Consider the following 123,137-nt stretch of genomic DNA (forward strand, 5'->3'; position numbering starts at 1 on the left):
GCTGTCCAGAACCACTGCCCAGGAGAGAGGAGGCACAGAGGACTGGCAAGAGCCCCCAGGCGTCCCGGCCACAGTCCCCACTCCCACCCAGCAGCAGGGCTCGCCGAGTGCTACCAGGCAGTGCCTTTTCTGCTTGCCAGCTCCCAGAAGCTAGGAGAGAAAGAGCAACATAGACATTTCCCTGATGCTTCCTCCAAGCTGCTAGAGTCAAGCCCCAGACACCTGCAGAGGGGGTGGGAGAGAAGGAGACAGAGGTGTGAGGAGGGAGCCCAAACAGGGTCTGGCCCTCCAGACCCATGCTTCTCAAACTTTGATGTGCAGGTGTTCGCCAGGGGAGCTGGTTAAACTGTGGTTTCTGGGGCACCTGGTGGCTCAGTGGTTGAGCATCTCCCTTGGGTTCAGGTCATGATCCCGGGGTCCTGGGATCAAGTCCCTCATTAGGCTCTCTGCCAGGAGTCTGCTTCTCCCTCTGCCTATGTCTCCGCCTCTCTCTCTGTGTCTCTCCTGAATAAATAAATAAAATATTTAAAAAAAAACCCACTACATTTTATTTTAAGAGTTTATTTATTTATTCATGAGAGACACAGAGAGAGAGGCGGAGACATAGGCAGAGGGAGAAGCAGGCTCCATTCAGGGAACCTGATGCAGGACTCGATCCCTGGGACCACGTCCTGAGCCAAAGGCAGACGCTTAACCGCTGAGCCACCCAGGCATCCCTAAAATGTAGTTTCTGATTCAACAGGTCTGAGTAGGACTAGAGGCCCTGATTTCTAACAAGTGCCCAGGTACACTGATGCTGCTGGCCCAGGGACCAAGCATGAAACAAAAGCCCACCAGGCACAGGCAGCAAACTCGTTTTGGGGTGGGGTGGGTTTGGAAGTAAAACTAATGGCAGTGGGCTATTCGGGTGTGATGAGCTCCTGGTTTGGAAGGTGAAGGCTTTCTAAATCCTGAGCTTGTCTGTGCAATTGGCACTAGAGCCAATGGCCCATGATTTTGTATCTGCCACATGTGAGAATTTTACTCAGTACAGGCAATGCGCAGGAACCCCATGGGTGTGGGGGTTAGTGGCACCCACTAACCACTAGGGGAAGTGTGTCACTGCAGAGAGGGTACACACTGACCCAAATGGGTAAGTCAGGGTGTGTGACACAGGGGTTCAAGCCCCAGATATTACTAAATCATGACCACAGACACCCTGTTTCCAAGCACTTACATTGTCTAGAGGTCAGACAGGCTTGGGGGAGGGGGATCCCCAAAAAGCAAAGACTTTAGAATCACTGATGAAGCACAAACGGGACATTGGTCCTGATGATGCTAGCTGGCATCACAAATTTCCCTTTATCTAAGGATTAAAGTCCACTTTCTAGTAATTTCACAAAGAAATGCCATTTTAGGGGCAGGAAGGAAGGATTGTAAAATGGATAATGTGCAGCCTGAGTTTCACTGATGGAGAATGGAGCAGACACAGAACTGAACCTCATAGGAAGAACTTGCTGATCCACACCGTGGCTACAGCCCTAACTCCACCTAGGATCTCACACAGCTCCCAGATTACCAATCCTGGACCTGGGCCAGGGCGTAATGGATCATAACTATAGAGTAAGTTATTCAAATTATGATCATTTCAGGAACCATTTTTTATGAGAAAATAAATTTTAAATAATAGCATTTTAAACTTTTTATGGTTACATTTGTCATGTGACCTGAGACAAGGTATATTTTTGCACTAAAATGGGACACATTAATTATCTCCAAAGTAATACTCAGTAACAACATCAGCAGGATGAAAGGACAGGCTGAGCCAGGCAGCCATTCCTTCTATCTGAGAGACGTGAGTGCACACACGTGTGCACACACACAAAGGATAAAGGTAGGATAGTTTGGCCCTTGGGTCCAACATAAGTCACTGGAAGGCAGAGGAAGATTGCACATGGGCAATGGATTTAATGCGGGCCCAACAAACCTCGTAGTGTGTGTTTGTGTGTGTGTGTGTGTGTGTTTGCTTTGCTTGCTTGCTTGCTTGCTTGCTTGCTTGCTTAGGAGTTAAACAATTAGTTTAACTTTGGCCATATGATCCCCCAAACTCCTAGAAATGGAAAAGAAATTACTATCTGCTATGATTCTCCACCTCTCTCTCCATATTCCCATGGAAACCCAAAGGGTCTGAGCCCATCCATCTATTGTCTATGCAGGTTATTGGGGGTCTGGCCACAAACAGTTGGATTGTGTGAACAGGTTTCCTGGCAGGAAGGCACACAGGAGGTCCACACAGGAGCTTTGGACCCTGGGAGGAAAGATAGGAGGCTTGTAAATAATAAAAATAATGTTTTGTATAGTGCTTTACAGTTTACAACTCCTTTTCCATATATTGTATCACCTGCCTGAGACTGGCTACATAATTTCTGAGGCTGGTGCAAGATGAAAATGCAGAAACCGTATTTTAAAATTTTTAGGAATTTCAAGACAGCAACGGCAGAGCATTAAGCCTAGCACAGGACCCTATGAGATTGCCCAGGTCAGCCGTCTGTGAAAGTGGCCCTGCTTCTGCTGAGATTCAGAATTAGCCATTTGAGGCATATGTACTACCCATTATCTCCAATACCCCAAGACTTCTCCAACTTCCCCTCCGCCTCCTACCCCTCATCCCTCCACCGGTGCTTTCATCTGCAAAGTACAAACACCCAAAGCAAATTGGCTTCGACGACAAGGAAATGTATTGGATCACATGACTAAAAGCCAAGAGAAAGCTTGGGCTTTGGGACCTGTCTAATCTGCTGGCTCTGGCTCAGTTTCCCCACCTTGCTCTGGGTTCTGCCCTCATGGGCAATGACGTCATCCTCAGGGTGGAAGCAAGAAGGACTGTATATCTGACCTCTACCAACTGTTCACCACAGTGCTGTTCGCTGACCCAACCTTGGATTCTTAGACCAAGAACTAGCAGGAATGGGGGAAGTAAAATTACCTTTACTGATTTCAGCAGCCCCTTCACCACCCTGCTGAGGTTCACCCCTGAACCACATTGCTGTTGCACACGATGAGTATTGTAGAGACAAACTCACACGACGCATCAGTGCCTGCCCATATGCTTGGTGATAGCAGTCATGAGCAGCCACGTCTTCTAGCATATGACACTGACCTCTAGCCATATTTGTTGGGGACAAGGGTACCCACACCTGATGACCAACCATCCATTGGCTACATATTGCCCTATAGAAAGATGGGTTGGGCCAGATTGTTGCTCTGGGCATTTGAAGGAAGAAACTACAGGAGCTCGAGAGAAGGGGGGCCAGTTAATGTTTAAATTGGAAGTTTAAACATTACAACATAAAAAGAAGTCAGAGAGGCCACTGTGGGTCTCGTGTAACTGAAATCATGAGCGGGAACGGACATCAGCAGAAGCCACAGAGCAGAGATGTTGAGTGAAAGGTGAGAAGCAGGAGGTCAGGAAACGGAGGCGCTGAGTAGCCTCCCGAAAGAAGGGCAGAGTGAAACCCACAAACACCTGCTCCTTAGAGCCTGAGGGCAGCCCTGCATCCAGGGGAACTCTAAGTCTGCGAGCTTCACGGGTGCTCTTTGCTATTCTTCCCTGTTCTCCCAGTGGGTTTTTCTCACAACGAAGGGAGCCCTGTCTCAAACAAGGGATCTTAGATGTATGTAACTGCACTTTTCAGCTAAGAGGAGAAACATACAAGAACAGAGCCCTCAGAATTCAGAACTCAGAACTCGAAGGAGAGCCACTCTGCCAGGCTTTGGGGATGCTGCAATGAACATGGGACAGGGGGGCATGGGGGGACGCTCTCCAAGACCTCACTGTGTAGCCTTGGGGGAGGGGAGGAAACAGACAGGTAAACAAGTAATTATGCTGTGGTGTGATGAGCATGACAGGGAAAGGAAGGAAATGATTAAAAGGTCCCCAAACTCTGCCATCTCTGAGGGAAATGTCCCCAAAGCTTCCACCACATTTAGAATGTGTGCTCTAAGCAAGGATGAGATGCAAATGTTGGATGATAAACAAGCATATGGCCAAATTCTTCAGTTCCCCTCCCCACTGTTTCCCCTGGATCTGTAATCCTTCCAGCTCCATGAGAAAGAATGAAAAACAAACAAATAACCAAGGTTTATCCTGAGAGCTTTGCACAGATTAGTCCTTACAGTGGGTAAAACCCACAAAGTACAGCTTGTAGTTACTGAGAACTCTGATAACCAAAAACCATATCCATGGTAACTGATCAGAAACATAGGAAATCTATGACATAGGAATCTCTGATGAAACAGAGTAATCAGATGGATGATACTGACTTATGAATCTAGTTATGGAATTTTATGAGAAAAAGCAGAGGAGGGAGAAGGAAGAGGGTTCACATCTCAACAGAACATCCATCTGCGTCAGAACAAATAACCTCACCTTGATTCCAAGGGACTTGTCTTTCTCTCTGAAAATACCCAGGGAACTGAGACTGAAGAGCTGGGCGTGTGTTGGCAGGTTGGGAAGGCCACAGGAAATGAAGAAGAACTTGCATATTTCTTTTTTTTTTTAAGATTTTTATTTTTTAATTTATTTTTAAGATTTTATTTATTTATTTGATATAGAGAGCACAAGCAGGGGGAGCAGCAGGCAGAGGGAGAAGGAGAAGCAGACTCCCAACGGAGCAGAGAGCCCATTGGGAGTCTCCATCCCAGGACCCTGGGATCATGATCCAAGCTAAAGTCAGATGCTTAACCGACTGAGCTACCCAAAGCCCCAAACTTGCATATTTTTAAGGGAAGATTTTTTTTTAGATTATTTGTTTGTTTATTAATGAGACACACAGAGAGAGAGGCAGAGACACAGGCAGAAGGAGAAGCAGGCTCCCTGTGGGGAGCCCGATGCGGAAATCGATCCCAGGACCCCAGGATCACGACCTGAGCCAAAGGCAGATGCTCAACCACTGAGCCACCCAGGCGTCCCTCTAAGGGAAGATTTAACCACACTTTCTTTATCCACTTATCTATCCCATGGGCATTCAGTACCCGCACTGTACATTCACAGGTGGATACTTTTTTTTTCTTTTAAAGATTTTATTCATTCATTCATGAGAGACACAGAGAGAGAGGGAGAGAGAGGCAGAGGGAGAAACAGGCTCCATGCAGGGAGCCCGATGCGGGACTTGACCCCGGGGACTCCAGGATCACGCCCTGGGCCAAAGGGAGGCACTAAATCGCTGAGCCACCCAGAGATCCCTACAGGTGGATACTTGATATTGAAAGGCTGATTTAGGGATCCCCGGGTGGCGCAGCGGTTTGGCGCCTGCCTTTGGCCCGGGGCACGATCCTGGAGACCCGGGATCGAATCCCACGTCGGGCTTCCGGTGCCTGGAGCCTGCTTCTCCCTCTGCCTGTGTCTCTGCCTCTCTCTCTCTCTGTGACTATCATAAATAAGTAAATAAAAGTTTAAAAAAAAATGAAAGGCTGATTTAAGAAAGCGTTGAGTCCTGCAGGTGGGAAATCCTCTGGCCAGAAATCTGCAACAAAAATGTCCAAAGAAATTTGCTCCAAACTTTGGAGAGGGACATTCGCTTAATTCTTTCAGGGACATAATTACAGACTTTCTCTCTCCTCGCCTCATTGAGACCTCACTAACATACAAGATGTGCTGTTAAAATCTGAAAGAAATAGCACTGCATAAATCATAAAGACTGAAATTTAATTTTTAGATGACAATAGAGAAAAGCGAGCCTGAGAAGACAGCCCTAAGGTCACCCAAAGGGGACAAGAATTGATTTCTTCATGGAGTCACTGTTCAACAAACCCCCAGCCAGATGTGGCCTGGCAAATGTCCACATCTGTATCAGGGAATCTAAAGCCATCCTTTCATACTTAGAAAATAAATTAATAACCAAGCAAGTCATGATTACATTAACAGCGCAACAGCTGCCTATCTGATGAATTGGAATGGGCAGTAGTATATGGAAGTTACATTTTCGGAGTCAATGAATGAGTTTTGATAATTGAGTTTATACCTTGCAATGAGTACAGTTCTAGGAAATCTAGAAAAAAGTGTTACGGGCTTTGTTTGCCTAAGTGTTTCCTGAGAAGGACCATTAGCTTCATAAGACTTTTCTGGACACTTTGTGGTCATTCCATCCAGGATAGGATTTTCGGTGGTGCTTTCCAGCACCACTTTCAGCCCAAGGAACCCCTTTTTTAAATAACATATGGAAAGGCAAACAAATCACACAGAAAGAAGTCCGGCAGCTGTCTGCTTGGTGGATGGCTAGGAGGGGCTACCCCTTTTCTGTTGCTGCCACCCCACATCCATCACACAGTAGAATCACAGTAGCTCTAGAGGGGGTACTATGGAGCACAGTTTGAAAACCACTGCATTATCCACAATAAGCCTCTATGATTCTTTCCTAATTAATGGCCTATGGCTGAAGTTTTAGGAGGATTTGGGCTTGGGTTGGCCTTGGTTTGGGTCTGCATTTGCAGAAAGAAGAGAGCTGTCTGGAAAGAGAAGGCATTGGGGACAAGCAGCAAGGGATGGAAGAGAATCTGGGGTAGGAGGAGCCTGGGAGTCACACAGATAGGGTACCCTGAGGGATACCATACGATAGGAAGGAAAGAGAAGATCAGGATGAGACAAGGACATAAAGGGTCTTAAAGACAAAGCTAAGAAATTTGGCCTTTGTCCTGTGTCACTAGGCTCTGTGACTAGCTGATCAGATCAGTTCCCTAAGGCTCCCATAACCAAGTGCCAGAGACTGGGGGCCTTACACCACAGGAATTTATATCCTCACAGTTCTGGAAGCTGGAAGGCTGAGAGTAAAGTGTTGGCAGGTTGATTTCTTCTGAGGCCTCTCTCCTTGGCTTCTGGATGGCCACCTTCTCCCTGTGTCTTCACATGGTCGTCCCTCTATACATCTGTGAGTGTCTCGTCTCCTCTTCTTGTAAGGACACTAGTCATGTTGGATCAGAGCCCACCCTAATGACCTCATTTTGACTTAATCACCTCTTTACAGACCTTGTCTCCAGATGTAGTCACAAGCTGAACTGGGGGTTAAGAGTTCAATGTATGAATTTTGGGCGACACATTTCAGCCCATAACATTTTTTTTGAGGATTTTATTTATTTATTCATGACAGAGAGAGAGAGAGAGAAAGAGAGAGAGAGAGAGAGGCAGAGACACAGGCCGAGGGAGAAGCAGGCTCCATTCAGGGAGCCCGACGTGGGACTCCAGGATCACACCCCAGGCTGAAGATGGCACCAAACCAATGGGCCATCGGGGCTGCCCAGCCCATAACATTTAGATTTATAATGTAACACACACATTTATATATATATAATATATATATATATAATATATATATAAATATACACTTTAGGGGGGCTTTAGAAAAATCATCTAGCAATAGTGCAGAATAAACTGGCTGGCTCCAGGCATAGCACAGAAGTGGAGGGAGAAAAAGTGGGAGTGAAGTATGAAGCACGGGCCCATGGCACTGCTGTAGAACAGCACACATACAAGAAGAGAATAGGAGGTAGTTAGAATCCAATGCTGGCTAGGATGGTGCAAAGTACCACAGGGGTTTGGAGAAGAGAGAAAAACCAGTGTGGAGGGCAGAAAGTGTGGTGGGGGGCTGTGGACTGATTGCACCAGGAAGGGTGGGTAGGTTTGGGCTAGGAGAATTGAGGGAGGTTCTGTGTTAATGAAGAGGTGAAGACAGAGCCACAGGACAGGCTTTCCATCTTGGAGCTACAGTTTGCAGACTTCCACTTGTAAGACCTGGACAGGACTGCATTGCTGGGCTCTTCTTAGCCAAATTCATTAGCTTAGGAAGCTGCTGCTCAGAGCACAATATTTAAATATGAAGGACTTTGCCCTTGTATCTTCATTGATCCTGAAGAAATGCCCAGAGGTAATGCTGAGAACCCCAATCCTCAGAAAGAACATTTCCTTCCTTTGGTGATTTGGTGATTTGTTTTATTTTGTTTTTTTTTTTTTTTTGTTTTGTTTTTTTTTTTGCATTTTTATCCTGTTACAACACACTAAGGAACCTCTCATTGCCTCCAAAGCGCTCCTAGGCACTCACACCAGCTCCCCGTGGAGTATAAGGGAGGGGCACTCAAGTCACAGGGAGCCTGACATCCACCATCATGTGTGTGTTTCTTTTTTTTTTTAATATTTTTTTAAAGATTGATTTATTTATGATAGAGAGAGAGAGAGAGAGAGAGAGAGAGAGAGGCAGTGACACAGGCAGAGGAATAAGCAGGATCCCGGCATGGAGACTGCGGGGCTTGATCCCGGGACTCCAGGATCGTGCCCTGGGCCAAAGGCAGGCGCTAAACCACTGAGCCACCCAGGGATCCCCCATGTGTGTGTTTCAATGGCACTGATTTTAAAGGAATTTTTAGAAGGGCTCAAATAGCAATCTAGAAAAGCCAGACTCCAGAGAACAATGAGAAAATGTAAAGAAGCCAAATATAAAAAATACTGGCACATGCAAAAGAAAAGAAAAAAAATCAATTCACTCCCCCAGATTACAACTGGAAATTCCCAGAGGAACAGGTAGATTTTTGGAAGAGGAAAAGAGATTATATTTTATGGGAAGAGATACAATAACCATTCTCCTCCCATAAAGCAAGTGATGGAAGATTGTCTCTGCTCCATAGATACACACACTGCACATTTTCTGAATAATACCAACAGGAAATCAATAGGATCTTCTATATGTGAAAAGACATTATCTCTCACAAAAACTTGCCATTCACTGTTAATCTTGGTCCTGGGACAATAAGTAGACTTTAAATCCAGATCTTTGTTTATTTTCTAATTATCTTTATTATTTGTTTAGAAGTAATCATGTTCAAAGCTTCACCCTTCATTAGAGCCAAAGAGCCTTCAGGTAACACTCCATGACAAGTGTCTCCACCTCAGGTCAGGTCATCTCCAGAAAGCCCCCTCCCAGTTGCATCCACGCTGGGTGAACGGCCATATCGTTAGCCACCAAAAGCTTTATCAGGGCATAATTTGGCAGCTATGACAGGCTTGACAGGATTTATGGGATCTCCTGGTTTTTTGCCTCCATTGATCTGAAATAGAACCAAAGTTAATATTAGCAAAGAGCACTTTGTGCTGGGGTAATTTCCCATGAAAGGCTTTGGCTACTGTTGGCTTTGAACATCTATTATCCAAGTGCTCTTGGCCAACTCTAGGTCATGAGTTTCATAATACTCAAAAGACTAAATTTCCTTGTCTCTCCTTCCATATGAGAATCTAACCACCATCCTGGTGAAATCTCCCATTTTTCCCAGACACTAATTTAATTGTCACTGGGTATAAACCTCATTAGTATCAAGTTTGGATTTAGCACTAGCTCTGTCCTTGTATTAGTTTCCTGGGGCTGCGTAACAAAGTGCCAAACACTAGATGTTTTAAAACAAGAGAAATGTACTCTCTTGCAGTCCGGAGCCCAAGGTGTCAGCAGGCCTGAGCTCTACCTAGGACCCTAGGGGAAAGGATCCTTCCTGGAAGCTTCCAACTTCAGTGGTGGACAGAAGTCCCTGGTGTCCCTGAGCTTGGAGCTACATGACTCCAGTGGCACAGCCACCCTCTCTCCATCTTCACATGCTCTTCCCTGTGTGCATGTCTACATCCAGATTTACCTTTTTTATAAGGACACCAGTCATATTGGATTAGGACCCACCTTAATGACCTCATCTCACTTGATGACCCTCTGTAAAGACCCTATTTCCAAACAAAGTCACATTTGGAGTACTGAGGACTGGACTTCAATATATCTTTTTTGGAGGACACAATTCAGCCTAAAATAGCCCTCAAGGAATTCACCTCTTATTTCACACAGCCTAGACAACACCTCATATGGTTGAACTAGGGGTTCTTGACTTTGACACAAGTGACATAGTGTTGGAATAAATCTTTGTTGTGGAAAGCTGTCTTGCATATTGCAGGATGTTCAGCACAATCCCTGGCCTCTACCAACTAGAAGTACGGGGATATACCCCTCCTGCCCCTTGTGACAACCAAAACTGTCCCATGACAGGGGTGTCTGGGTTGCTCAGTCAGTTAAGCATATGACTCTTGGTCTCAGGCCAGGTCGTGATCTCAGGGTTGAGAGTTCAAGCCCCGCATTGGGCTCCATGCTGGGCATGGAGCCTACTTAAAAAATATATATATATATTTAAAATAAATTAAATAAAAATGTCTCTTGACAAATGTCCCCTGAGGGGTCAGCCCATCCTGAGACCATGGATGTAGATAAAAAGTAAACCAAGCTTATAAAGATGCTTCAGGTCAACTGAATGCTGAAGAAATTAGGGTGGCTTATGTCCATCAACGAAGAGTTCCTAAAAGAGACAGACAAGTCCTGAGCAATCATCTCACTGTCTGCATTCCTTCATTAATTTAACAAATATTTATTGAGTGCCATCTACATGTTGGGTGCTGAGCTGGCCCTGGTGGGGAAAGCAGAGAATGAAAGAGATTTTAAAACCCCTGATTTAAACATCATACATTTTAGTGGGGAGGCTGAAAATAAACAAGATGAATAAAACATATGTTAGCTATTGATGAATGTGAATGAGAAAAAGACAAAACTGAGCAAAAAAGATGGGTGGGAGGGGAAAGGTGAGAGGAGGAGGAGGTATGTTGAAAGTTTTGACAGAGTGACCTGAGAAGGGCCCACTGAGACAGGGGGTGCACACCTAAGGAGTTGGGGACTGGGAGTTAGGCCAAGCAGATTTGGGGCAAGGAGGGCAGCAAGCAGAGAGAACTGCAGGCAGGGATATTCTTGGGGCGTCTGAGGAATAGGAGGAGACCTGGCTGCAGCAGGACAGATAACACAGGGCCTTCGGGTCAGAACAGAGACGTGCCATCGCTCTGGTGACATGAGAAGTCAGTGGGTGTGTGTGGGAAGGGGTGATCCGTGGCCTAGTGTGTTGGGTGATGTGACATGTGGTGAGGTTCTGAATGCATGTACCTGAAGGCAGGGCTGAGAAGATGTACGCCTGGGCAAATGTGAGCTGCAAGGGAAAGAAGAGGTCTTTGGCTTCAACAAATGGAAAAGTCGAGTTGGTATTAACTGAAATGAGAAGTCTGCAGAAGGAGCAAGCTTGAAGGAAATGTTGGGAAATTTGGGTTTTTTACATTACAGAATTTATTATTTTGACCATCTTTAACTCTGCAGCCCTGTGGCACTTAATCCAGTTGTTGTGATGCCACCATCACCGCCATCTATCTCCAGAACTTTAACATCTTCCCCAGCTCATGCTCCTTGAACACGTGCTGCCCCCCAGCTCCTGGCAATCACCGTCCTACTCTGTCTCTAGGGCATGACTACTCTAGGAACCTCACATAAGTGAATCTCACAATATTTGTTCTTTTGTGACTGGCTTATTCCACTTAGCATAACAGAGGAACTTCAATGTTGATCCACATGGTAGCATGTCAAAATCTTCCTTTTTTAATGCTGAATAATATTCCACATATGCATGGACCACCTCTTGTTTACCCAGTCACCTGTTGATGGACACTTGGGCTGCTGCCACCTCTCAACCATCGTGAATGACACTGCTAAGAACATGGGTGTCCAAATGTCTGTCTGAGTCCCCACTTCCAGTTCTTTGGGATAAACACCTGGGAGTAGAATCCTTCAGTTATATGGTAATCTTGTTTAAGTTTTTGAAGAACTGTCCTATAATTTTTCACAGCAGCTGCACCATTTTACATTCCTACAGCAGGTGCGTGGGATTCCAATTTCTCCACATCCTTGCCAACACCTGCTACTTTCTGTTTGTTTTTTAATACTCATACTAATGGGTTCAAAGTGGTACCATAATGTGATCAGAAAGGTTAGTTTTGTCTACGTTAAGTTTGAAATGCCTAATTAGACAGACAAGGAAATACATCAACTTGGATACATGGATCTGGATATTAGTGGAGAGGTTGGGGCCCTTGGACAAATTTGGGAATCAGAACCTTAGGGCGACTGGCTGAAATCATCTAGGTCTGCACTGTCCAATATAGTAGCCCCTAGCATCTGTGGCCATTTAAATTTATATTAATTAAAATTAAATAAAATTTAGGGGTACCTGGGTGGCTCAGTCAGTTAAGGATCTGCCTTCGGCTCAGGTCATGATCCCAATGTCCTGGGATAAAGCCCCATGTCGGGCTCCCTGCTCAGCAGAGGGTCTGCTTCTCCCTCTTCCTCTGCTCCTCCCCCTGCTTATACTCGCTCTCTCTCACTCTCTCTCTCTCCCTCAAATAAATAAATAAAATCTTTTTTAAAAATTAAATAAAATTTAGGTTTTATCTCCTTAGTTACACAAGCTACATTTCAAGTATTCAAAGGCTACATTTGACTAGTGGTTATTGTTTGTTATGGACAGCACAGATATAGAGCATTTCTAGCCCTGCAGATAATTCCACTGGACAGTGCTGCTGTAGGGAATATGTAAGAGTCAAAAAAAAAAAAAAAAAAGAAAAAAAAAAAAAAAGAGGTCCAAGCACTGAATCATAGGGCACTTCAACACTGAGATCTTAATGGAGCAGGGTACAGGTTGACCTAAAGGTAAGGCAACCAAATGTCCCTCTTTTCCAGGGACAGTCGAGTTTGTGCTTGTTAGCCTGAAATAATTAATAGCAGCCTTTTTCAAGGGCACCTGGGTGGTTCAGACAGTTAAGCAGCTGATTCTTGATCTCAGCTCAGGTTTGGATCTCAGGGTCCTGAGTTCAAGCCCTGCGTTGGGCTCCACACTGGGCATGGAGCCTACTCAAAAAATAGCAACTCCTTTCATTCAGAAAAGCATTCCAGTTTGAGTGATAATATGGTCACCCCACCTACTCTGAAGTAAGTTACTTTACAGGTGATGTCTCCTTTAAAGCAAGGGTGAGGAGCTCCAGTGATTCAGAATCCATACCGCGGCTCCTCCACCAGATGCACGTCAGTTACCATGAGCCAGTTAGAGGGCTGGTTACGGTCTGCTTCTCCCTGTGACTTACCCTTGGAGAAGTCTGTGCACAATGGAAGCTGTGCCTCCAGTACTGGCAGGAAGCAGGTGTTCTCACAGCACCTGTCCTCAGGGTCATGAGCACTAGCACATAGCCCTGGGTCGCCATCCCCTTCTGTTTGTTGGTTCTGATGCACTACACCGGAGATGAGTTTTGATGGGTAATGATTTGGCCGTGATGTCTCCTGCTAGGATTTCCACCTCACTTGCAGCCTACCCTGTGGGGATCAACTGGTTATTTACAGCAAATCTCACCTTCCTTGTTAACATTTACATACACGTGCAACAATAGGCGAGATCCTCAAGAGCAAGGTATGTGAAGATCTGAAGTGCTCCCATGTCACGACATGTTTCATCAGCCAGGTGGGCTGGAATATGGCAGAAAATCAGGAAGTTAGGAACACACATTCCGAAATCCCCGGGGACATCTTCAGAATGAGTGAAACCCCATGGCTGGCAGAAACAATAGCAGAATTCTGAAGTTCAGATGCACATTGGCACCATTCTATCTCAACCTTTCATTTCCATGGAAACCATTCATGATGCCACAAAACGGGGATGCTGACCAGAGTTGAGAAAGGAGTAGCAGCACTGAAATGAGCTTTCAAGTGAGCTTGTGGCAGAGGGAAGGACAGGAAAAGACAAGGAACCGGACCTAGAGTGTTTTTTTAGGGACAGTGGCACTCTCGGGGTGCCCAGGAGGAGCACTGGTAACCCCCCGTCACAGCCCACTGACCCAGAGTTGGTTCGGATGACATGGCTGGCTGCATGTTCCACCCAAAATCTGCTTTACCTTTTTCTTATGCAAAAAGTGTGCTCTTCAGTCAACAATAAAGGGCTTTTGGCCCTATAACTCGAACACAGAAAAGCATGAGATTGGGAGGAGCAGATGTCGCCCACGATATTAGCCATAGTAACAAAGTATCACAAAGTGGAGGACCATAAGAACCCAAAATCTATTCTCTCACAGTTCTGGAGGCCAGAAATCTCAAACCTGGTTCTTAGCAGAGCCGTGCTCCCTCTGATGACTCTTGGGGAGGACCCCTTTTCCAGCCTCTGGTGGCCACTGGCATCCCTTGGTTTACAGACACATTGCTCCAACCTCTGGCTCTGGCTTTGCAAGGACCCTCTCCCCTGTGTGTCCACGCCTCAAATCTTCCTCTGCATTTTCATGTAAAAACACCTGACTTTGGATTTAGGGCCCACCCTAAATTTGGATTTAAATTAAAATTTAGGGTGGGCCCTAAATCCAAGATAATCTCATCACGAGATCCTTAATTACATCTACAAAAGACCCTTTTTCTGGGTAAGGTCACATTCACAGGATCCAGGAATTAGGACTTGGACATACCTTTCTGGGGGTCACTAATTTACCCACCACACCCTCATGACAGGACATTTTGCCCTGGGGGATGCAAAAATTCACATTCTTGGCCCTGAATAGGCATCCCTGAAGGTCTTGAGGCTTTGGCCAATTTCAGAGGAATGCCATGACCAGTTGCTATCTTTGTGAGACCTGGGCAAGGCAGGGAATCTGAGTCGTTGCCATGGTGATCCCACACCTTGAAACTTTTGTCCTTTCGTATTGTTTGCCAGGAACTAATTACTCTAAAATCACGTGAAGCACCTGAATCCAAGACGTGGGCTGTTTCTGGAGGAAACTCATTGCTCAGAGTGGGGGCCTTCCTCTTCCTTCATCAAACAAACCAAGTCTGTGACATTCTTTGGATTTTTTCCCAAACGACCATTGTATTAGGCTTAGCAACAACCTTGAACATAATCAGACACATCTGGGAGTGAGGAGCAGAGTTTGAAGGGGAAGGAAATGCTCCTAATACCACGTTCCACCACTTGGATCCAGAAGAGATTTTGAAAACACTCGACTCAACAGAAATGCGGGTGGTAACACGGACAGGAAAGGAAAAGCCTCTGCATGAACAGCTTATCATGATTAATATGGCTCTGCCAGGCCCGGGGCTGGTTACATGAGGAGCTGGAAGAGGGGCCAGGCAGCGGGTGAAAGCCTGCTTCTCTGGGAAACTGAACAAACTTGGAGAAGTTATTCTTACCCTTCCTGCAGTTTTCATGCAGGTGAGCATGTAAAAATGAAGATTTTGGTAAATTCATCAGAGTTTCAGCCCAGATAGAATTTTGGCTGCGGGTTCTGCGGGTAATTTCCTTTTTCATAAAATAAGGACCGGTGTGGTGTGCCTGTCCTCTTGTAACGCATCCATCTCCTCCTGGGCTCAGCGTCCTGCTGGTGGCCGTGGGCTGGGGCCTGAGCACATGGCCCCGCTGAGCCCCTGAGAACCCACCAGAGAGGAGAATGCAGAGGAAAACCCTCGCCTTCTTAGGGGCATTTCCCAGCAGAGACAGTTCTTACTCTTATGACACTATAATTCAGACCAAGCTCAGGGAAGAGTGGTAAGTCAGGAAGAGGAAAATAAATAAAAATGGTGGTCTTTCAACTCTATCGTTATCGTTATGGAAGGAGGTTACGCATTTTTTTAAAATAACAGGACAATTAAATACATCGCCCACAAAAATATGAAAATGGCCCCACCTCTGGACAAGCAAGGGATGCAGCTACCATTTATTTCCCTAAGCCTTTCCCCTTGTGCTCCAAACCTTCAAGAACAATTTTCTTTGCCCACTTCTGTCAATTGGGACCACAGGTCTGCCCTCTGCTGGTTAAGGGACATCCAAGCAGTATTACGACTGGGAAGGGGATCACGTCAGGCCCCTTAGCCACCTGCCTCGCCAGGGATGCAAAAAAGTACTTACTCCCTGACTCATAGACGCTTCATGTTGGACTCAGAGCTGTTGAGTGGGCAACAGAACATTCGCCACCCTTGCAGGTCCCCGATAACTTCACACACCACATGTCCAAGGGAAGTATAAGATAAAGCTGACGTTACCGCACATACGGCTCAAAGGCTTCTCAAACACCATTATACAAATCAATCTAAAAGAGAAAAAACTAAACATCAAGGCAGTCATAAGTGGAGACAGATCTGGATCTGAATCCTGGTTTCACCGACTACAAGCTCCAAGGGCTGTGGCAAGCACCTGCCTGAGCCCAGCTTCTTTCTCTGTAAAGGGAAGCTATTAATCATTATATCAGAGAATTAAATGAGATGCATGAGTTAGCACAGTGCCTGGCACATAGTAAATATTCTATAAATAAGCTTAAATAGCTTTCTATTTCAATTCATTAAATTCTAGAAGCTAGTAATTTTTTCTCTGAGTGCCCACAGTAAGAGAAGCCAATATTGGAGAAGGTGGTCCTTGTGGTTTGTGACCAGTATCCTCACCTCTGTCTCTCCAAGGGGTCTGCTGGTAACATCAGAGACATTTTTGGTGGTCCCAACTGGGAGTGGTACTACTGGCATCTGGTGGGTAGAGGTCAGGATGCTGCTAAGTAAGCTTCCTACAGTGCACAGGCCGGCCCCACAAGAAACTCATCCAGCACCAAATGTTGATAGCACTGAGGTTGGAAACCCTCTCTGACCTTTCTGTAAGTGTCTTTAGCTTTAAAACTGAGGAACGAAGGCCTTAGCCAACTACTGTCTACAACTGAAGTCATGCTTCCATCACGTTGAAAACAATTCAGAAATGCAAGCTGTAAGCCCTCACAATGTGTCAGGTTGGCCTTATGAGCAGTATTGATTCTCAGCTGAGTTCTGGAACTTTCCATCTCTGACTGACAGGCAACATTTCTGCTTACTGTTTGGCTTTCTTGATGTCAGTGACATCAGGAATAAAATCTCTGGATTTAAAAGCCACCCAAAGGACAGTCTGTGTGGCTCAGTGGTTTGGTGTTGCCTTCAGTCCAGGCTGTGATCCTGGAGACCGGGGATTGAGTCCCATATCGGGCTCCCTGCATGGAGACTGCTTCTCCCTCTGCCTGTGTCTCTGCCTCTCTCTCTGTGTTTCTCTCATGAATAAATAAATAAAATCTTAAAAATAAAATAAAATAAAAGCCACCCAAAGTCAAGAGGTCAAGACTCTCAACATATCTTTAATTTTTTTTAAATTGTGATAAAACACATACAACATAAAATTTACCACCTTAATCGTTTTTAAGTGTACAGCTCAATAGGGTTAAGTATCTTCACATCATTGTATAACCAATCTCCCGAACTCTTTCCATCTTGCAAAACCGAAACTCAATACCCATTAAACAACTCCTCATCCCCCCTCCCTACAAGGACTCCTACTATTTTTATAAGATAAAATACTCATGTATTTTTTTAATGACCTACAACAGCCATCTAGGCACCATAAGAGGATCCAGACCAAGCAGACACAGCTTCCAAGAATGCCAGGAATAACATGGAAAGAGTCTTCTTCTTCTTCCTTGATGAACTGTAGTTGAACAGCTGATCTATCCTTAACCACCTGGCTTTGGGCCCCTGGTTAGATAACAATACTCTTATTGTTTGAGGGGGAGAAGAAACATTTAAAAACAGATTAAAACACAATAAAATAGGGGTGCCTGGCTGGCTCAGTCAGTAAAGGATGCAGCTTTTAATCTCAGAGTCGTGAGTTCAAGCCCTGCACTGAATGTGGAGCCTAATCAACATTAAAAAACTAAAATAACCAGCCAACCAATCAAATAACCAGAGATTTTTCTTTGAAGTTGGCACTTAATTTAAAAGAAGACATTTTTTCAAACCTGGCCTGACTCTGTAGTCAGGGCAGGTCCTACTCAACCACTCTCTGTGACCAAGTCACCTCCACCTCTCTCTCCTTGGATTTCCAAAGAAGATGGGAAAGGGAGATGGATAGCTTACCAAACTACAGAGCTATGCATTTCATGAGATCAGGGATGTTTGGGGAGAAGGCCGATCGATCCCAATCCAGAAAGACTTAGGGCTTCCCTTGGCTCAGCTGTGCTCCTGGGGTCCCTGGCACTGCAGCCTGAGCTCTGTTTCCCTGCCTAACAATGGATGAAAACACCTCTCTGCTTCTCCCTTTCCATCATTTTGCTTCCAGCTCTCTTTCCTCTTGGTTTTGGCACACATTAAATACAAGCATGCACCTTAAGCTTTTATTATATGCCAGGCACACAATGCTGCTGGATATATAAATACAAACTATTTCAAGCACTTGCCTCAGGAGCTTACAGTCTAAAAGAGGAATAAATGTGTAGATGGTGGAAATCTGTCCCTGAAATACAAGTGGTACAAATGGACATTATGTTGTACAAAGGGACTGAGATTAAAACTGACAAGACACATGTAGGAGTTTGTCTTTGCTCCCTCCACAAATCCTAATGAAAGAATAATAAAGGAATCAAACAGGTATAAATGCACATGGACCCGATGCATGGAAGATGAAATGGGATAAAGGATAGGACAAAAATGTGAAAGATGTAAGAGACTCAGATTACAGCTTTCTCCACTTGACTAAATGCCTGTGGGGTGAGGGGAGACAATGGAAAAGTGGGTTGGTTTGTGCTACAGGATCTAGGAGTGGTTCAGGATTGGAGGCTGGGCAGGGGTATTACTAGTCTGCACATGGAATAGTTTAGAACCCCAGATATCCTTCCTCAATCTACCCAACTAGGCAACTACTCCCTCATCTGCACCCAGTAGGAGGTTTATTATCTGGTGAGGCTCAACAAGAAAGGCTCTGGAGTCTAGATATCAGAGCATAGCTAAATACTAGATATCATACTAACATGCTACTCCCTTGCCTGCAGAGCTTTTACCTATCCCACACAGGAGAAAGTAGGACTCCTCCTCCTCCTTTCCTCCCAGGGAAAACCAGTCCATTCAAGAGAAAAGACTTACAGACCTGACATCTGGAGGACCTTACCTAACAACTCTCCAAGAATCCCACCAGAAGAGTAGTCTTGAACATGTTCGTGGAGCTCCCATGAATAGACAGCCAAGGATCACCAGAGATTTGAGAAGCATACACACACACACACACACACACACACACACACACAGAGGCCAAAACAAACAGAAAAAAAAAAAAACGAGCAGGAAATTAAAAAGTGAGAAGGTGGAATAAAACTTAGATACATTCTTAGAGATGTGAAAGAACATGTTGCCTATATGAAACTATTTTTAAGAAAAAATAATTAAAGAACAAGAAAGAGCTCTGGAAATTTTTAAAAAATATATTATGACATTTTAAAAAATCATCAAACTGATAGATATAGTTGGATCTCCAACAAAGACCAAAAAGATAAAAGAATAGAAATAAATACATGTCCAAGAGGTCTGACATCACAATAAACATAGACCCAATAAGAACAGACCAAGAAAACCAATTAAGCGGAATTCAGTTACCAAACAGATATACTTCTCCAGAAGTGATGGACAGAAATGAACCCACTGAATGCATACCACCATAAATTTTAGAAGACCATACAAGGTACATCATCATAGAATTTCAGAAAACCAGGAACGACAATATGTCCAAAGAAAGAAATAAAAAACAGTCACAATGCCATATGAATTAGAGTCTGTCATATTGTCAGCAACATCGGGAAACTGAGATTGTAGAGCAATGCCTTCAAAGTTATGAGGAAAATCATCGTTACAACCCAGACTTTTGTACCCAGTCAAACTATCTACCTAGCAAACTTCCCATCAAATATAAAGGTAACATAAGGGCACCCGTGGCCTCAAAAAACTGGGAAGATTTACTCCATCAAAACCAAGGAATGAAATAAACAAATGGGAAATAAGCGTTCAGAAAGCAGGAGTACCAACAGTGAAGACATAGGAAGGGTCACCAGCAGTGACAGCCTAGGCAGGATGACAGCTGTGGGCAGGATGTATGTTCTATACATAAAATTCTAGAAAATGCAGACTAATCTACAACAATAAATAGTGGATTGGCAGTTTGACATCTCAGTTATGGTAACGGATTCATGGGTGTTTACAAAACTCATAAAATTGTTCACTCTAAATATTACACTTTTTACTGCACATAAACTATACCTCAATGAAGTAGTAAAAAAAATTTTAGGAAGATGAGACAATCATAAAGAAGTGGAAGGCTGGTCATGGAGAACTATCCACAAAGAAGTCATAGAGATAAAAAGAAGGAAGATATAAAAGAGAGCACAAAAAGCATACAGAATGGGGTGTCTGGGTGGCTCAGTCGTTTGGGCATCCAGCTCTTGGTTTCAGCTCAGGTGGTGATCTCGGGGTCATGATCTTAGAATTGTGAGATCAAGCCCTGCATCAGGCTCTGTGCTCAGCAGGGAGTCTTGCTTCTCTCTCTCTCTCTCTCTCTTCCATAAATAAAATTTTTTTTAAGAAGGATACAGAATACACTGAGAGGGTCTAACATGCTTAACCAGGATCCCAAAAAGAAACAAGGACATCATTTCACAGCAGCAATTGCAGACACCTAAAAGAATAGAAGTGATATTGGAAACAACATGCTAGAAAACAAAATAATTGCCAAACTAGATTCCTCTATCCTGAGGGGGGAAAAATCCTTTCATACTAATAAAGGCAGATAAACAAAAGCCGAGAGTGTTGTTCAACAGCAGACCCCCAAAAAAATTCCACAAGGTGGTTTTGGGCTGAAGGTCAATGACCCTTCCTGGAAGCCCAGAGACACAAAAAAGGATGAAGAACAAGTTGGAGAATGGTTCTTTTTATTTTTTTTCTGGCTAGAACCATAGCTCCATGAAGAAAGTCAAGAGATGTAAGGCTGAAAGATGGGGGGACCTCACAGAGGTCCTGCATGCCAACAGGAGGAAGAGGGGGGATGGATGCAGATAAACGTAGAGGTCAAGAGAGATAGATAGTGAAACAGTGGAAATGGAGAGCTTACAATGATGTAGGGGCAACATTGCTACACGATGCCTGAGGTCCAGGCTGTTGGCAATTAAACAGACACCACTGGCTCCAGATGCTCGGCACTGGCGGGGCTCAGGATGTCATGGGAAACTTTGAGGAGGGAATTCTAATGAATGATGGGAGTGAGGGTCTGATTGCAAGAAGTGAAAAGAGCAGGTGGAAAGGAAGCAGAGGCAGCAGGTGCCCCCTCCACAGAGAAGTCTAACAGAGACCTAGGTCTACATCTCCAAAACAGAGCTCTTTGTTTCTCCCTCCAAATTCTTCCCTAGCTTCCACAGCAGCATCCATAGTCTCACTACCTGGCAGCTCAAACCAAAATGCAGGAGTAACCACTGATTCCCCTTCCCACCCCCCTCCACCCCATCCCCCAGACCCAACCTATCTCACCAGTTACTCTTGACTCCAGTGCAGGGAGTAGTCTCTGCCTGCCAGCCCCATGCTTCTGTCTTTCTGCAAGCCCACTCCCCTCTCTTCCTAGAACACTGCATGATCTCTAAGGGGTCAGGGTCGGGGTGAGGGACTGCTTCCATTCTTGCTCCCTCTAACCCTGTTCCCCCCCCCCCACAGTAATCCTTAGGGTGAGGAGCAGGAATTGGACCATGCTACTTCCCTGCTTAAAATCCTTAGATGGCTCCCCACTGTGATTGGAATAACATTTAAATTCCTGACCACTATACTCCATGAGTCTTCCCTGACTAAGCTTCCCTAACACCTTTTCCTCCTGCTCTCCCCAACCTGCATCAGCTTTGAACTCACTGGCTCACTCCCTGTTCCTGGAGCACACCAAACATCTTCCTGTCTCTGAGTCTTCACACCTTGAGGTCTTGCAAAGCTGGATTCTTCCCCTCATTCAGTTCAAAATTACCTCCTCAGGTCTTTCATAACCAGCCAACCAACTTAACGTGACCTCCCTCCCTTGAGGTGTCCCACCATTGCATCACTGTGTTTAATTTTACTTATAGTACTTAGCATCTGAAGTCCTTATTAATTAACTAGTTTGTTGTCTGCACCTACCCCCTGCCCCACCCTCTTAGAGTGTTAATTCCACTAAAACAGAAATCATTTCCTTCTTATGAATTGCTGAAACACCAGTGCCCATTCCTGGATGTTATCTTCAAACTCAAAGATAAGCTGAGTAGACACTATGGGGAATTTATAGAGTGTTAATAAGAGGTGAATGTAATAGGATTGCCAAGTAACACTGGGGGCCCATTGAAGTCAGATAGCATCAACTTTGTATTTTCCAAGACTTTCCCCAGCTATTCCCAACAGCCTGGGAGGAGTGCAGAAAGGTAGATAAGGAAGAGAAACCAAACTGAGAATGGATGTGGTGGACAGAGGCAAAGGTCAAAGGATTATGATATCACTGAATGACCAAGAAAGCAGATAGAGAGGGGACCCCAGCTGGGAGCTGATGGATTAAGATGGATTAACACTTAGGAACCAAGGACCTAAAGTTGCAAACAGCAGGGGAAACCGGTACCCTTGCACCATGGAGGGATGACATTGCAGGTAAAATGCTGAGTTCCAAAGGCAAGAGCTCTGAATTGGAGATTTTGGAGATGCGTGCTCTGTCGGGATGGTGAGATCTGAAACCGGTGACTTGAGAAGCCCCTAGTCCATCCGTGCGCTGCTGCCAGAGCCCCAGAGGCTGGGTTCAGCTCTGCAGCTTCTCAGCAACAGTCTCTGCACAGCAGGTATGGTCCTTCCTCTGGGTGACTCAACCCTTCTGCAATTATCATCTTGGGTAAAGATATAAATGACAAGTCCCCGAAATGCTAAGGGAGGCGATACCATCAAGAAAATTTAATTTTTGAGTGCCTGCAGACTTTCCTTTCTTTTCTTCAGCTAAGGACTTTTTTTTCCTCCTAACTCCTCTTAACAGGGTTATCAGAGCTCATGAGGGAAAGGAAGGACAGGCAATGAACGGCAAGCAAGCACTGAATCCCAATCTGGACTCAATGACAAGAGAATAATAAAAAGATGAGAGGTAACTTTTCCTCCTGAATTATAGAGAAGAGGTATGGATTCAGCCCAACCGTAGAAGGGGCTGAGTCAGGCTGCTTCATCTCTTATGAGTATTACTCAGGAAAAGGGGGAAGGAGTGAAGGATTTCCAGTTGGGGTTGCCAGGTGTAGCAAGTAAAAATACAGGGTGCCCGGTTAAATTTGAATTTCAGATACACAATGAATTTTTTTAGTATGTGCATATGCTCCATGCAATATTAGTATACTTATGCTAACAATTATTCATTGCGTATCTGAAATTCAAATCTAAGCGAGTGTCCTGTATTTAACTCTAGAAGGGAGCCCATGCCTCTCACCACCCCACCCCACCACCCCACCACCTCCTGACCCCCACCCCCGGCACTAGATCAAGCCATTGAACAGAGAAAGCTTCCTGATGGTTGTGCTGAAAAGGCCAAATATTCTGGGGTCATTCTGAAAACAAATGGTAGTAAAGGTAAATGTCCTTATGTTTTCTTTTCTTTTTCTTTTTTTTTTTTAGATTTTATTTATTTATTCATGAGAGATACAGAGAAAAAGAGGCAGAGACATAGGCAGAGAGAGAAGCAGGCTCCAAGCAGGGAGTCCCAATGTGGGACTCCATCCCGGGACTCCAGGATCACGCCCTGGGCTGAAGGCAGATGCTCAACTGTTGAGGCACCCAGACATCCCTGTCCTTATGTTTTCTATTTACAGCTGAGAGACTTCAAAAATGACTATCTATACATATATATAACACGTACACATGTAGATATAGCTGTATAAATAATATGGGTATTAGGCTTGGCTTTGCAGCTAAGTTACAGATTGCTTTGTGGCTTTACCCAATAAAGAGAAAGCAAAAATGCAAGGCAGTGAGTTATTGTGGCCGAGTTTCATCGGTTGCCCTGGCATGAGTAGTGGTTGGATGGGTGTGGCAATTTATCAATTTGTACTGCTCCTGGTTTCCATTATTTTGCCCATCAGAGATTAGGGTTTTTGGAAGGAGAAAGAAAACAGCCAACCTCCGAAGTAAACTTACTCTCAGGCCTGTGGTATATTTAATCTTATTTTCCATTTGTCCCAACCACTTTCCAAGTAACCATAATACAAAGTGTCATGTGTCTGAAAGAGGACAAATACAGAGCATCTCCAGGTCACTATTTATTTTGTTTGAATAGTGACAAAAACCAGGTCATTCCCAATCATAGAAACCCAGTCCTGGGCCCTCTGAAACATACGTTAGGTTCTGTTTATGTAATTCCTAGAGGCAGTGTTTTCCAAAGCAGAGGAAAGATGGCAAGAAACTCTTCTACTCAACTGAGCATTATGGCCCAATTAATGCCCACAAACCTAAGAAAAAAGGAATGTCTCAACACTGTAGTCTTCTCCTCCAGCCTCTTTGTAAGAAATTCTTAAAAGACCAGCAAATGTCAGCAAGCAGCTTAGCGCTAATCAGTGCTCTGCAAAGGAGAAAAAAGGAAAGACCATGAAAAATTGCTACATGGGGCCCCTGGGTGACTCAGTCGGTTAAGCATCTGCCTTCAGTTCAGGTCATGATCACAGGGTCTTGGGATGGAGCCCCCCCCCCCCCCACTGGGCTCTCTGCTCAGGAGGAGCCTGCTTCTCCCTCTCCCTCTGCTACTCCCCCCTGCTTGTTCTCTTTCTCTCTGGGTGAAATAAATAAAATCTTTTTTTAAAAAATGCCACAATTGCTGATGGAGCATGAGTGTCTGCAGAAGCTATTGTGGAGAAGCCTCAGCCAGCTAAAGAAACAGCTCTTCCTTTACGGCCTGGGCTGGGGTCGGCTCCAGTGACTCAACACTCCTGGATAACCTGTCTCAGCACACCTATGTGTCTCATGCTGAAAGATCCTAAGAGGGCCGAACAACTTGGAAGGGACCATACACAGGCCCAGATGGTGAACATCTGGCCAAAAATCAGGAAGAGAAAGAAATCAACTTCTCAAATGCACAGACAGGTGTTTGGGGCTTCCCAGGAGACCTGCTTAGGAAGGGCAACAGGGATGGTTCTAAACTCATGGTTAGTTAAGGCTGAGCAAACGTTCCTGAGAAATAATGAGGAATTGGTACAGGTCAGCATGAACCAAACAGGTGGCAAGAGCATGAGAGCTCTGCTGTCCACCTTCTCTTGATAATTACATCATTTCGAAGACATTTAAATTATTTAGATCATTGTAACCGAGACATCTTTAATAATGCACCAAACAGCAGGCACCAGGTTGAAATCAATTAGACTTCATCGCTAAATTATAAGGTAGAAATTTACAAGCGGAGGGCTCAGGGGGTAGGGGCTGTAGGGGTAGGTGCCTGCCAGAGACAATTCTATTAGGAACCAAGTGGGTATTGCCTTGTCAGTTAAACAGCAGAAAAATGGCCAGGCGCTCCTAAAAAATTGAGCAATAATAAAAAGTGACATTGAGCGGGCTCGTGCTCTGTGCAGGGTTCTGGACGGCCAGGAGAAAGAACAATGGAGGCAGGAATAAATCCCATCCTAGAGGTTTCCAGTGCAAGGAGAAGTCGTCAGGGGGGGCGTCGAGGCGCCTCCGGCCGAGGCGGGGATGTCTGGGGCAGGGCGCTCCCCGCACTGGGAGCCGGCCTAGGACACAAGCGACGTGTCGCGGGGGTCGGACCGGACGCCCCCAGCTGCGGCCGCGGCCTCCCGCCCGGCCCGGTCGGGCCTCCCGGAAGCCGGCTGGGACAGCACGTGGCGGACCCCGGGCACCGCGTCCCGCCCTCCGCCGCGCGGGGGCGCGGGGCGCAGGGCGCAGGCGCGCTGCCGGGGGCGCGGGCGGCGGCGCCGCCACTCCCGGCCGCCAGGGGCCGCTGTGGCGCAGCCCGGCCGGCCCGCGCGGTCGGGGCCCTGGCTCGCCGGTCCTTCTTGGGCACGGCCGTGCCGGTTTGGCGGGGTGAAAGGTTGCGAAGATGGCGACGGCCTTGAACGAGGAGGAGCTGGACAATGAAGACTATTACTCGTTGCTGAACGTGCGCAGGGAGGTGAGGCCTGAGGCGGGTCGCAGTCTGGGCGGACGCCGTGCCCCGTAGTTCGGGAGGGCCGGGCTGGCGGCCACCGCTCCGGCCCCACCCGGGGCGGCCGGGACCCGGCGGGGAGGCCGCGTGACCCCGCCCGACATGCGCGACCGCCCGCCGACCGGGCGGTCCCCACCGCCTCGACCCCTGCGCGGGGGGCGTCCCGGCCGGCCTCTGCCGCTGCCCTCGGCGGCCGGGGCGCTGCGTCCTGGCAAGGCAGAGGCCCCGGACCCGCAAGAGGGAACAGGTCCCTGAGGCGGAGGCCACTGGAGTGGGACTCCCGGTTCTCCAGGACCCGGTGCCTCGCCCGGCCCACAAACGTGCCGTGGCCGACGGGCTGTGTCATCGCCCCCCGGCCGGCAGAGCGGGAAACTGAGTCCCGAGTCCCAGGGACCAAGGTCAAGGCCACCAGGGAGCCTCCCCACGCCGTCTGTCGGGTTCCCAAGTATTCACGGGGACGTCCCGGACGTCCCGCTTTCAAAGTGATCCCAAGCCCGGGGGCACGTGCCCTGTGCCCTCCTCTCCCCCGAGCGGCTGTCCAGGACCCGAGGGAAGAGCCTCCCGTAGCCACAGCCTCCGTTCGGGAGGCCGCAGATGGGCAAGAAGCTGCCAAGCCGGAAAAGCAGCGGTGCCGCGAGCGCGGCCTCGGCGTGTGCGCCCCTTTCCGTGCGCCGCGTGTTCGCACCCTGTTTCCTCCTCACCCGGTAAAAGGCAGAGTCTCCCACTGTGTCTGGCACGTGAGAGGGCCCAGCAAATTCCCTTTCTCGGCGGCTCGTCCAGTTCGCCGTAGCGTGAAGGGCAGGGAGGCTTCCAAGGTCAAGCCCTAAGGTGGATCGTTTCTCTCTAGGCTGCTGGAGGACCTTTAATTCTATCTGCCCGTTTTCCCAGTGATCACAAAGTTTGATTATCTTAGGCAAAGCCCGTCAAATATGTGTTGTTCACCCTGTTGGTGTGCGTGGTGTCAGTAGCAGCTAACGTTTTTATCAGTACCGCTTTGTCCAAGGCTGCAGTGCCCAGGGAACACTCCCTATTCCTTACCTTAACGCTCCCCCCAGCCCCTAAGGTGAGTATTCTGATAATCCTTGATTTATAGGTGAGAAAACTGAGGCCGAGAGAGAGATTAGGTTACTTGGCCAAAGTGACACCAATAGCAAGGGCAAGAGCCTGAACTCAGCCCTCAGAAGTCTGACTGGAGCCTCAGCTCTTGACTTCTAAGCGCTGCGGTCATTACCAGACTACAGAGCTGCGAGCTCCCAAATGGATTAGGCAATCCATTAAAACATTAGCTAATACATTAATACTATGTATTATGAAAATGTCTAGTGTAATATGTGGGGGAACTGCAAATCCTGTTAGGCTACCTTAGGCACCTAGAGGTTCTTGTAACTAATAAACAGTAAGGCTTTGGGTAAATCACCTTTTTTAGCCTTCAATTCATTTCCCTTTGAACCAAGCTGCTTGGCTAATTACTAAGTTTTCTCCATTTCTTAGAAGCAAATTAGTAAATGAAGCCAGACTTTTTTTTTTTTTTTAAGATTTTATTTGAGAGAGCACACACTTGAGAGCAGAGGAGGAGGGGCAAAGGGAGAGGGAGAAGCAGTCTCCCTACTAAGCAGGTCCCTAGAATCACCACCTGAGCCAAAGGCAAATGCTAAGCCTACTAAGCCACCCAGGCGCCCCTGAAGCCAACCTTTCTTACCATTTATTTATAGTCTGGGTTATCAGTAACTGAGCAGCAATTTACCGGTTTATCAGGCTTACTGAATCTTGGGCAGGTGCATATGATCAAAAAGATACAGAACAATAGGCTTGGCTGGAGTCCTTGATAAATGTTAGTCAAAGATATACCTTGAAACTACTGGCATCCTAAGATTTATTGTTATTGGATTGATGAGTGGGAAACAAATAAAGATTTCTTTAAAAAAAAAAGTCTTTTCCGGGCAGCCCAGGTGGCTCAGCGGTTGAGTGCCTGCCTGCAGCCTAGGGCCTGATCCTGGAGTTCTGGAATGGAGTCCCACGTCGGGCTCCCTGCATGGAGCCTGCTTCTCCCTCTGCCAGTGTCTCTGCCTCTCTCTCTCCCTCTCTCTCTCTCTCTCTCTCTCTCTCTGTGTGTGTGTGTGTGTCTCATGAATAAATAAATAAAATCTTTAAAAAAAATAAAGTAGCAAAGGTTTAAAAAAAAATCTTTTCCCAATGACTTAAGGCATTTCTCATATTTATGGCTACGGGTGAAATCCCTACAAAACATGTTCCCTCACTGAAGTCACTTTGTGTTCTCTTGGTCAACAAACTCAGTGTAAAATGTCAGGGTATGCAGATTTTACCTCTCAAGATTCTACTGGAAGAAAAGTTCTGAAGGGGATTTCTGGACTTGGTATTTACTAGGATTTTTTTTGGGAAATCAGAAATCATCCTGAAGTTGAAATAGCATGATTTGTTTGGAGAGTTAAAGTAGAAGTAATGTTAACTCTTACACCTGTTTATGTATTTGCTGTCACTCTTGTAGCTTGATGCCATTTAAGTATATGTGTAGGAGGCAAGATTCCCTTCCCACCAGTACTTCAGAGCATCTTCAAGAGAATACCTTCAGCATTGTGTTCAGGAAGTCCAGACTTTTCCCTAAAAATCTCAAATGGCAGTAACCTAACACAAAACCAAGAAGTTCTATTTAAAATTTTTTTAACTACAAGCATAATGTCTGGTTACAATTGAAGTGATACAGAAAAGTTAAAAATCATGGCGCTGGGGTGGCTCAGTCAGTTAAGCATCTGCCTTCAGCTCAGGTCATGATCCCAGGGTCCTAGGATCAAGCCCCACATCGTGCTCACTGCTCAGTGGGGAGTATGGTTCTCCCTCTCCCTCTGCTGCTCCCACTGTGCTCACTCTCTCTGTCAAATAAATAAAATTTTTGGAAAAATGCCAAAAAGCAACTTAAAAACCTCTTTTTCTAAATTTTAAACTTGAGAATATCCCCTCATGTTGTATTTCAGAGAATGAAGCAGGCAACTAGACTTGACCAAATTCTTCTCTAAACAAGACATATGTGATCTTTAATGATTCCCCTTCTCTGCTGTTCTGAATTTCCTGTTTACAGAGGAGAGCTATTGTCACACTGAGGGGGGGGAGGAATTTATTATTAACCTGGCATATTAAAACCAGATTCTCATCTCTGGTTTACTGTAGTCAAATGTGTCATCAGGTGCCTAAAATCTAACTGTTCTGAGATGATTTTCCAAAATTTACTTGGAGAAAGGATTCCTGACCAATCAACCAGAGTGAAATTTTCTTGATCTTTATACATTTTATAGATGTTTTAATTGACATTATAAATTGAATTTATTCCTAATTGACTCAAATTCCTACTTTATCAATGTTGTATTACCATTAAAAGAAACTTTCATTTTTATGCATGGCATTCAGCATTGTTTACAACCCCTTTTAAGGTCTTTGGTCCCAATCAATTTATCTCTTACCAAGAACAACTTTCCCCAGAATCCCTGCACTTTGATACCTTCCCTGGTTTAGAGTATGTTGGTCTTTCCACAATTTTGGTTATCTGGGTCTCTGGCTAGGGGTTACAGTCAGAGTGGGGCTAACCATTCAAGCTTGGACTGCAGATAGGAAGAAGGGCTAGAGCAGTAGAGGAAGGTCTACTGGCCACTGCCCAAATTGACCTAGGGGGACGTCACACAGCACAGCAACCAGGATGACTTGGATGTCTGTAGAAGTTGAGTATAGGCATTTGGCTGAGCCAGGTGCACACCTAAAGCACTGAGGTGAGGTGCTGTGTGTTTATTCATCCGTTGCTTATCTCACCTTGTGATGAGCAGGTAATTTAGTCTTAAGGAGAGATAACCAGATAGGTCTGAGAAGGTCATTCCTTTGATGAGTTTCCCATTAACTACATTATGTTCAAAGTTTGGTATTTATAAGCATGCTTAAAATGTGTACATTCAGCAGGTAGTGTTAAGCCTTGGCTGTCCAAAAAACAAACTTAGGCAATGATCCCCGTCCCTGAGATGTCCAGTAAGGGAAGAGGCTGAAGAGCAAGGTCACTCACTGGAGCAAGAGTCACAGCCCACACTGCCCCTGAGCAACGAGTCATTTAACCTCTTAAGTCTCCGCTTACTTTCCTGCTACAATTCTTCCAAGTTACGGAGAATAGGAGGCCACATCGTGGCTTTGCAACCAGAATGTCCTGTGTTCAAATCTTTACTTTGGGGGGGGTGTGTGGGTTCCTGCCCTTAGGGTAGTAGTTTACCCTTTCTTTCTCCTATTTTCTTTGACATTGAAATGTGGGGAACCGGCAATAATGGATTAGGAACTTACTCTGGGCCAGGATGTTGTATATTGCAGTGTTGCAGTGTAGTAGAGCGTATGTATACAGTGCTTTGTACAAGTAGATGCTCATTTAATATTTATTATTTCTTGAATTTTGAGAAAGCATGAGGTTTTGCTTATTTTAAATGCATGTACATAGAAAGCTTTGGTAAACTTCATCCTGGCTAAATTTGCTATCCGTCTGTTGTATTAATTAAAAAAACAAAACATAGTGCCAGAATTTTTGCTAAGCATCAGGTTATGAATTCCCAAAGGTTTCTTTTCTCTTTCTGTTCAAAATAACAGAGTTTCTTATCTTCAAAAGACAGTTATCTCTCTGAACTCTGCTTCCTGCAAAATCATGAGTTTCATGCAGAGGGCAGGAGGGGCGGCTCCCAGAAGGGGGAGCTAAGCTAGGGAGGAGAGTAGAAGGGGTGATCCGCGACAACTGCAGTCAGTGTCTGGGGTTGAAGGCAGAGTAGAAGTGTTGTGAGCTGTCAGATTCTTAGGGCAAGGCAGGGAGGACCTCCGTGATCAGAGGTAAAACGACAGGAAGACAGCACTGGGGTCAGGAAGGTGCTCAAGTTCAGAGTTCAGAGAGGCCTCCAGTGATCTGTCTTGCTTCTGGGTGGGGAGGGAGCTCTTAGGATACCCACTTAGTTCCAATGTCATCTTATAATATGATTAGCAAACACCATGAGGTTAAATTTTAAAATGTGTTTTATTTAATGAACCATAAGCTAGTTATTACCTTTCTGCTTTGGGCATTTCAAACAATTGCTTCTTGAAATTTTAATGCTCTAGCTCTGCATTATCTACAAAAATACCTTTTTTTTCTTTGTTAGAAAGAATTCAATTGAAAGCTTTTATATTTGCTGTGAGTTCAGTAGTAAACAATGGATAAGAAAATGTGGGACACACATGGAACGTGCTTTGCGTGTTTACTTTTATTAAACTTTCATTTTGATTTTATTTATACCCTACCTTGCTCAAGAAAGGATTTAAGACAACTAACAGGGATGAATAAAATAGCATAAAAGTTTAAAAGGGGGCATCAGGAGGGGAAAAGACCATTGGGAACATTGCTGCTTTATCACCGCCACTGTGGCCCAAACTTTATAAAGCTCTCATTCCCTTGAAGGAGCTTGGAGCCTCCTGCAAGTTCATATCCTGGTAGCTGGGTTCTGTTTGGCTCTTGGACTGTTGAAACCACTTCTGCAAGCAGAGAGTGCACAGTATCCCCTCCCTAGTTTGCAGGAGCCAGAACATTCCTCAGTAATAAAATGCCAGCAGACATCAACCATGAGAAGTCTGCATGAGTGCGCAGGATATAACAGATGGACGTGGACAACAGAAAGTATAAGGTCAGGATTTTCGGGAAGAATAAGCCAAGCTCTTTATGTGAAGGTAGGCTCCGAACCATCACTTCTGACCCAGAAAGGAACTGGAGCTCATTTTCCGAAGATGCTGGCCTTTTTATTTACCGTTGTGTCTTAAGGGCACCAGATACACATATGGACATGACCAGGAAGAGAAATGAAAACCAAATTGTACAATGGTCAGGAAATATCTCTTCAGCCCTTGGAATGACCTCTGCTCAGGAATCAGACTTTCTGCTCCTCTGGCTCTTTTGTTCTCACATTCTGTTGTCAGCAGAAGTGGGCGTGGAGGAAAGGATGCCCACCCCCCACCCCCACCCCCAAATAAACCTTGAAGGTGACTGGGGCCTGCCTTTCTCTTCATTAGTATGTAGACTGCTGTCATTACTGATTGCCTAATCCCTTTTTGAATTTATATTGCCATCTTGATGGTAATGAGTTCTGTAAATTTTGTTTTTTCTTTCTATATAAGACAACCGACTTAGGTTACCTCTAGTTGTAGAAACTTGGAATTGTTTGACCATCCTCCTGTTTAGCTTCTCTGACTTAATCATGATTTATTGTTTCTCTCTTAAGCCTACCTTCCCAAAGCACAGTCTAAAATGACTGTAGAGGGCGCCTGGGTGGCTCAGTCTGTTAAGTGTCTGACTTTGGCTCAGGCTGTAATCTGGAGGTCCTGGGATCAAGCTCCATGCTCAGAAGTGAGTCTACTTGTCCCTCTCCCTTGCCCCTCCCCCACACGTGTTCTCTGTCTTTTTCTCTCAAATAGATTAAAAAATAATAATAAAAAGGCTGTAGGAGGTTGACTTTTCAAAATCACATGACACGTAGCATTGTTCACCTGACCCCTGTACTGTACAAAGCTGTGGTGTGCTTAGGGGTTTTAGAGAAGGACACTGAAACCACTTAGCCCGGCACCTTCCATATGAAGCACCTGTGCACCTTTGTTGTGATCATTCGGAAAGGCAGAAATGGTGGTGGAGCTTTGGAAGGGGTCAGCAACATAAAGAGCAAAGCCGTTGAAGGCAGGTTTGAGTTTGACTTCCTGGTAGCCTGATAGGGGCAAGCCACTTAACCTCTCTGAGCCCGTCTCTTCATCCATAAAATCCAGATGATAATTTCACTGTCCTGGGGCTTTGGGGAAAATTAAGCAAGAATGCATGTAAGTGCTCGGCATAGTAATTGGCATGTTATTATGTAAAGTAAATGCCAGTATATTTTTATTAGTATCATGAGCATAAAAGTTAATAAGAAATGCTCTTACTGATTTGTCAGAGTTCTTCACACAGTTTGGATGAGCCCGCTGTGTAATATATGCTTTGTAAATACCTGCTTCCTCTCTGCAGCTTATCACTCCATGAACCACACTTTGGTCTGGGCCAGGCCACACGGGCTCCTATTAGCTAGCCAGCTTTTGGGCTGGGGCAGGGGGCATGGTCAGAGAAGTTCTTTCTCCTTCTCAGAGCAGACTTTTAATATTTTTCATCCTCACTGTTTTACCTGTAAAATGGAAGCTCCAGCGCCAGTCTCAGGATGCTTTGTGAGCGTTAAGGCATCCAATGGGAAGATTCTAGCAGAAACATTTTGTGCAGATATATGTGCACCACTGTGGACAGCCTGAAAGCCCCTTCGGCTTTGTCCTCTTTCCTTTTTTTAAGATTTTATTTATTTATTCATGTGAGACACAGAAAGAAAGAGAGGCAGAGACACAGGCAGAGAGAGAAGCAGGCTCCAGGCAGGGAGCCCGATGTGGGACTTGATCCCAAGACTCCAGGATCACGCCCTGAGCCAAAGGCAGATGCTCAACCACTGAGCCACTCAGGTGTCCCTCTCTGTCCTCTTTCCTTACCTTTGGTGCTCCTTCTCCATCCTCACAATCCCCCCAGGTTTGGGCCTCTTGAGCTTGGCTCTTTTTAACATTGCTTGGTTCTGTCGCATCTCCACCTGCCTTCTGGGCATCCTATTTAGGTGTTTAAATCCCCCTTTCCCTCCAAAGCCTGGTGCTTCCAGTTTCTCCCCAACCCATGTGCTGGAGCCAGATCCCCTGGCAGGCATGCTCTTTGGTTTGTTTTCTCCATTTAGAATTGAGCACCTTCCGATTGTTTCACAGATCCACTCGGCTCACCAGGACTCTTCTTGACCCCAGCCAGCTCTGTTGCTTTGTTTCCGCTTGGACTCCTGTGCCGCCAACCAGCCCTCCTAACCTCAACCCTACGCCTCTGCCATAGTTTTCTCTAGGTCTCTCTGGTTTTATTTTTGTCAGTTGTAGTCAAGCTAATACCAAGACAATATTAACAAACCGTACTGATCACATTATTTCCCTACCCAGAAACCTTTTGTGGCTCCTGCTGTGTATTGTGGCTGTGTGTATTGTGGGGATCAAACTCCATTTTAAAGCCCCTATAGATTAGCTGTTCTATGTATTTTCTGCCTACCGTGTGGTGATGTTCTGCTTTCATTCCCTGCAAAGTAAGCGTCATGTGGTCAGGGATTCTGGCTGGCTGATTCACCATTATATTCCTTAGTACAGGGCAGGCACATAACAGGTACTTAGCAAATGTTTACTGAATGAATGAGCAGGCGGGTGGATGTCCAAGTTAATTTCCGGCCAATGTCCCACTAAGACTCCTTTGCGCTTGTGTCACTTTTTCAGTGTCCTCTCTATCGCCAAACTGGCCTGCTCCTCAAGATGTTCTTTTCCCCTGAAATGCCACAGCCCGTCTTGGATACCAAAGCAAATCAAAACCCACGATTTGGATCTCTTCATCTTCATGAAGCTTTCTTTAAACTCTGACTGTTCTGAACTTATTTCTCTACCATTAATATTAGCATTTCTGTCTTATATTGTTTAGTTAAATCAACATATGTGGGTTTTTTTAAGGGAAACACACATACACATACCTAGTTTGTAATCTCCTTAATATTATATTTCTGTTGTAGCTCCTGCAGTACTTCAAACAGGGCTGGCATTCAGTAAATGTACTGACTGGAAGATTTAAGTATTTGCTAACATCATACCCACCTTGTCCAGGCACTTTTTATGTTGGAGAATACCTGTGTTGAAGATCACATTGCAGTTTTAGCAACAGATCATTTTAGAGGAATTTATTGGAAGGAGTGTATCAATTATCAGTTTGGTAAATCTAAATTTTCACTTAGAAAATTATTCAAAGTCAGAGAGAAGAGGAAGAGAGCAAATCCAACGCATGCCTTTATGCTTGCTCCCCAAGTAAGCCAAGGCATGCAGAGACTGGGTACCATACTGGAAGAGGAACAGAGGGCTTGTTCCTCTGGGAGATATTCTGTTTGTCTTCTGCTTCCCTATTGCAGTGGGAAAAGGTTACTTGTTTATCACCTTTTGTACTAGCATCAGTAATGATAATGGTAAAAGTAAGTAAATTTCAAATAGATTAGATTTTTTTGTAGTTTTCTTTTGTCAGAATTGGATTTTTAGGACAAGACTATATAGGTTAGTCTCACTTGAAATCTTGTTCTACTTGAGATGCTCCTTACAACAATGGGTCAGCCAGAACGAGTCAGTACAGTCTGCACCATGCTCTAGTTTGAGGGTAAATCTGCATACACTGTTAGAGTCTTGCTGTTTGCAGATCAACCCCAGCTTTATTTCCAGACCCTCCAGAGATGTCCCACATGTAAATGAAAATTGTAGAAGACTGTGTGGAACAGGGTAAATGGCATCAGAAGATGGCAGGGCTGTGTGTGAGAGTGGTTTTATTGTGTGAAGCTTCAGACTGTGTAGTGGGAACCTTTTCAAAATGAAGCAGGAAATTTTTCCAAGTGCAGTTTAGTGCCTGATGAGTACATGCCTTGGTCTCCTCAGTGACACCAAGTAATCTGTAACACCCCTCCTCTTCACGAACCAGCTCTTACTCAGCACAAAGCACCCATGCTGTCTTGGTGTTAATTAGCTCTGAAATCTGCTTTTTCCTTTAGATAGTATGAGCACCAAGTATCATAAAAAAATTACAGGTTTTATTAGCTGATGCAGTTTATTTCAATCAGATTGTCATGGAACATATGGACAGTAATGAATCTTCAATTGTGGTAATTAGGCAGACTTCCCAAAATCCAATAGAACATAGTTTGTTGAGACTGCCTGAAATACAGCAGCATAGATACAGCTTGGAAGTTTGAGCTGGAAAGTTGCTTCAGCAACAAAAGACCTAGTGGCTTTCCTATTCCTAAAATGGATGTAAGTATGAGATGTGCATTGCTGCTTGCATGCTCTATTAGGTCTTCAAAGTACTGAATTAAATATCATCATTACATTAGTTTTAAGTGCTGTATACCAGATGCAGTCGGTTCTTTGGCCCATGGTAGGACTGTACTTCCTGATCCCCCCCAGTGGTTGAGTGAGGCCCTATGACTAGTGCTAGCCAGTGATATAAGTGGAAGTGATATGTATCCTGCTCAGGTTGAAGCATTTAAATGCTAGTGTGAGCCCGAGGGGGTCTGTCTCCTGCCCTTCCCTCTGCCTTGGCCACTGGCAGTAGTTCAGAGGGTGGCTGCTCTTTCAAACTTGGGACCTGAGGACATTGGCAGCCGCATACCACCATGTCCTAATATGGCCATGTAAAAGGAGAAATAAACCTTTGTGAAACTTTGATGTCAAGGCCCCTTTACATTTTCAAATTATTGAGCTTTTGTTTACATGGGTTGTAGCTATTGACTTTGATTAAAAATTAAAACTCAGTAATTAACAAAATGTAAAACAAAACACAGAGCAGGGTATACTTGTATTTTCAGTAAGGCATAAGGAAGACTGGAGGATTTCAAAATAAATCTGTATTGAATAATAAAGTTACAGATACACAGATATCACAACAACTATAACAAATGCAAAGACACAGTGAAAGAACTGAAAACCAATTGAATTAATCTCTGAAATCTCTCATATTTATGCTATAAAACTACCACCTTAGAAATTACTAGCAAACATAATACACAAGCACGTAGTCCATTAGTCCAAAGCAGTAACGTCATCAGGTATCCTGTAACCTTAAGAAAATCCCACTGTACGCATTACAGAATGACAAAAAGGCAAATAGCTCAGTTTTATTAGTTTTATTAAAAATCGTTTTGACCTGTGGACCTCCTAAAAAGGTTCAGACTCCACAGGGGCCCCACACCACAGCTTGAGAACAACTGACCTTGCCAGTCCTGACTAGTACAATCGCAGTTCAGACATATGGGTGTTCCTCACATGTTTTAGCTTACTTTGTTAAATGAAGATAGGAAATAAAAGCAGCGTGGCAGTATGCTCTTTGAGTGTCACATTGATTCCAGAGATGGTCTTCACTAGAATCTCAAGTGAAATGTAGTAGCTTCTTCAATGACTTTGTTATTTAAATGAAGTAAATATGATAACACTGCAGTCAGATGATTTTCCAAGCATGATACCACAGCAGAGATCAGAAAAGGGACAATTTGGGGTACATGATACCACAGCAGAGATCAGAAAAGGGACAGTTTGGGGCACCTGAGACTCAGTTGGCACGTGTCTGCCTTGGGCTCAGGTCATGATCTAGGGTCCTGGGATCAAGCCCCACATCAGGCCCTCTGCTCAGAGGGAGTCTGCTTCTCCCTCTCCCTCTCCCTCTGCCTGCCACTCTGCCTACTTGTACTCTCTCTCTGTCAAATAAATAAAATCTTGTGGTTTGTTTTTTTTTGTTTTGTTTTTTTTTTTAAGAAAAGGGACAATTTATAGGCTTGATTTTGTAAAAATGGGAAATTTCTGTGTTTGCTCGGAGGGGGAAAAAACAAAAAAAATAAATACAATTTTTAAAACTCAAAAGGTATATGCAGTATATTTATTAGATAAAAGATATTTCCGATATATATAAAGAACTCTTAAAAATTAAAAAAGAGGGCAGCCCGGGTGGCTCAGAGGTTTAGTGCCGCCTTCAGCCCAGGGCGTGATCCTAGAGACCTGGGATCAAGTCCCACGTCGGGTTCCCTGCATGGAACCTGCTTCTGCCTCTGCCTTTGTCTCTGCCTCTCTGTCTCTCTCTCTCTGTCTCTCTCATGAATAAATAAAATCTTTAAAAAAATTAAAAAGAGAGAGATGAATACACTAATAGGAAAACTATAGAAAGGAAACAAATGGGGACACCTGGGTGGCTGAGGGGTTGAGCATCTGCCTTTGGCTCAGGGCATGATCCTGGGATCTGGGGTCGAGTCCCACATCAGGCTCCTTGTGGGAAGCCTGGTTTCTCTCTGTCTCTCTCTCATAAATCTTAAAAAAAAAAAAAAAAAAAAAAAAGAAACAAATGGATTATTTCATTTTTAAAAAGTCTAAAATGCAAATACATGGAGAAGTGTTCACCCTCAAGAGTAAACAAACCAATTTAAAACAGAGTACCCATTTTTGTCTACCATGTTGACAAAGATTGTTTCTTTCTAATGGTAGCACTCAGCACTGGCGAAATGCTAACCCACCCAACCAGGAGACCAAATGTTTATTCCCTGGAGAAATTGAACCAGGAAGGCTTCAGAGCCTACCACCCATAGACAACACCCTCATGAGATGAGAGTGGCACCCTTACAAAAGCAGGGAATATATGAGTGATTATATCCTTCATGATGAGACTTACAGCTTTTTCCTTGTTCTTGGTGCTCTTCCCTGAAGAAACTGACCTATCAAAGAGAAAATACTGCCAAGTGAAACTTCCTGGTCCTCTTACAGGCATTTCACAAAGAATCTCATCAGATGACAAGGTCTGTTCACACAGAGCTTCCAAATAGCTTAGTATCTTACTGTTAAGTATAAATTGATACCAAAGAACATCAAATATATGAAGGAATGCTCCACTGTGAAATTCTAAGATCATGCAGACAGTGAAGAGAGATGAAGGAAGTGGAGAGTGCAGGGAATTTGAAAACTAGATCGTCTTCAAAGAGATAAGATATTATACGTAGGAAGTAAGAACAAGGTGATATTTTTTCTTTTTTAGGATATTTTTTATTTATTGAGAGAGAGCAAGCGAGCACAAGCAAGGGGAGGGGCTCCCAACTGGGCACAGACTCCAATGTGGGGCTTGATCTCATGACCCTGAGATCTTGACCTGAGCCAAAATCAAGAATTAACCACTTAATCGACTGAACCACCCAGGTGCCCCTGTATATATTTCATTTTTTATTTTTTTTTTTTGAGATTTAATTTATTTATTCATGAGAGACACAGATTGAGGCAAAGACATAGGAAGAGGGAGAAACAGGCTCTCCACAGGGAGCCCAATGCAGGACACTATCCCAAAACCTGGGGATCATGCCATGAGCCAAAGGCAGATGCTCAACCACTGAGCCACCCAGGTGCCCCATATATATTTCTTTTAAAAGTATCACCTTGGGCAGCCCCAGTGGCGCAGCAGTTTAGCGCCGCCTGCAGCCTGGGGTGTGATCCTGGAGACCCGGGATCGAGTCCCGCGTCGGGCTCCCTGCATGGAGCCCGCTTCTCCCTCTGCCTGTGTCTGTCCCTCTCTCTCTGTGGGTCTCTGAATAAATAAAATCTTTAAAAAATAAAAAATAAAAGTATCACCTTATGTAAGTTCAGTAGGTTAGACAACCAACTATTTTGGCTCAAGCCATGATCTGTGTCCTGAGATGGAGTCCTACATCAGGCTCCATGCCCACCTAGGGGAAATACACTTCAGGATTCTCTCTCCCCAGCCCTCCCCCTGCTTGCTTTCATGCTCTCTCTAAATAAAAAGTAAATAAATAAATCTTTAAGAATACATATATACAAAAGAAGGAGCTCTTGGAAATTAAAAGAATATAGGAATAAAAATTCTATAGAGGGGCTGGAAGAGAAAGATGAGTAAAACTCCACGAAAGTAAAATTTAAAAATTAGAAGACAAACTCTTAGACATTAAAGTAAAATGAAGGTGAAGACATTATTAAACAATTAACATGAAAAAAAAAAGACAATTCTCAGAACTAAAAGATGCAAGACTCTAGGGGAGCCTGAGTGGCTCAGTTGGTGAAGCATCTGCCTCAGGTTAGGATCTCAGGGTCCTGGGATCTAGCCCTGCATCGGGCTACCTGTTCTGTGGAGAGTCTGCTTCTCCCTCTCCCTCTGTCCCTCTCACCACCACCCCCACACCCACGCTTATGCTCACTTGGGTCCTCGCTCTCTTAAAATCTTAAAAAAAAAAAAAAGACTCTAGATGGAAAGGGCCAATCAAATAACTAGCACAGTGAGTGGGGGAGAAAAGACCCATACTACAGGAATCTAGGTTAACAAGAGCATCCTAAAATTTTCAAGCAGGTCACAAAGGATTGGAAGTTAATGACATTAACTATCTTGTCAGTAGTACATAAGCTAGAAGACAAAGAAACCATACCACTACAGTAAAAATTCTGAGGAAAAAATATTTCTAAACTAGGATTATATCCTCAGCCAACTATTTGTCAAGTATAAAGGCAGAGTACAAGGATATTTTGAGGGTCACCTGGCTGGCCCAGTCGGTAGAGTATGTGAGTCTTGATCTCAGGATTGTTAGTTTGAGCCCCACAATGGGTGTAGAGGTTACTTTTAAAAAAGAAAACATTTTGAGATATGTGAAGTCTAAAAAATTTTTCCTCCTAGCTAGCCTTTGTAAAGGAAACTACTGGAGGTTGAGCTATTGAAATAAAGAAAACCAAGAAAGAGAAAAGGCATAGGATATCAAAAAGAAGAGACTGACCTAGGAAAGATACCCTGGAGGATGGTGACAGAAAATCCTAGGATGAAGTTTGTTTAGCAGGCCTAACATCTGACACAATTCAATGATCTCTAGGAGGAAAACCTCTTAGGAAGAAAAAAAACATGGAATTGGTGAACTACTTTATATTTTTGTATTGAAAAGAATATTAGAAGTTTCTACTATGAGTCATTTACTTTGAGGAGTTGAAGAAGAATCTGCGATAGAGGGGCACCTGGGTGGCTCAGTGGTTGAGGTCATGATCCCGGGGTCCTGGGGAACGAGTCCCACATCAGGCTCCCTGTGGAAAGCCTGCTTCTCTCTCTGTCTCTCAAGAATTTATAAATTAAAAAAATATATATAAATAAAATCTTAAAAAAAAATCTATGATAGATCCATAAAAAAACTAAAGCAAATGGAAAAAGTGAGGCAATTGTTAACTCCAGGAAAAATTAAAAATAGTTTAGGAAAGAAATATAATCACAATATACTGGTTCATTTAGCTTTGAGCTATATTTACATAGTCATAATAAAAATTAAGTGAGTTGTTTTTTTTAAGATTTATTTATCTATTCATGAGAGAGACAGAAACACAGGTAGAGGGAGAAGCAGGCTCTCTGCAGGGAGCCTGATGCAGGACTCGATCCTGGATTCAGGAATCACAACCTGAGCCGAAGGCAGGTGCCCAACTGCTGAGCCACCCAGGAGTCCCAAAAATTAAGTTTTTATTTTTATTTATTTTTTTTAAGATTTTTTATTTTTTATTTTATTTATGATAGAGAGAGAGAAGCAGAGACACAGGAGGAGGGAGAAGCAGGCTCCATGCCAGGAGCCTGATGTGGGACTCAATCCCAGGACTCCAGGATCGTGCCCTGGGCCAAAGGCAGGCGCTTAAACTGCTGAGCCACCCAGGGATCCCCAAAAATTAAGTTTTTAAAAAGACCTTGTATATTGATTTGAACCAAAGTTTTGAAAACTATGTAGAAAGGAGGGGAAAGATAAACAGAAGGAAGTGAAAGAGAACTAAATTCTCATAATGAGTAGATTAAGTCTAAACTTTTAAAATTCAGGATACAAGTTTAAGCATATTATTTAGAAATATAAAGTAGGAAAAATGCTGAGAGATTTTAAAGTACTTAACATCTAAGGAGTGAGGATGAATGCTGTTTTGGTTGTAAGTCTAGTAATTCTATAAACTTTTATCTATCAAAAAAACACTTTTATCTATCCCTTTGTTAAAATTAAGTTTTTTAATTTAAAATAATTAAATGTTAGACACTTTTTAGAGAGCAGTTCAGACTAAAATGGAAATCTTACACCCTTTAAGCCAACAGTTCTAGAAACTTATTTGCAAAAAGACAATCATGGGTGCACACTAAGTTTTAGCTGTAGGGATGTCCACTCTGGCCTTTTTAAAATGAATGAAAATTGTTAAAAGGAAATCCTTATATAAATTGTAATAATGCCATATTTGAAATACATTGGATACATTTTATGTATCCATTAAAATGATATGGGAAATATTTAATGACCTATAAAAACTACAAAACAAAACCTCACAAAGACCTTTAACAACAACAAAAAAAGATAAAATTCTATTACAAAAGAACCCCACAAATTTTTAAAATATGTTATCCATAGTTTCCATTTTATCCATGAAAAATTTCTATACTTGGAGGCACCTGGGTGGCTTAGTCAGTTAAGCATCTGCCTTCAGCTCAGGTCATGATCTCAGGGTCCTAGGATTAAGTCCCATGTTGGACTCCGGCTCAGTGGGGAGTCTGTTTCTCCCTCTGCCCCTCCCCCTCACTCATGCTCTCTCACACTCTGTCTACAGTAAATAACATCTTTTTAAAATGTATGTGTACTTTTCTAATAAAGTAAAGGTTTTTTAAGGTAATTCAACTAGGAAAAACATAGCCATTAATTCATTTTTTTTAACCTATTTTGACCAGAAGAATTGCTGCCATTTTTATCTCTATGCCAATGACAAAGCTTTGGTTCATATTTTTGAAAATGGTGTTTATTTTGCTTCACATCCTCACCCACACTTGGTATTCTCATTCTGTCATTTTAGACATTCTAAAGGTTGTGTATTTATTTGTGTTTTTAATGCACTTCCGTAATGACTAACAATACTGAGTGTATTTTCATATACTTATTAGGTATTCCTATATCACCTATGGTTGAAATTTCTGTTTAAAATTTTTACTCAGTATTTTATTGAGTTTTCTTCTTCAGTTAGAGCTCTTCATACATTCTAGATACAAGTCTATCAGATACAGGTTTTACAAATATTTTTCTATTCTTCTGTATAGGAAATCTTTAACTCGGGGTTACAAAAATTACGTTTTCTTTTAGAAGTTTTATGGTTTTAGCTTTTGTTTTTGAGGTATATTTTTTTCAGTTGTTTAAATTGTTAAAAACATGTAACATAAAGTTTACCATCTTACTTGATTTTTAAGTATACAGTTCTGTGGCATTAAGTACATACTATTGTTGTGCAACCATCACCATCTATCTCCTGAAGTCTTTCCACCTTGCAAAACTGAAACGCTACCCATTATATAATAATTGTCTATTTCCCCTCTCCAACTCCCTGGCAAGCATTATTCTGTTTTCTGTCTCTGATTTTTTACTACTCTAGGTACCTCATCTAAGTACAATCACATAGTATTTATCATTTTGTGACTGGCTTATTTCACTTGGTATGATACTTTTAAGGTTCATCCATGTTATAGTATGTGTCAGAATTTCCTGCCTTTCCAAGACTGAGTATCTCGTCATATGTTTGTACCACATTCTGCTGATAAGCATTCATCTGTTGATGGACACTTGCTCCCATGTTTCAGATACTGTGAATGATATTGCTGTGAACATGGGTTTACACATATCTGTTTGAGACCCTGCTTCCAATTCTTTTGGGTATATGCCCAGAAGTGGAATTGCTGAATCATATGGTAAATCTGTTTTTACTTTTTTGAGGAACTACCAGTTTTCCACAAAAGCTTTATACTGTTTTTACATTCCCACCAACAGTGCACATGGGTTTTAGTTTCTTCACATCCTTATCAACACTTGTTATTATCTGTTTGTTTCATAATAGCATTCTAATGGGTGTGAAGTGGTATTGTGGTTTTGGTTTGCATTTCCCTAATGATTAGTGATAGTGAGCATCCTTTTATATGCTTATTGGCCATTCTTGTATCTTCTTTGGAGAAATGTCTAGTCAAGTCCTTTATCAATTTTTAATTAGGTTGGTTGTTTTTGTTGAGTTTTAGGGGTTCTTTATATATTCTGAATATTAATCCCTTATTAGATATATGATTTGCAAATATTTTCTCCCATTCTACAGATAATTTTTTCACTTTCTTGATGGTATCCCTTGATTTACAAAAGTTCTTAGTTTTGAGTTCAGCTTTTCTATATTTTCTTCTATAGCTTGTGCCTTTGATATTATATCCGAGAAGTCATTGCCAAATCCAACGTAATGAAATTTTTGCCCTATGTTTTCTTGTAAGAATTTTATTTACACTTTTAGCTCTTATATTTAGGTCTTTCATCCATTTTTAGTGAACAAAATTAATAATTTTAGCAAAGTTGTAGGATATGAAGTGAACGCACAAAAATCAATTGCGTTAACTTTTATATATGACATTAAGTAAGGGTCCTACTTCATTCTTTTACATAAGAACATCCAGTTTTCCCAGCACCATTTGTTGAAAAAAAAAAAAAAAAAAAAGCTGTCCTTTCCCTATTGAGTAGTCTTGGCATCTTCCCATATATGTGAATATATGTGTATTTCTGGACCCTCTATCTTATTCTGTTGGTCCACATGTCTGTTGTTATTCTAGTACCACACTACTTTGATTACTGTAGCTCTGTAGTAAGCTTTGACATAAGGAAATATGAATCCTCCAACTTTGTTTTTTTTTTTTTTTTTCCACATTATTTTGGCTCTTTGGGATCCCTTGAGATTCCATGCAAATTCTAGGGTGGATTTTTCTATTTCTGCAAAAACTGTCATTGAGATTTTGATAGGGATTGTACTAAATCTTTTAGTTGCTTTGAGTAGTAGTAACATTTTAATAATATTAAGTCTCCCAATACATTGATGTGGAATGTTGGGGTTCTTTTATGTCTTCTTTAATTCTTTCAGCAGTGTTTCATAGTTCTCATAAAAAGTCTTTTATCTCGTTGGTTAGATGAATTACAGGATTCTTTTACTATTATAAGTGGAAGTGTTTTTCTTAATTTCCTTTATAGATTGATGATTTTTAGTGTATAGAAACTAGTTTGTGTGTGTTGACTTTGTATCCTGCAATGTTTAAAATCTGTTAATTCTAACAGGTTATTTTGTGGGTGGGTGGAATTGTTTATTTTCTTCATATAAGATCATACAATCTGGGAACAGATTATTTTACTTCTTCCTTTCCGATTTAGATGCCATTTATTTCTTATCTAATTGCTCTGGCTAGGGCTTCCAATACTATGTTGAATAGAAGTGGTAAAAGCAGACATCTTTGCCTTGGTCCTGATGTGCACACATCCCGATGCATGTTCTGTTGTCATGAGTAGAATATTCTGTACATGTCTGTTAGAATATTCTGTACATGTCTCATTGGCTTACTGTGTTGTCCAGGTCCCCTGGATCCTTCCTTCTGGCTGGTTATTCTCTATATTATTGGACCAAAATATTGAAATTTTACTCTATTTCTCCTTTAAATTCTGTCAATTTTTCATATATTTTGACTGGTAATAAATAGTTATAATTGCTATATGTTCTTGCTATATTGAGTTTTGTATTAATATATATTGTCCTTCCTTGTTTCTTGTAACCCTTTTTGATTTGTCTATTTTGTCTGATGTTAGTAGAGCCACCCCTATCTTTTGGTTACTGATTGCAAGAGATATCTTTCCATCCTTTCAACTTTTATTTTTGTCTTTGCTTCTAAAGCAAGTCTTTCTGTAGGTAGCAAACAGCTGGGTCATGATTTTTTTTTTTTAATTCATCCTGCTAGACTCTGTCTCTTTATTGGTGACTTTAATCCACTAACATTTAAAGTAACTATTGAGGGACACCTGCATGGCTCAGCAGTTGGGCATCTGCCTTTGGCTCAGAGCATGGTCCCGAATTCCCAGGATCGAGTCCCGTATCAGGCTCCTTGCATGGAGCCTGCTTCTCCTCCCTCTGCCTATGTCTCTGCCTCTCTCTCTCTCTCTCTCTCTCTCTCTCTCTCTCTCTCTGCGTCTCTCATGAATAAATAAATAAAATATTTTAAAATAATAATAAAGTAACTATTGATAAGTAGGGTCGTATTTCTGCCGTTTTGCCATTTCCTTTCTGTGCCCTCTTTTTTGTCCTTTAATTACCAAATTGTGGTCTTTTGTGTTTAGCCAATTTTTTTTATAGTGAAACATTTTAACTCCCTTCTCTTTTCTTCTCATGTGTATTCTGTAACTGTTTTCTTTGTGGTTACATTCAACACCCTACCATTCTACTTTGAATTTATACCAGCTTAACTTCTAGAGTGTACAAAAGCTCATTTTTATACTGCTCTGTCTCAAGTCTTTCAGTTATTGATGTCACAGAATTACATCTTTATATGTTGGGTGTCCAAAAAATAACCTAGTTTGGTTGTGGGTTTGGGTTTTTTAGGTTTGTGGGGGGGTTTTTTGTTGTTGTTTTGTTTTTTGAGATTTATTTAGTTTAGAGAGAGGAAGAGTGAGCATGCACACGATTAGAAAGGGCAGAGGGAGAGGGAGACGGAGAATCCCAAGCAGGCTCCCCACTGAGTGTGAAGCCCAACCCGGGGCTTGATCTCACGATCCTGAAATCATGACCTGAGCTGAAGCCAAGAGTTGGACACCCATCCAACTGTGCCACCCAGATGCCCCATCTAATAATTGTTTTTTATAATGCTTTAGATTCTTATGTAAAAAAAATACGAAGTTACAAGCCAAAGTCACAAAGGATCAGCCTTTAGTCTAATAATTTTTTTAATGTGTTAGTCACTTAAATTATTAAGAAAGCAAAATGTGGCGTCAGGGCCTGTTTTTACGGTAACACTAGCTTTCATAATTGCCCATGTGTTTAATTTTAATTCTTCACATGGCTTTGAGTTACTGTCTATTGTCCTTTCATGTCAACCTGCAGAACTCCCTGGAGTATTTTCTGCAGGACGGATGTAGTGGTAATGAACTCCCTCACCTTTTGTTTATCTGTTTTTGTTTCTCTGAAGGTCTTCATGTGTCCCCTACCTGTGACACAAGGTAAGGGCCAAGGTTCACTTTACTGTATGTGGATGTTCCCCTTCTTTCAGCATCATGTATTAAAAAGACTATCTGTGCCCCGTTGAACCATCTTGACATCTTTGTCAAAAATCACATGGCTATATATAGGGGGTTGATTTGTGGACTTACCTCTGTGGATTGACATTTACATCTGTTCTTTCACCAGTACCACACTGTCTTGATTCCCGTAGCCATGTAATCTTAAAATTAAGTAATGTGAGTCCACCAGTTATTTTTCAACTATTTTGGCTAATAAAATAACTAGGGGGGATCCCTGGATGGCGCAGCGGTTTGGCACCTGCCTTTGGCCCAGGGCACAATCCTGGAGACCCGGGATCGAATCCCACGTCGGGCTCCCGGTACATGGAGCCTGCTTCTCCCTCTGCCTGTGTCTCTGCCTCTCTCTCTCTCTTTCTCTCTGTGACTATCATAAATCAATAAAAATTTTTTTAAAAAATTAAAAAAAATAATAAAATTTATTTTTCTCCATGTCCTTTGTTTTTCCACATGAATTTTAGAATTAGCTTGTCTTCTTTCTACAGAAAAAGGCCTGCTGGGATTTTGGGTTGCATTGAATCTATAGCTTTGGGGAAATGTAGCATCTTAATAGTATTGACCCTTCTGATATATGAAGATGGTTTTATTCCTCCATTGTTTCTAGTCTGTAATCTCTGTTAGCAGTGTATTGGGGTTGTCCTCAGACATGCCCTCCACATGCTCATTACATCCATCCCTAAGCAATTCATGTTTGTTGATGGTGCTCTAAATGGTATTGTCTTTTTAAATTTCACTTTTTAGCTTATAGGAATAATTGATATTTGCTTATTGACCCCGTAGCCCCATGACCTTGCTAACATCACTTAGTAGCTTTTTTATAGGTTATTTCCCATGTAAATGATGTCTGCAAATACGGAGTTTTAGTTTTTCCTTTCTAATCTGGAAGCCTTTTATTTTTGTGCCCTACTGCAGGAATTTCATTTTTGTGTTGTATAGCATTGAATCCAACCATTTTAACAGACCACTAAACTCTACAGTCAGGTCACAGAGGACCTTTTTACTGTGAGTTTTATGATCTCTGAAGTTAATTTATAATAGATTTACTTTACATTAAAAATAGAATCAGATGATTGAGATGATGAAACTTTTCAGACTTAAAAGCACAATACACCTCTTAATTTTATGTAGGATTTTAGAAATGAGTCTGCAACTAGAGGTTTCATTTTTAATGATATCACAGATTTTGAAATGATATCAGTGTTTTTATGATTAAGAGTTTATCATTTATGAAATATCGACTCAGTGACCTTAGCTATTCAGTTATGATGAAAGGCCCAATCTAATCTTCTATTGAATGTAATATTTATTAAAAATGAAACCTCTCATTTCTATTACTTAATCAATAGCACATTAAGCCATTTATTAATATGATTACAGAAGGCCTTGCAGATTAGATATTCCGCCCCCTTGTCATCTAGTTTTAACAACCAGGAAACAGCAGCCTAAGTTAGAAGTCAGCCAGATCTGTCTAATCGTGCACTTGTAACTTTTATGAGATGCTGGAAAGAACAATTAAAATTTGCAGAAAGAAAATAATTTATAATTGCTGTCTAGGAAGGTACAAGCCCTTTTTTATATCATTACATAGGTAAACCTACTTGGAGAAGATCTACTTTATTTAGTTAACTATTACGTATTTGCTTAAAACAATGGGTTTTGGTACAGCTGGCGTACTGGCCAGGTGTGGCAAGAAATGTATTGCATGATTGATCTTGGCAGGGAAAGAAGCCAGTTGTAGGAGAAAGGAGAAAAACCTGCAGACATCGGAATGTTGAGACACGTCTCTTCTATGGAGTCTTGTGTTCTCTATTGAAATAGAAGGTACATCTAGAAGACGGCACTCATCATAAGCTTGCAGTTCAGTGAATTTTCACAAACCAGGACCGCTTCACAAATGAGCACTCCTGCCACCCCATGCCGCAGTGACGCCTTCTCTCTGGACTGTTCCGATTTCTGCATGCAGGCCACCTCAGAGGATCAAGCTTCACTTGTGACAGTTAGGGTAGCCAGAGTGACCAGCTCCCTACTGTGTGCACAGCATGCTTGAGCACTGTACAGGTCTTTCTTCCTTTACTTCCAACAGTGACTTTGAGGAGAGAGGTACTGTTCACAATTTCAAGTTGAGAAAACAAGGAAGAGGTTTTACAAGAACCACACTTACAAGCTTGTGCTGTGTGTTGGGTACACTGTGAAGCCCTGTATGGTCACCTCTCGTTTCATTGTCTCCCCGTCCCTGAGAGTTGTCATCTCCTTTTGCCAATGAGCAAATTAAAGGTCAGAAGCTCGTTTGCCCCAAGCCTGTGTTTTTTTACCAGTAAACTTGGAGGTCGATGTGTCACCACAGTGGAAATTTTGTAGATGAGCAGATGGAGAGAAAGAGAAGGCAGCCAACTACAAGTTGTTCATTGTAATTCTCAGAGGTTGCACCAAAGAGAAGATGGAAGAAAGACAGTGGTGCTAGCATGGGGCAGCACCTGCCTGATTCTTGGAGGCCAAGGGAGGCTCAGTCAGCAGGGTCTTTGACACTTTCCAAGGAGCTGCTGATTTAAAACTACATGCAGGGATCCCTGGGTAGCGCAGCGGTTTGGCACCTGCCTTTGGCCCAGGGCGCAATCCTGGAGACCCGGGATCGAGTCCCACGTCGGGCTCCGGGTGCATGGAGCCTGCTTCTCCCTCTGCCTGTGTCTCTGCCTCTCTCTCTCTCTGTGTGTGTGTGACTATCATAAATAAATAAAAAATAAATAAAAAAAAATAAAACTACATGCAGATGAGCCTCTGTCCAAATAAGCAGTTAAGGTCCATGTTTGGTTTAAAGCACAGGCTGAGGGGCTCAAGGATAGCTCTTTCTTTTCTGGATAACAGATCATGTGAAGTCAGAGCTGGAAAGGCTCAGAGAAGTCAGCCAGCCGGCCACCTCCTCCCCAGATGAAGAAGCCATGGGCTTGCTTAGAGGTGAAGACACTGTCCTGAGGGCACCAACGGGCACTGGGCACATGCAACTGACACATCTTACTAGTCATGGTGCTATTTTCTTTTGGAGTTATTTCCTTGTTTAAAAGCTCTGGTAGGGGTGCCTGGAGGGGTTCAGTTGGTGAAGTGTCTGCCTTTGGCTCAGGTCATCTTCTTGGGGTCCTGGGATGGAGTCCCAAGCTGCTCCCCGCTCAAGCAGGGAGTCTTCTTGTCCCTTTTCCCCTCCCCCTGCCCCCGCATGCTTTCATGTGCTCTTTCACACTCTCTCTCTCTCAAAAAAATGAAAATCCATGGGGATCCCTGGGTGGCTCAGTGGTTTAGCACCTGCCTTTGGCCCAGGGCATGATCCTGGAGCCCCGGGATCAGGTCCCGCAGTGGGCTTCCTGCGTGGAGCCTGCTTCTCCCTCTGCCTGTATCTCTGCCTTTCTCTCTCTCTCTCTCTCTCTCTCTCTCTCTCTCTCTCTTTCTCTGTCTCTCATGAATGAATAAATAAAATCCTTAAAACAAAAGCAAAAAAAAATCTTTTTAAAAAATTTTTAAAAACTTTTTGTAAACTTGTACAACGTTGCTGGTTTTCTAGCATCTAAATAACTTAGTCTCATATAAAGTGTTTACATTTTGTGCCAAAAATTACTACTAGAATATAATAAAGTTTTGTTTTTTTTCCCTTAGTGGAAAAAGCTCATGAGTCCTGGAATTGGAAGATACCAAAAAGTTGTGGAAATTATTGAAAAATAGGTTCTAACGTTTTCCCTTGTACCCTTGATCACTTGATTAGACCCTATAAGCTTCTCCCTACAGATGCATGTTCTGAGACCTGCTCCTAGGGCACCGTTGGTCCCAGCATTGTCACCCGGGACCTGGTGGGTGGCCAGATGGCTGGTTTTTCAGGCCCCCTTGACATGTTGGCAACCCAAAAATGGACTCCCTGAAATGTGAGGGAGTTGTCTCCCAAAATAAAATATTCTTTACCTGACCATCATCTGTATAGAGCTGCCTATTGAGCATCATCTCTGATAGATCAGAATAGTCCCTGAGGCTGATACAAAATCAGACATAATACTTACCAAAAACAGGCCCAAGGAGCTAGCAGATAGATAGGTGGCTCAGTGTTCCTAGGGCCCCTGAGGGGTCTGTTTCTGAGAACTACTCAGCTGTGTGGCAGGCAAAGTAGAATGTGGGTTTTGTCCTCACCACCACCCCTCCACCCAATCCTCCCCTGCCGTCCCTTCTATGTGGCTAAAACACATGCAGAGTCCATTCTACTTACTTCGTGTCATCTGTTCTTCACATAGTCCATGTTCTCCCTCAGACTGAGGATGTGTGAGGACTGGGGGCTGTATGCATTGGAGTGGGGTATTCTGGGTTTGGGAGGAAGGGCATTTGTTCCTGTTATAGGATAGCAAAGCATTTTTGCCTGCTTTCTGTGCTACCTTTTAGAATTAGAGGTTGAACCAGAGGCGTGTGTTAGTTTTACAATTTGTCTTTGATTTTTGAGGGTAAATATTCTGAATTTCCTTTATCAGAAAACCAAATAAAATGCATGCCATTTCCTGTATAGTGGTCTACAGCTTTTTTCCTGTCTACACCAATTTTCTGTTAAGAGCATCTTGGCATGATTTATCTCAAATAACTTAAGTTAAAAAGTAAGCGGGTCTCTGACGTTTTTAGTTTCAGCTCAGAGCACATTGAAACCGTATAGAGACACATCTGATAGCTTTTCCCAGCAAAACACAGTTGATATTGACGTCCATAATTGATCACTTTATTAACTGAAAAAAAGAAGCCTCATTGAAGCAATAAAGCATAACTTCATTATGTCCTGTGTGCAGAGAACAGACATGTTGGAAAGTGGCTGACAGGCTCCCATTTCAAGGCTGATTCTGATAATGATAATATTTAAGGAGCATCGATTGTTCTCTAATTGGATTTTTCTTTCTGTAGGCCTCTTCTGAAGAGCTGAAAGCTGCCTACCGGAGGCTGTGTATGCTCTACCATCCCGACAAGCACCGAGACCCAGAGCTCAAATCACAAGCAGAACGACTGTTTAACCTTGTCCACCAGGCTTATGAAGGTCAGTGGAGGGCTTGGCTTCATGCAGACGCCCTGGAAGCAGCGGTTCGATTTTTAAGAGACTTGATTTGTAGAGGACAGAAAGAGAGTCCTTAGAGGTGTATAAGAGAGGAGGTTAGGTTAGTGCTTTTTTACTGACAGGGGCCTTTGAAAGAGTAGTATTTTGCTTTAGAAATCAATGTGTCCAGTAAGTGGGAAATGAGAGTGCAGGTAGAACAGCACACAGGGTCTGGGCTGCAGGGAGCACTCGGGCTCTAAATCGCTCGCTGGTTTTCTTCCAAAGGGAACTCTTAGAGGTAAAAGGCTGATCGCTACAGACAAGCCTTCTTTGTTCTCTTTTTTATGAGAAGATGTACAGGAATGTTGTGTTTTGTTTTTTTTTTTTTTTCATCTGACGCTGATTTTATTGGCTCTGGAGCATTCAGTTAAGGAAAGGTTCTAACAAAGGGAGGAAAATGATGTTAGGAAGGCCAACAGGAAGTAGAATCAAGTAATTCAGGTTTTTGTGCTTACTACATGTTAGGTGCTTCAGGAAGAGAATTTTGTGATGGAGTTGTGCATAAAGTGTTCAAATCACTGATAGGTCCAGAGTTGCCGTTGGAGATGGTGGGAAAGCTCTAGCAATGTAGTGGTGGTGGACACACTGCAATGTGAATGTCCTTATGTCACTGAATCATTGGCTGAAATTGATTCTGTGTTATGCATATGTTGCCAGTTTTAAAAACAAAAATTAAAAAAATATTAATTCATTCTTAGGATACACACTAAGTAAAATAAGTTGTTTATTCCAGAGCCATTTGGTGATTTGGTCCTTAGACCAAAAATTAGAAAAGTGTTTCTTTACAGAAATCAGAAATCAGAAAGACTTCTGATTGCAGACACAAAAGCATATGCTATATTTCACTTTATGGTTTTACCAAATAATTAGATTTTACTGAGGAGTAAAACTTGGGCTATGGCGTGTGGCACATGTCTGAGGTCAGCAGTGGGTCTTCAATGGACTTAACTCCATTCAGACCACTTCTGCGGCGGTCCTGACCAAAAGCTTGATCCTTCTCTCGTACTCTGTTGCCTGCATGGCTGCATTGATTTTACTGCTGTCTAAATTGCCCATGTAGCCAGTTCGTGTGGTTTTGGAAATTCAGGGAAGAGTTAACAGAAAACCCTAGCAGAGCTTGTGGAAGTGCTGCGGCAGCAGACCTGGCCCCAGTGTTCATCCTAACGGGGAGACCAAAGTAAAGCTGTGAATAAATAATTCCCTATGAAATCCTACAGATTAGCACGAGAAGTCTGCATCCCACGTTTTCCAGTGGTCAGCATTTCTTTCTTCCCCATTAGATTTGAATATGGATGGAATCATTTACATCGTTTTTTAAATTAGGCCTAAAAATATATGGGAAGTCTCAAGGGAGAAAAGATTCAAAGGTCTGGAAGAGAAGCTGGCAGAGGAGAAGAGCAAGGACCATTGGCTTTCCTGACACTATGTTCAGTTTGGATGCCCTCTCAGTAACTCTGCCCCTTGCTGAGAAATCTTTTTCTGATATACTAACTTAAGTAATGTGGCCACCACCATAGAGACAGGTGTTTGTGTTTTCAAATGGTGTACAAAAAAGAAGAAAAGTGGGAAAGGAAAAAAAAACACTCAACTGTCTTAGAAGGTAGTGAAACGCTATAATAGAGTAAGTAGTAAATCATCTTTTTTTACAATCAGAGCCTGTCTGAATAAGCTTTAGAAACTGGAATTAACTCTTTCAGCCTGGGTCCATTTTAGGCTGTGGCAGAAACTTAATTCTGTTAAAAATAACTGTTCTTTACTGATTCTAGGGTACAGCTTCCTATAAGGTGCATCTCACAATTAAGAGTAGCTTGGACATGAAAAATCCAATATTTTTCCTTTATGTCCACCTTTAAGCACATCCTAGATCAGATCTGAGAGGCAACTAGGAGGAAAAATGCACAGGGGATGAAGATAGCCTCTTGGTGAAATTGTGACTGGACAGGGAAGAAGAAGAGGTGGACATACTTGATGATGTTGCCAGGTCTGGAAGGAGAATTGTGTGCTTTGTAAACATGTGTGATTTTTAATTTGCAGTGCTTAGCGACCCCCAGACCAGGGCCATCTATGATATATATGGGAAGAGAGGACTGGAAATGGAAGGATGGGAGGTAAGAAAAACCGCGTGTCAGTGTCCCAGAAGATTCCTCACACATCTACAGAACAACAGCCCCCCCCCCCCCCCCCAGTCCTACAACCCAGATCACTGGGAAATACTGGGAAATGCTGAAGTACCTTCTTCACTTTGTATTCTGGTCTCAGAGACTGAGGTCTAGGCCAGGCTGTGCATCCATGTACCTCTGTGTGCTTGGGCATGCAGTGATCTAGCTGATCCTCAGTGTCCTAACCTGTCCTGTAAAAAGCAAAGGGCATAGATGATCCCAGTCATTTCTAACCCAAGAGAGGGCACAGGCTGGTTAGGGAGCTGATGGAAGACCATTTCTTCAGGGCCCAGGTCTGTCTCCACATGCATTTCCTGCCATCTGGCACAGTTTTGTGCCCCTCTCTGCCCCAGCTTACACGTAACCGGATCTGAGATGTGTTTGTGTTGGTCATGTGTTGTGTGTGGGAACAAAATGGAAGCCTGGAATAGTTGTGAACTACAGCATGAAAGTGCCCATAATGAAATAAGTTTCCCTGGCAGCCCTGCTGCATGAAAACAATCACTAAAATTCACAAGATTGTCTTTTCCCTCACGCTGCTGCCTCTCTCAGAGCCTCAAGCATGTCCATGTTACTGTCTGCAGTAGGAAGGCATGAGGATCAAGTGGGAAAATGAATATGAAAATTAGTGATAAAACTCTTAAGTTGCTATAAGAACATGTAGGTGTTATGATTTAATTTCATTAAGGAAACTTGGTTCTGATGCCCAAGAAATTGTGGGAGGCTGTTAGTGTTAAGTTGGGCATTGCTGACTTCTTTCTTGTCACTGTATAAATTACCCTTGAAGTTCTTTTGGTATTTAATCTCAGGCCAGTAAGTCTGTCTCCTCTAACTAGTATTAAAGCCTCCTACAGGCTTTCAGATGAGGAGCACAAGAGAATCAAGACAGGTTCTAGTTGCCTTTCCACTGTTGCTTAATATCGGTGGCTTATGGGCCATATTCTACCTGTGGCCATGTTTTGGGTGCCCACATGATAAACTGTAGTTGCTAACATTTAAAAATGGGAAGTTTTGCATAAAAATCCAGTTGTCTTTCTTCTCTTGAAAAAATTAGAAAATCTGGGAGCAACATACCTGAATTGCCCTGTGAAGGGCAGTCCACCATATTTCAGGAGCCTCTTCCCCGTGGGTAGGGCTGTGCCGTGGCCTTCCCCAGCGCTCACCACTTGCTGTCTTACAGCTGACCTGCCCTTCATCCGCGTGTCCCACCTGGCTCCAGTAGGCATTTGATTTCTAGCCTTTGGCTTGATGGAAACAGCAGTGCTTCACGTCACATTAGTTCATTGTAGCAGAGCCTTGGGTCTAATAGCTTAGCATTTCTCCATCCTAAAAGGAAAATAGAATCCCATTTTATTTATTGACTTTCTCCTCAACCTTTGTACACCATGTTCAGACTCCATTGTTTTTTGAAGACGTAGGTTGGCTACAGTTTTTCATGGGTGCAGTCAGGGCCACTGAAAGGCTGGAGCCTCTCTTACATGTCCCTCCTTTAGAGTCTAGGTTGTTAATTCCCAGCAGCATTAGCCCAGCTAATGGAGCCAGCGGGGTAACATTTTCCTGGCAAAATGCTGCGTGGCTTCCTCTCGCCAAACCAGATTATCTCCCCATTAGAAACAAAGCAAAACCGCACACACAGTAATGATTATAAAAGTATGTAGACTGTCACAGATGGTGAATGGATAAGCTTTTATATTCATATATTTTTGTAAGCTACTTTATAAGGAAATCAAGTTCTCATCGATCAGAATTAGCTTGTGTGTTTGTGTGTGTGTGTGAGAGAGAGAGAGAGAGAGATACTAAGCCTTCACTGAAGATAAAAATGCTTTCAAGGAAGAGCACATGAAAATACCTCCCCACATATTTACTAAGAAATGTATTGGTGCCTAGCATACGGTGGGCAATTAAGCCCATTGTTATGGGCGGTAAAGGAGTCTCACTGAACTGGAGCATTTTGTGGGGCTGGCATCGTCACTGCTCCAGGCAGAGCTTCCTCCCCAGGGAGAAGCTGAGTTCACGTCATGCTGCTGCTGATATTCTTTGACTCTTAAACTTTGCTAATTGCTGATGATCTCCACTTGCCACCTATCTCTTAGTCTGAACACACGGGCAGTGGCTGAAAAAGAAAACGCACCGTCAGAACAATAGCTCCGGAGACACCTTCGTCAGGGCCCTCCACAGGCGTATTGGCCTCTCCCTGTCTCAGGGGTGGGGGTCACCCCCTTCTGTTGGTTAGCACTGGGGAGGAAATGTGAGCTTGCAGGCTGCAAAAGATACCGGCCCTGCTTTCAGCCATTAGTAAGTTTTCAGTCTCTTTTTTTTTTTTTTTTTAAAGAGAGCAAGAATAAGGAGGGTGGGTAGGGACAGAGGTAGAGAGAGAATCCCCAGCAGACTCCACACTTGGTGCAGAGCCCCACAGGGGGCTCGATCCCACAACCCTGAGATCATGACCTGAGCCAAAATCAGGAGCAGACACTTAACTGACTGAGCTACCCGAGTGCCCCCCACTTTATTTTCTTTTAACCTTTAAGAGACTTTGTCGTTCTCTGGCAGGATTCCAAAGGCAGGAGATGCAGAGGTGCAAGCATTCCCCACTTGTGAAACCAGTCATTTTAGTTACCCAGGCTAATTAGTGGTGTTTGTGGGGATACTCGGGGTGAAAATGAAATTGACTTCAGAATGGCAAGCCTCAGCTTTGAGCTGGGAGTGCTTGATGGTGTTGAAGCTGGTAACAGCAGCTAGTGTAGTAGAGTGCACAACTCAGTAGCACCGGCAGGTGTTAGATCACGTCCTGTGGCCCCGACCGTCCATGGTCTAGATTCTGTCTGCAGCCCCATAGGTGATCTGTGTCTCACTCTGCTCTGTCTCTGACATCAATCTTATGGTGTCTAGGAAAGTAACCTGCTTTAGTAGCAGCTACAATCTGGTCAACATCATGAAAACAAAGACTTAGAAGCTCTCACAGACTAAGGAGACTAGATGACAAAATGCAAGCCGAGAGCCTAGACCAGATCCCAGAACATACAAGGGATGTTAGTGGAAAATCTAGTGAAATCCAGAAAGTCTGGGTTCAGTTCCTTGGAGTACTCTAGGGTTGGTGTTGAATTTGGCAACTGTCCCTTGTTAACAGTGGGGAAAGCGGAGTGAAAGGTGTACAAGAACTTCCTGTACTGTCTGTAATTTTTCCAAAGTTCTAAGTAATTTTCTAAAATTGTTCTAAAACCAAAGTCAAGGAGCGCCTGGGTGGCTCAGTAGTTGAGTGCCTGCCTTTGGCCCGGGGTGTGATCCTGGAGTCCCGGGGTCGAGTCCTGCATCGGGCTCCCTGCATGGAACCTGCTTCTCTCTCTGCCTGTATCTCTGCCTCTTGCTCTCTCTCATGAATAAATAAATAAAAATCTTTAAAAAAATAAAAATAAATAAATAAAACCAAAGTCAAGTAGCTAGAATCAGAATTTTCAGACCAGACAGTATCTCGGGAAACCTGTAATTTAACCCCTCATCCATAGCTGGGATCTGAAGCTTAGAGAAGTGAAGTAACCCCCACACATACCTGATGCCATCAGGAGGTTAGAGGCAGTGTGGGTGAGTCTGCCTTCTGTCCTTCTACCACACAGCCTTGCTTTTAGGGACCCCTGCCCCCTCGTCCACTGGGTAAATCACTCTTCCTGGTTAGCACAGGGATGGGCCTACTTTGTAAATGGACAGTTAAGGCAAATGATACAGGTGTGTAGAATCATGGGCTGCATGTGATCCTCTCTGTTATGGAACATGTCTGGTATTTACCAGCTAGCACAGGGTTCCAGGTGCTGTGTGACTTGTAGCTGGCTCAGTCTCCTACCCTTCTCTACCATGGCACACTGTATGCGAAGGGCAGAAAGAACAGAGTATGTCAGGGAAGCAGGACTCTGCCCTGCCCTGCCCAGCTCTTCCCTGCTCTGGAGGTGCCAACCATCCTGACTTCGCAGTTAGCTCTGATTATGTACCAGCTGTTTGCCAAACCTATGTAAAATCGGCTAGAAATGGAATGACCTCACACCTTTGGAGTATTTGCATCTTCAGCTCATCACAGTGTGGCAGAGAGAAAGGAATGTGCAGCTATTAATTCAGTCCGCAAAGGTCAGGCAGCTATAGAATTTCTGAAAACAAATCTTGTTCTGCTTTGGCCTCTGCAGAACCTGACACTTTCCAGTCTTTTAATTCCTGGAATCTTACAAATCTGTGTATTTTAAAAATCTCAGGAACTCGTGGAGTCTGTGTCATTGGTTAAAGTGTGGCTAGTCAGACTTGTGCATAATTTGCATTCTCAACACCAGTATCCTGCTGGACAGAATATTCAGTGTGAAACCTTTTCATCCAGATAGAAGAGCTGGATTACTCTGTGACCCTTTGGAGCAGGTGCTTCCCATCCAGACCCTGCTTGGCCTTGGTAATGCATCACTTAGGTCACCACTGGCGGGTCCTTAGTCACAGGCTTACCAAGTTAGGGTTCAGAGGTCACAATTTCTAAAATATTTTAAATCCTTTTTTCCTGATCTTTCTATATGTTCATGGTTAAATGGAGTAATTACTTATATTTCCCTGAAGCTCTTTTGTTTTTGTTCTCTATACTGGAGGGGGAGGCTGATGGGAGACAAGGGAAGGTGATGAAAGTTGAAGCATCAAGCCTTCCTCCTGCTCTGTCCAAGGTCAGGACATAGGGTGGAAGCCCATGTCCTCAACTTCAGAGAAATAGCAGGGCAAGCCTCCATATCAGTTCAGTACAATGGAGGATGTTGCTGTGAGGCCACAAAGCAATCACTGACATGCCATTAAGGATTTTGATTTGTTTTTGGGTAATTTTTGTGTCTTCATTATAAAACTTGCTTTAGGGACACCTGAGTGGCTCAGTGGTTGAGAATCTGCCTTTGGCTCAGGGTGTGATCCCAGAGTCCTGGGATCGAGTCCCACAGGGGGCCTGCTTCTCCTTCTGCCTGTATCTCTGCCTCTCTCTGTGTGTCTCTTGGGAATAAATAAAAATCTTTAAGAAAAGAAAAGAAAAGAAAACTTCCTTTAAAAGAACCACTGCCGCTTTTTAGTAATTATTGATTATAAGGGTTATTAGAGCCAAAAATGTGTTATTTTTTCTCTTTACATCCTAAAAGCAGTAGTGAACAAATTTCTCAGTGTTTTTTTGAATAAGCCAGTTTTTATATTAATTTTTCTATATTGCTGAATAATAAAATCAAGGTGCACAAAACCTGGAGTATGACCCCATTCTGTTAGAATGTACATGCACACGTGTGCACAGAGGGTGTCTAGGAAGGTACATAAAAACTAGATGCTAGCCCTGAGAAGGACGGCAGAGAAGAGAGGGTGCTATAGGCAAATTGTACTGTATCCTTTATATCCTTCTGTACTATTTTGATTTTTTGCTGTGAGCGTGTATTTTTTTAAACAATTTTTTAAACTTGTGATTTCCAGGATTGCTTCTTCTCACATCACCTCCCTTTTTAGCTGTTCTGTGAGCAGCCTCTCAAGGCTCCTCTGTATTTCTCCCACTGATACAGGGAATGTGCTCTCTGGGTTTTCATGACTGTCCCACCCCCACTCTCAGTGTTCCTCACAGGCCGTGGAATCTTGGACCCTAGAAATCACGGGGTGCGATTTCCTCTTTCACAGATGTGGGGCCTGAGGTCCAAGGTGGCATTTCCTTGCCTCTTTGAAATCTCTACTTTATGACAAACTAAGAAAAAAGCCAAGTTGGAATGCCTAATATTCTCCATATTTGACATCATTGTGTAACCCCGAGCGTTCATGTGGTCTGCCCTTTGGTACTTGAGTACTGTTTATGCTAAAGTACATCTGACATTATACATTCTCAGGGGTATCCTAGTGTAGGGGGAAGAGTCCCATTGTTGTAAAGATGCCCAGGCCTGAAGGCCAAAGACCACTTGGTCCAAGCTTGGAAAGCTTCTCTAGTGATGGCCCCGGCGTACTGGGAAGAGACAGCAGGGCTACGGTGGGCACGTTTGCCCTTTGCTTTCATCTTTAACATTTATTATCTGTGCTGGGATTCATTAGGAAATTTAGACTGTGAAACTTAAGGTGATTTGTTCTTGGGGCTCCTTCATGGCTCAGTCGTTTGAGCATCCGACTCTTGATTTCACTTCAGGTCATGATCTCAGGGTTGTGAGATCCAACCACACATCCACACTAGTGTGGATCCTGCTTAAGATTCTCTCCCTCTTACCCTTTGCCACTTCCCACCCCACCCTTGTGCATGGCCTCTCACTCTGTCTCTAAAAAAAAATAAAATTAAAAAATAAGGTGATGTGTTCTTTGTAAGGTCCTGCAGCCTCAGAGATCGGTTACTGAAACCAAGGGTGCTTCTCTCGCTGGAGAGCTGAGGAAAAGCATGGCCCTGGGGATGATCAGGGAAGAGCTGAATGGGTGTAAGTGTGAGCCTCACCTCATCAGAGACTGTGTCCACAGGAAAAACTCATTGGGGTGTCACTGCCATTCATAAAGTCCTGGGGAAAGGACTGGCCAGCCCAGGCCAGGTGGACACACCTCAGTTAATGATGTCCGCTCTTTGTGTGTTTTCTTTGCTTTCTGGGTCCTTAACTGTCTCCTCCTCCTGACTGTGTCCGCAGGTGGTGGAAAGGAGGAGAACACCAGCTGAAATCAGGGAAGAGTTTGAGCGGCTGCAGAGAGAGAGGGAGGAGAGGAGGCTGCAGCAGCGCACCAACCCCAAGGTGAGCCAGGCATGCTGTGGGGACAGTTTAGGGCATCGGTGGGCCCAGGATCCTTGTTGCTGGTGAGATTTTTTTTTAAGTAATTATATGCCAAATTGGTAGAACAAAATTTTGTTTATCTGAATGGCATCTTTCTGGAAAGCAGCTTCCAGTGACTTTCAGCAAAGCTGCTGCTCAGGTCTTGAAGAAATGTGCCTTCAACCATGTGCACAGAAGACAAAACCAGTTCCAGATTTCTGGCCCAGACAGCAGCACAGCCCAAATCTTGAGACCCTTCCCTGCAGTCGAGCTGCCCAAGCCCTTGACAGGTTCCAGTCAGGGGATGCTATCAGGGAGAGGGCAGCCACCAGACTACACCACTTAGGTTTGAGATATTTCCAGACTGCCTTAGGCGGGGGCCCAGGCTTTTATCCTCCCAGGATAGCAGTGCCATGAACACCAGTCCCCAGGTTCTTTAGGCAGCAATAAGATGACCCCCCTTTGACTCAGTCAGGTCCCCAGGGGAGCTTGAGTCCTGTGACCCTGAGTCTGAGAGTGACTTTTCAGTCCCGCATATGGTATTTCGCCCTTTGATTTGTTAGGGAAGCACATTGTTCTGAGTACGTGCCCCAGCCCTATGGCAGATAGGATAGCTCAGTTGATTTAAGATACCAGATGTATGAATGGCTAACCAAATGTGGCCCAGTATTCCTGTTCAACTGTGCTTGGTAAGGGGACCCAGCAGCCGGACTTCCATCAGTGTGGCCAGGATGGCCTGGCAGGCAGCCTGAAAATCTCCTAAAGAAAAAGAACAGAGGCTAGCATACAACTGGGAAGTGTGATAATATGAACTTCTGATCACATATATTCCCGAAAGTGGATTTTTTTTTAAAGGCTTTTTATTTTTTTTTAAATTTTTTTTAATTTATTTATGATAGTCACACAGAATGAGAGAGAGAGGCAGAGACATAGGCAGAGGGAGAAGCAGGCTCCATGCACCGGGAGCCCGACGTGGGATTCGATCCCGGGTCTCCAGGATCGCGCCCTGGGCCAAAGGCAGGCGCCAAACTGCTGCGCCACCCAGGGATCCCCCGAAAGTGGATTTTTTTAAAGACTCCTACAGGAGTTAGAGGACCGTAAATTCAGAATGCTCCCATCTATTTGAGGCCTGCATTTCAAAGTATATCTACAAATGCCAACACCTCTCCTTTCTACTCAGCCTCCCTGCCACAGATGATGGCGTCAGTGATGCAGAGCGGCTTTTGGTCCTAGGCAGGTAGAGAACTGAAACACCAGCCAAATCAACTTGGGGCATAGTTAGGAGTGCTAAAGTTTCTGAGGCATCCTGAACCATGTTCGTGGATTCCCTTCAAGGGGCCAGTGGTCAGGGCCACGCACTGTGAGGGGGTCTGGTTTGAAAGGTCGGTGTTGGCAGATGGAGTGAGAGTTGAGAAGATGGGGTGGAAGCCTGGCAGGAGCAAGCTGTTGCTTTGGTATCTTTGCTGTTTTGGCTGGAGTTTGCTGCATTCAGAGCAATGAAGGGGAAAGAGAACGTCACAGTAGCCTGAGCCTCTGTGTCCTGCAATAAAATTGGCCATCTGGGTGTGTGCAGTGATTGCTTATTGGGATTCTGTGAAAATGTGTCTCCAGGCCATGTTTCTGTGGAATGAGGGAGCACAGCTGTGACCATTTCACACAAGCATGCAAGTTATTGTAAAATTCCTAATACTTTGCTACTTGCATAAACTGCTTCCAAATAAATAAGGCATTTTCTAACCAGAAATAGTAAGTGATAACCAGATGTTGGCTGTGCAGCATTTTGAAGAGAGGTTTTGAGCTAGGTCTTTTATTCTGTTTCAGGGGAGTTTGCTTTTCATGATGAGTGGGAAGGGTTTGGAATGTTCTTATCCAAAGAAAGACAGGGCAATCTTCTCCTTTTAAGAAAACCACAGGAGAAGGATACTCCTGATGACAATCAGGCTCAGCACTGACCTATCCCAAGGTTTAGGCAGGCTAGATACCATTATTGGTACTGCCATTTGAAATTTGGATGGGCATTTCTCTCTATTGTTACTAGTAAGCTTATTGGGCGGGGATTTTCCAGTAGGATGTATATACCAAGAACAGGCAAAGAGGTCAAATGGGAAAAATCATAGATTGGAAATACTGACTCTGACACAGTGATGTGTTTAGTTTTCTTGTCTGTAAAATGAAGCCGTCTAGGGGTGCCTGAATAGCTCGGCCAGTTGAATATCCGACTCTTGGTTTCAGCTCAGGTGGTCATCTCAAAGTCATGGTATTGGGCTCTGTGTCAGGCTCCATGTTCTCAGCACAGAGTCTGCTTGTCCCTCTCCCTCCTCCTGAGCCCCTCCCCCTGCTCGAGTATATGTGCACGCACACTCTCAAACAAATAAAATATTTTTTAAAAAAGTAGGAAATAGGTGTTAATATATTCAGACCAAGTTAATTTAACAGACCAAGTTTGGTGAGTAAATGCACAGTGATACTGTGCATAGGTCCTAATGAGGTTAAGAACTCAGTGTCGTGTCCATGTTTCCTCCAGCACTGCATGGGAAATACTTGGCTTGGTCAGGCAGTTCTTGGCCTGTGGTGAGTGGGCTTGAATGGGTTCTGGCCATTGGGATTTCAAAATGGCCATCTGACAACACCATTCAGCCTTCTCCTGTGGCCTTGGCCCAGTGGTGTTTCAGTGTGGCCAGCTACCTATGAATCTTGGTTTATGTGAAATAAGCTTTGGGAAACACTGTGGGGCTTAGAAATAAATGAGCACAATCTCCAACTCTAGAGTGCAAGCCACCAGTGCAATGCATGTGCAGACATGCTCACACGCACAGGGGCCAGAGACAGCATGGTGGTGCTTTCCGCTTGGAGTCAGGAGCCCTGTACAGGGATTCAGATTCCACCCTCCCATTATGGGCTCTGAGTCAGGTCACTTTTCCTGTATTAGTTCAGTTTCCCCTTGTGTGAAATGGAAGGTTTGCCACCAAACCCACTATGGGGAGTCGGAAAACCCCAAAGTCCTTAGTTTAATTGCCTCTGTTCTGTCTTTGTCGTGTGAGAGGAAAGTCCTCTGTGTTTCCTGCTGGAAAACCCCAAGCTCAGGTTGCTGGTGTCTGAGGATCTCCCGGGCCCTCATATGGAGCAGGTCTGGGAGGGAATTTATGGCTGGGACAGACCAATGAGACTCATCGGCATCTGGAGCACCACGTGTGACTGGACTCTAACTGGACTACCCTAGCCACCCTACCACTGTCTTCAAGATGTCTGTTTCATTGGCTTAGTCCATTTACATTTCTTGCCTTTTTAAAGACTTAAGGTCATACAATAGGGTTGTTCTGTGCCATGTTCATTCATATTGATTATTTTGATTCCTTTCTTTGTTAATACCCATAAGCCTTCTATCCCTCTGATGGCAGCCACTCTACGAGTCTAAGGACATCAGATCTCGGACAGTGCTGTGGGACTTTATTACTGCCTTCTAATGAACTTGTTCACATCCCATGTGAAGCAGAGCCTTAAGTCAAAGACTGCTTGGGAGATGTCAGGGTCTGCCCCTGAGGGTGTGTGTGCACTGTCTGCTTTCAGACCCTGTTATATTACAGTTCAGGGGGTACGCTGCATTCTTTCCTGGACCTTCCATTTCCTTTCTCCATACAGAGGTCAACATAAACTCCCTGGCAAGGCCTTCTTTCTGATTTTAGAAAGGCCAGCTTATCAGTTTGGTTCCTGTAATAGCTTAAAAATATGATTCAGCTTTATCAGGAAAAAAATCTAAATAACGTATCAAGGATCCATATAACAGTAAAAATATTTTTAAATCCCAAAATGTTTTCATAAAGATGCAAGATTACATTACTCAATTATTTTTAAAGCGTTTTTAAAAAAAGCTGTGTATCGGCTGCCGTGGCTAATGATTGCAGGCATTCGAATGAGCCCATGGCTACGACTTCAGTCTGTTCTCTGGAAATGGCTCTGATGTCATAAACTGCCTCGGCTCCACTGACAGGAACATCTTGCAGAAGAAAAGCTGTTTGAACCCATATGTTTGTTGTGCTCAATGGCAGGAGGGGGCGATTCAGCGGATGCAGAAACAGGCAGCTATTGAAAGGGAAGAAATTGGAAAGTGTCATGGACGGGCCAAGTCCAAGGAGGCTGTTGTTTACAGCAGAGTCTGCAGAAGAGGACAAGTGATGGCTACAGGAGGCCGTTCCTGCCATCCTGACAGCATAGCTGCTCAGAAACAAGATGTCAGAATAGACACTGCTATTTATGTAGGGGGGAGGTGGGCAGTGGGAAACTCTGGTAAGTTTGTGTTTAATCCTCCGTGATGTCAGACAACAAAGGTTCCAACTTTGATCTCAGAATGAATCTGCAAAGACAGTCTCAAGAGCCACCCTAGGCTCATCACCTCTAAAACAGGCAAACTGCACATTGCCTCTTAACGCAATTGCCTCTTTTGGTGGAATTTTCAATTAGTAATTAAGAATGCGTTTGACAGAAATTTCTCACATTATCCTTATGGCCAGATAAAATATAAACATGAAAATAATTCAGAACGGAACATTCCTGGCTGAATGAACAACTGATTCTACTCAAAGAGGGTTGATTAATGCATCATCTCTAGCCTGGTGAGAAGCTTCTCATCGTGGGAGAAAGGCTGTCACTTGGCATGCTTAGAATTTCTATGAATGATGTCAATGAAGATATGTCTATCATATTCTCAGGTGACCCAAAGCCAGAGGACAAAACCACAATTTTAAAAGATCCCAGTGACCTAGACTGTGAAGGTGAAACGTTCTAGAAGGGGAGACGGGAAAATGGTGGTCTTTAACTGACTGGGCTTAATGTTAACAACAGTTTAGAATATTTGTAGGTTGGGGATGGGTAAGGTAAAGATGATTCATGTATTCACAAGGCAGTTTATATTGGGTGCCTGTAAGGAGCCAGGCCCTGTTTCAGATGTAAATGTGCAGCAGAGAATAACAGACAAGACCCTGCCCTCTTGGATTCTAATGGAGAGAGAGATGCAATAAACACAATACGTAAATTATATAATATGTTAGAAGGTGAGGTGATAATGCTATAGCTGGAAGATAGATCAAAGTAAGGGGGGAGGACCACAATTTTAAATAGGGTGCTCAGGCCTTGTTGAGAAAGTGATAATTGGAACAAAGACAAGAAGGAGAGAAGAGTTACCCATGTGGATATCGGGAAGAGCCTTCTAGATGGAGGGAGCAGCTAGTGGAAAAGGATAATGGGTCTGGTGTGTTCAAGGAATAGCAAAGACACCAGTGTGTCTGGAGCAGTGGTGGGGGAATTAGTAGCAGCTGAGGTCAAAGAAACACATCTTCCCCTTCTCTGTGGAGAAGCAGCAACTGCTCTTTTTTTTTTATGATTTTTTAATTTATTTATTTATGAGAGACACAGAGAGAAGCAGAGACACAGGCAGAGGGAGAAGCGGGCTCCATGCAGGGAGCCCGATGTGGGACTCAATCCCGGGACTCCAGGATCACGTCCTGGGCCTAAGGCAGGCGCTAAACCACTGAGCCACCCAGGGATCCCCCAGCAACTGTTATTAATTCATGACAGTTTGAGAGAACAGAACCAACAGCACGAAGACGATTTTGGCTTGGTGTAAGGAACAGTGGACAAAGCAGGCTGCTGGGGACCAAAGGAACCGCACTTTTATCCACCATCTCATCCTGAACACAGAGCAGCAAGGACCTACATCTTCGGGGGGGGGGGGAGTTATATAATTAAGATAAAAATAAGTTTTCCCGGCTGTTCGCAGAGTCAGTGTGGGAGTGGATTCCAGGCCGGCAGGTGGTGCTCCCATCCGGGCTGGGTGGAGTTCCTTTGATGACCTCTGGGGGAGGGAGGGCTGCCCCCAACTCTCCCGCTCCAAGCCCTGCCTGTGAGCAATGGTGTCATTTGGTTCTGTTGGTTCTTCCTGAAAACTTCTGACATTCATGGGCACAAGAAGTCTACTAATTTTTAAATATGCATATAAGGCCTTTCCGAGATTTTACTCGTTTTTAAGGTTTTTTTATTTGAGAGAGAAAAAGAGAGAGCACACACTTGCACAAGTGAGGGTAGGGGCAGGGGGAGAAGCAGACTCTCCTCTGAGCAGGGAGCCCCACATGGGACTCCATCCCAGGACCCCAAGATCTGACCTGAGCTGAAAGCAGACGGTTAACTGACTGGGCCACCCAGGTGCCCCAAGATTTTAATCGTTTTTAAGGAAACTAGTCTTGAAGTCTGAAGTGTGGGGAAATTTTTTCAGTTTTTGTGGTCAAAGTCATATTCATAAGCAGAGTTTAGTAGGTGACTAGGGACGCCTGGGTGGCTCAGTGGTTGAGCCTCTGCCTTTGGCTCAGGGCATGATCCTGGGATCTAGGATCGAGTTCCACATCAGGCTGCATGTGGGGAGCCTACTTCTCCCTCTGAGGGTGTCTCTGCCTCTCTGTCTCTCATGAATAAATAAATCTTAAAAAAAAAAATAGGGTGACTAGACAGACACAAGCAGTTGCCTCCTCCCACCTGTCTCTCTAGGCCTGACTCCAGCCCCCCACCCCAGAGGCGCCATTTCTAGTACTCTGAGCTCTTGCTTGGGACATTTCTGTGTCCCTGAGTTGTGTGTTTATAATGTTCTCTCTTTTTTTCAATCTTAGCAATTATGTGTTGACCTCCCGCCAGGAAAGATAAGGATGCAGTTCCCCAACACACACACGTTTGCCATTCCACCCAGTGTGGTTATAATCCCCTTTTGAGTTAAGTGAATGTTCACTGAATAAATGCTTGGCCAAGCCAGGTGATGTACCATGACTGCCTGAGTTTTTTTTTTTTTTTTAATAAATTTATTTATTTATTTTAGAGAGGGCGTGTGGGGCTGAGGGGTGAGGGGAGTGGACGGAGGGAGAGGCAGATTCCTTGCTGAAAAGGGAGCCTGACACAGGGCTCAGTCTCACTACCCTGAGATTATGACCTGAGCCAAAATCAGAGCCCACTGCTTAACCAACCGAGCTACCCAAGGGCCCCCACCTGACCTCTCTTTTTTTTTTTTTTAAGATTTTTTATTTATTCATGAGAGACACAGAGAGAGAGATAGAGAGAGGTAGAGACACAGGCAGAGAGAGAAACAGGCTCCATACAGGGAGCCCGATGTGGGACTCGATTCCAGGACTCCAGGATCAGGCCCTGGGCTGAAGGTGGCACTAAACTGCTGAGCCACCCGGGCTGCCCCTGACCTCTCTTAAAACACTTTTCCCTCCACGGTATTATAATTGTCTCCTTTGGTTTCTTTGATGAGCTTTCTATAAATCTGTCACTAATTTGTTTCCAGACTGTTAGGACTGAACGTGTCCCCCTCAGTGCCATCGAATTCCTTAGGTATGCTGTCATTCTCGCTGATTCTGGTGGCACCCCTTGAAGCCCCGTGCTTTCTGGCCTGCTGTACAGCTGGGGCCCCAGAATGTCCCTCACTGGCTTCCTTGGAATGCCTTTCTCTTCCTTCAGTGAACACCTTCTTCCTTTCCAAGGAGCAGCCCCAGGAAGCACTGCCAGACCCTGAAACACACTGAACAGCACCTCCCTCCCTTGGGTGGGTTCCCACACCTCCCTCCTTTTTTGATATATCCCTTTCTGTGGAGAAAACCCATCTTCCAGTACCTTCATTAAAGAAAATCCCTGAGGGGTATCCCTGGGTGGCTTAGTGGTTTAGCGCCACCTTCAGCCCAGGGTGTGATCCAGGAGTCCCAGGATCGAGTCCCACGTCGGGCTCCCTGCATGGAGCCTGCTTCTCCCTCTGCCTGTGTCTCTGCCTCTCTCTCTCTCTCTCTCTCTCTCTCTCATGAATAAATAAACAAAATCTTTAAAAAAAAGAAAATCCTTGGAAGGCAAATTTCTTTGTCCTTCCCATACACACACATACTTTGTTGTCTTTTAAAGGAAAAATTAATAACATATTTATTTTTTTTTAATTTCTTTTTTCTTTTTTTTTTTTAATTTTTATTTATTTATGATAGTCACACAGTGAGAGAGAGAGAGGCAGAGACACAGGCAGAGGGAGAAGCAGGCTCCACGCACCGGGAGCCCGACATGGGATTCGATCCCGGGTCTCCAGGATCGCGCCCTGGGCCAAAGGCAAGCGCCAAACCGCTGCGCCACCCAGGGATCCCTAATAACATATTTATACATACACATATCTAGAAAGGATTACATGTAACGCGTAAACCTTAACAGTAATAACAGACGTGGAGGAACCCACCGCCTGACCTTGGGACAAGGATATTGCCCACACCTTGCATCCACTTCCATGGCCCCCTCCTGCCCCATCTCCCTGCTGGAAGGAAGCACGATCTGAAGGGAGTCATCCTTCTGTTGCTTTTTAAAATTTTGTCACAAATTGGATGTATGCTTAAGTAATCCACTGTTTGGTTTTTATTGTTTTCGAGCTTTATAAAGATGGTACCACGCTATAGGTGGTCCTCTGGGACTTGTTTTCTACCCACACCTCCTACTCTTTCAAAAGTCTGTGTGTCTCATGAAGTCGTGACTCATTCATTTTCGTTGCTGTATCCCACAATTTATCCATTCTCCAGCCAGTGGGTGTTGAGATTGTTTCCGGGTTTTTGCGATTATGAACATTGCTGTTGTGAATGTTCTTGTGCTTGTCTCCTAGTGCACGTGTGCAAGAGTGTCCACAAGCACCTGGATATAAATTGGTAGGTCATTGGATATGCAAATGTTCAGCTGTAAGAGATGTTGCCACCTTGTTTTCCAAAGGTCAAATGTGGACCTTGCGTAACTCAGAATGTCTTTTAGTTGTTGTTGTTAAGTTTTTATTTATTCATGAGAGAGAGAGAGAGACAGAGACACAGGCAGAGGGAGAAGCAGGCTCCATGCAGGGAGCCTGACATGAGACTCAATCCCGGGTCTCCAGGATCAGACCCTGGGATGAAGGCGGTGCTAAACCGCTGAGCCACCCAGGCTGCCCCCAGAATGTCTTGATTGTATCTTTATACTTAACTAAGTGTAAAGCATGTATCTGCATACTTTTTACAGTTTGTGTATAGATAGATGCACACATGTTAGGAAGTGTGTCTCAGTATTTAGTTATAGCTTTATATTTAATGTTAGAAATGGCTGCTTTTTATCTGTTTTAGATCCAAAAAATGATGGTTTTATATAATTCAGCTTACTAATTCATCTGGTAATTAAGTTCCAGTTTGGAAGTCATTTTTCCTCTGAACTTGGAAGACCTGGTTCCAGTGTCTTCTAGCTTCTGGGACAGGTGTTGAGAAGACCCATCCAAGTTCCTGATTCTTGTGTATGATGTTCTTTTCCCCCTTTGGAAACCTGTAGGGTCTTCCTGTCTGGGCTCGTGCAGCTGCACGTGGGAGGCCTCAGGTGAGCTGCTCACTAGTGCCAGGTGCATTCAGTGGCCCCCCAACACACCCCCTCTCCCACTTCTCCCAGCCCAGGGTGCCCCAGCCCTGGAGTATTTTCGCACATTGTCCACATTCCTTCCATTTCACATATTGGACCCACTGGATTCATCGTCTCACTTGCTAATTTTTTCCTCTCCATTTTGCATATTTTTGGTTTAGTTCTACTTGTTTGAGAGTTTCTTTTTCTAGGTTATATTCCAGCCTTCCTACCCGTGTGAAAATTCCTGCCGTATTTTTTAATATCCAAGAACTTTGTTCTTCTCAATTTGTCATTGTTTTTGTAATTCATGAGGAGGTAAAAGGTAGGGCTTTTGTTCTTGAGCCATGGGGATAGATGCCCTGCATTTGAGTTCTGTCTCACACCTCCCAGCTGTGTGGCACTTGGCCTCTTTGTTCTTGGTATCTTCATCTGTAAAATGGAGACAGTAACAGTACTCATATTGTTAATGAAAAGATTAAATGGAATAATACATTCAAATACTTAGAGAGTCCCCGACACAGTAAGCATTCATAAATGCTTTTTTTTATGATTAATGTAATATCTTTTATTTTTCTAAGGATATTACCTAGGCATTTCTTGCCCCCTTTTTTTTTTTTTTTTGACGTTTGTATTCTCTGATTCTTTCTGGTTCCTTTTGATCTTTACTTGGTTTCAGACTTCTGTGTTGGATGTTTCCCTCAAAGTTCTGGTAATCTCTGGCTGGCTGCCCTTAAGGAGTGAGTGAGGCTCAGGGGATGTGCCATGTGCTCGACAGGACTTGTCACTGACAGCCTAAACTCTGGGCTGTTTGGATGGAGACTCCCACCCCCGACACCCAAAGGTTAGTGTTAAAAGGCCTCTTCTCCTTAGCGGATGATGCTTCTGTGGACAGGAAACCCCAGCCTCTCGGTCTTGCTGCTGATGCCCCCATAGTAGTAGTCGGGAGATGACCATGCCATGTCTCACTTGGCCCTTGTTTCCAGTGCCTGCCCTCATCCCCCCCACCCCCAGCTGGACCTGGCATGCCTTCCCTTCATTTCTTCAAAGAGCAAAGTCTCTGTCACTTGTCTCCTTAGTGAGCTGGCGACTCCAGAGGCACTCTTAGTACCTGGTCCCTCTGGTTCCTGAGCCAGCTTTCTCTGCTCCATCAGTGAGTGCCTCCATACTTTTCCAGTTTCTAGGGCTCGGTTAGCGCCTCCTACGCTACCTTTGTTGTTCCTTGAGTGTCACTTTGGGAGAGAGGAGGGCTTCAAGAGAACAATCCTATTGGCTTAACCAAAAATCCATATTTATTTATTGGAGATAATTGCACCAGAAGTTATTTGCCCATAATCCTTGAGATAGAGGAACAATATAAAGTGGCCACAACTCTGTCAAAATGCAGCTTCTTCATTTAAAAGACCGGTGGGGAGGGGCACTTGGGTGGCTCAGGGGTTGAGCATCTGCCTTTGGCTCCAGGTGTGATCCCGGGGTCCTGGGATCGAGTATCACATCGGGCTCCCCACAGGGAACCTGCTTCTCTCTCTGCCTATGTCTCTGCCTCTCTCTGTGTGTCTCTCATGAATAAATAAATAAGATCTTCAAAAGACAAAAAGACTGTGGGGAGATAAAGGTGGGCACCTGAGTGGTACAATCCGTTAAAGTTAAGCGTCTGACTCTTGATTTTGACTCAGGGTTGTGGGATTGAGGCCCAAGTAGGTTCCATGGTCAGTGGGGAGTCTGTTTGAGATTCTCTCTCTCCTTTTTCTGCCCCTCCCCTCACTCTCCTCTCCCTCTTTCAATCTCTAGCAATCAATCAATCAGTCTTTAAAAGACCATGGAGATGAAGAGCAGGCCCCAGGTCAAAAGAGCTTGGGCTGAGAGGTGGTGGAGGTGGGTGTGGCTATAAACAGCCAATACAAGGATCCCTGTGGTGGTGGTAATATTCAGTATGTTGACTATATTCCGAGATGCAGGAATGCAAGTAGGCGATCAAATTGTGTAGAATTAAATGTATGTGCCACAAATGAAAAAGTAAACAGGAAATCTAAACAAGAACGTTAGATTGTATCAAGGTCAATATCCTGGTTGTGATATTGTACTCTAGTTTTTCAAGATGTTACAATTGGAAGAAAAATGATGCATCAGATCTCTCTTATTTCTTACAACTGCCTGTGAATCTACAATTATCTCAATAAAATTTTCAGTTTAAAAAAAAAGAATTAGGGATCCCTGGGTGGCGCAGCGGTTTGGCGCCTGCCCTTGGCCCAGGGCGCGATCCTGGAGACCTGGGATCGAATCCCACGTCGGGCTCCCAGTGCATGGAGCCTGCTTCTCCCTCTGCCTGTGTCTCTGCCTCTCTCTCTCTCTCTGTGACTATCAAAAAATAAATAAAATAAAATAAAATTTAAAAAAAAGAATTAGATAATGGTTCCCAAAACCAGTAGGGTTAACTCAACTATATCACAGAAAGATTTGTTTATTAAAAGTGTAGATTCTGGGAATCCCTGGGTGGCTCAGCGGTTTAGCGCCTGCCTTTGGCCCAGGGCAAGTTCCTGGAATCCCGGGATCGAGTCCCACATCAGGCTCCTGGCATGGAGCCTGCTTCTCCCTCCTCCTGTGTCTCTGCCTCTCTCTCTCTCTCATGAATAAATAAATAAATCTTTAAAAAAAAAAAAAGTGTAGATTCTGGGGGTGCCTGGGTGGCTCAGTGGGTTAAGGTCATGAATCTCAGAGTCCTGGAATCCAGCCCTGTGTAAGGCTCCCTGCTCAGTGGGGAATCTGCTTCTTCCTCTCCATCTCCTTCTGCCCCTCCCCCAACTCATGCTCACACTGTCAAATAAATAAAGTCTTCTTTTAAAAAGTGCAGATTCTCGGACCAGCTGAATAGGAGTCTGTCAGGCTGCTACCTGGGAATGTGTATTTGAACAAACTTCAGATGGCAGCTGAATTGGAACTGCTGCAGTAATCTGCAAATGAGAGAGTAAAAAAAATATCTTTTTTATGGTGCTTGTTTTTATTCACTGTTTAAAGAAAAAAAGTTGACTTATGACTGGTTCATTGGGCAGTCCAGGAAGATGGTGATCCATTGGGGTTATAGTTTATAGGTTGGAATAGATGCCTAAAAGGTGATCTCTCCAGCTACTTCCTCTTACATTTAGCTCCTTAAACCTTTGAATCTTATCAGTTGGTGATTTTTACTGAGTAGCTCAAAGCCTGAGACACTAAGTAAGTCATATTCACTTGACAGGTTGTGTTACATTATTATTGCCATGACTTGGTTGGTTGAAGATATTTTGAGGGCAGTCCAGGTGGCTCAGCGGTTTAGCGCCACCTTTAGTCCAGATCGTGATCCTGGAGACCCGGGATCAAGTCCCATGTCAGGCTTCCTGCATGGAGCCTGCTTCTCCCTCTGCCTCTGTCTCTGCCTCTCTCTCTCTGTGTGTCTCATGAATAAATAAATAAAATATTTAAAAAAAAAAAGAATAAGAAGAAGATAGTTTGAAACTGTGTGATGTGTTCCCCATAGAGTCCAGGCACTTCTAATCTGGGGGAGCAGAAACTGGCCTGTATGATAGATTGAATCTTCCAGCTCCTAAACAAGTCACAAAGATATCAATTGGGAATCTGTAGCTGCCACATGTCCCATTGACAGTTTTTCAGTAGTATTATGATTGTATGTAAAGGAGTTCATAATTGTCATCATTGTCACCTTTTTATACATTGATGACAGAGTACCCTAGAATGAGGGTCAGCTAACTGTGCCCTACTGTCTAGTTTTCTTCAGCCCATGAGCTAAGAATTGTTTTTATTACATTTTTAATGGTTTTTATGAAATCATACAATAATTTGTGACACATAAAAATAATATTAAACTCAAATTTCAGTGTTCTTAAAGTTTTATTGGAACACAGCAACGCTCATTCATTTAAGTATTACCTGTGGCTCTGTGGTGTATCCAGTAACAGCACAGACTGGAGTAGTTCAACCATAGTTGTCCACAGAGCCTTTTAAAATACTGTCTGGTGCGCAGCCCCTGTGGCTCAGTGGTTTAGTGCCACCTTTGGCCCAGGGCGTGATCCTGGGGAGCCTGATGCAGGACTCTATTCCGGTTCTCCGGAAGCTGCATGGAGCCAGCTTCTCCCTCTGCTTCTCTCTCTCTCTCTCTCTTTCTCTGTTTTTCGTAAATAAATAAATAAAATCTTAAAAAAAAAAAAAATACTGTCTGGCCCTTGACAGAAAAAATTTGATGATTCTGCTCTAGAAAAATAAGGTGAAATATGCAAGTATTTTCCTTTGTAAACTTTTTTTTTTCTGAAAAATGTGATTTAATAGCAATAATAAAAGAAAACAAGCCTGTACATATTCAATTAGAAGTTGTTGGGAAAGCTCTGGTTCATTAATTTATCCAGCATTAGATTTGTTTTATCTTTTTCTTTTTCCTTGATCTTTTTGACCTGTCAGAATTCAGGAATTCAGAATCTGACTTTCATCCCTCAAAGTTGTGACTTCTCCTGTAAAAGCATATTGTCTTGAAAGATTTTGAAAATGAGTTGTAAGTTGCAGCCAAACACCTGGTTAGCATGTAGAGAAGAAAGCTGCCCGGTTCTGGTGCTGTAACCAGTCCATTTTCAAAAGGTTATTTCCTTGAAATGGAAGAACAGCAGAAGGCAGGCATCCAAACCACTCCTTAAAATATTAAAAGCTGTGTCCTTGTGAACTCACAGTGACATGATCACTCATTCCCTGGGACAGCCCATTTCATCAGCCATGGCTGGCACTTGAGCCTAACATTCTGTGCAGTGGCTCCCTTGACCTTTCTGGGTTAGTCCTTTTCCATTGACTTGGATCAGCACCAAAGACTTGAGTCTCAAAAGTCACCGGCTCATTGGAGTATGTGGTTATTTTGGCCTTGTTTTTTTTTTTTTCTAAAGACTTTATTTATTCATGAGAGACACACACAGAGAGAGAGGCAGAGGGAGAAGCAGGCTCCATGCAGGGAGCCCGAAGTGGGACTCAATCCTGGGTCTCCAGGATCACGCCCTGGGCTGAAGGTGGCACTAAACCGCCAAGCCACCCAGGCTGCCCTATTTTGGCCTTGTTTAAAGAAACAACCAAATGATTGTAAAAGTCATGACTTAAGCAATATTTTTTAACTTTTAAAGGCCATTCCACCTGCTGGTGAGTCAGTTGATTGTCAGTTGTGGAGCTAACACAAATACCTATCATTTTTTAAAGTTTTCTTTGCAAAAGGAAATAAAACCATATTTAGCATTATTTTGAAAGTTTTAAGCCAATGCAATTAAACAAATAAAAGATAAAAAAAAAGATAGGGGATCCTTGGGTGGCTCGGCGGTTTAGCGCCTGCCTTTGGCCCAGGGCACGATCCTAGAGTCCTGGGATCGAGTCCCGCGTCTGGCTCCCGGCATGGAGCCTGCTTCTCCCTCCTCCTGTGTCTCTGCCTCTCTCTCCCTCTCTGTCATAAATAAATGAATAAATAAATAAATCTTTAAAAACAAGATAAAATATTGTAAGGGCTATAATTTTCAGCATAGGATATGATTGCCTGTCCTTAGAGAACCAGCTGGAAACTATCAGGACTAACACATTGAATGAGGCAGCCAGTCATGAAACTCATGTATACTAACAGAGGGTCTCTGCTGTTCCTGCATCGACACCTCACAGATTACAGAATAGCCTCCATCCTTCCCCCAACATGGCAGCCAGAGTGAGCCTACAAAAGTCAGGTGAGACCAGGTCATCCTGCTTGAAGAGCTAGATGGCTGGCCTCATTCACTGTCAGCCAGTATGCTCTCAGTGGCTGCAGATGCAGTTACCATTGTGCATTGTCCAAGCAAGGACATTTTTGAGAGTGAAAAGAAGTGCTTAAAATAATTAAAAATGCATTTAGTCTTTTGAAATGTTTATTGACCAACATTGGTTTTATTATATTAGAGAACTCATAATATGGTTTATTCAAAAACTACTTCAAAAATATTTCCTTTAAAAAATATACCTGTGTATATTAAAGCAAGTTTTAAAAATCATATTGATTATATGAACATTAAAGGTAGTAGAATCAGGGGTCCCTAGCTGGTTGTCAGTAGAGCATGCAGCTCTTGATCTCAGGGTTGTGAGTTCAAGCCCAATATCAAGCCTACTTAATTAATCAGTCAGGGGCAGCCCAGTGGCTCAGCGGTTTAGCACCGCCTTCAGCCCAGGGCGTGATCCTGGAGACCCAGGATAGAGTTCCATGTCGGGCTCCCTGCATGAAGCCTGCTTTTCCCTCTGCCTGTGTATCTGCCTCTCTCTCTCTCTCTCTCTCTCTCTCTCTCTTTGTGTGTCTCCCATGAATAAATAAATAAAATATTTAAAAAAAATTAATCAGTCAGAATTATTTTTGGCATACATTCAAATGCTTTTAATCAATTTGTAAGTGTCTCTGATATTCTGTGTTCTGGTTATGTATAACCAACCACACCAAAACTTAGTGGCTGGGACCCCTGGGTGGCGCAGCGGTTTGGCGCCTGCCTTTGGCCCAGGGCGCGATCCTGGAGACCCAGGATCGAGTCCCACGTCGGGCTCCCGGTGCATGGAGCCTGCTTCTCCCTCTGCCTGTGTCTCTGCCTCTCTCTCTCTCTCTCTCTCTCTCTCTCTCTCTTTCTCTCTTTCTCTCTCTCTGTGACCATCATAAATAAATAAAAAAAAACTTAGTGGCTTACACAATTTGATTTTCTTATGGTCCGGTGGGTTGGCCGGACTCAAGTGGATGCTCCTCACTGGGGGTCTCCTCATGCGGTGTAGTCCAGTGGCATTTGGGTCATGTTGAAGATGGCATCTGCATTCCTTGCTCCTTCCATGTGGCTCTCCTTGCCTTGGCTGGCTTGACCTTCCTCAGAACATAGCAGTCTCAGGGGAGGTGGATTGTTCTGGTAGCTGGCTTCCCCAGAAAGCACCTCAGAGGCCTAGAAGGAAGCTGCAAGGCTTCCTGTGACCTAACTCTGAAGGCTGTGTCCTCATACCCACTGCACTCCGTTGGACGAGAGTAAGGCACCATCCTGGGCAGAAACAAGGAAAGGGCTCTGTGCAAAGGTCAGAGGCCAGCAGGCAGGGCTCACCAGGAGGCCCTCTCTGGATCCTCATTCCTGCATTGCAGCACCACTATTTTCCCAAAGAATGTACCTTCAGTGTGGTAGATTTTCTTTTCAGTAGCATAGCCTACCATCTCAATACATTTGTATTTAGCATATTTGAAGTTTTTAACGTGTTTGATTCTTTTCTGCCTACTGTAATATCTTAATTGAGAAAACTCTCAATTCTAAATCTCTTTTTTGTGGGACATATACTTTAGCCCAAGTATTTTCTTTTTTTTTTCTTTTTTTTATTTACTTATGATAGTCACAGAGGGGGGGCGGGCAGAGACAGAGGGGGGGGGGCAGAGACACAGGCAGAGGGAGAAGCAGGCTCCATACACCGGGAGCCCGATGTGGGATTCGATCCCGGGTCTCCAGGATTGCGCCCCGGGCCAAAGACAGGCGCCAAACCGCTGTGCCACCCAGGGATCCCTAGCCCAAGTATTTTCATAGGGGTATTGTCTTTTTGCCTCCACTCAGAATATTTTTGGTACTTTTTTTTTAATTGTCTTCATTTATGATCTTTCCTTCATCAGATTTACATGCCAGTCATAAAACTGCAGTCAGGCCTTTTCAATTTAATTCCATTCGAAGATAGAATATAAATTTAACTGAAGGGCAGCCCAGGTGGCTCAGCGGTTTAGCGCCACCTTCAGCCCAGGGCCTGATCCTGGAGACCCGGGATCCCTGCATGGGGCCTGCCCCTCTCTCTCTCTCTCTCTCTCTCTCTCTCTCTCTCTCTCTCTATCTCTCATGAATAAATAAATAAAATCTTTTTTAAATAAATAAATTTAACTAAAGATGACAATTTCACCAAAAGAGTCTTACCAAAATTGAGATACTTCAAAATACTATTATGAAATTTCAAAATGAAATAAACTGAGCTGTTATCTCGTTTGCTCAGTTGTCCTTCCTTGAGAGCTCAACTTCAGAGTTACCTGCTTTATTTTCAGTGATTATAATTTCTGAAATATTTTAAAAACTACAGGGCTTATTATGCCCTTTTAAAGAGGGGTTCTTTAAAGGCTCAGCAATTCCTTTTTTTTTTTTTTTTTTTTATTTATTTATGATAGTCACACACAGAGAGAGAGAGAGGCAGAGACACAGGCAGAGGGAGAAGCAGGCTCCATGCACCGGGAGCCTGACGTGGGATTCGATCCCGGGTCTCCAGGATCGTGCCCTGGGCCAAAGGCAGGCGCCAAACCGCTGCGCCACTCAGGGATCCCAGGCTCAGCAATTCCTAATATTCAATTTGTAATACACGGACATACTGCAGTTTCTCTTCATACTGCAGATATTCAGAATAAGCTTTGCGGTGCCTGGGGGGCTCAGTCGGGTAAGCATCTGACCCTTGAGCTCAGCTGAGGTCGTAAATCTCAGGGTTGTAAGTTCTGTTTTGTTTTGTTTTGTTTTTTAATCAATCAGCCCCACAAAAGATTATTGTTTCTCTAAACACTCAAAAATATTTTTACATTTTGACAGCTTTAGCTTTGTTTTCCTTGCATAGAATACCACAGTTTGTTTTGACACAATTATGCATCTGTGTGCAGTGTAACTAATCCTTAGGCTATATCTGCTCCGTAGGCTTCTTGGCTTTGATAAGACACTTTTACCAAACATTGTAATTTACCAAAATGGATATCTGAGTATCACCAGAAAAACAAAATGTTATGTTCATAGCAGAATTTTTTTTTTAATTTTTATTTATTTATGATAGCCACACAGAGAGAGAGAGGCAGAGACACAGGCAGAGAGAGAAGCAGGCTCCATGCACCGGGAGCCCGACGTGGGATTCGATCCCGGGTCTCCAGGATTGCGCCCTGGGCCAAAGGCAGGCGCCAAGCCGCTGCGCCACCCAGGGATCCCCATAGCAGAATTTTTTGACTAGAGTTTACAGTAACATTTTCTCTTAGGGTTTCCACCCAATCCCAGCATGGAGGATGGGGGCACATGTAGCAGGCAATAATTCAGCTCAGTTCTAGGGATGCCTGGGTGGCTCAGTCATTTGAGCATCCAGTTCTTGATTTCAGCTCAGGCCTTGATCTCAGGGTCGAGAGTTCGAGCCCCATGTTGGGCTCCATACTAGGTGTGAACCTACTTAAAAATATTAAAAATCAATTCTGTTCTGACACTATACCCGGAGACAGCATCAGATCCCACAGGTTAAGGGTTCAATCCTATAACACTGCCGCCACCCCCTACTTCAGAGGTCAGTCACAAGCCCAAGGCTCCTGACCAAGGGCTTCAGATTCCAACACCCTCCTCCTTAGGTTCTTTTAATTCACCAGAGGGGCTTGTGGAACTCAGGAAAGCACTTTACGAATCAACAGGCAGGTGGAAATACATAGAGCGAAGTCTGGGGAAAGGGTATGGGACTTCCATGCTCTATCTAGACACCCTCCTCTCCCTGCACTTCCACTGTACCCACCAACCCCGAAGCTCTCAGAACCCAGTCCTTTGGGATTTTTATGAAAGTTTCATTGCATAGTCACATGACTAAGTCATTGGCCATTAGCTGATTGAACCTCTGGCTCCTCTCCCTTACCTGGAGGCTAGGGGTAGAACTGAAGGTTACAGCCCTCTAGTCACTTGGTTGGTCCTCCTGGCAACCAGCCCCCTGCCCTTGGGTAGAGACCAAAAGTCACCTTCATTAATGTGACAGAAAATCTATTTATCACCCTTATCACCAGAAAGTTCAAGGTTTTAGGAGCTATGAGCCAGGAGCCCTGTGGATGAAGACCAAATATGAATAAGAAATATATATTTGGTCATCTGAATTACTAAATATATATTTTTTATTCATCACTATATTGCACATCTATAATTCAAATCAAACGATTATTAAGATTAATGCAACTGATTTTCTGTTTGAAGCATCTGGTTAACACTGACAAACTGGCATCTTTAGCAGCTGTGAGGTTCTTTTGCTAATAGAACTGCTGTTGCTTTATCTTTCATATGTGCAGTACAAACCTTAGAATGGAAAAATGAGTGAAATTAACAGAGGAACTACCATTTGAGTTATATAACATCGTTTTTTAGTTATCTGTAAATCCCTGCTACTGTGCCTCACTTTTAAGCATGGTCTTTAAAGAATGACACTGGAGTTTGTTTAGCAGATGTATGATTTTTTATTTTTATATGGTCTGAATTAGCACTCTGGGTGAATGACTAGTGAATTGAATTTCATACAAGTACAAATTCATCGGCTTTCTGAGAAAATAGAAATTGCTTATTTTTATTATTGTTAAACATACACTATGTTTAATTTTATTGCTGCCTGAAGAATTTATCAAAAAAGAAAGTATTACCCCCCCCCCAAAAAAAAAACAACTAAAACATAAAAGCCCTACAGATTTACATCAGGAGTTGCAAATTTGGCCTACTTCCAGATTTTATATGACTTACAAACTAAGAATGGTTTTTACATTTTTTAATGGTCGAAAATATCAAAAGGGAGCACCTGGGTGGCTCAGTGGGTTAAGCTCTAGTTCGACTCTATCTTGGCTCAGGTCTTGATCTCAGGGTCATGAGTTCAATCCCCACAGCACAGTGGGCTTTACACTGGAGCTTTTTTTTTTTTCTTTAAAAGAAAAGTAATATTTTGAGACATGAAAATTGTATGAAATTCAGATTTCGGAGTGAGTGAACAGTTTTACTGAAACTGGAACATAGCCAGGGTCAGGCCCTTGCTGGGTATTTGGGCTGCTTTCCCGTACACCAACAGAGTCGAACTGTGGCAAAACCCACACCACCTAAAATAGTTACTGCGGCCCTTCACAGAAAGTATGCCACCTCCTGATTATACCATTCAGTAGAAGAGGAACACTATGACAAGAGTATTGGGACTGCTCTCTGCTACCTTCTCCTTCAGGACTGGCCCACCTCTGTTTCCCACACATGTTCACATACACTGCAGTTTCCTGTGCACATGGCTGACCATAGCTTCATACATGTCCTGGGCCGAGGCGCCGGCCACCTGCCTGATGGCACCAAATGGGCAAGAGCACCTCATACTTCTCACATCAGCTGAGACAGAGATGACTGCCCGGCCACCACACCAGCAAGCACCTGGGATGGGCTGAGGGTGGAGGGCTGCTCTCATTTCACCTGGAAAGAGGAGGAGAGCGGTGGTGGCACCCCACACACCGCTGGATGAGACCGCATCAGTGAAGGCCTAGCACCAAACCAGTCTGGCTTCTTAGGTTTTTTTGTTTGTTTGTTTGTTTGTTTGTTTTTAAATTTTTTTAAATTTTTATTTATTTATGATAGTCACAGAGAGAGAGAGGCAGTGACACAGGCAGAGGGAGAAGCAGGCTCCATGCAGCCTGATGTGGGATTCGATCCCGGGTCCCCAGGATCGCACCCTGGGCCAAAGGCCAAAGCGCCAAACGCTGCACCACCCAGGGATCCCTGGCTTCTTAGTTTTGTTTAGTTTTGTTTAAGATTTTATTTATTCATTCATGAAAGACAGAGAGGCAGGGACCTAGACAGAGGGAGAAGTAGGCTCCCTGCAGGGAGCTCAATGGGACTCAATCCCCGGACTCCAGGATCAGCCCTGAGCCAAAGGCAGGTGCGCAACTCCTGAGCCGCCCAGGGGTCCCTGGCTTCTTAGTTTAAGACCGCTCTTGATGACGATGGTAATACTTGGTTTAAAAATGAAAATCTGGAATAATTGCTAAACCAACCACAACAACAGGCTTCAACTGGTCATCTCTGATAAACCCCTGCCCATCACCCCCTCCTCCCCTGCCATAGCATCCATGGACCACCCTCGCACAACAGCCCACAGTCTGCTCATCTGCCTTGTGCTCCCTCTGCACCAGCCCCGGCGGCCTCCCCCTGGTTTTCCACTCACGTCTTTGTTAGCGTGTCCCCTTCTCAGGGAAAAAAACACATGCCCCCACACTATTTTTGGGGCGATAGAAATGTTCTGTGTCGTGATTGTGGAGGTGGTTTCACGAGTCTACATGTCTGTCAGAACTCACCGAATTGTGCACTTTATGTGGGTGCAGTTTGTGTTATTGTATGTAAATTCAACCTCAGTAAAGTTTTTTTAAATTGGCACAGGGAACTGAGTATAGAAAGGTGTGTTTGGTCAGATTTTTATATGTAGGATTAAAATATACGCCCATTTGAAAAATCTTACCATGATAACAATAATAATAAACATTGATTTTTCTGAGCATGGAGCATTGTATATGTCAGCAAATTTTAGCTTTGCATTTCTTGAGAGAATATGGTGTTCCGTTTCTCACAGCTTAATTCTCAATTTTAGAAGGTGAGACGATTTTTCAATCTCCCATTCATTCATAATTGATTTTGTTTGTACTTCTTTATCTTTGAAGTTATTTTTATATTTTAAAAAGTTTTAAGGTAGTTTTATGGTATAAGAGTGTTTAAAATCCAACATTAGAATGTTTAATTCATGTGGTGCTTGGCTAGGTTGTTTCTGCATTCCTGGCGTAAATCTGGAGGTGACCGGGGCAGCCCCGGTGGCGCAGCGGTTTAGTGCTGCCTGCAGCCCGGGGTGTGATCCTGTAGTCCCGCGATCGAGTCCCACGTCGGCCTCCCTGCGTGGATCCTGCTTCTCCCTCTGCCTGTGTCTCTGCCTCTCTCTCTCTGTGTGTGTGTGTGTCTATGAATAAATAAATGAAAAATCTTTAAAAAAAAAAAAAAGGAAAAAATCTGGAGGTGACCTATTTAGAGCCATGAAGTGGGTCTTGTTTGGGCTTTAAAAATCAAATTGTGTGGGTCTTTTTCGCTTCCTGACACTTACCTTGTCATCCGCCTCCTGATGTGACCAGTTTCCTGACCCTAGCAGTCGGTGGTACTCTGCTGCTGTTTGGTGTGAACCGTGACCTTCATGCTCCGTGGGCCTCGTGGTGGAGTTCTACCCACACCCAGTGAACCACCGGCTGCCAAAGTGTAGATTGTCTTTCATTCCACAAATACCACCCCTGCTGCTGACTCCTGGTTTTTCTGCCCCAGGGGACCATCAGTGTTGGCATCGATGCCACTGACCTTTTTGATCGCTATGAGGAGGAGTACGAAGATGTGTCCGGAAGTGGCTTTCCACAGATTGAAATTAACAAAATGCATATATCTCAGTCCATTGAGGTAAGGCCCAGACTCCCCCTGAGTGCAGTGAGGCTCAGGTTAACGAGGCGCAGCACACCGAGCAGCTGTGGTTTTTCTCATCTTTATTTATGAAAGGATGCAATTAGCCACTTAGGGGGGAAAAACGTTCCAGGCACAACCTTGTTTGTTACTGCATTGCTGACATGTTAGCAGCATGAGTGCCAGGGGGTGCTTAGCTTCCATGGTCGCAGGGCTCCCCCAGCAGAAGTACAAGTGGTCTGAGAGAACCTGAGAGACCTGAGAGAAGGTCAGGAAGATTTGGGTTGAGAAAGGAGACTCCGCCCATGAGTGAGTCCAAGAACCAGTCTTAGTTTTAAGGTGCATTCTGTCATGTGCAGAAAACACAATATTCAGCTGAACCTGGGGTCATTGAAATGTCACCTTTCTGCCCATGGTTTGGATATAGCACTGGCGGGCCCATCTGCTAAGGCTGAAAGTAGGTCTCTGCCTCCTCAACTCTGTTTATTCTCAAGTACATCAACCCAGAGTATGGAGTCCTACCTCTGGGAAACTTGCCCCTCTGGTGGAGCTTCCAGTGTTGGTTAGTAGAGCCACGGATTTAGTCCCTTCCCCAGAGCTGGTGGTGAACAAGGACTGGAGAGTCCCAGACATCTACAGTGGGCAGGAAGGCATGTAATGAAGTCACTGTGCAATCTAATGATATCTGTGCACTAAGAACCAGCATTCAGCCCTGTCTTTCCTGTTTTTTTTAGTTTGCACAGTAAAGCTTTTGCAAAATATTACCTTGGTGGCCACATGCAGTACAGAGGGCAAAGTGGGAGAAGAGTGAACTAGTTGAGGTCATCATGCATCCCTGTACACTGGAGCCATGGTCACCTGCACTTTTGAGTGGACACTTTGAACATCTTCATTAGACCGCTATCCTTGTACTTCCTCATGCGTTGATTCATTCTTTACCAGCAAATATCATTTCCTAGGCACCCCTAACAGCTACAGACACAGCCATCCTCTCTGGAAGTCTCTCAACCCAGAATGGGAATGGAGGAGGTTCCATTAACTTCGCACTTAGACGAGTCACTTCTGCAAAGGGATGGGGAGAGGTAAGAATGCCAGCTGGCGGGATCATGTTGTCCACTGTGAAGCCTTAATTTCTGAACATTTACACTCTAAAAGCCTCAAAAAGACCTAGGTTGGCCACATCATTGTATAACAGGGTACCAGATGTCAAACTTGCACTAGGTGACGCTCCCCAAGAGAAAAATATGTCTCATACCTGAGATGGAATCCCCCATCTGCTGGACAGTTCAGAGGTAGGACAGAGCAGTGAGATTTCCCTTGAGGTGCCAACTTACAGAAATCCAACCACGAAAAATTCAGCTTCTTTTTGCCCTCTCAGCAGAAACCTGTAGGCTCTTCCCTTTCCCTGCCCAATGCGGAAGGCAGGTGCCGTGTCAATGCTCTGGTCCACTGATTGGTGGCTGTTTAACAGTCAGTTCTGCTGAGCAAATTGAACTGCGCCAAATTAACATTAAAGAGTAGCCTTGAAAGTCACCCAGACTAGTAAATGAGGCAGTCATAACTGGCTGGAATTCCAGGGCTGAGTGTGGGACTGCTGATGGGTTAACTCCAGACCCCAGAGGACCATCTCCAGTCACCTGTGAAAGCTGGGGGCAATGAAGCACTGTAGAGAGCAGAACAAGAACACTGGGAAGTCGGCACTGCGGGGGGCGGGGGGGAGGGCTGTGCCTGACTGCAGCTGGAATGCTGCAGTATGGATGGTGGATATGGAGCCTACTGAAAAAAATCTTCCAGGGATGCCTGGGTGGTTCAGTGGTTTAGCACCTGCCTTCGGCCCGGAGCGTGATCCTAGAGTCCCGGGATTGAGTCCCACATTGGGCTCCCTGCATGGAGCCTGCTTCTCCCTCTGCCTCTCTCTCTCTGTGTTTCTCATGAATAAATAAATAAAATTTAAAAAAAAATGTCTTCCAGCCCGTACTCTTAGAGCCCTGGCAAACGCCAATGGCATTGAATTAAAAGAAGGAATTTTTTTTTTAATTTAAATTCAATTTGCCAACATACAGTATTATACCCAGTGCTCGTCTTATCACGTGCCCTCCTTAGTGCCTGTCACTCAGTGACCCATCCTGCCACCCCCTCCCCCGTGCAGCCCTTTTTTCCCAGAGTTTAGGAGTCTCCTGTGATTTATCTTCCTCTCTAATTTTTCCCCACTCAGTTTCCCCTCCTTCCCTTATGGTCCCTTTCAGTATTTTAAAAGAAGGAATCATAACCAGAGGTGTTCCCCTGAGACATGTGTTGCTGCTATGAAAGTAAACAAACAAAAAAAGAAAGTAAACACCACTAACACTCTCTTTTTCTCTTTTGAACAGTTAGAATTTGGAGCCGGGGATCTGCAGGGACCTTTATTTGGTCTGAAGCTCTTCCGTAATCTCACACCAAGATGGTAAATATAGAGAAGTCCTCTCTGATGGTCTTTGTGGATTTAGCAGACTAGAAGCTTTGTATTCTTTTTGTCATGATCATCTGGAGTTACCTTTTCTGCCCTACAAGGTCACCAGGGGCAGACCCTGCAGCACTGGCAGAGCCGGGGCAGGGTGTACATAGCTCAGAGGGTGGGCTCAGGAAGGAGTCATCTGTTGCCTGTCCCTGCCCTGGGCCCAGCTCCTACTCTGCAGGCCAGTCTCCTCCTTTGTGGGGCTGTGAGCACCAGGAGAAACTAGAGACAAAACTGGTCAGTGTCCTGAAAGATTGATGAACTTGTGGATCATTTCTTTATCTCCGAGACTGTGTGTCAAGTTCTAGAAAGGGTCTGTATTAAATAGTGAGGCACTTGTGAGACTGCCTGGTCATCAGCGAGATGTGCAGACGCTGGAGTAATAATGCCCCCTGCCAGCTCTCCTTCATCTTTGCTGTTGCAGTGATATCCTGCTCCTACAACTGTACAAGGCTGCCCTTCTAGAACCACAGGCATGTCCTTAGTTCCTATGTTGGGTTACCTGTGTGAGCTCAGATAAAAGAACTGGGTAGAAGGTAAAATAAAATCTCTTTCCTCTGGGGAGGAAATATAGTTAAAGGAGTCCTAGGATGGAGTACACACGGCATCACAGGCCTCTGCTCCAGGACCCGGTTCAGTGGGTCTGGGAAGGAACGAGGATTTGCACTTTTTTTTTTTTTTTTTTTAATTCATGTGAGACACACAGAGAGAGAGAGAGGGAGGCAGAGACACAAGCAGAGGGAGAAGCAGGCTCCACGCAGGGACCCCAATGTGGGGCTCAATCCTGGGTCTCCAGGATCAGGCCCTGGGCTGAAGGCAGCACTAAACTGCTGAGCCACCAGGGCCACCCAATTTGCACTTTTAACCATGACTTTAGGCAAAGAGTAGACATACATGTTGTCCTAAGCTTGTCTCCATAGGTCTGTCACTCCTGGTCCCAACTGAGTGCATAGATTCCTGCCCCTACTCCCCACACCAGCTGAGTCAGGTCTCCTACGAGGCCCAGGAATCTGTACTTCTGTCAAGCACCTCGGTCATTCTTAGATCAGGCACATTTAGGAGACGCTTGACCAAGGGAAAGCTGTTGGCCTTTTGTTCTTCTCTTTTTTTTTTTTTTTTAATTTATTTATTCATAGAGACACAGCTAGAGAGAGAGGCAGAGACACAGGCAGAGGGAGAAGCAGGCACCATGCCGGGAGCCCAATGTGGGACTCGATCCCGGGTCTCCAGGATCACGCCCCAGGCTGCAGGCGGCGCCAAACCACTGCGCCACCGGGGCTGCCCACCTTTTGTTCTGATTGAACCTCAGTGCCCATCTGTTGAGTGGCCCCAGAGGACAGAGACTAGGGTGTCCTGTTCATCGGCCTTTACAGGTCTGAGAATTGAGTGTTGTCATTGTGCCCAGAGTTTATCAGACTTGAGAACACAGATGTATAAACTGAGATATCAGTCTGTTGACATGGTGTCTTTTCTTCAAGGCCCTAGTCCTGTGGTCAGGCTATTTATGAGTCCAGACTGGTGGTCATGGGGTTGGTTGGGAGTGTAGTGTCAGCCCCGAAGATGCAGACAGCCTGCAGAATGTTCTTGGTCTCCCGGGTCAGTGCCTCCCTCTCTCTCCACCAGTCTCTCTCTAGGACATGCTGGATAAAAAGACTAAATCTTACTATTTCAATTAAACAAGGATCCCAGTCTTTATCTTTTGATTATTTTAAGTGCCACCATCTGTCTTGAAATTCTGGGATGACTTTGGTGTCTCTCCTCCCTGCTTGCCTCCCCTGACCCCAGTGTGGTGGAAGCAGAAACAAGCAGCTGGTCTCCAGTGTGATGAGAGAAACAAGGGAAAGTTTGGGTTGGGGACCCTGTGGAGAGGAGGAGTAACTTGTTCATCCATTTAGCCGTGAGGAGCTACTGGAAGCTTGCAAGAACAGTATGATCAGAGCTCTCATAGTTATTATTACTTAATGGCAGAAGTGTTACTTCTTGAGCTTAGGAAAGAGAAAGAAACCAGACTTTGGCAGTTTGGTAAATGTTGGGCTGTTTGCTCACCTTTTAACACTTTGGGTATAGTGGTGTGAATTCCTCTGTTGTTGAAATGAAATACCCCTTTTTAGCCAGAAGGTGGGGCTGACTCCCTTGGTAACAAACTTGAGATGCCTTTCAGTTTTACTGAAAGGTTTACTGTACTGGCTTTCTGCATACACGGCCATGGGTGGACACCAGAATCACGTGGGTGGTCCTAGAGAAATAGATGATGCCTGGCCCCCAGTCCAAAACTCTGACTTAATTGGTCTGGGGTGGTCTCCAGACAAGGGGTCCCCAGCTTTGCTACACATTAGAATCACCTGGCAAGCTTTAACACTCAAGCCTGTATGTCAGAATCCCAGCGTGTGGGAACTGACCATGAATGTTTTTTAGAGTAGCCGGGTGATTCCAGTCTGCAGCCTTCCCCCACCCAGAGGTGATTCTAACCTGCAGTAGGATAGGACCTACTGGTTTTCAAAACAGACATTCGGTTATATCTAAAGTTAGAATGGGATGAGTGGGCAGTGCACGTCAGCAAGGGGGCCACTAGGAAGACTCACCAGGACACCCTCTCTCTCCCTCTCAAAGAGAAAGGCTCAACGTCCCATTTTCCCAGTGGGGCTCAGGGATTCACAGAAGGGAGAGGGAGTAGCTGAGAACCAGGTGTCACCCAGGACCCTTTCCATCTGTGTGTCCCCACAGCTTTGTGACGACAAACTGTGCTCTGCAGTTTTCATCCCGTGGAATCCGGCCTGGCCTCACCACAGTCCTGGCTCGAAACCTGGACAAGAACACCGTGGGCTACCTGCAGTGGCGGTGGGGCATCCAGTCAGCCATGAACACTAGCATCGTCCGGGACACCAAGACCAGCCACTTCACGGTGGCCCTGCAGGTGAGGACAGAGCTGCACCTTCGTGTGCCCATTGTACCTCTTACCCTGGTCACCCTCCCTGAGTCTGAGTGCCAGGAGATGCCCTAAAGGGCCAGTTTGGCTCACACACATTCAGGAGTGTTGAAATCCTGTTGTTTCAGGCTTCCAAGGGTAGCTGTGCTCCAGTTACCCTAAAGCAAAATGTCCTTTGTACATCTTATAGTAGAAGTGCACAGAATAAGGTTGGGAAAATGCCCAGGTTAGTAAGTGATCCCAGAGCAGAGTCAGGCACTCGGGTCCCACCATGGCGGGCAGGGACACAGAGAATGAGAGACACCCCACTTCAAAGGGCAGCTACTCCTCAGCACTCAGCACCTGCTGCCATGTAAGAACACAGCTCCTTGACACAGAATGTTCTATTTTCATGAGACATGAGGAAATTGGGGTTTTATGTGAGCTCTCCTGGGTTGCAGATACTGGCCACTAGTAAATCTCCACACACAGATCATGGCCCGTGCCCAAGAGGCCCGCCCACAACGAGCGCCCACGGGCAGTGTGCACTCGGTGGCCACCTTCCTGCAGAGTCCCGGGCACTAGCTGTGCCTTCTCTTCTTCTCGCTGTCTCCCCAGCTTGGAATCCCTCACTCCTTTGCACTGATCAGCTATCAGCACAAATTCCAGGACGATGACCAGACGCGCGTGAAAGGGTCCCTGAAGTAAGTCCTGACCTGGCTGCAAATCAGGTAGGGGGTTCTGATTGCAGAGCCTGGTGTCAGTGGCCCACTCGAGCTGGCCACATTTCTCAAGAGCCCCTGTTGCGAGGGCATGGGGTTTACCACCCTGCAGTCCCTGCCTCGAGGACCTTGAAGCTGATAGAAGAACTGCACCACTAGCATGCTGACTTGCTTCTGCTCACTGACCAGAAGTGTCCATCAAGACCGACTCCTGGGGCTGAGGATGGGGGTAGGGTGGGGAGCTGAGAGGGAGGGACAGAATAGGGGGGCCCAGCCTCTGTTCTGAGTGCCTGTGGGGACTGGGAGAGATGGAAAGCCACTTGCTCAGGCCTTGCACTCCCTGCAGGGCAGGCTTCTTTGGGACGGTGGTGGAGTACGGAGCAGAAAGGAAAATCTCCAGGCACAGCGTCCTAGGCGCAGCTGTCAGCGTTGGAGTCCCTCAGGGCGTTTCTCTCAAAGTCAAGTAAGTTGAACTGGCCAAGAATTATCTGGCAACTTGTCACTCACCCAGGCTTCAACCACTTTAAGGACGAAATAGACTTTGCTTTGTAATTTTGTTCTTAAAAAATAAAGCTGCCCCTGTCTTAAGCGTATACGCCAATGTCAAGAAGTCCTAGAGCCCACTGTTCACTCAGGGTCTGAGTCTCTCATGGAGCTGCCACCTGCTCTGCTGGCCCATCCTCCAAGCCAATTGCATCTCTCTCTTCCTGGGGGGTCCCAGTACCGGTCCTGCACACCCGCTCATCAGCACTGCCTTTCCCATGCATGACATGTGCAGGGCCTCCACCAGCCTATGCAGCATCTGTTTATCCCTCCATAGCAGACCATTCCCATCCACACAGAGACTCCTCCCTGCTCCGGTGCTGAGCCTTCCTGCCTTCCGGCCTCTCAGTATGGTCTCTGTTACATGATAGTCGGTTGCTTCTATGTGGCGACGTCACAGTGGGACCCAGTCCTTGTCTGTGTAGACTCCCTCCCCAGATGGCCCCATCCAGCCTGCTGGCTTGAAGTACCTTCCTGCACTGACAACTCTCACAGTTACAGCTCTACCCTATTTCTCTTTCTTCTTCTTTCTATATATTCATATTGCTGCTTTTTCTAGCTTTTTAAAGCCCAGCCTTAGGTTAATTTAAAACCTTTTTTCTTGGGGCACCTGGGTGGCTCAGCGGTTGAGAGTCTGCCTTCAGCTCAGGGCATGATCCTGGAATCCCGAGTTGAGTCCCACATCAGGCTCCCTGCATGGAGCCTGCTTCTCCCTCTGCCTATGTCTCTGCCTCTCTCTCTCTCTTTCTCTCTCTCTCTCTCTCTTTCTGTGTGTGTGTGTGTGTGTGTGTCATGAGTAAATAGATAAAATCTTAAAAATATATAAACAAAAAAATATATATAAATAAAATCTTTCTTTTCTAATATAAACAAACATTTAAGGCTTTAAACACTGTTTCACCCCATCCCACAAATTTGGTTGTTATTTTTTTGTTTTGTTTCTTAAAGATTTTATTTATTTATTCATGAGAGACACACAGAGAGAGGCAGAGACACAGGCAGAGGGAGAAGAAGCAGGTTCCATGCAGGAGCCCAATGCGAGACTCGATCCCAGGACCCCAGGATCATGACCTAAGCCCAAGGCAAACACTCAACCACTGAGCCAGCCAGTTATCCTTTGGATATATTATATCATTATTATTCAATTCAAACTGTTTTCTAGGTTCACTTATGGAAACGTATTGCTTAATTTCTAAATATTTGGGTTTTTCTCTATAACTGATTAGTGATTTCAATTTAATTTCATTTTGGTCAGAACATTATGTATGATTCCAGCCTTTTTAACTATATTGGCACTTGTTTTAGAGCCCACCATGTAATCGACCTGGGTGATCATGTGCACTTGAGAAGAACATGTATTCTGTAGTTTTTGGGCATAGTGTTCTATAAATACCAGTAGGTCAAGGTGGTTGACAACATTCATCAGAAACCAGAAGTTCTATGACTTTACCGACTTGGGGCCGTTTTCTTTAAGTTGCTGAGAAAGTAGTATTAAAATCTCCTGCTGAGTGTAAAATTCTGTTTCTTCCTTTGTCAGTTTTGGCTTCGTGAATTTCATCTCTAGCAGCGCTCTTTGATTTGAAATCTGCTTTATCTGATGTTCGTATAGCTACTCCAGGCTTCTTATGCTTACTGTTTATGTGACTTATCTTTTTCTGTCTGTTTACCTTAACCTATCTTCTGTGTTCATATATACAGGGTGTCTCATAGACAGCATGCATCCATTCATTTGGTTTCTTTTTCTTTTTTTTTTTTTTAAAGATTTTATATATTTATTCATGAGAAACAGAGAGAGAGAGAGAGGCAGAGACACAGGCAGAGGGAGAAGTAGGCTCCATGCAGGGAGCCCAATGTGGGACTCAATCCCGGGACTCCAGGGTCACGCCCTGGGCAGAAGGCAGGCGCTAAACCACTGAGCCACCCAGGGATCCCCAGTTTCTTACTTAATTGGAGTGTTTAGTCCAGTAATATTTAATGTAATTGTTGGTATGGTTGGTTTTAGGCCTGTTATTTATTATTTGTCTTCTTTTCTTCCCTTCTGATTTCTTGTTCTTCTAACCGTCCTTATTAAATATTTTTAGCATTCCATTTTGATTTACCTATTGACTTTTTAGCTATACCTCTTTGCACTTTTTTTTTTTCCTTAGTGGTTGCTCTAGTGATTACACATTGTTAACTTTTTATCATCTGTTTAGACTTAATATTGTATACTTGATGTAAAATGAAAGAACCTTGAAAACTTCTAGGGCCATTTCCCATCCCTGTGTTCTTTATGCTGTACTCGTCACATGTGTTATAATTACACACATTATAGTCTCCACAAGAATATGTTAATTCTGGCTTTCAGTAGTTTTATATGTATATATTTGTACATCTATATGTGTTAAATCAAAAAGGGGGGGAGTCATCTTTGCCCATGTTTTTTTTTTAACCATTTCTAGTGTTCCTTATTCCTTCCTAAGAATCTGATTTTCCTTCTGATACTCATTTCTTTGGCCTGAAGAACTTTCTTCAGCTTTTCTTATACTGTTGTAAGTCTACCAATGATGACCTCTTAGTATTCTTTATCAAGAAAATGTCTCTATTTTTTATTTATTCTGCTTTTATATTTTATTATTACATTCTATCTAGATATATCACTTTATTTTTAAAGATTTTATTTATTTATTCATGAGAGACAGAGGCAGAGGGAGAAGCAGGCTGCCTGCAAGGAGCCGGATGCGGGACTTGATCCCAGGACCCTGGGATTATGACCTGAGCCAAAGGCAGACACTTGACCACCGAGCCACCCAGGTGCCCCTGCTATATAATTTTGAAAGTCAAGCTTCATTGATGTTAAATTTACAGAAATTAAAATTCATCTGTCTTATTATATAGTCCTTGGAGTTTTGACAATCACATAAGTCATGTAACCACCATCACAATCAAGATAGAGCACATTTCCATTGTCCCCAAAAATTGTCTCATGGCCTTTGTGTGGTCTCCCAGGCCCTTGGCTACTGGCCTGTTTTCATTCCCTGTATTTTTGCCTATTTTAAAAAGTCATATAATTGGAATCATAGAGTTGTGAGGCCTTTTGTGCTTCTTTCATGAGCATAATGCATTTAAGATACGTCCTTATGGTTGCATACATCAGTAGTGTGTCCCTTTTTATTGCTGTTTGGCATTATGTTGTGTTGATCTACCACGGTTCATCTGCTTATCCTTTTAAGGACATTTCAGTTTCCAATTTTTAGCAATTACAGACAAAGCCAGTAAACATTCACATATAAGTTTTGTGTGAACATAAGTTTTTATTTATCTTGGGTAAATAAATACCTAGGAACAGGCATGCTGAGCTGAATGGTAGGTGTGTGTTCCACTTGATAGGAAAGTACTAAGCCGCCTTCCAGGTGATGGCTTCCTGTTACTTCCCCCACTCCAACCCATAGCCTGTGAGAGCCCCAGTGGCTCCACATCCTCGACAGCCCTTGCTTGGAATGGTCATCTTGTTCACTTTGGCTGTTTCTCTGCAGGTATGTGAGTACATCCGTTGTGATTTTGATTTGTGTCTCCCTGACGTCTAGGATGTTGAACATCTTTCCGTGCGCTTATTTGTCATCCAGATCTTTTGTTTGTTTGTTTGTTTGTTTTTAATTTTTATTTATGATAGTCACAGAGAGAGAGAGAGGCAGAGACACAGGCAGAGGGAGAAGCAGGCTCCATGCACCGGAAGCCCGACGTGGGACTCGATCCTGGGTCTCCAGGATCGCGCCCTGGGCCAAAGGCAGGCGCCAAACCGCTGCGCCACCCAGGGATTCCTTTTGTTTGTTTTTTTAATGAAGTCTTCATTCAAATCTTTTGTCTGTTTTATTATTGGGTGGTTTGGTTTCTTTTTTTTTTTTTTAATATTTTATTTATTTATTCATGAGAGACAGAAAGAGAGGCAGAGACCCAGGCAGAGGGAGAAGCAGGCTCCATGTAGGGAGCCTGACATGGGACTCGATCCCGGGTCTCCAGGATCACACCCTGAGCTGAAGGCAGCACTAAACTGCTGAGCCACCCGAGCTGCCCTGGTTTCTTATTTTTTGAGTGTTCTTTGCCGATTCTGGAGTTGCATTTATTCTGAAGGGTATTGTCCCTGAATGTAGAATTCAGGGTTAACAGATTTATTCTTTCAGTGCTCCCAGGATGTTACTCTGCTGGCTTCTGGCCGCCATTCTTTCTGGTAACACATCAGTGGTCATTTGAATCATTATCTCCCTGAATGTGATGTCTTTTTTTGTTTGTTTTCCTGACTAATTTTCCATTTTCTTTTTTTAAGCTTTTTTTTCCAGCAGTTTGTACCTGCAGTTTACATACATGTGGTTTCTGTTGTATTTATGCTGCTTGGGGTTCGCTAAACTCCTCGCATCTGTAAGTTTAGGTCCTACCTCAAATTTGGAATTTTTAGGCCATTAATTCTTCAAATCTTAGTTCCTGCCCTCTCTCTCCTCTTTGGGACCCTAATTACTTATACACTAAATCTCTTAGTGTTCCAAAAGTTTCTGAGGCTCTGCCCATTTGCCTTCAATTTTTTTTCTTGGTTCTTCATATTGGGTAATTTCTGTTGCTCTGTCTACAAGTTCACTGACTGCTCTCATCTCCGGTCTGCTATTTAGCCCATGCATTGTATGTTGTCTTGGACATAAAGTAGCACTCTAAAATCCCTTCCAGTCTGGGTCATCTGGGGTTGGTCACAGTTCATTATCTTTTTCTCTTGTATATCTTGGTATATAGAGTCATTTGTATCATATCTTGGGTGTTCTGAATAATATAGCATAGAGGGTCTATATTGTGTTATGATCCCCAAAAAAGTGTTGATTTTTCCTTTTTGAAGGTAATTGGCAAAATCAGACTGTGAACTGGGACTCACTCGTGTGTGGCAGCAGCTAGAACCACACAATTATTTCACTTGTAGCCAAGGCCGCCAAGAGACTGGGGATCTGTGTGGTGTTTACATAAAGAACTTGGGGCTGGGACGCCTGGGTGGCTCAGCGGTTGAGTATCTGCCTTCAGCCCAGAGTGTGATCCTGGAGTTTGAGGATCGAGTCCCACATCAGGCTCTCTACATGGAGCCTGCTTCTCTCTCTGCCTGTGTCTCTGCCTCTCTCTTTGTGTGTCTCTCATGAATAAATATATAAGGGCAGGCCAGGTGGCTCAGCGGTTTAGCAGGAGACCCAGGATCGAGTCCCACATCGGGCTCCCTACATGGAGCCTACTTCTCCCTCAGCCTGTGTCCCCTGCCTCTCTCTCTCTGTATCTCATGAATAAATAAATAAAATATTTAAATAAATAAACAAATAAATAAAATCTTTTATAAAAAAAGAACTTGGGGTTGCCCGTCTCTGATTTCCCTTGTTGGGGGACCCCCCACTTCCCAGCTGCTGTGGTTGCTTCAGACTCTGAGCTCTGGGCCTTCAGTCTCACAGGACTGCAGATTTCTTCCCCATGTTTGCCAACCACACAGTAGCAGCTAATACTTGCCCTCCTGTGCACTTGCCGGCCTCTTGTCGCTCCTCAGTACCCGAGAGTCTTTGTAGTTTGTGGTCAGGGTTTACAGCACTTACCTGTTGGATGACTGGTGCAATAGGAGCTACTGGGCCATTACTAGAAGCAGAATCTCCTCAATCTGCCAGCTTTGGAGATCATCACCCACTACTTTCAACAGGATAGGTTGAGGGCAGAGAGGTCTCTGTCTCTGTGTCCAGGGCCTCGGGAGGTGCCCACTCCTGTCCTCTAAAGCCACTGTCACTCTGGTAAAGCAGTGGTCGCTGCTTTGCCCAGAATTAGCAGGCAATGGGATCTTTCTTCTGTCACAGACATGAAATCCAGCAGCTCAGCTTTGGAATAGGGACTAGAAGGTGTGTAGATAATGAAACCAGCTGGAACTGGTGGTGTGTGTATCTAGAGTTCTCGCCCTGTGGCTGAGACCTCCATCACCCTTCCCTGGAAACCTATCTTGGGTGTTCTGTTTCATCTTTGTTTTCAGGTTAAACAGGGCCAGTCAAACCTACTTCTTCCCTATTCACTTGACGGACCAGCTTCTTCCCAGCGCCGTGTTCTATGCCACCGTGGGGCCGCTCGTGGTCTACTTCGCTCTTCATCGTCTGGTCATCAAACCGTACCTCAGGGCTCAAAAAGAGAAGTGAGTTCCTAACATGTCCCAGGGTTTCACTAAACAACTCTGTGCCTCAGTTTCCTTGTGTTTAAGACGGGTATGATCATGATAGAAGCTACTCAGAGGGCTCCTAGGGAAATTAATGCATACCTGTGAAGCTGGGCACAACATCCGGCCTGTAGTAAGTGCCCAGTGGGTGCTGACTGTTCCCACTGGCAGCACTGCTACTGCGCCCCCTTCACTTGCCCTTCTGACTCCCAGAAGGGGTTAGAGCTAGTTCACAAAATTGTGCAGACTCTACACCATGACCACAATAAATAGAAAGTCCCCTGTTCTTACTCTGACCATTTCTTTTCCTCGCACTGAGTCCAGTAGGGGTACATTTGAGTTCTTACAGAGGCGTGTATTAACTGTAGTCTTGAAAGTTATAGAAACGTTCGTGTATTTTTACCGTTTCTTGTAGATAACCCACTGGAGCATAGCATTCCATCCGAGAGGTAGTTTAGATTCATTACCTCTAATGCTAATAGAATAAGTCACCAAGCTGAGGGAATCTCATTTTTTGGGCCCCTCCAGCGTTCAGATCCTGGCAGTTTAGAGCCCTGGTTCCCTAGGAGGCTTGAGGCTTAAAAGAAGAATGTGTGGGGTCAGGTCTTCTGACAGGATGGGTGTTTGCCGTCTCTGTTATTCGCTAGGTAAGAAAAAAGTATACTTTGTACCTAAAGTAGTAAGCATTGTCCCTCCCAGAAGTATTCTAGAATCACCCCCAGGAGGTGGCTTTCCCTGTGGCCCTCACCTCTCCTCCAGCTGTTCACCATGCTGAGATTCTCATCAGGCAGGGGCTTGATTCCCCAGCAGTGGGCTTCCTGTGTGCTCTGGTGAGGAGTGGGGGAAAGCCATCTAGGGACAAAAGAAAGGGAAGCTGCAGAGGCCTAAAAGGAACAGATTTGCTTGAAATTGTCTTGGAAATATTTTCTAAAGCTTCAGAACCAGGAATGCAGTAAGAGCTCACACTGTTTGCCAGGCGCAGGTCCAACGAGGGGCTCTGTTGCCTCACTCCTCGCTAACATGTGGCTTGTGTTCTTCTCGCTTAAGGGAGTTGGAAAAGCAAAGGGAAAGCACAGCCACTGACATCCTGCAAAAGAAGCAAGAGGCAGAAGCTGCTGTAAGTGCTGCAGAGATGCACCCCCGGAAGTCCTTTTGCTCTGTGTGGCTCTGAGTATCACCATGCTGCCACACAGAGCAGACTGCGGGGGGTGGGAGGGTGCTCCTCATCCTCTGCCAACAATACACCTCTGACCGGGCTCGGGGAGCACGTCACACTCCACCTGTCTAATCCCTATGGGATACAATTCCGCAAACTCCAGTCGCTGTCCTAAAGATTAGATACAGTTACCCTCAATAGGTGTAATAGGATTTTCCAAGAACTGGAGGGTACTGTCCTCTTTTCTTCCCTGTAAGTGAACTGGTATTAGGTGACAGAACAGACATATCCAGCATACATGCAGGGGTACCGTTGGGTTTTCTGTGAACAGAGGAGGAGCTAAAATGCACCCAAGCACGAGAGGCAGATCCCAGGAAGGGCCCTGATAGGTGCCCTCCTTGTTCTTCGCAGGTTCGGTTGATGCAGGAATCTGTCCGAAGAATAATTGAGGCAGAAGAGTCCAGAATGGGTGAGAAGGCATGGCCTCCCTCGGGGTAGGGTGGGCGCTGGGGGTCTCAAAGGAGCACAGCATTCCTGCAGCCCAGGCTCCAAGAAGGGTGCCCCACTGAGCCGCGCCCCTGCTTAGACCAAGCCATCCTCAGGGCTTATCATTGTCAACGCCTGGTACGGGAAGTTCGTCAATGACAAGAGCAAGAAGAGCGAGAAAGTGAAGGTGATTGACGTGACCGTGCCCCTGCAGTGCCTGGTGAAAGACTCGAAGCTCATCCTCACGGAGGCCTCCAAGGTAGAGCACACACCCATGGGATTCAGACACGAAAGGCCTGTGGGCCATGGGGATAGCCTGGCGCCTTGGAATGGCCGTTCCATCGTAGTGGAATCTCTTCTGTTTGGCGTGCTGCCCAGCACCCAAGTTATGGTCACACTGGAGCTGTTCACTTCATCCATTCGTTCACACAGCAAGTATTTACTGAGCTCCGACTGTGTGCCAGGTAGAGCAGCGAACAAAATATAAATGCCCGGTGTTCGTGGAGCTTATATTCTCTTCCTTGCTTGCCTTGTTCTAGAAAGTGTGGGATCTCCCATTTGAAGTTCACACTGGAGCCCAGGGGTGGGAACGCTAAAGGCAAATTAAAGCACAGATTCACTCAGGCCGGATACCTTGTTCTCTCAGGATTCAGGATGGGGCTTCCGTGAATTCCGGGGGCTCTAGCATGGCAGGGTTTTGTTGTTGTTGTTGTTGTTGTTGTTTAAGATTTTGTTTATTCATGAGAGACACAGAGAGAGAGAGAGGCAGTGATACAGGCAGAGGGAGAAGCAGGCTCCATGCAGGGAGCCCGATGTGGGACTCGACCCAGGTCTCCAGAATCAGGCCCTGAACTGAAGGCGGCGCTAAACCACTGAGCTGAGCCACCCGGGCTGCCCAGTAGGCAACTTTCTGACATTCTCAGGCTCATGGTGTGCATCTCTCGAGGGCAGCTCCTGAGGGAAAGTCAAGGCCTGCCCACACTGACCACAGATGGCAGCAGACAGCAGTGGTGCTGGGCCTGAAGCCCCATGGAGTAAGACCGTGTTTGTTACAGGCTGGACTGCCGGGGTTCTACGACCCGTGTGTGGGTGAGGAAAAGAACCTGAAAGTGCTTTACCAGTTCCGAGGCGTCCTGCACCAGGTGATGGCACTAGACAACGAGGCCCTTAGGATACCAAAGCAGTGTGAGTAGCTGCCCCTCTGCAGTCACCTGCCCTGTGTACCAATGGGGGGAGGCCCTCAGCCACAGATGGGGACTAGGGACATCAGTGTGAGGTGACAGCCACCTAACCCTGTGTTATCTGCCTGGGAGCAAAGGACTTGCTCAGAGCCCGTGATGGGCTGCCCCGAGGAGGGTGGTGTTCCTTCCCAGGTGGAATTTCACTGAGCTCTTTGCTTGCAAACTGCAGCATGGGTGGCTGGGCAGGAGGCAAACCCAGCTGTTCCTATATGTTCTAGAACCAGTTGATTCTCCACAGCCTGTTCTGTGCTCCACTCTAGACCAGGCAGCCTCTGGTCAGGTGATGGCTGAACCCCTCAGTGGAGACAGGCGTGGAAAGAGTTGCCTTTTGGGACACTCAGTTTGTCTTGTCTTTCACAGCTCATAGGATTGATACAGACGGATAAGCTGCTTGAGAAACCAGATTTACAAAAGGCTGCAAAAAATCTTCCTGAGAATCTACAAATCCAGAAGCAGGGAAAAAACCCAGACATCAGATGTGTTTATTTTATATTATTCCTATAGAGAAGGTGGTACCGTATCAATGATGTGGAGGGACACACAGACACCCCGTGTTCACGGGTGCTGGAGGGAGGACTGAGGCAGCCCCACCCAAACCAGAACTGCAGCACGGCCTATGGCTGTTTACCCAAGGATCGAGTCCCTGGAGGGGAGGCCCCAGCCCCTGGGCTCCTAGGCTCCTGAGCCCGGGTGCTGACTGCAGCCACCCAGTAGTGCTCAGTCTATTTGAGGTATTTATGGAACATCCTGCCCTCACACATAGGACTGTGAACTACTTTTCCTAAAATCCACACCGAGCATGGAAAACAAAATGGAAAGGAAGTTCTCTTGAGCAGAGGTCTCCAGAACAAGTGAACATCTGTTCAGTCAACTTCCCAAAACTACTTTTTCCTGCTGAAATATTATCCAGTGAATCTGGAGAGGATTGTGTGGGTTTATAAATCGGCTTTTTATCTAAGAACAAATGGCTTTGGAAATTAGTGTCTTTTTTCCCCCTCCCAGAACTTCTTGAATCATTCCACTGGCATGTGGCTTAGACTGGAGAGGTGTAACCCCCGGTCCCAAGGCCCAGCCCTGTCACAGGTCCCTTCCTCCCAGGAGCCACCCATGTCCTGGGGGCAAAAGGCAGGTGTGAGCCAATCCACCTTCACGTCCCTCACAGCCCGCCCCCCCCCCCCCCACAGCTCAGCTGACGTACCTCTGCCCCCAACACTGGAGCACAGGACAAGGGAGAGGACCGGAGGAGGGGGAAGCACGGGGCAGGGCCGGGCAGAGTGGAAAGGACCCTGGACCCCGGCTCCGGTACTTGCCAAATCCCTGGTGCTGGGACAGCAAGGCGGCCTGAGCCTCTCTTGCTTGTGCGCGGCTGGCAGGTGGCGCTGCTGCTCCCACACCTCCTCTAGTCCCAACTCTCTCCTCTAAGGGAACTGTGGTGTCTGCTCCCCAGACCCTCTTCCTTCACCTGCCTCTTCTGGGGATGCAGAGCCCTTAGGAGCTAGAATGCTCCTGAACCGCCTGCTCTGTCTGGTGACTGCGAGTCACTGATGAGCAAAGAGGCCCTTTGGTGGTGGTTCTGACAGCCCCTTGCAGCTGTTGCTAAAATCAGGCTTCGCTCCTGGCGGTGGTCCCGGAGTCATCGCTAATACTCTCTTCCTCCAGTTTTCAAAACAGTTCAGGTTGTTCAATTCTGTAATATTTATCTCCATTTAAAGAAGTTTCTCTACGAGCTGCTGCTCTGAATGTAAATCGTGCAATAAGCATGGCGTGAACTGCCTTTGGACGCAGCCATGTGTTCCCTCCATGGCAGGTGGCTCTTTGGGGCACTGATTCTCTTAATTTTGTCTGAAATGGACTGTACGGAAGGCACTCTCTTATCACAATAAACCTTTCCTGAAAACTGGGGATGGTATTTTAATGCATCTGTATGTTCATTTTCAAGGGTGAGCAAAGTAAGGACGTGCCCCCTCCTCTTGCCCTCATGCCCTCCCATTTTCTCCCTGGCCTTCACTAAGGAAACCATGGGCTGAACCTGAAGCTGTGGTTTCCACATGAGACCTCTGCCTGAGAAACAGTCCAGCGTCAGGAGATCATTTAGGGGAGGATCCTTGTTTTCCTGGGGGTGGTTTCATTTAGGAGCTTTTTGTTGTTGCTATTTTAAGTCAAGTCACCTTTTTTTTGTAGTCAGAGGTGGTCATGCCCTGCCCGCTTTCCAAGAGGACACAGGAAGTCCATCTTCTCGGCAGCCACAAAGTAGGGAGGAGAGAGACCTTCAAATTAGCCTTCAGCCCCCTTCCCCCATTCTGAACACAGAGCACTCCTGTGGAAACTTTCATAAGCCGAAATGGCTTAAAGCAAAGAAGCAATTACCATTAATTTTTAGGGGAAAAAATGTGAGCGTTCCCAGATCTAATAAATCACCTTTTGGGTTTTTTGGATACCTTAGGACACATCTTACTAATGGCTGCATGAAACGGAGTGGAACCAGAGACTCTCAGACGGCCCAGTGCTCTGGGGGCTCGGGGGCTCGAGGCTGAGTCTAGTTCTGGGGGAGGGACGGGCAGTGCCCTGGTTCCCTCTCAGCCACTGCAAAACACACACTCATTGCTTTTTTTGCCTGTGCCTTTTGCCATAAAAATGAAAATCCTCAAATTTCTTTAGGTTAGCAATAACAGGTACTAATGCAGGTCTGTTGTAAAAACAAACTCTTGAGAAACGGGAGACACGTGTACTAGTTTTTAAATAAAGGAGGAGACCCTGCAGCATAGAAAGACACTTTATTCTGTTGCTCTGTCACACCAGGCCAGGAACGGGGGCCAGTCTCAGCCACTCAGAGCCAGCGCCCAGGCGATGGGGGCCACACTGTCCCCTCTCGTGTCCTGCCCCAGGCCCAGCCGCCCCTCAAGGGGATGCACTTCTCCCCACTGGGGGAGTGTGTGCCACATGGCCTCCAGGCCCGCTTCATCCTGCGGTTCTCAAGACACACACACCCCACCACCCAGCTTTTGCTGAAAGGACAGCAGGCTTGGTCCCCTTGCTCGAGATCCACCCTGTCCCAGGCTGCTGCAACTACTCTTCCCCTGAGGTGGCCTGGGCTCCTTGCCGCATGGCCCACCCGGCACGGCATTCCTGTCACTTGACATCAGCGGCAAGGCTCGGGGTCCACGGCCCCCACCTGCCAGGGGCTCAGCTCTGCGGCTCTGGCGGAGGCCCAGCCCTGTGTGCGCGGAGGCGGCTGGACATCCTCCGAATCACCAGCCTCTGGGCCTTCAAGCGCTTCCGGAGCTTTTCATTTTCCTTCAGAGTCAGGAAGAGTTTCTTTTTTAGGGCATCTAAGTCCAAAAGGGCGTAGCTGTGGTCGGAGGTCTGTGCAGGGCTGGGGCTGGCCTGCTGGGCAGGGGCCTGAGTTCCCTGCAGTCTCCGCGGCACGACCTGATGATAGAGGCGACCCAAGGACAGAGGCACGTGAAGGCAAAGTGGAGCCCAGGTGACAGCTGGGCGACAGGTGGGGGCCAGGGAGGCCTCCCTTCCCATAGCACTCCTGAGAGCCTCATCTGCCCAAACTGTGGCCGTCCTGTTACTGGGGAGCTCTGAACTCAGGGCCACGAGCCACGGCGCTCCGGTCTGGGCACCAGTTCGCTTCAGGCGGTGTGAAGCGAATCGGCCTGCAAGAGGCCACCAGCCTGCACACCCCCTAGGGCCCGGCCCAGCACCTTACTGCTCCACCCTTACCTGCTCTGTAGGGCCGCTGGCCATTGGGGGCAGCACTTCCAGGGCAGCCTCCAGCTTCCTCCCCCAGCCACACTCTGCAGGCACCACCTCGGAGGCCACCTGGGGACGGCAGGGCATAAGTGGGTAAAAGCCCCTGGAAGCCCTTTGTGCTGTCCCAGGATGGCCAGGGCCAGGGTTGCCCCACAGCCAGCCTCCCCCTCACAGGCTGGGGGTCAGACCCCGAGGAATCGGGCGCCAGCCACACCGCCTGCCAACTGGGACTGGCTGGTGTTACTGGGAAGCAGGCAGGGGAGGCTCTGCTTTCCCTTTCTAGGGAGACACAGGATCCGAAACCTGGTTTATGAGGTGGGCACAACAAAGCCCCGCAGACCGGGCGGGGCGGGGCAGGCGCTGCGGCTCTGTGTCCCCACCAAGCCTCAGTCCTGGCGGGGCAGCACTGGCACTCACCTCCTTGTGAGAGTCCGCGTTTGTGTCCCCGCCAGCCGGGTCCGCGTTCTCCCTCGCCAGCTGCAGGGGGCACAGAGCACTGTACACAGATGGGCCCTGGGGCTCGGCTCCCCAGGGCTCGAGCGGATCACCCCAAGATCCCCCACCAGGTGCCCGGCCACATGCATGTCTGACTCCCCCGCTCAGCCCATGTCAAGGCAGATGGTGCTGAGCCCAGCCCAGCTCTGGTCACCAACCACTGGCCCGCTCTCCCAAAAGCTGTCCCCAGATCGTAGGCCCCCTGAAGCCAGGGACCTCATTCATATGTGTTACCCCACAGCCTGACATTCTGGGCACATAGGTGACTCAAATTTGGCTCAAAGACTGGCAGCCACATAGGAGAGAACATCGACTCGGGTTCCCGGGCATCCCCAGAGCTGCCACCAGCCCCAGGGCCCCGGGGTACTGAGAGCACCCAGGGGCAGGCTTGCAGATGCCACCCCACGTTGTTAAACTGTGAGCTCCCTTCAAATCTCACCACAAAGGTGTGAGAACCGATCAAAGTCCTTTAGCCACAGGCACAGACAGAGGAGGTAGTTAACCCGGGCACGGGGTTCAGACCAGCAGGATGGCGACGTCTAGCCGGGCTGCACACCGCGCCTGTGGTCTCCAGCACTGTGCGGGACACTCAGACATCTGCCGGGAGGGCAGATCTCACGGTAAGTGTTCTGACCGCAACAAAATAAAAGTGAGCAATATATATCAAATAAAAAAGGGTCTTCCATATTGAAATAACAACAAAACCTTCTAGGTGTTGGGAATAAGCCATGAAACAAACCCCTGCCCTCAGGGAGTGAACCAAAGAGAGAAGCTGAATCAGAGCAAATGCAAAGGAACGCAAAGGAGCCGGGAAGAACCAGCACGAAGGGAAGGCAGGTGGGGGGAGGGGGGTGGCGGCCTCCTCCAGAAGACGTGACCGTGGACTTGGAGAAAGTGAGGCTGCAAGCCTGCAGGTGTGTGCAAAGCTCAGATGGAGGGCAGGCGCCCCAATGCACAAGTCCCCACACCCTTAATTCCCTTCCCTCTCTCTCCCAGGACAATCAAGCACAGGTACCAGTTGGCCCTGGTTTGCTCCACCACTGCTTTGCCTTTCAGGTTCAAAGAGGTGCCCGCTGTGAGGCCCACCACCTGGGACTCAGTACACCTTTGGGATTTATGAAATTCAGTATCATTCCCCTCGGGGCCTCTGCACCCAACCGTGCATGAGCTCTCTCCTGAGCCAAACCTGCACATCCCGCCCCACAGAGTTGGCCCCCTCAATGTCCTGTTGGGAAATCTAACTCCACAGGCACAGGGCCAAATTCAGAGGATCTAGGAACCACACCCTCTGGGGGCTCAGCAAGCCCACCCAGACCACCTCAGTCTCAGCCCACTAGATCTGAAAAGGCCCTCTGCTCTGACATCCACGCATGCTTCAGCTCAGGCCACCAGGACTGCACTTACCTGTGACACCAATGGCTCTAGCCAGAGGGAGCCTTCCAAAGTGACATCCCCACTCACCTCACCCGAAAAACCACAGCCCACCCAAGCCTGCCACCCTCTGGGCCCTGCAACCCTCCAACCAGCCAGAGGTCCCTTCCATGTCCAAGTCCCCTCCACGCTGTCGCCAGACTCCCTCCACCTGCACCAGCCATCTCTGCCCAGGCCAGAGCTCCTGGGAGCACGGGGTGGCAAATGCTGGGGGACAGCAGTACAGCCTGCAGCTTACTGACTCCTGCCTGGCCCTGGCTGTCCACTCGGAAGGAAAGGGTCTGAGTTCAACACAGTTGCCAGATCTTCACTGTGTGGCCTCGTGCCCACGTGACACCAGCAAAAATGAAATGCGCAGGGACACCTGGGTGGCTCGGACAGTGAAGCATCACCTTCAACCTTCAGCTCAGGTCATGATCCCAGAGTCCTAGGATGGAGCCCCACATCGGGCTCCCTGCTCAGCGGGGAACCTGCTTCTCTCTCTACCTCTGCCTGCCACTTTCCCTGCTTGTGCACACTCCACCCTCCCACCATGTCAAATAAATAAATACAATCCTCAGCAGCTTTTGGTTGTAAAGTGTGATGGGGGGAGCACACAGAGGGAGGGAAATAAAGGGGGAGGGAGGGAGGGAGGGAGGGAGGGAGAGAGGGAGAGAAAGAGAAAGAGGCTCCACACACAACAGAGCCCCACTTGGGCTTGATTCCACAACACTAAGGTCATGACCTGAGCCGAAACCAAGAGCCGATGCCTAACAGACTGAGCCACCCAGGTGCCCCATGCTTGATACATTTTTTTTTTAAGATTTTATTTATTTATGAGAGAGAGAGGCAGAAACACAGGCAGAGGGAGAAGGGGAGAAGGGGAGAAGCAGGCTCCACGCAAGGAGCCTGATGTGGGACTCGATCCCAGGCCTCCAGGATCACGCCCTGGGCCGAAGGCGGTGCTAAACCGCTGAGCCACCCAGGCTGCCCGCCTGATACATTTTTAAAGGGGCTTTAGGGCAGCCTGGATGGCTTAGCGGTTTAGTGCCACCTTCAACCCAGGGCCTGATCCTGGGAATCCGGGATCGAGTCCTGCATTGGGCTCCCTGCATGGAGCCTGCTTCTCCCTCTGCTTGTGTCTCTGCCTCTCTCTCTCTCTCTCTCTCTCACTCATAAATAAATAAAAAATCTTTAAAAAAATAAATAAAGGGGCTTTAAATTATAAGTTACCTAAAGCAAAGGTCACAGCCAGCAGGACCACCGGACTCTGGACCCCAGGGGCCTGACAGAGCTGCCCTCCCTGCACTCGTCAGCCTCCGCCCCCACTGCCCCTGCAAACACCTGCACGGGTGCCCTGGAGGCCTGAGTGGAGATGTAACGACAGTGGTGTGTTCACCTGCGTGGCGTCCTGAAAGGCAAACACAGTGGGCACAGCATTCTGCTTCAGGTTTTTGCGGTTTCCAAAGGCGCTGAAGCACTCGGGCCGGAAGTGCTCTGAGCAGATGACCGTGTGCTGCTTGGGTTTGAAGTTGGCCCGGCCGATGTTCAGCACCCATTCCTTCAGCAGCTCTGGGCGGCTGAATGGGAACCTGGGAAGCAAAGGAGGGAGACATAGAGGAATCTGCGAAGCTCAAGTCAATACCGTGGGGTTCGCTGCAATTCTGAAAATACCACATGGTATTTTACCAGACAGCTTGGAAAATTGAGTAACTCTGTTAAACTACATCCTATTTCTGGAAGCTTCTGTCATGCCAGTTTACAGTATCCTTAGTGTGCAATGTGAGGCCATGAATGTGGCCAGAAAGCCTTCCAAAGGCTTTGGTCCATTAGTCTTTGAGTACTCAAAGGCTGAGCCAGTGTCCATTCCCCCAGGGATGGCCCTGTCCCAGGCACTAGGATGTGGGAAGGAACAAACAGCCCCACCCTCAGAGAGCCTACATTCTAGAACAGGAAAACAGACAGCAGACCCAACAGATACAAAACTGTGTAGAAATAAAGAATAGGGGGCACCTCGGTGACTCAGTGCTTGAGCATCTGCCTTTGGCTCAGGTCGTGATCCCGGGGTCCTAGGATGGAGTCCCACATCGGACTCCTCACAGGGAGCCTGCTTCTCCCTCTGCCTGTGTCTCTGCCTCTCCTCTGTGTCTCTCATAAATAAATACATAAATGATCTTTTAAAAACAAATGAATAAAGGGTAGGAAGTGGTCACGAAGGCCTCTTGGGAGGTGACATCTGAGCAGAGGCTGCAAGAAGCAGGAGAGCCAGCCGACGTTGTTGTTGTCTTATCAGAAGGAAGAGCAAGAGCAAAGGCACTGGGATGCACCCAGCATGTTGGGGGCACGGCCAGAGGTGGGTTTGGCTTCGAGAGGGCTGAGCAGGAGTCATGGGCCTGTCATGGCCAAAATACGAGAACACCCAAATGCCCTTTCCTTCTAGAACAAGTCAATTCTGGCATATTCATTCAGCGAAGGACCTCAAGAGATGGGGACGAAGGCAGGGCAGCCACTCCAAGTGCAGGTGACTTCATAAACATGACCAAAAGACACAAGAAAGCACAGCATAGGACTTGGTGTGTCAAGTTCAACCCAGGCCAGAGCACCAGGCTCGGACAGAAGGCGGGATGCGGGCCACTCTGGGGGATGTCCGGGGGTGGGGGAGGGGGTTCCCCAGGGGCTGGTGATGTTCTGGTTCACAGTCACACAGGTGTTCACTTTGCGGAATGGCCTGGGTCATGGAATTATCATTTGTGTGCTTTTCTGTAGGTCTACTTCAATAAAAACCTTCACTTGGGAGAAGGAAAATGGTGATGGGAGGGGCGGTGGAGACAGTGCAGCTGGCCTTGGGGGTCGCGCTCTAGGAGGCAGTGGCTGGAAGCTGCGTTCTCCCAGGCAGGGGCCCAGGGCCGACACGCTGCGAGCGCCGGGAGCGCGAGGACGGGCTCCAAGCCTCCCGCCCGGGCTGCAGGGCTGCAGGGCTGCAGGGCCGGCCGCGCTCCCCAACACCCTGGAACGTTCTCAGGGCTCCGCCCCCCCCCCTAGCTTCCAGACCCGAGGCCTGGCCGGGGCGAACCCCCGGCGTCACCACCACTCATTCATTCGCAGACGCATTCAGCCCTACGCACGGAGCACCAGCCACGTTCCAGGCTGCATCTGAGAACACGATCAGGTCTCGGGGAGGGACTGACACCCCAGGACTGCGGACCCGGCGACCCACCGCGGCCTCCTCCGCAAGCGACCGCCCCAGCCGACGTGGGGGTAAGGCTGTGCGCCTTGGGCAGGTGGCTCGGCCTCTCGGATCGTCTCCCCACGCGCCCAGGCCGCGGGGCATCCCGCCTGTCCCCGGGCCGCCGGCCCCTCCGCGGAGGACCCGGCTGCACGCCCTTGGCCGTCCCCGCCCGGCGCGCCAGGCCTCGGGCTCCCAGGGGCGCCAGGCGGGTCGGCAGCCGGGCCCCCGGGCCCCCGCGCCCCACGGCGCCCCTGCCCCTCACCGGTGGAAGGTGAGCTGCTTCCTGCGGCTGCTGTAGCGGTTGCAGCACTGCCGGGCCGCGCACGACTTCGGCATCTCCGGACGCCAGGCCCAGCTGCCCCTAACAAAGATGGCGGCGGCGGGCCGGCGGACCCGAGCGGGAGCTGCGGGGGGAGGGGCCAGCGGGCGGGGCGGGGCCAGCGGGCGGGGCGGGGCTGCCCGGGACAGGGCTAGCGGGCGGGGCGGAGCCTTACAGGGCACAGCCAGGCCTGCGGACTGGAGCGGGGTCACGGGGGGCGGGGTCCGGCGAGCGAGGCGGGGCCAGCAGGCCGGCTGGGGCCTGCCAGGGCACTGGAGGCCTGAAGACTCGAGCGGGGCCACGGGGGGCGGGGCCAGCGGGGCCAGGCCCGGGCCTGCGGGCCTGCGGGCCGGGCGGGGAGGGGCGGGAGGCGGGGCTGCCTCCGCTCTGCTCCTGGGTCAACTCCCTGGGCGCTCCCTGCGGACCCGCAAGGCCCGAGTCAGGTGGACTCCGGAGTATCACGACTAGAGGTGTTCCCGGGCCCCACCCAGGCCCGACGCCCCCAACAGCGCCTCCGGCGCAAGCTCCACCCGTTCGCGAAGCCCGGGGCCCTCACCTCCTTGCTTTGAGGAGCCAGGACACACCCACCAACAGCCTTGAACACCTGGAAACCACAGAGGGCTCACAGCCCAACCTGGCCAGGATCTCCGAGGTTTTAAGAGGTGTTGATACGTAGGTTTTGGCTGCTCAGAAAGGAGGTACTAGGTGACCACTAGTTGGTCCCAGATTAGAGGCGGGCAGACACAGCTCATTCAAGGAAAAGGCAGGGGGAATGGGGACCCCCAAGTGCAAAGGGACAGAATGAGCACCTCTGGGAGACTGCAAACCTGCTTGCAGAACCTCGGAGGAGACTGCAGCTTTTAACAAAGCAGGTAACTACTCACTGGGATTTAAGCCAATCCACAGCATGATGAAACTGTGAAAGCGATTCATGTCTATTCATACTGTGGTTTGATCCTGGAGAATTTACTAGAAAAGTAAATGAAGAGTTGTGGGCACTTTATCTCCCCAGGTCTCTGTCATCACGGTTTGGGGGTGATGAAGGGAGGAGAAAAACCATTGTCCACCCCCACAGAAAACAAACACCTGAAGCTAGGCATGAACCTCAAAGTAGCAATATATTTATTTACAAAATATACAGTTTCACAGAAACAGCTTCGCTTTATACACATAAACTTTATAATTACACAGAACCATGTAAACGATGTTAAGTGTCTGGCCTGGCCAATGCCAATGAGAGGTGCTTACTTTTGGGATGACATCTTTCCCTCTCCTCACTTTATTAGCCACCAACCAGGAGCCCCTAGATGGGCCATGCCTAATTTGCATAAAGCTGATTGCAGCTGCCCAGCTCAAGTGAACACAAAAATCAAGGTGTCTTGACTTCCTAGACACCACCCACAGGGATAGATAGATCTGTTAAAAGAACAAAAAGGAAATGAAGGAAACAGATAGAAATGACTATCAAGTACCTTCCAGAGGTGTCACCAGGCATAGAACCTTCTAAAAGCAATACAGCAATCACCAGGGCTGGCAGTTCCACTCTAAAATCACATGTATTCTTAAATGCACTTTTAAAACTTAGCGGAGGTTTTTTGTTTTTGTTTTTTAAAAGAAAAACACTTTGGAACTTTGGCTATTCTCATGGTGAAGACACTGGACAGGCAATGTCATGGGGCAGATCTTTGGCAAATTCCTCTCCAACTTTTCCTGGACATTTGCCCTCATCCGAGCCAGACAGTTGTCTGGGGAGAAGGTGGTTTCTAAGCCCGCTTCTTACTATTTTTCTCTACAGCAGAACTTCTCCCTTGGGGATCTTCACGATAAACTGGGTTTCAGAAAATATCTCTATTTCTGTGTTAATATAAGCAACAGAATTAAAAGCAAAACAAAACAAAAAGCAGTTGGCTGGTGAAGCATGAAAGACACTAGCACAGAAAATGGGCTCTGATCCGCCAATTAAGAGTTCAAACCCCCTTTGTGCCTAAGGGAGAGAATACGAACAGAGCCCCCCTGGTGGCCCTGCAAGAGGATGCCACATCAAGGCCCCCCGCAGAGAGACAGGAGTCCACCCTGCTGTAAATAAATTAGACCAACTTGGGCCTTCTTCCCTTTTCATGCTTCACAAGAAACGTGTATGAAGACACACCCGTCCACTTACAAAAAAAAAAAAAAACACCACACTTTTGAGAGAGTATTTGAACTGTTAAAGAGCACTGTCAGCCTCAGAAAAGGTGGGAGCCTTCCTCTCCCTCCAGGCCCAAGCCACCTGAAGTCCAGGGTACCAGGCCCTCGGACAGTGCCCTGCAGGAACTACAAACACAAAGTGCTGGGGTTCTCCAGGGCTGGCCTGCTCAGGGGGCTCCCAGTCCAGGGTTCTAGTTCAGATCTAAGGAGGTCTGCACAGTTCAGTGCGTATTCCTGGAGCCCAATGTTACCCTATAGCTCACTCACCAATTTCAGACCAAAAAAAGGGGGAAGGGGCTTCATATCCTACCCTTGCCCCGTGAAACCAGCAGGCCAGCCTGTAAGAAGGCATACCACCACAGGAGAGGCCTTCAAGTCTTCTCTACTTCCTTATGTAGAGGAACGCCGTTCCCCAGGGACTGCCTAAATTTTATGTCGCTCCTGGAATACAGTGAGGGAAAGAGAGGAGGACAGGTGAACCTAAGTGCCCTCTCACTTGAAAACAGCTCGCCTGGGCACCCCAAGGACCTCACACACCAACTGGAATGGGCACCCCGGCAGAAAACTGCCAATACTTTTGGCTATATCGTGCAAAAAGACAGGGTTGTTGTTTTTTTGTTTTTGTTTTTGTTTTTTTCTTTTTTTTTACATCGTGCAAAACAGGAAACTGAGTTATGAACATGGGCCACCTCGACCCCCCAACCAAACCCCTTTCCACCAGGAAGTGGCTGCACACTGTCCCTTTTAACAAACAGAAAGAAACCGAGGGATCAATGGCCACTGCCGCCCCAGGGTTCCTCTCAGTGAGACCAGAGGACTCTCGCCTGCAGCCCGAGGGGACCCACAGGCACCAGTCAAGGCAGGGAGAAGGCAGGCCACGAAGGTAGGGGCAGCTCGATGGTTGCTGTACAGACACTTATGGTCAAAGACTTACACTTGAGAAAAAGCTTACACGTATGGCTGTTCGTTAACAGGCCTGGGAAACTGAACATCTCCTCTCCCAAGACAGCGGAAGCAGGAAAACAGCTAGCACGGGTTCCAACCAGCGGGAGTTTGTTAACAATGATAGCAAAGAATTCACAACTACCATGTACCCTCATTTTCAGCTGAACCGAACCCACTGTACTCGGGTGGCTAGTCCACCTCCACTGCAGAGAACACAGCTCTAGCAGCAGCTTTGGCCAACAAGGATTTTATTCAGTCACTGGCTATATACAGGTTATACCTTGGACAGCCTGTCCTTTTGCTTAGGCACCTGAATGGCAGGGGTCTGCCCGCACCAGAGCTGAGAGTCCTGTGCTCAACTAAGGGAGGGGCTGAGAGGCCCCTCATCCTTTCCAATTCCTCACCCATGCTCTCCTCGCTCACCAACAGTCAGTCCAGAAACAGTTTCCGTGAGCCCATCCGGGACCGGTTGGAGCGGCGGATGTCAAACTTGGAGTCCCGGCACTTTTGGCAGACAAACACTTCCGGAACATTGGATTTCCGTATTTTCGCACAGGACAGGTGAATCCAGGTATGGCACTCGTTACACTCTATCATAGGGCGGCCAGCAAACGGCTTCATGCAGAAGCAGGTGACGAGGTCCCAGGAGTCATCATCTGCACAGAGAGAAACAGGTGAGGAGAAAGCACTTCCTGCACTCCCTCCCCTGCGGTTCCCTCCCCCACCAGCCCACGGGTAAGGGGGATGCAGAGCAGCTGAGCTACAGGGAAGCTTGATCAGGTGTCAACTCTCACTGAAGGTCAGGGCAGCCCTCCCCTCTCAGAGTGGAGTAACCGAAGAGTATGGCACCAGGAATTAACTGTGAGAGGTTTACTTTAGGAGCTACATTTATTTTCATGTTTTGAGGCCTGTCCTGGAATCTCACCTGTTTCTAGCTGCCACCACCCCCTTCCTAAATGTCTTGATGTCCACCTTTCTTCCTAGAGATGGCGGGGCACACTCTGCTGTCACACTCCAAGGAAGGGACCGCTCTTTGGACCACCAGCCACCACCATGGCAGTCCTTCAAGGGTCACTCACCCGAGTCTACCATTATGTCCTCATCATTGCCAGTGCTGTCCTCGTCCCGGAACACCACCTGCTTTCCCTGCCGGACAATAGTCCGTTTGCCTTCAGTTTTTATTTCTTTGACCTGATCAGGTGACACGGTGACACATGATCCACTGGAAGGCGTATCAGAGTCCCAGCCTGAGCAGGAGTCGCCGGGAGCCTGGGGGATATCCTGCAGGGCGGGACTCGTGGGGGTCTCTACGTAGGGATCAGCAGCTTCCAGCTTCAACAGGCTCCCCATGTACCCCTCCTTCCCTGGCGCGTCACTGTCCCTTCGCTTCCTCTTCTTCTTTTTCTTCAGCTTGTCCGTCTTCTTTCTGTCCAGCAAAAAGTTACTGGGCTTGGCTCGCTGCAGAAGGGTGGGCTGCAGGTGGCCAAAGCAGCGGTCAGAGACTGGCAGGGGCACAGTGGAAGCGATATCAGTGAACCCAGCATCCCAGCCATCGCTGTCAATGGTGCCAGCCGTGCTATTGGCAGGGCTGGGGCTGCTCCTCAAAGGGAGTTCCTGAAAAGACAGAAGCAGAGGTAGCAGGGGGCCCAAGTGTTTTGACTAGTTCCCAGCAATAAGAGCTAGCCCCAAGCAGAGGCTCCCCAGGCACCCCCAGCCAGGTCAGGCCTACAGATGAGGGCTATCAGAAACAGGCCTTCTTGGCTCTCATAAGCAGGACTCTTTAGGAATGGTGTCATGAGTACTTTACTGTGACCTTCCAGATAGAATGTTAACCCACCAGGAGGAAGACCTTCCCTTGCTGAACCTTTAGCCCCTGTTCCAGAGCCAGGAAACTTATTCGATGCCTAGTAAATATCTAGAAGGGTGCCAAGGATACCTTTTCATACCCACTTATCTTTCTTGGATTGTAGAATCTCTCCTTCCCGTTTGCCCTCCCAAGGGGCATTATTTTTTGTTTAATTAAATGAATTTAAAATAGTTTTGAGGATTTCCTGATACTTTTTTTTTAAAAAATGGAGATGCCCCCAAATATCGTGAAATCAAACTAGGTAATTACTGCCCCAAAGCAGTGAGCTAATCCCTACAGTTCCTCAGACCATTCAAGCATTTATTTGCTAATAGTGGCAACATTCTGCTGGGCACAAAGGACACATTTATCTACGTACACAGCAAAAGAAACGATAAAGCAATACTGGGGTTTGGTCTCTTAGAAATACCATATTCCTTTCTTTTTAGCCCTGTACAATACGAGTTTGAGCACCATGACAAAGTGGTCTTCAGACCTGCCCACTACTTAACAAGGAAAAATAAATATCCTTACAATACACGGGATTTGGGCCAAAGTTCCCTGAAGATTCTGCAACATGATGTGCATCAGAGAAACTGCTCAGCAGGAAAGACAGTGTGGACCAGGCCTAACTAACCAGTTGAATCCCAGACCTGTGCCCCAGTGTCCTAATCTCTAAAATGGGGAGAATTAACAGCACCTCTCTCCTGTTCTGAGGGCCAAGAACACTGGCCGGCCACTGCAGCCGCCCAGTAAGCACTGGAGATTCAGAGCAGACGGACATCAGACATGCTATTTGCAAATCAACACTCCAAGTTTATTAAATAATTTACAGACAAGCCTGCATTGTCCAGCAGACTTTTAGGAACCACCTCCCAGGCTGGGCTAAGTTTTTAAGAAAGATTTCTACCCGAGAGCTCTCTGGAGTCCTCCCAAACAGCCCCTTCCAGACCCCCAACCCACCACTGGTTTCCCTGCCAGCAGGAAGGGGGCAGAAACACTGAAGGTTACCTCCTTTGGATAAGGAATGTAGCCAGCATAGGCCAAAACAAAGGTGCAGAATTTGTTGAAATCCTCCACAGTCCTGCGCCTCTTGTAACTGGGGGAGCACTCCTGTGAGCAGGCGAGAAAATGGGGTGTATTTCAGAGTAGGCACTTGTAGGTGGAGTCACAGAAACAAAACTAAGCCAGCTGGAGCTTTTATTGTCAACCACTCAAAAATACACTGCTAGATTTACAAACACTCTAGAAACAAGATAAGGTAGGTTTGGGTCAAGAAAGAACACTGTACTCAGAAGGCTGAAAGGGGGGTATTGTGATGTTATGCCAAGCACACTGGGAAACCGGGCAGGAGATAAAAACATGTACAAGAGTCTGCTTTCTGGTGTTCCGGCCGCATTTTCCGGCATTTTCCGACATTATCTATCGCTGTCTGCAGGCCTATCAGGAGCTCTAATAACTACTTTTTTGCTACAGATTTTCCATTTTGAAAATAAACTCCAGCTGCAGCTGTAATCAAAGTATTTTAAATGACTTCAGAAGTCAACTGCTCCTTATCCTAGAAAGCTCACTGAGGCCTGACCCCTCCCCAGCCTAGGCTGTGGGTGGACCCCTCCTCCTAGCACTGCTCACTTTTCCCTGCCCTGCCAGCACCCCACATTCAGGGGGCCAGCCCCCAAACGTTCTCTGACTCCGAAAATGGACCAGAAACGTTAGGCTGGGTTTACTTGCGCCTGGAAGACGAAACACGAGAGGGTTTTTGGCTTGTGCGTCCTGTCTCCATTCAATCTAGAAATGCCCTCAACAAGAAGGGTTTTTCTCCTTGAGGAAGAACAGCTCTGGGAGAAAGAACCTTATTTGCTAGTAAGCAAAACCACTCTACTCTATTTTGGTTTATTCGACTGGCGTATTTACTGAGGTGTGCTTAATGCACTTTACCACCCACCCAACCCCACCTTACGTGCTCGCTGCCACCGCCAGGGCCCAAGGACCCACTACCCCGCTGGGACCAACGGGACAGGAAACTGGGGGGTGGGTTCCCGGCCCCTCCCCGCCCCTCCCCGGGTCGGAGGGCCAAGAACGCGGCCGGGCCCCGGCGTGCTGCCCGCAGGTTTCCTTCCAAGGGCTCCACTTATTTTCTCCAGTTGCTTCTGGCCGACCACCTCCGCCCCCCACCCGCGGCCGCTCGGACGCCGAGGGGGGCGCAGGCTGGCGGGGCTCCGACCCCGGCGCGGTCCCCGGCCGGTCCCCGGCATTTCCTGCGTCGGAGAGACCCTGCCCCCATCCCGGGAAGCACCGACCGCCGCGCTCCGGCCGCGATGGGAGGGCCGCAGCCCTCGGGCCTCAAACTCTCGGGGAGAACTTTTATTTCGGCGGGGAACACGCACGAGTGGGCCGGGGGCCTGGCCTCCGAGGGGAAGGCGGCGGCGCCCGGGGGCCGGGGGCGGAGGGACCCGCGCCACCCCCGCCCGGCCCGCCCGGCCCGCCCGGCCCGCTCGCCCGCTCGCCTCGCCGCCTTTAGGAAAAGCAGATGGCGGTGCGGCCCCCTCCCCGCCCTCCGCGGAAGCCGCCCCCCGCCGACACTCGGCCCCGGAAGGTGCGGGGCCCATCCCGCGGAGGAGGGGGCGCGGGAAGCCGGGCAGGATTCGGGGTCCGGGGCCGCTGGGCCCCGCGAACCCCCGAGGCGGCAAGGCGGCCGGCGAACGCGCCCCGCGCCGCCTCCCCCGCCCGCTCGCTGCCGGACCCGCACCCGGGCCCCGGGGGCCTCGGGAGGAGAGAGAGGGGACCGAGGCTGGCGCGCCGGAGGGGCCGCCCGGGAGAACCGAGGGCCGATCCCCGGAAGGAGGGGGAGCCGGGGCGGGGCGAGAGAGCCCGCGGCCGGGGGGCGGGGGGCGGGGGCCCCGCAGGGGGAGGAGAGCGCGCCGGGGGTGGGGGGCTCCACTCGGGTGTTTGCGGGGGTGGGGACCCGGCAGGGCTAGGCCCCCGGCGCCGGAGGGGCGGGGGCCGCGCGGGAGTCAGGGGGCGGGGCGCGGACTACCGGGCCCGGGGGATTAAGGGAGCCGGCGGGGGCGCGCGGAGCGGAGTCCCCGTCCGAGGGGGACCGCGAGCCCCTCCGGGAGGGGGGAGGGGGACCCGCGGAGAAGCGGGAACGCGAGGAGGCGGCGGCTGTGCCCGAGTCCCCGGGGGCGGGGAAGGAGTAAGCCAAGCCGGCGGGGAGGGGCCGGGGGCGCAGACAGGTCCCGCGGCTACGCGAGGCCGGGGAGGGGCGGGCGCGGCGGCCCGAGGGTCGGGGCGCCGGGAGGACGGGGACCACCGCGGTAGGGGCGCCGAGGCGAGGGCGGGCGGGGAGGACCGGGCGCGGGCCCGAGTGGGGGGCGGGGTTGGGCGCCCAAGGGGGCGGCGAGGGAAGGCTGGGGGAGGGGAGGGCGGCGCTCGGCCGGCGGGGGTCCGGCCGCGGGGAGCACGGGACCGGAGTGGGGGTGGTCAGGGGCGGTCGGGACGCAGCCCTCACTCACCTCCGGGTGGAAGGCGGCGGCGCAAGAGTCGGAGTCCATGTTCAGGGTGGGGGGCGGCGGCCACAGGAGTGCAGGGGCCGGGGATGCGGGCGCCGGGCCGCGGAGCCGCTCAGGGCCGGGGGCTCCGGCGGCCGCGCAAAGCGAAGGCGGACCCGGGAGGGGTCGCCCGGGCTGGAGGTGATGAGGGGCTCGGCGCGTTGCGTCCCGGGCTCTGTGCTCCGGGGCCGGCGGCTCCACGGCCGAGCAGAGTTGGCGATGCAGCTCCTGCGGCCGGCGCGGTGGGAGAGGCGGGAGAGTCGCTGCGGGGGGCGGCGGCGGCGGCGGCGAGCGGGAACCCGACCCGCTCCCCGACCTGACGCCCAGTTCGGCTCGTGTCTCGGGAGGGAGGGCGGGAGAGCCGCGAGCGCTGTCGGGAAATGTAGTCTGTGGGCGACGGGAAGCCGAAGGCGCGGGGGCGGGCGCGGAGCATTGTGGGAGTAGTAGTCCCAGCTCCGCCTCCGAGGCGCACAAAGGCCGCCTCGCGGACTCCAGCCCCCGTAGAGCTCCGCGGCGGCTGCCCGGTTTGTGGGGGCGGTGTCTCCGGGACCTGAGGCTGCCGGAGCGGGGGAGGTGCGGAGGCTCGCGCCGGCTCTGCGGTGGGGGAGGGGCGGCGCGAGCGGTAGCTCCGCGGTCTCCGCGGGGGCGAGGGGCGGGGGTACTCCCGGCGGGCGGGGGCGGGGCCGACGGCCTCGGGCGAGGGGGGCGGCGGCGGAGGCTTGGCGTCTCCCTCTGGACTTGGGGGTCCGTGCCCCTTTGTGGGGCCTTGGTCCTCGCGGCGGGGGCGACCGGCGCTGACGTCGCGGCCGCCCCCTGGGCTCGGAGCCCGAGGGGCGAACTTGTTTTCGCGGCCGGCTGTTCTGGCCGGTCCTCCAGTCCCGGGGGTCCTGGGACGGGGGACCGAGGACCTCCTGGTCCTGTGGGATCTCTATGGGATCCACGTTGGGGTGTCGAGTTAACTGCGTCCTAAAAACTCTGTGCCAGGGTTATCAGTGTTTTGGAAGATATTAGCCTTAAATTCGCCTTTCCCCCCCCCCCTCCTCTCTGCCTGATGTTGGGACCGCCCCTGTTTTCTTTCATTGAATTACCTTCCGAATGTATTCCTCACGGGATTTAGAGCAGCAGGGAGAGGGGGGAAAGTGGTTGGGAGGCTTGGTATTGACCCTGATCTTACATATATAGGTGATTGAGTTTGCGGTGTTTACCTGCGGACCGCGGGTATTTGACAACTTCAGGCTGGAGGTTGATTGACTCTGAACACCTAGTTGAAGATTATCCGCTCTGGTGAAACTACCAGACGAGGCCTGACGTTTGTGAACATTTTGATAACCGCTGGAAAGGAAAAAAACATGTTTTAGACGGTTCAAGAGCATGTTGGGTGGCTTCGAAGACAAAGGAACTGCGTTACAGAGGACGATGTAAAATCTTAAATTCGAATCAGAAAACTGACTCTTGGAGCCACCAAATCAAGAAAGATGATTGGAAGGACCTCTAGGAGATGATTTCTGAGGCAGTGAATACCTCCTTGGTTGACTTGCTGTTTAGATGGAGATAATTCTGAAGGAACCTGGTGGTTAGGGGTCTGGGTTTATCTCAGATATACTTTTCTGAACTTAAATTTCCTAAACTATGGGGGATCCTGGGGTGGCTCAGAGGTTTAGCCCCTGCCTTTGGCCCAGGGCCTGATCCTGGAGACCCAGGATCGAGTCCAACGTCGGGCTCCCTGCATGGAGCCTGCTTCTCCCTCTGTGTCTCTGCTTCTCTCTCTCTCTCTCTCTCTCTCTCTCTCTCTCTCTCTCTCTCTGTGTGTGTCTTTCATGAATGAATGAATAAATAAATAAAATATTTAAAAAAATTCCTAAACCATGAAGCTACTTTATCCTAGTTCCTTTCTCCATAAATGGTAGTTTATTGTTATTGTTGTTATGTTCTAACGTTATCTCAGCAATGCCTTCCCGCACTGAGGGGCTCCCCAGCGTGGGTAACAAATTGAGGTGCTCTAAAAAGTTACTGAGATTAAAAACAGACCTTGGCCTTGGCCTGCACAAACATCACCAACAGCTTCTTACAGTTGTCACATCCAGGTGGTTTAGCCAGATTTAGAAAATTTCCCCATCACTGTAGCCAGAGCAAATGTCCTGAGGTTATCCCATGTTGCCCAGGGTCAGATTATCTGGAGCAATTTTTTTTTTTCCCAGAATAAGAAAGGGCTATCACAAAGGATATCATCCTAATTGTTAGTTTAAAGGTGTAAATGCCAGGGGCACCTGGGTGGCTCAGTGGCTGAGCTTCTGCCTTTGGCTCAAGTCATGATCTCAGGGTCCTGGAATGGAGTCCCACATGAGGCTCCGCAGGGAGCCTGCTTCTGCCTCTGTCTCTGCCTCTCTCTGTGTCTCTCATGAATAGTTAAATAAAATTTAAAAATAGGGATCCCTGGGTGGCGCAGCGGTTTGGCGCCTGCCTTTGGCCCAGGGCGCGATCCTGGAGACCCGGGATCGAATCCCACGTCGGGCTCCCGGTGCATGGAGCCTGCTTCTCCCTCTGCCTGTGTCTCTGCCTCTCTCTCTCTCCCTCTGTGACTATCATAAATAAATAAAAAAAAATTAAAAAAAAAAATTAAAAAAAAAAAAATTTAAAAATAAAGGTATAAATGCCAAAAAGAATATTGATTGCAGGTGAAGTACAAATAAGAGGGATTTTTTTTAACTGCTATATGTTGCCTATGATGTAGTTTTTCACACAGTAAATATTAAAAGCACCTTCCCATTGAGAAAGTGAAATAAAGAATTTGTCCATGATAATAATCTACTTGATGATGAAACCCTAGAATTTAAGAATCTATATCGAATGGAACCACTCACTCACATTGAGGAAAGAACATTCCAAACCTGGTTTGTATCATGTAACAATAACTCTTACTCAGAATAGGTATTCAATATGTATTTCTCAAATAAGTTATTTATAAACAGTAGTTCTTAGCACACAGATGTGACTAGTACTACCTGATGTAGTTTGCTTGTTTGTCTGCCTGCCACTGCAACATTTTCGTGGAGGACCTTCTTGATCTCTTTCCTTTGACCTCCCTTAGAAATTTAGCCCTTTGGAGGAGATTTAGACATTACATCCCATCCCTCGGCTCAAGGAAGGACTATAATACCAATAATTGACCCAGATGCAATTGCCTAATACAGACATGTGGGGCATATAGTTGGTTTAGCTAGGCTATTTCTCAGGTGTCCTGAATTACACCTGGGGTCCCAGGGGCAAATTTGGAATTTAAGGATTAATGCAAGAGCATTAGCCACAGGGCACCTGGGTGGCTCAGTGCTTGAGCCTCTGCCTTTGGTCCGCCTTTGGCTTGGTTGTGGTCCTGCCTGGGGTTCTGGGATGGAGTCCCACATTGGGCTCTCCGCAGGAAGCCTGCTTCTCTCTCTCTGCCTGTGTCTCTCATGAAAAAACAAAAATCTTAAAAACAAAGCAAAACATTAGCCACAAAAGCCAGATTCTTGGAGTCTGTGAGTCCTTTAAAAAAAAAAAATCTGATGATTATAGTTATTTGGAAAAGAGGAAGACAAAAAGCCAACGTTAGCACAGGTTGTGACAAGTTTTAAAATACTAAGAATACCATAAGTTTCCCAGTAAGTAACCTGAGAAGGTAGTTATTTTAATTGGGTTACCAAATATAGCTTCACCTTTCTAAATCTCACCGGCTACGCTACATTCATTTGGGGAAACATTCAGAAAAGCTTTCTGCCTACCATTATAACTCAGTGCTTGAGTGTGGCTATGAATATAACCAGACGTTTGTTTTTCCCAGAAATACTTGGTGGTTCAGCTTTTTGTTCAGTTTTATTTTTTTTAATTCCATGTGTTTTATTATTTTTTTTAATTTATTTATGATAGTCACACAGAGAGAGAGAGAGGCAGAGACACAAGCAGAGGGAGAAGCAGGCTCCATGCACCGGGAGCCCGACGTGGGATTCGATCCCGGGTCTCCAGGATCACGCCCTGGGCCAAAGGCAGGCGTTAAACCGCTGCGCCACCCAGGGTTCCCTGTTCAGCTTTAATAGTATGGAATTCCTAAGGATCTTTCCCATCCTGTTTTCTGACGTTTCCACTTCCATCTCCAGGAGAAAGGGAAAAAAGTCAAAATTTTCCCAAATTGCTTTGTTTTCAACTTTTAGTATCTTGACCACTGTATGAATATATATATATATATATGAATAGTCTTAACTCAATAATTTTTAAACCATGTATTATAAACTTTTTATATAACAAGGAAAATAACTTATGCACAAGATCAAATGAGCTTGCTATGTTATGGCTCATACCATACCAGTAAAATATAAAGATTAATAGCTAGCACTATGCCAGATACTGTTGAAATGTTTTGATCTACAGTATCTCATTTACATATAATAATGCGCTTAATAAATAGCGAATACTGTAGCGTTCCTTAAAGGAAAGTTTACATTACAGCAAGTTCATTCCAAGCCACACTTGAGGTGGTCCAGAAGCAGAAGAGAATCAGGGTGTACAACAGGAAAAAAGGCGCAATCTCTTTTTGTGATATAGATGCTAAAGCATACATTCCTGAATGTTCTCAAAAGGGAAAAAAGGATAACACTGGCTTCTATAAAATGAGCTTAGTGATCTCTTGTCCTGTCTGCCTAAAATTAGAATTCAGATATCAAAATTGTATAGTTTGAATTCTTAAAATGAAATGGTACCATTATTTGTTAAATCACGTTAAATTCCTCTATCATAAAGAAGTTACTCAGGCAGAGACCATTTTCATGATTGTGGAAGACGTAAAATTTTTAAAAACTTTCTATGGTTGAAGTTTAATATTTTTTTTGTCTGCAATGCCACCCCCCCCCCAGCCATCCTCTCCCCAGAAGTTTATTCTTGAAATGCAAACATTTCCCCCAAAACTATGAGTCCTTGATTAGAGTTAACATCTTTCTTACCAAACACTAGTGTTTCTACGATGCCAGGGTATGGAATAACATTTGAAGAGTTTGCCGACTCTATGGATCACATGGCCCTACCCAAGTAAATGAATTTTGCACATTCCCATCTTGAACTTTTAAGGTTAATGAGTGAAAAAAAGGAACTAGATAGCATGCCTGGGTTAGTAGGTTATTCAAATTCCCAAACACAGCTGATGGGTCTCCTTTATGTTTTTTTAAGCTTTTACTTTTTATTCACGAGGCACACAGAGAGCAGCAGAGATACAGGCAGCGGGAGAGGCAGATTCCCAGTAGGGAGCCGGATGCGGGACTTGATCCCAGGACGAGGATCATGCCCTGAGCTGAAGGCAGACGCTCAACCGCTGAGCCATACAGGGATCCCGAGTCTCCTTTATTTTCTGACCACATTCCTTTGTTGACTTAGATATGTATACATGGCTCCAAATGCACCCCTTTTAGGTCCAAGATATTAGTAATAGACCTTTTTTCTCAAAAACTGAATTTTAAATTTTTCTTTAAACTTGTATTGTTTCCTTAGTACACAGAACAGAAAATATAGGCAAGCACAAACAAAACAGACCTAACCACCTAGAGGATATGTTACCTTCAGAATTGTTTTGTAGGCCTGTGAACACAGACAACAAATTGGGTCATTCTAAGGGTAATCAGATTTTTTGCTCGACAGGAGAGCATGAATATCTTTCCATTTCAATAAACATATGCATCATTATTCATCAAGGCTTCCCAGTAAGGTTGATTTGTTTACCTAATTACACAAAACTGGACTACCAGTTCTTCACTATGGAAACGTTTTTGATTTATTAAAGATTTGCTTTCTGCAAGGTGGACATGTCCTGACCCAGAGGACTGGAATACTTTTCCTTGCAAACATCCCACTTCCTGGCTACTCAGACTTTCTTGTCACAAAGCCTGTGCAAGGAAGCTATTGGCCCGGCTCCTGGGCCCAGGAATGCTGCTGCTGCCGTTAATAGCTGTGTGAACAGTCCATCTATGGGCAACAGGCAGCTGCCTGGGTACCTGAATGTTTTCTTACTTAGGCCTGTGCTTCCCATGCTGAAATGTGGACCAGATATATTCTCATGGCAAGAAGATCTTCACGACGACAAGGGAAAGCCTGCAGTTCGCATTTCAGGGCTAGAATAAAAACAAGATGTCTTCTCCAAAGGTTGCACCAACTTAGCTGGAACTAAGGAATGACAGCAACCCCTCCTCCTCCCCCCCCCCGCCCCCCCCTTGTTCCTGGCCCGCCCTGGGACACACGTGGGCGATGGGTGAGGCGTTCCCCAGGAATGTCTGCGAGGCCCATCGGGCATGGGTGGGGGTTATTAAATAACCAGAACCCAGGTTTCTTCCAAGACACAAAAGGACTGCAGTTGAAATGAGGG

The 123,137-nt window shown here is 46.3% G+C and overlaps 3 protein-coding genes and 1 long non-coding RNA gene across 4 annotated transcripts; 2 read left to right on the plus strand and 2 right to left on the minus strand.

Moving 5' to 3' along the window:
• The first annotated feature begins 25,724 nt into the window (after positions 1–25,724).
• DNAJC11 (DnaJ heat shock protein family (Hsp40) member C11) lies at positions 25,725–100,919 on the plus strand. Its single transcript, XM_055304954.1, has 16 exons — positions 25,725–25,845; positions 51,546–51,675; positions 53,767–53,840; positions 60,521–60,622; positions 83,155–83,283; positions 84,243–84,365; positions 85,653–85,726; positions 88,502–88,691; positions 89,301–89,386; positions 89,751–89,867; positions 95,958–96,113; positions 97,182–97,251; positions 97,702–97,759; positions 97,893–98,035; positions 98,832–98,961; positions 99,378–100,919. Exons 1-16 carry the CDS (start codon positions 25,774–25,776, stop codon positions 99,401–99,403), a joined length of 1,680 nt encoding a protein of 559 aa, XP_055160929.1. The 5' UTR covers positions 25,725–25,773; the 3' UTR covers positions 99,404–100,919.
• An 857-nt stretch (positions 100,920–101,776) lies between these two features.
• Positions 101,777–108,293, minus strand: THAP3 (THAP domain containing 3). Its single transcript, XM_055304955.1, has 5 exons — positions 108,173–108,293; positions 106,081–106,273; positions 103,194–103,253; positions 102,747–102,845; positions 101,777–102,446 (listed from the first exon to the last, which is right to left on the minus strand). Exons 1-5 carry the CDS (start codon positions 108,244–108,246, stop codon positions 102,201–102,203), a joined length of 672 nt encoding a protein of 223 aa, XP_055160930.1. The 5' UTR covers positions 108,247–108,293; the 3' UTR covers positions 101,777–102,200.
• LOC129496722 (uncharacterized) lies at positions 106,936–112,444 on the plus strand. The gene is made up of 3 exons (XR_008661828.1): positions 106,936–107,939; positions 111,791–111,932; positions 112,346–112,444. It is a non-coding gene; the product is annotated as an uncharacterized LOC129496722 (long non-coding RNA).
• On the minus strand, positions 109,329–117,095 carry PHF13 (PHD finger protein 13). The gene is made up of 4 exons (XM_055304956.1): positions 116,723–117,095; positions 114,219–114,320; positions 112,441–112,975; positions 109,329–112,017 (listed from the first exon to the last, which is right to left on the minus strand). The coding sequence occupies exons 1-4, from the start codon at positions 116,759–116,761 to the stop codon at positions 111,791–111,793; spliced, it is 903 nt and encodes a 300-aa protein (XP_055160931.1). The 5' UTR covers positions 116,762–117,095; the 3' UTR covers positions 109,329–111,790.
• Between the last annotated feature and the right edge of the window lie 6,042 nt (positions 117,096–123,137).

This window comes from Nyctereutes procyonoides, unplaced genomic scaffold, assembly GCF_905146905.1.
Source record: "Nyctereutes procyonoides isolate TBG_1078 unplaced genomic scaffold, NYPRO_anot_genome, whole genome shotgun sequence".
Classification (NCBI taxonomy): Eukaryota; Metazoa; Chordata; class Mammalia; order Carnivora; family Canidae; genus Nyctereutes; species Nyctereutes procyonoides.

Coding starts and splice junctions, on each gene's coding strand:
- DNAJC11 (XM_055304954.1), top strand. CDS start 25,774: ATGGCGACGGCCTTGAACGAGGAGGAGCTGGACAATGAAGACTATTAC. Junction 83,284..84,242: donor ATATATCTCAGTCCATTGAG/GTAAGGCCCAGA, acceptor ATCATTTCCTAG/GCACCCCTAACAGCTACAGA. Junction 98,036..98,831: donor TCCTCACGGAGGCCTCCAAG/GTAGAGCACACA, acceptor TGTTTGTTACAG/GCTGGACTGCCGGGGTTCTA.
- THAP3 (XM_055304955.1), bottom strand. CDS start 108,246: ATGCCGAAGTCGTGCGCGGCCCGGCAGTGCTGCAACCGCTACAGCAGC. Junction 106,274..108,172: donor AAGCAGCTCACCTTCCACCG/GTGAGGGGCAGG, acceptor TTTGCTTCCCAG/GTTCCCATTCAGCCGCCCAG. Junction 103,254..106,080: donor CCTTTCAGGACGCCACGCAG/GTGAACACACCA, acceptor TGCCCCCTGCAG/CTGGCGAGGGAGAACGCGGA.
- PHF13 (XM_055304956.1), bottom strand. CDS start 116,761: ATGGACTCCGACTCTTGCGCCGCCGCCTTCCACCCGGAG. Junction 112,976..114,218: donor ACATTCCTTATCCAAAGGAG/GTAACCTTCAGT, acceptor CTGTCTTTTCAG/GAACTCCCTTTGAGGAGCAG. Junction 112,018..112,440: donor GGACATAATGGTAGACTCGG/GTGAGTGACCCT, acceptor CTCTCTGTGCAG/ATGATGACTCCTGGGACCTC.